At 36.3% G+C, this 144,179-nt stretch overlaps 4 protein-coding genes and 1 long non-coding RNA gene across 14 annotated transcripts in view; 2 read left to right on the top strand and 3 right to left on the bottom strand.

The window, feature by feature from the left end:
- LOC134539156 (actin-related protein 2-B) overlaps window positions 1–2,450 on the bottom strand; it is a 25,691-nt gene extending 23,241 nt beyond the window's left edge. Inside the window, exons 1-2 of the mRNA XM_063380919.1 lie at window positions 2,249–2,450; window positions 640–750 (exon numbers count right to left, since the gene is read on the bottom strand). Of these exons, the coding sequence (XP_063236989.1) occupies window positions 640–750; window positions 2,249–2,296 (159 nt within the window). The 5' untranslated portion in view covers window positions 2,297–2,450. The remainder of the gene's footprint in view (window positions 1–639; window positions 751–2,248) is intronic.
- A 222-nt stretch (window positions 2,451–2,672) lies between these two features.
- Window positions 2,673–25,043, top strand: LOC134539155 (uncharacterized). Of its 4 annotated transcripts, none has more exons than XR_010076273.1 (4): window positions 2,677–2,780; window positions 5,201–5,434; window positions 5,860–6,064; window positions 19,930–25,043. It is a non-coding gene; the product is annotated as an uncharacterized LOC134539155 (long non-coding RNA). The 4 variants fall into 4 exon arrangements; XR_010076271.1 differs by lacking the exon at window positions 2,677–2,780 and adding an exon at window positions 2,854–3,115; XR_010076272.1 differs by having other exon boundaries at window positions 2,673–2,780; window positions 5,201–6,064.
- Window positions 25,044–28,057: 3,014 nt separating this feature from the next.
- Window positions 28,058–109,509, bottom strand: LOC134539153 (nucleoprotein TPR-like). 6 transcript variants are annotated; one of them, XM_063380910.1, is made up of 28 exons: window positions 109,121–109,509; window positions 108,250–108,357; window positions 98,741–98,827; window positions 95,156–95,291; window positions 93,637–93,858; window positions 90,442–90,601; window positions 89,420–89,594; window positions 87,082–87,294; window positions 85,438–85,616; window positions 82,012–82,203; window positions 78,891–78,977; window positions 76,845–76,976; window positions 75,082–75,294; window positions 74,170–74,472; window positions 72,257–72,529; window positions 70,061–70,226; window positions 64,968–65,133; window positions 63,909–64,116; window positions 58,717–58,965; window positions 55,896–56,051; window positions 53,365–53,514; window positions 46,691–46,789; window positions 46,016–46,129; window positions 37,659–37,823; window positions 37,221–37,257; window positions 35,131–35,253; window positions 32,323–32,493; window positions 28,058–30,200 (listed from the first exon to the last, which is right to left on the bottom strand). In XM_063380910.1, exons 1-27 carry the CDS (start codon window positions 109,374–109,376, stop codon window positions 32,324–32,326), a joined length of 4,539 nt encoding a protein of 1,512 aa, XP_063236980.1. In that variant the 5' UTR covers window positions 109,377–109,509; the 3' UTR covers window positions 28,058–30,200; window position 32,323. The 6 variants fall into 6 exon arrangements, with proteins under 6 accessions (XP_063236980.1, XP_063236981.1, XP_063236984.1 ...); XM_063380911.1 differs by lacking the exon at window positions 98,741–98,827 and having other exon boundaries at window positions 109,121–109,475; XM_063380914.1 differs by lacking the exon at window positions 46,016–46,129 and having other exon boundaries at window positions 109,121–109,466.
- On the top strand, window positions 99,261–105,049 carry LOC134539154 (uncharacterized). 2 transcript variants are annotated; one of them, XM_063380917.1, is made up of 4 exons: window positions 99,261–99,394; window positions 100,211–100,428; window positions 101,436–101,613; window positions 104,568–105,047. In XM_063380917.1, exons 1-4 carry the CDS (start codon window positions 99,374–99,376, stop codon window positions 104,766–104,768), a joined length of 618 nt encoding a protein of 205 aa, XP_063236987.1. In that variant the 5' UTR covers window positions 99,261–99,373; the 3' UTR covers window positions 104,769–105,047. The 2 variants fall into 2 exon arrangements, with proteins under 2 accessions (XP_063236987.1, XP_063236988.1); XM_063380918.1 differs by lacking the exon at window positions 99,261–99,394 and adding an exon at window positions 99,438–99,924 and having other exon boundaries at window positions 104,568–105,049.
- A 10,246-nt stretch (window positions 109,510–119,755) lies between the features above and the next one.
- LOC134539152 (RNA polymerase-associated protein RTF1 homolog) lies at window positions 119,756–141,765 on the bottom strand. The gene is made up of 14 exons (XM_063380909.1): window positions 141,454–141,765; window positions 139,875–140,136; window positions 136,703–136,892; window positions 136,086–136,291; window positions 134,687–134,960; window positions 131,715–131,813; window positions 131,127–131,217; window positions 130,611–130,693; window positions 127,595–127,790; window positions 125,370–125,464; window positions 123,549–123,711; window positions 122,775–122,903; window positions 122,126–122,297; window positions 119,756–120,317 (listed from the first exon to the last, which is right to left on the bottom strand). The coding sequence occupies exons 1-14, from the start codon at window positions 141,523–141,525 to the stop codon at window positions 120,211–120,213; spliced, it is 2,139 nt and encodes a 712-aa protein (XP_063236979.1). The 5' UTR covers window positions 141,526–141,765; the 3' UTR covers window positions 119,756–120,210.
- Window positions 141,766–144,179: the final 2,414 nt, after the last annotated feature.

The following is a 144,179-nucleotide window of genomic DNA, read 5'->3' as shown; positions in this document are numbered from 1 at the left end:
CATTAACATTGGATATTATAAAAGAAAACAATAAATAGGCCTACTTAACAAAAAATATATGTTTGTTGATAAAATATGATAGAATACCAACTTGAATGCTAACTAAACATTCAAAGATAAACAGAAAAACTAACTCAAAATTAAGCATCCACATACACCCGCTGGGACGTAATTAACGTCATTTGTTGGTAATATACCAACGATGATATGAGATGGTATATAGCATTGCTCAAGCAATAAAAGATCACTTTTTTTTTTTGAGATTTGACTTAAATTTCAGTCAAATACTGTTAATTGCAGGATATAACTTGAATTTTGGTGCTATATGGTTTATTAACTTTCATTTCGGTGCTTTTTGGTAGGCCTATGTTATACGAGTGTTAACATGCTTATCACAATACACCATATAATCTCTCCTTAATCATAGCCAATCACAACGAGGCAACTGTCTCTTTGGGAAGCGATGAAAATACCTCCAGACCACAGTTGACATAAAGGAAAACACAAAAGTGTCTGCATTCTTTTTAAAGTCATAGTTGCTGATGTGGTGAAATACCTGTGCGCTCTAACACGGTACATCAGAATACATTTGGTGAAAATAAGTCCTATCAAAACCATATTTCAACTTCTGTAACTTACCTTTACTTCAATGTCGCCTATTTTGTTCACAGCTCGGATTATCGGCCGTCCAACCATGGATGGGAATATGTGAGCAGGGAAGTTGGATCCAGCATAGCCACATTTGACAAACTGAAACAAAGACGGGAAAACTTGTCACAACATTCCCCGGGAGCAACTGTTCCGTGTTACTGTACACAATTGTATTTTAACGTAAAAATTAAAATAACGTAAGCAGATGAATGTGTTTTTGCTGCAGAACTGCACTATAACCAAAATACATTTAATTTTGAAAATAATAAGTATAAAACTTTGATAATAACCTGGAATCAGTAAGCTTAATATTAAACTAGATGTCTACAATCCACACATATGACCCCTATTTTTCTAGTTCCATCATATTTGGTACATCATATCAACTACATTACATATCAGAAAACGAATTTGATAAATATGTAACTAATTTTGAAATTGACTTGTCAAACAAATAAAAACAGTATGTAAATACAGGGAATAACAATTCCCCCCTCCCCCCCCACTAGATGCTAGTGGTTGCTGTGATTTACCTGGAAAAAAAAAACAGTGAGCCTAGTTTGGTAAAATTTACACACATAATTTGGTAATTGTTTATAAAATAGATTTTTCACGAGAAAAGTGAATAAAGTAATCAATGATATAATTTTTTTAGTCATCTAAAATTATTGACAAAGTTATCTTCCTGTAGCCCACAAATGTTAATTTCATTATTGAATGTGTCATTTATGATGATATAACTCAATAATGACTATGAAATTGTTTGATACAGCATATGCTTTTAATATTTCTCCAAATTCATTGTTTCGTGTGCGTGTGGGTGTGCGTGGAATTTTCAAGTTAAATTACACAATTTTATAGTTCTAATTTATTTAAAGTTTCTTCAAATATTTATTTTCCAATATTTGTAAATTCTTCATAGGTTTTTTTACAGCAAGTAAATGTCAGCAACATTTAAATACAGTAAAGGCATTGGGTAGGCTGGTTAGGTAAGATAAACTATTTTTAAAATACTGTACAATGGCACAGAGGTTGGTTACATTAGGTCAGCATCATTGGAATATTTCATAATCTTGCAGGAATTTATAAGTTTTTTTTAAGGATAATAAAAGAACATTAAAAGATTTAAAATATACAATTTCTATTTTTTTTTTGTTAATAGTGGGGGCTATAGAAAGTTACCCTTGGTGTTTCTGCAGTAGCTAGGATTTTTCATGGTTAAGTGTGGTGACAAGTTTTTTTCCATGGTGGTGAGTTTTTTCAGCAGCGGCTATGTATTACAAAGTTAAGGTGATCTTAACTGTGTAAATGTTGAAACTAAGAGCAATGGGGACGACGTACAATAACAACTCAAGTGAAGGTTGGTTGGTATGGTTAGGTTAGGTTAGGTTAGGTTGTCAGATACATTAATGATACCTAAAATTTTAATAAAAATATTAAAATTCTTAAAAAAAAATTAGGTTTATTATTTCCACTTATTCTTTCACTTACATAATCACTTGCCTTATTTTACAGGTACTGTTAGTTTCAACATTTACGAAAAAATTAAAAAGATTCTAAGAAATTGAAATCACTACAAACGTTCTACAATACTTACTCCAGTACCGTTATCACAAACTATAACTTTTCTTCCTTGACTGTCCATTATAATCTATTTTGACAATAAAATAAAAAATACAAGTTAATTATTTCTACATCCACAACATAAAATCAAATTGACACCGCCCTGCACCGCCCATTCCTGCCCCCCCGCAATATGTATACGGAAACGAAATCCTTACCGATCATACACGAAGAAACCCGAAGTATAGGTGCTACGGCCTTCAACCTAACATCAAAATTTAATGCTTCAAAATTAAAATTTCAAAAATAAAGTTTACTAGATATCAACGTTTTGAAAACCTTTTGCTGTTCTACATGTCATATATAATGTTAAACAATTTTAAATAAAAATTTGTGCTAATTTAATTACTCTATCAAGTTGGTGACATTTCGTTAATTGTTTAATGAAAATTCGTTTCGAGCATGTTTTCTTATTTGAAATTTAATAGAACAATTTTTAACTATTGCAAATACCGTTTCCAAAAATTGACAATAATATTATTTCTCAATCATACGATGCGAATAAAGTAAGACCCTAAAACTCCTGATCTAAGAAATAATTTTTACAACAGATAAGTTGATGTTAGGGTTTTTAAAAGGTTATGTTACCTATAAAATAAGTTTTAGTAGTGCAGATATTATTAGTTACATAAAAAAAAATTGTATATTTGTTGAATGTTTGCATAATTAATGCCATGTAGCACAATAAATTATAAGAATATAGTTCAAAGATGTTTATTTTATAAATAAACTAATGATGTTAGTTTTTGTCAAATTTAGAGACGAAGATGCTCGCCTACTTAGGTTTAGGCCGGGTTTAGGCGAGGATCTGGAAAGGCCTAACGCAAGAAACGCAGCTACGGTAAAAGTTCAACCTTAACTCTTCTACCAGCACGTTTATAAAAAAACGCAAGAACGCAACGCAGAAGTTGTTCAACTTTCTACTTCTTGCGTTTTCTCCTTGCGTTTCGGCCTTCTATACTGGTTGCTTTAGTATGTGGAAACTGAAACTGTCATGTAATGCATATAGAAGGCTCTGCGATTGTAATCGTTACGCTTGTGTTTCTTTATTTATGGTTTTGGCTGGCATTCTTTTAGTGAATACAGCGCAATGAAGGAAGCTGATGAATTTCTTGTTCAGCTTATCCAAAATTTTCCCTGTCTGTACAATAAGTACAACAAAAATTTTAAAAATAATCATGACTTATTCCTGAAATTTTATTTTTTTCGTTGGCGATGGCCGGCGTCCTTGCGTTTTTTATAAACTACTGTGAATTTCTTGCGGTTGTCGCGTCCTGCGTTCTTGCGTTTCTGCGTTCTTGCGTTTTCTATAAACTTGGCCTTAGGGCTTTTCTTGCGGTTGTCATGGCGGTCCTCGCATGTTTAGAGATTAGGTTAGAGTTTCCACCTCCGACCTGATTAATCGTAATTTGTTGACGAGGTTTTGGCACCGCCTTAAGGTTGCATTTGTGATGAGCATACCAGGCAGTATTATTCTATTTTACGCTGATTATTTGTAACAACCATGAGCCTGCAAGTAGGAACACTGACAGTATAACTCCATGTCACACGGGGCTAGATGGCTACATGGTAATATTTAATAATGTTCATTTATCTTATAATGTATAGTTAGTTGGTATTTAAGAAATGAATGAGCACATTCTCAAAGACAGGTTCGCATCGGGACTCATTTGCTATTCACGCTTATGAAGAACTGTACTATGAGTTGTACTACTATACATTGCTGATGCGATTCAATTTTGGGAAGTAAAATGAAAGGCACAGAGACACGGGCGTGCTTGCAGGCATGCAGAATATTCAATAATTTGTTTGGGAAGGAGCACCTTCACATGATGCTTCGCCTTGCTAGCCCTTATGCTAGTCACTGTAATTTGTAATTGTTTGTGTCTTTGGCTACGATTTCAACTCTACTACATTTAGACACTTAATTCTGCATACACTTATCATCATCATCGTTGTTGTGGTTATAGTTGTTGAGATTTTGTTGTATCATGTAACCAATAGTGTGATAACTATAATCACATTCAGCACCGAAATATTTGCATTTTGTAATCTCTTGTGTCATTGTATATTAATCACATGATAGTCCCTCTATATCTGTATGTATAGGTATATTGCATTCTGAACTGAGGCATACTGCAGCATGAGCATGTTTCTTTTATCACTAATTGGTATTAAAATGGAAGCATGTACAATCCCTGCAATTTGTTGTAGTATTTTTGACATCTTGCCGTATGTTTTTTCTTCATCACAGCTTGAGAGAGCAGGTTCGGGACCATACTGGTGGTTCTGACTATTTCATTTTTACCTAAGACTCCACCAGAGGGGCGGGACGTCCCAGCTGGTCCATCAAGAAAAATTAAACATAAAAGTCTCAATTTCAAAAAGTTTAATACTGGTATCAAAAACCAAACTAGATCAGGTACAATTTTAGTTTTGACTATGATAACCAAAATTTATAAAGCTGGAACCTGCTCTAACATCATTGTACAATCATGAGATAAAAAGTTGTTTTAATATAAAGAGTGTGCTGATATTGAAATGAACGATATATTTTTTACTGATTATCTAACAGCAAGTCGATTAACAAAAAATCTGGGGGGAAAATGTAATGAAATCCAAACACCAAATATTAAAAAAATTACATAAATATTGATTTTGGGAAAATTATTACTGTATTCTTTCAAATTCTCTAATATTGCCATTATAAGCATTGAATGAAAGCCCAAGGCTGTTTTGTTTGGTCCCCGATATCCAGGAGATTTGATGCTAGTACGCTAGTAGTATTTCACACCATGCATGGATGTTGGTGGCTAGTATTTTGATAGGGTGATTCGAAGCAGTGTGCTGTTATGGGTACCCATGTACCAGAACATAATATATGTGAGTGCCCCTACGAATTGTGATACAATCATGCCATGCACAGTATGCGCAGGGTATTTGAGTGCTGCAGCTGCTGCCTAGTCGCGGTCGGGGAACTTCGGCAGTCCTCGGTACTCCCGCTCCGTGGTCGGAAGCGGAAGTGGCAGCAGAAGCAGCCCAGTGGACGACGCAGAAGACTGCCACGCTGACTCAACACCTCACGAGCTACACCGTCAACAAGCTGCCCGTTGCCTAACGCCCCGTCGATGACATCGGAAGAAGTTGGACTTATCCTCTGGTGAGCCTTGTCGACTGCATATTGCTAGAGTTACTGAAGTAGACTGGTTGCTGATAGTTGCAGAAATCACGCAGTAGTTAAGATACTGCGGCTGTAAGAAGTAGCGAGTGTCACTCTTTACTAAAGAAGAGCGCTTCAAGCATTTAAGTAGAGGTCATGAGGGCAGGTGGTTGTAGTGAGGTTCGCAAAGTGCAGCCAAGCTATCAATAACAAACACTTCCGACTCAACATTGTTCCTCGCAGGAAGTACATTGTTTGTATCCAGTCTTTGTGTAGAGTCCCAGACAGCAAGTTGAAGTTGTGAGAGCGTAGATACATTTGTAGTTTTGAGACTTCAAGGCATAACGAGTGTTGCTAAACCAAAGGGAGGAGCTGTGTGAAGGCTTTGAGTGTGGCAACTTGTGTCACTGGTCACCAAGTTGCAGAAATTTGCGAGTGGCGTGCTGAATCCGCTACTCTCAGTATCCACCGCTGCCAGCCGAGGCCGTCGTCAGCGAGTTCGCTGCCGGGAGATGAGTTCCCGTTGCGGACAACCTGCTGCAGAAGTCGTCCCCTGCGACGGACGAGGGTTGAGCTGTGTGTGGTGCCCCCGAGGAGCAGCCCGTTGGGACTTCACTTCACTATTACCAGGTGAGTTGGACGAGAGAAACCACATTGGCAGGCAATGTATTCTGTTGACTCATTCATAAAGACATACCACAGTGGATTCTGAAGCCGTCATTGAGTCAGAAGATGTTTGATATTGGTAGTAAATAATAATCTATAAACTTGCAAAAAAAAAAAAATTGGTTGTCTGTAAAGTCGGTTTACGGACGATAGTTTAACGTGACGTCATAACAAAACATTGATTAAATGATTGATCCAGAAGAAAAGGAAATATCATATTCGGCCTGAGACTGAGCCGTAATAGGTTTTTGCAACCAAACCATTTAGGCATTAAAAATATTATATTATTTTAGGAATAAATTTTTTTTAATTTTTCTATCTTTTTTATGATGAAATCTACCTCGGCATACTTTTATGAATAAAATTGAATCATTTTTATTGAATTATATTTATATTGAATTATATATTATATTTTTATTGAATTGTATGGATACAAAGAAGGAGTGAAATGAAATGTACAATTTAATCAAAAAATTTACTTTTATTTGCATTCATTAATTCAAATATATTTATTACTTTTGAAATGTTGCATGCGCCGTATTTATTTTTACAAGTACCTACAAAAAAAAATTTTGCAGTTGCCGGGATTTCGAACCGACATCCTGAAGATTGGAAGTTACCAATGCTCACCGCACGTCCATGAGGCCACACTTGAATAATAATAGTTTCAGATGTGATATAGATATTTATAAAAATTTTGTTCATGGTAGGGGAATAATATTATTTCGTTTTTATAACACGTTTTTATAACAAATACACATCCCAAATACACCAAATTTATTTATAATGTGTTACAATATTTTTTAAAACATTGTGCAAAAGATCTCGGGTGTAATTTGAATTATTATGTGTAACTGTAAAACACCATTGTTGGTTCAAAACGTATTTGAATATTCAACATTACTTTTAAATAACTGTACCGATTGTGCTGAAAATCGGTGGACAATAGTTAAATACATAATATTAATAATTCAAACGAAAATATGTTCGAAAAGTCAAATCGATGGTTGTTCCAATCGAGTGGAAGAGACAATGCCACGCATGCGTACAATGAGCATGAAAAGAGATGCCACGCATGCGTACAATGAGCAAACAGGACACATCCGTAGTGGGACATCCGTAGTGGGACACTTTTTCGTGCGTGCAGCCGGCGTTCATCGATTTATTAGACGTTGTCACGTCAAAATGTCTTTATATTTTTACATAACGTTGTGCAATCTTTGTATGTGTATGTTTGTGTTATATATATGTATACACACTAGGTTCATTACTCAGCGTTGCCCAGGCTGAACAGAGAGTTATATATTTTTGCCGGTTAAAGCAAAATGAATAGCGCTATATGAGAGTGTGGTAGACATAGAGAAATGACACACGATTGCTGTTTGTATGTCTGTGACCTATGATTTTCTGTTCACCCAATGGCGATCGGTTGAACGGTTTAGAAGTTGATGCCTTGCAGCACCATCTAGCGGCAAGTTACAAAAAAAAATGGATAGCATAGACACACACACACACGTTTATATGTTAATTTGTAACACAAATATTGTAACTTGCCGGAATCTCAGATTAAAGTAGAATTTGATGTTAACTTATTTATTTATTTTATTTTATTTTATTTATTTATTTATTTATTTAAAATTGTGACATGTCTACCAACAGCTAAGGCCATAGTGGTAGACACCATACATATATACAAAGAGGTTACAAAGACACATGGACAAACATGATACAAACTGGACAAAAAAAAATGGGAAATACATAATACAAAAAAAAATTTAAAAAAAATTAAAAAAATATATATATAATGCAAATATCACGGAAACTAAAATACAATGAAGTCAAAAAATATAATAAAATATTAGAAGTTAGATAAGATGTTCTTAAGGCAAATTTTTTTGTTGGTTTGATCAAAATGATTATTAGTATAGTTTAATAGTTGTTCATAATAAACGTGGAGGTTTGTTTTATAAAATGATCAGCCATGCATTTGTATAGTTTATTTATGCAGCATTGTCATTTACCTGTTGTGTAGAGGCAGTGTCAGGAAGAACACCAGTGCGGTGGTCAGACAGACGACACCATCACCATTAAGGCTCTTGCTTTGATATTCAGACCCTTGCAGTGGGAGATTTTTCTAAAATATTGCTTCTACTAAAATTGCATTTGTTATGTTTATTGACCTCTTGCTGTAAAGGAGGCAGGCCTGAAGCCAAAAATTCAGATTCAAATAGTTGTTTTGATTACATGGTTAAAGAATTCATAATTGTTTAATAAATTGTGTGCTCACGTACGTATGCATTCACTCTTGCCCCTTCGCCCCTTTAAGTTGTCTTGCATCTCTCTCCTTTTAAGGGAACGGTAACAGTGCTTTCAAAATAGTACACGCTTAAAAACAATTGTGTGCAATGTTTTTGTTATTTTATTTTTTACTTATTTTGCTGTAGTCATTCCGTGTGAAATCATCGAAATTTAAAATTAATAATTGCTGATACATTTAAAAAAAATTTAAATTTTTAACCAAGAAAGTCTTATCAGTTAATAGCTCAAAACTATTTTTAATTAATTTTTATCTGCCACCATTTTGAATCAGGGCTTGATTAACTTCGCTACTGCGTGCAAAAATAAAGGCCTCGTAGAGGTTTTGTTAAAAGTTTCTTGTTGGCCTTGACTGAAACATAGAAGTTTCTTGTCTTTACTGATAAAGAGAGAACATTATAGGCTTACATAAAATGTATAAAAATATACTAAATACATTTGGAAAACATAAGAAAAATGACCTTGAAATATGCCAAAGTATAGATCATTTTCAGCAATTTTCATGACTTGGGGTTGGAACCAAAAGACCAAATTTTCTGTGTAGTAACTACGGCTATAGTACTTTCCATCTGTGTTAAAGTAAAGGTTTTAACTTAAGCCCTTCCTGCTTTCTTTTAGCATCAAAATTTCAAAATTTTAAAATTTTGCTAATTTCAAGGTCAAATATCTTAAAAGGAGGACTGGATAAAATTTTTCTGTTTATGCCAAAAATTACATCTATTAGTGATTATTAAAATGTGCCAGTTTCATTTTGTGGTTCAAACTGGTTTAAAAGTTAGAGTTATTTGAAACATGTGTTAAATTGCTATACACATAAGTACTTATAATTCAACAGTTGTTCATGTTTTCATATTATTTTTAAAAATGTCTTTGTCATTAAAATTAAATTACACTTATACATTATATGTACAAAAAGGTTTAGTAAAGAAACTCACAATAACATTCTTTACACAGTTTGATATTCTCTTGTACACTTTAGATACCCACGTCTGTGTAAGGAGACATGGATGGCAAGCAAGGCTAGTTTAATCATTCGCCTGGCAAGTTGTAACTGTCTACAGACAGTGCCAACAAGATTAGTCTTGTGTGTGTTCTCAAAGAATGAAGATGTGTTTATGTTTTTTTTTATCCTAAGCAATTACGTATGTTTTTTCGTTTGTTATTTGCAGTTGTGTAAAGTTCTGCAGTGAAGTAGCTTTCTTGAATGTAAACTAGGTTTTCTTACTGGTTTCTAAATATGTACACACTTTAAAAATTAATATATAGCTACAATATTACAAGAAACATGAAGTGCTCTGTGGGAACTGTTACAAACGAATGCTGTGAAAATCAGTCCTATGGAAAGTCAGAATTAAAGACTGCATCACGATTAAATGAATCACAACGTTACCTTCTCAGAAAAAGAGTTAAAATAGATTGTTTAGCTAGTGTGTGTACTTATCACGAAAATAAATATTTGGAGAAATACCATCATTTGTTTGGAAATTTGTGTTGTGATCCATTTTCATGCCATAAAAAAGTTATTAAAAAAACAGTTGAGGGAAATATCCCTAGCATTGTCTGAAAGATGGCCCACACTGATTCCTGGTAAATCTGTTTGTTGCTGTTGCCATAAAAATCTCTCAACACCTTCAAGTTGTGATTATGAGAACTTTGATGTTGGAAAAAGTGTTGATGAAGAGCCATTCCTTTCACCTGAAATTGTAGTGGAATCTATCAATGACGCAGGCTCTGTTTTAGGAGTTTCGCCTACTAAAATAGTGAAACTTATTGCTGAAAAGAAATATCTAGAAGTAAAGCAAACTGTAAGCAAATTTTCTGGTGCGATTCAGAAAAAATTAAGTGACACTTTTAACTTCAGCTGTGAATTTCAAGATAAGGAAGAAGAATTAAAACTGAAGATTGTTGTTACTGCCACAAAAGACTTACAACATCTTGTTAAAGATCTAAAGCGAAGAATTATGACCAGCACATCCAACAATGAGACGATACAAGTTATAAGTGTAGTACCAAAGAGCTGGTCAATAAAAAAAACTACACAAGAGTTAGGTGTGAGTGAATACCTAGTTAGAAAAACCCACGAAATAGTTCAGGAACATGGTGTCATTCCACAGCTTACATCTAAGAAATCAGGGAAAAAATTTCCAAAGAAACTAGAGAGTTGGCTGTTGAATTTTATGAAAGTGATGAAGTTAGCAGAATGTGTCCTGGAATGAAGGATACTAAATCAGTTTGTCTTGAAAATGGAAAGAAAGAACTAAAGCAAAAACGTTTAATCCTATGCAATTTAAAAGAACTATACAGAAAGTTTAAAGAAGAACATCCATCAGTAAAGTTGGGATTTTCAACATTCTGTTCTCTACGCCCCAAGTGGTGTATCCTGGCTGGAGCGAGTGGCACTCATTCTGTTTGTGTGTGTTCAATTCACCAAAATTTCAAACTAATGACAATAGCAGCTAAAATAGATGACTGGATGATCCTTCTTGAAAAAATTGTGTGTGATCTGAACAGTGAAGACTGTATGTTTGGGGAATGTGCAAAGTGTCCCGGAATAGCATCCTTGAATTTAGATGAAACATTGAACTGTTACTGTGATGAAGATGATGATATAACATATCAGCAGTGGATGATGAGTGACCATTGCAGTCTTGTTACTATTATTGAAACATATGCTGAATTCAAATAAACATTTGCTAGTAAACTAATGGTGTTGAAAAAAACATAATTTTATCTCACATAGTCAATCACAGTTTTTGAAAACACAGAAAGAATATCTTAAAAGTGATGAATGTGTAGTGATTGGTGATTTCTCTGAAAACTTCACATTAATCAGAGTTATCACTGGATCAACTCTCAGGCCACACTTCATCCCTTCTGTGTGTACTACAGAGATGAAACCAGGAATTTATGTATTTGACACCTTTGTGTTATAAGTGACTGTATGAATCATAATACATTGGCTGTGTACACATTCCAAACAAATTTGATACCATTCATTAAGTCCTTTGTTCACAATTTGAATAAAGTTGTTTATTTCTCAGATGGAGCAGGAGGTCAGTACAAAAACAGGTTCAATTTTACTAACCTGTGCAAACATAAAGAAGACTGGAGGTGATGCTGAGTGGCATTTTTTTTGCAACAAGTCATGGCAAGGGACCTTGTGATGGGGTAGGTGGGACTGTAAAGCGAATTGTGGTTAAGGCAAGTCTGCAACGACCGGTAGAAGGCCACATTACAACACCAATCAACATGTTCAATTTTTGCGTGGAAAACAATAAAGGAATCGACTTTGTCTTTGTAGAGGAAAGTGAAGTTCGAAAGGTAGTGCTTCGTTTAAAAAGTCGGTTTGATGAAGCTAAAAGAATTGTAAGTACCTACTAGAAACCATCATTGTTATGTACCAAAGGATAGGTCAGCACCATTTCAGCATAATTCGTCAGAAACCATCAAGAATATACTATTGATGGAACTCCTGTAGTTTTCCATGTCAGTGACATATCAGTGAAGGACAATATTGTGTGTGTTTATGACAACAGATGGTACATTGGTAAAGTGTGTGAGGTTTCAAAGGAAATAAATTATATCAAGGTGGTATTCTACAAACCAGGTGGTCCATCAACAAGCTTCAGTTTAACAAGCAATGAAGTATCATGGGTGGTGATGAAAAATGTTTTGGATGTCCTCCGACCTACAGAGTTCACAACTATGACAGGAAGAACATTTAATATTACAGAAGAGAAAAATACTGATCTCTCACTGAAACTAGAAGCCCACTTTCACAAATAAAACTTTGGCATCACAACTGTACCAAGTGAATTTCAAACTGTGTAAAGAATGTTAAGAGTGCGAGGGAGATAATATTTTCTCGCGCGCGGTCAGTTGAAGTGGTTCATGTTTTCCTCGTAGGATAGCGTTGTATTCGGCCAGAAAAGCGTACGGCGCGGCACCATGTGGAAATCCCACGAACTAGTAGGAAAACGGAATGCCACCTGGTAAGGGGGGAGGGGGGGGGTAGTGGGGTGAGATAGAACAAATGAAGGACGGCTGATAGGGTGGGATGAGTCAGCTGAAGCAGTCGAGGCAACGGCTTTGTGATGTGCTGAGAAGCACAAGACGACACTGGACTATCACGCCCGTTTCATACAAACCAGACAGAGCGGATAGATCTTTTTTTTTTTCGTTTAAAGGAACGCCGATTTTATGCTTAACTGTTTCGGCGTACATTTTATAACCTTTACGCTTCGTGGATGTTACTGTGTGATACAACACCACTTCGTTTAAATAAAAACTGTTCAACAGTTCTGGTACATAAAATATTACAATGTAAAATTATCACTCATGTTTATTTTACATTTTACTGCAAGCAAAAAAAAAAAAAGAACTTCAATACAAGTCTACACTACATACCTAATAGTTTAGTATTGTCATCTGTCTGACAACTGCAGAACGAAACTTCTTATTTATACCTTTTTTAATACACTTGACGTTTCTGACTCGTGTTTTGTAACAAATGTACCGTTGATTTGTAAAGAATAAAACACAACATAATTTGTTAATAGTTTGAGAAGATAACAGCATATTCAATTCTGATAAATCGGCGATCTCGGCACTTTCCGCATTACAAAATATCGGCTTGACCTCAACTTTTTCTGCTCTTATAGCGCAAAGTGGCTTTAATACCAATGGCGCGAGGTGGCGTTAATACCAATGGCGTGTCCTGATAGGCTGGAACAGTTTTCCGCTCTGTCTGGCCGGCGTCCTGGCACCCGAATTACTAGGTACTGGCTCAGGCAACTGAAGCTGAATTACTCCAGGAAATATTATCCTAATCAGTTTGCTAGTTTACTATTTTCTAAATGAAAATTTGTTAATTGTTTCTCCAAATTTCGTTTCGAAGTTACAAAAAAAAAAAAACGTGAAGTCCGTGTAGTCTACGTTTTTGATTTCAAGAAAAGTCAAACAAGAATTTATCTTTGTTTTCCCTGCAATGGACCTAGATAATAGTTTATATATTTTCTGTAAATCCAAATGTCCATACTTTAATTTTAACTTTAAGTTAACTTTTATAAATGTATGTTGTGTATAATAAGTATACCTTTTTTATCGATCAACATAATATTTGCTCCGTAACCAATTAAGTGAACTTAAAAGTCAATGTTACTGGCATTACAGTATATTACACATATATTATTATTATTATTATTATTATTATTATTATTATTATTATTATTGTAATCACAACTGGTAATCATAATTTAAACAGAACTACTATAATCTATTTCATTGTACAAATTTTGACGTTTAGCTTGTGAGAAAGGTCTCTGTGAAAAGGATTGCAAAGATCTTATTTTACCAGAAAACTATTGGACTGCCAGAAACTTTTTAAAAAGTGAACGTCAAAGTTTGGACAACATGGACTTTATCTCAATGGAAGTTATTTCTGAATACAAAATATTACCATATCGGTTTTTCGAAATTGAATTACAGTTCACTATATTATCATTGTGTTAGGTATGTTGAAATTGAGCCAACTTCTCGCTACAGAAAGGAAACGTATGTCTCTTCTCATATAACGTAGAACATGGTCGTGGTAACTACCCACCTATATACTACCTCTGAAGGTACAATTACTAAACTCGCATTCGCGGTGGCCTGGGTTTCAATCCTTTTTCAGAGAGTCTTGTTATATTTTAAGTAGTGTATCTATATTACGGCAAATATTAGAATAAATTATATGTGTCGTTAAGAGCCATGACCGTCTATGGTGGAAGGCCGCGGCCTAAGGTGTGGGAGGGCTTGCTGCCTGTCACTCAGTGGCTGTTCTGTAATTGAAGCTACCGTATATCTAAATATGATACAGAGACTATAACAGCTAATGAGCGACAGCCATTAACCCTAGCACACCGCGGCCTTCCACTAAAGATGCCCACGAAATAGCCCATCGAAAATTAATATTGAAAGTTGTAATTAATTTGAGTGAAAAATTATGTTTTACTTAATTTTTTTTCCGTTCATGTTACGTAGCGTTTTATTTCCATAGGCTAGTCATAGGTTCACTAACGTAACCAAAGTAAGTTTACTCTTGGTTATTGAGCACTATATATATATATATATATATATATATATATATATATATATATATATATATATATATATATATATATATATATATATTTATGAGTAAAGTGGTTATTAGGCTTTCGTCTTGTATTCTTTCCAGAAACAGCCTGCCGAAGTTTGTACATGTTTTAGATACACGTTGTGTATATATGTAAACTTTATATAAAGTTATATATTCTCACAGTGTTACACCTTATCTTTCAGGTCGCTCGTCGACCTCGGCCGGCCGCTAGTGCTAGATAGTGAATTGGCAATGCAGTTGTGCCGTATATATTTTGGACGTTTAGTATTTGTTTATACTGTGTTATGTGATGTCAGCAACAATTAACATTAATGTGTGTCCAGATGTAGCAATAGAAAATATGTAATGACCAAAAAGAATCCTGGATAGCCGTTTTTAAATCCTCTGAAATCATGTTTTTAATAGACACGATATATAATTGCTATGCTACTCTTATTTGATAAGTTTCCATTCACGTGTGACATTTCAAGAGTAGTACAGTTAGAGCACCCCTCAACAATAAGTCCCACAAGCGGAACTCCCGATATCCGGAACTAATTTTCCAAAAAAATTAAAACATTACAAAACACCTCCAAAACATTTCTGCACTGGAACGAGGCGTTTTTGCTTTTGCCTGACTGTACATGTAGGCGCGCGCGCGCACATCTGTCAGAGAGCTAATTATAGCCTGTCTTTCCCGCGCATTGCGTAAATACACAGCTGGTTTTCGCGTAGGACGTGAATTACTATAAAGATATTTATCCTATAAGTAGTTTTATTGATTCACTATGTCAAGTAAACGGAAAATTCCGGCCGGCCCGAGAGTATGTACACCGACTCCCACTATACACGCTGACACACGTGATAGCGAGTAACATTTACTTCCAATGTGTGATGCTTTCAGTTTGTAGACAATAATTTAGTGTGCAAATATGTATTATGTAAATATTTATACTTTAATATATGGTTAAACAGTCTACAAACAGATCATCCAGCACGTCAACACAGAAGTAACACAACACTGTAGCTGTAGTCCTACTACCTCCCCCGAACCCTCTTCATCGTCCTCTTCGCTCACGCACGCCCCCACCCACCCACAGAGATAAGAAACACCCGCTTGCCAGCTTGCTAGAATGAAGGTTATTCAACCAGCCCGGAGTTTTACGACCCGGTACATTTTGAAAACAGTACTTGTAGATCTACATATTTTTTATTGTATGGTTTTATAACTGTGGAAAATATTTACAGTAGAACTTTGGCTATACATATAAGTTAATATGTGCAACATGTAAAGGCCTTTTTATTTGCCTCCCTACTGCAACTCCCCTTACCCGGAATTTTCCCATAACCGGAATAGACCTCCCCCCAATGATTCCGGTTGAGGAGTGCTCTACTGTATTGCATAAGGCTGTGCGAACGTTCGAAATTTCGAACTCGAACCGAACTTTGAAATAGTTCGGTTCAAGTTTGTGTCAATAAATTTGGGTTCGAGTTCGTTTTTTGTGACAACACTAGAACTTGTTAGTTTCCACATTTTAATAATACTAGAACCACGATTTTACGTATGCTCACGGCAAGGGCGCCCATATGGCAGTTTGTAGGGGGAGGGGGGCAGACTATATGATAGATTGTAAGGGGGGGGGTGACCGACCTTCAAAAATTGACAAAAATTTTCAAAAATTACTCACAATTTGCCAAAAATCCTCAATAACCCATACATTTTTTCCTCTTCCTGAAAGCTGGGGGAGGGGGCCACAGCCCTACCCTGCCCATGGGTATGGGCGCCCTTGGCTCACGGTTCCAAGGATGGCATTCGTAAAATCGCTGCCTTTGTAAAATCGGGGCTGGCCCATTTGCCCCCCCCCCCCCCTTTTCACCCCATTTTATTTCTTTAACTTTTCGAACTAAATATATTTGGTATTACTTGTGTGTATTTTGTCGTTATAAACAACATATCATTAAATATTAACGACTGTTACTGCAACGAGGGGGGAAAAAAACCTCCGGCCGCAGCACATAGAGTAAGTAAAGGGAGAGGCGCCACTCCCATAGTAATGATCGTTTGCTTAAATTTGTAAGCAAAACCCTTGCGATCATACCATTTCTTTGCAACTTGACAACAAAAAAATTACAGCCAGATACAACCTGAGAAAGGTTTAGTGTGTGATAGTTGGCACCTTTGTAGTCGCCATATTTTATATTGTTTCGATAAAGGCTACTGATATTGTAAAATTGCTTTATGTTAGTCCTTATAATGTGACGTTAAACTATTTCCGCAATAGAAAAAAAAAAATTGATTTAAAGTGGATTCGAACCCTCAAACGTTAGTTGAGAGCTATGACGCCGTTACCCACATGACCACCAATTTATCTAGAAGTGTATGTACTTATACAGGGGTGCCCACAAGGGGGGGTAATAACTGCGTCATTAAAATTTCAGGGGGGGGGGGGGGGTTGTGGTTAAAAGACGAGAAAAATGTATATATTATTTAGATAATTATAGCTTCTAATGTGAAAATACGTTTCTGGTGCTTTGATAATTGAAAGGGATCTTGCAAATCAAATTGGAAACCCCGCACTTTCCTCAACAAAAGCAGTTTGGCATCTGTCGGTTCAGGATGGAACCAATATTATTATTAGAAAATCAGTTTTAATTAATGCAAAATGTGATAAAATATTATACTAAAAAGTATAATATTATAAAATAATTTAGTAAATCATTGAGAAAATGGCATAAAAAATTTCGGGGGGGGGGGGGGGGCGTATTATTAGGTTAGGGGGGGGGGGGGTGAGTCATAGTGTTTGGGGGGAGGGGGTGGGCACCTCTGACTTATATAATATTTTTCTGCACTAGTAAAGTCCAAATTAATTATACAGCCAGATTGAAACTTATAATCGTTTAGTAATGAATTTTATTTCTGTTTATTATATTTATTTTCCATTCCATTATTAATTTTTTTTTTAATTTTCAACTTCAAAAACTACAGTAGCAGCCCTAGCAGGTAATATGGAGAACGACAGGTCAACGTGCTCTAATTTTCGTTTTCGGCAAAATGCCACGCAGCATCTAGTTTTCAGTGACATTTTAAATTATATACTTTTACTTTCAAATCCCATTATTACCACGAGACAATACAAAGATGGCCGTATGTAATTATAATAACTGGATATGTAATAAACTAAAGAGATCAAAACTTGTAATTTTTTTTTCCGATGTTGGTGAAACATGGTATGATCTCATTTTTAAGGATTCAGTTTGTCCTATCTACTGTCACCAGCGTGTGAACGTGGAATGCGCACTGGCTTTGCCAGCCCGGCGCCGCCCGCCCTTTCCCGCGCTATCTTCCCACGCTGCGGCCGGTCTCGGATGCCACAGTCTCTGCGCTGCTGTTATTTGAAATATTCAGATAAATGGAACGTTTTATGCACTCGTTTTAAAGATTTTGGAATAAAAAACAAACTAATATCATCAATTTAAAAATAAATTACCTAACATTTATTTTTCCGCCTTGCAGAAAGAAGCAGGTTTCCTTTGTCACTATTCTTTTTAAAACGCGTCTTATTGCCACCAATTGCAGCGTTTCCCACCTATTTCAATTTAAAAATGTGGCTTCGTGGTAGCGCGATACAACAAAACAAGTAGTGACGATCTCCGACATGTGCGACATCTGTTATGTGTTACTGCAATGAACCTCTGCGTGCGGAGTGCCCGACATCTGTGTGTGGACGCGTGAACTACGATGTGTAAAATTTGTTCTTCGTATACCGATTACAAAGGTTACGGCGGAACAGATTTTTCAGCTGGTATTGCTTCTAAATGCATCCTGCTGTTTCTAACTCATGCACACATATGTGTTGTATAATATTATTATTTTGTTTCCCATTTCCAATAAAAATATACTAGCATTCGTCTACTAAACTTCGCCGTTTTTAGGAATAATTAGTTAATAAAATAAGACGCATACCGAAATTTCGAGTAATAACATTTTAAGATCCATCCTTACTCTGTAAATAATATTTTACCAAAATCCAATTTATGTCATGGTATTTACAGAATCTGCTCCACCGCAAACGTCGATTTTGCTGCTCGGAACCACATGTATCGCGCACTCTTAATGTGAGTTTTTTAACTAAGCCTACATATTATACACATTATGTACATATTATATTATATTAAAAGTGTAATTTAATTTTAATGACAGACATTTTTTAAAATAATATGAACACATGAACAACTGTTGAATTATATGTACTTACGTGTATAGCAATTTAACACATGTTTCAAATAACTCTTAACTTTTAAACCAGTTTGAACCACAAAATGAAACTTGCACATTTTGATAATCACTAATAGATGTATTTTTTTGGCATAAACAGAAAAATTTTATCCGGTCCTCCTCCTTTCAAGATATTTGACCTTGAAATTAGCAAAATTTGAAAATTTTGAAATTTTGAAGCTAAAAAAAGCAGGAAGGGCTTAAAACCTTTACTTTAACTCAACACAGCTGGAAAGTACTATAGTCGTAGTTATTACACAGAAAATTTGGTGTTTTGGTTCCAACCCCGTCACCTTAAAAGGTCATGAAAATTGCTGAAAATGTTCAATATTTTGGCATATTTCAAGGTCATTTTTCTTATGTTTTCCAAATGCATTTAGTAAATTTTATACATTTTATGTAAGTCTATAATGTTCTCTTTTTATCAGTAAAGACAAGAAATTTCTATCTTTTAGTCAAGGCAATAAATAAACTTTTAACAAAACCTCTACGAGGCCTTATTTTTGCACGCAGTAGCGAAGATAATCGAGCCCTGATTCAAAATGGTGGCAGATAAAAATTAAATAAAAATAGTTTTGAGCAAATATACTGATAACTGATAAGACTTTATTGGGTAAAAATATTAAAATTTTCTAAAATGGTCAAGCAACCATGCGGTGGTGATTTCACACGGAATGACTCTGTAGTAAATGCATAAATAATTGCAACCCTTTTCATTATCAATTTGCCTACAAATGTTCAGTCAGTAATTCATATTTGACGGAACGTGAAATTGATGTGGCTGGGTTAAATTTTGACTTTTGGGTTGATTCTAACTGTTGATTGTCAGACCAGAACTCAACCCAAGAGCCAAGATATCTCACCAAAATTGTTTCAATTTTCTGAAAAATTGATGTTATAGATAACTGAGCAAAAATATCGGCGAAAGAGGAAAGTGTGTTCCTGTTTTTCACTTATGAGACGCAGGCTCACCATGAGCAGAGATGCACAAGGTGTCTAGATTCTTCCTCCTGGGAGATGCTCGTGTGTACCAGGCTTGAGAGCAATGACAGTGTTGCTGTGGCGTGTTGCCGGAAGTGTGCTGTTCTAATGAAACCATCTGTCCGTGTTCCTTAGGTTGACGGAGGGCGAACTGGATGCGGATGCAGCCTACCTGCCCCCCTGTGACGTAAAACCTGGTTCTGTCTGAACGTGCCGCCAAAAAATACCAACGGCCGGAACGCCAACTCTTCAGGCCGAGATCAAACCCACCCAGAAGGCGAAGAGGACAGAAATTCAGTAGAAATCTTTGGCTTTGTTAGTTGGAATTATGTTAACCTGATCACACACTTATCAAGAGCAAGTTGGTTAAAGATTTAATTCTCACACTTGATTTAAAATTATGTACTTTTTAACTACCACATTGAATCTATTACTGCCAATTATAATAGCATACTTGCACTTATCACATACATTTCTTATTTTGTCTCTAATACAGATTCAATCATGTGTTTTTACTAAGCCTGTGCAAATATCAGTTTTTTTAGTTCGAATCGAATTCAAATACGAATACCAAATTATTCTCGAATACGAATATTGAGTTCGAATAATTGGAATGAGAATTGTAATCCCATAAAACATGTTATATCACATCACATTACAATATGATAACAGGTACATATTTACTGATACAATATATGTAGAATCAAAAAACAAAAAACTGACAGTAATTAAAATTTTAAGGTTCTCCATTTTTATAATTAGTTCGTATTAAAAAGAGTCTTGTCACATCACTGCATATTAGCTAATTTAAATTTTTGTGCAGAAACACAAGCTGCTCTACATTTTCGGGGAGTAGACTCTCTCTTCTACACGTCACAATGTTGCCAGCTGTTGAGAAAAGTCTCTCACTGCACACTTGTGTGGCAGGTATAGGCAAGTACTTTCTTGCTACCACAGCTGTGTTTCGGAAACAAGTGCGCCCCTTCTCTGACCAGAAACTGAAAGGATTTTCATTCTTTGGGATTAAGGGTGCTGCCAGATAGTATTAGTTTACTTCTCCTTGGATAGTTTCTTCGTAGCTTGCAAGAATAGACTGAGCTGCTGTTGAAGGCTTCAAGTAGGCCCACAGAGATGACTTCTTAATAGGCATTTCACTTGTAGCCTCACTTGTCTCAGTTATAGTTTCAGCTACTGTGTTCAGCTTACACAGCTTACATACCTCCCTGCACAAATTTTCAACCCATATTTTTTTTTTAATTTTCATCCTCAATTAGTGAATCTTTGAACCGTGGATCTACCATCATAGAAAACACACTTACTTCACAATCTTGGTACACCATGTAATGTGATCGCAAGCTAAGTAAGTTCTTGGCAAGAGTTTTTTTTTTTTTGACGCACGGGACAGGATAATTGCCTGAGCTGTCACTACGCGAGGAATTTGGGAAGGGTGGGAAGGGTATGAAGGAGGGGGGGGGGGGGGGGGGGTTTGCCGCCTGCATCCGGTCGTTTACTGTGTATTATCCTATTGAAAAACATTGACGTAGCATGTTAGGCTTTTGGGGACTTTGCTGTGAGTATGCGGCCAGATGTTTTCCACATGGTCTGTACAATTTACTTTCTCTTCGCCGTCACGTTCGGAACGAAATTACAGTGCCGACAAACCATGTTTCACCCTCTAATCTGAAAACTGTCAACTATAACGTCCCGGTTGTGTGGATTTTACAGACACATATTTATCTTTATCAGTATGCTGACAGTTCAAATCTATTTTAAATGACCTGGCGACATTCTTCTACATAAAATACGTTAGTTATCGCTCCGAATTACTGTGTTCAAACGGGCTTTACGTGGCCAGATGTAGTGATCCGGCTCAGCCTTTTTCGTAAATGACTGAATATTCGTTTTTTCGAAGTGTTAGTATTCGAAATCGAATCGAATACGAATAATAAACTATTCGTTTTGATATTCGAAAATTAGAATATTCGCACAGGCCTAGTTTTTACATTTCCTTGGTAAGATCAAGGTGAGAGTTAATTTCATGATCTGGAACAATTGAAGTAATACTAACAAAATGGACAAAATACAAACAAAATTAATTCAGACTATAAATAAAAAAAAAATTATTTTTTCTATATAACAATATCCACTTTGGACAAAACATATTTGAAAAATTGGTTGTCTGTAAAGTCGGTTTATGGACGATAGTTTAACGTGACAATGTCATAACAAAGCATTGATGAAATGATTGATCCAGAAGAAAAGGAAATATCATATTCGGCCTGAGACTGAGCCGTAATAGGTTTTTGCAACCAAACCGTTTAGGCATTAAAAATATTATATTCTTCGAGGAAGAATTTTTTTTAAAAATTTTTCTATCTTTTGTATGATAATATCTACCTATGCATACTTTTATGAATAACATTGAATCATTTTTATTGAATTATCACTATTTTGTATTGATACAAAGGAGTGAAATGAAATGTACAATTTAATTAATAAATTTACTTTTATTAATTTTCATTTATTAATTCAAATATATTTATTACTTTTGAAATGTTGCGTGTGCCGTATTTATTTTTACAAGTACAAAAGAAAATTTGCAGCGGCCGAGATTCAAACCAATAACCTTTGGATTGGAAGTCATCCATGCTAACCACATGGCCACGAGACCATATTGAGAGTAAGTTTTTCAGATGGTATAAATTAATAATATTCCACGCACAAAATTTGTTTGAATTTCTTTTAACTAGCATATTCTCTGTTGGACTCGAAATATTTACACGCTCGTGGGCTCATAACTATAATACGGTGTGTGATTTAGTTGATCAAATAATAACTCATGACAAATAATTACCAATGTCAAACTAAAGCGTGAAAACTATCATACCAGCAATAAATATTTAGTTACACAGCTAAAACAATACTCATACAACACTGTTTAAATATACTGATTTACACTAGTAATTAAAATAATACGTACTTGTAAGAGCGCCATTTCCTTGCGAATATGCTCCCGTGGCGCGGTGCACAACAATAACCCAATAACCTCAAACCAGTACGCCGCCACGTGCCGGCCGAGTTCTCTGTACCGTCCGCAACATACCAGAGATGCCACGCATGCGTAAACAGGACACATCCGTAGTGGGACATCCGTAGTGGGACATCCGTAGTGCGACAATTTTTCGTGCGTGCAGCCAGCGTTCATCGATATATTAGACGTCACATCAAAAATGTCCAAATTACAATATTGATGTAGTACAAACTACACTAGGCTCTTAAGGAGCAAGAAGGAACATGCAAAGTTTGTAAGTGACTCTTTGAAACACAAGTCACATTGCAATTATTTTATTGAAAATACAGGCATCTAGTCCCTGCTTTTAATATACGCCATCATCCTTCATTGTTTATTAAATAGATCAGTAAATAAGTTTTGACATATCAGGGGAAAAGATGCAATGTTCGTTTTTACTTGGTTATTATTATCTATATTAGATATTAAAACTGTAGATATTAATTCTAAAAATTAACATAACTCCAATGTATCTGTTCATATTCTCATGTTTACTGTCCAATAGTTATCTGCTGTAGTTGCCGTTGTAAAAGTATATGTATTTTATTTTCTTGCAGTGCATTGTATTTCTTATTTTCTTAATTATGTACTTAATGTTTTACTTTTTCTTGTATGTTTTTTCTGCCAACGTTTTTATTGTTTTGTTTTTGTATTTCGTGTTCTGTGGCAGTTGTTTTTCATTTTTGTCCTTCTTTGTGTTGTATATGTATGGAGTCTGTCACCTTGGCTCACTGCTGTAAGTAGGCTTGTTATAATAGTTTAATAAAAAAAAAATAAGTATTGCAGATGTGATATTTGCAAGTATGTTGATCATATTGTCTTGTAATTATATTATTTTAGCATATGCCATGTATATGCTTCACACCACTTGTGTATTGATGTCACAAATTGCTGAAAGGTAACACATACACACACCCGTCTACAGTATTGTTTGTGCGGGTATGTTTTTTGTATGTCCAAAACTGGCTTGTAAAAATTAGTGCTAAGGTTGTTGTATTTCGTTCAGCCCTCTCCATCTTCAAAGCTGTGATATATGTATGGGAAGACTAAGAAGAAATTATTATTGTATATAACTGACTATGTATATAGCATTCAGATGTAACGAATTGTTAATACAGTAGAGTCCCGAAAACTCGGCACTCGATAACCCGGCAGTCCGGATAACTCGGCCACACCCTGACTAGGGGAAAATCCCAGCGCGCAGACTCGTTCAATGTCCCGCATTCCTTTGTCTCGCGCCACACCCCCACTCCTCCCCCATATGTCTGGTGCCGGCGCGCGCTCAACCATTCAGTATTCAGTCTACCTGTAGTCTTCTGTCTTATTATGTAAATTATTGTTCACTGTGTATTCATTATTGTTCATTTTCATGTAACAAAGTGTCTATGCCTTCATGAAGTACGTACTTTTACTTTGTTTAAAGATACTATTTGGCCAGTTAATTCTTTGTTGTATTTTCAAGTAAACAATAAACAATACATGCAAGTAGAGTACCGTATTTTCTGATGAAGCATTCATACTTATTCTTTTTGAACACCATTGCCGATAACTCTGCATATTCACAATCTCGACCAACCTTCGGTCCACATTAGGCCGAGTTTTCGGGACTCTAGTTTATTACATTAAAATTTTCTTTGTAACGATGGGGTGGGAGGAGTTTTTGTTCAAATATTGCATGAAGAATCGTAGTGCCTTTTAGCATTGTTTTGTAGTTGTATTGTAAGCTAGTGCTCCAGTAGAAGTGTGGCAAAGAAGAGTGTAATTTGCAATTGCAAATAAATATCATCTCAAAATTGGCAATGTAATAACAATAAGTAACGCTTTACAGAACCATGAAGCTGGTTAACATAACTTACTCGAATCAACACTGTACCTAATATACAATATTGCATGTCATTCAAGAATGTACTCCACAAACTCAAATACCTACATGTGATTTGTTTATTCAAAATTAGTGGTATTTTGAGCAGTTTGCAGAGTTATTCCTGATGCAAGTGGATCTGCTAATGAATGATAACTGATAAGGTACATATATGTAGTTTCTAGTTTTTAATGACAGATTATCATTACTCTTCATATGATTATTTTTCACCCTATATTCATTTTTGGACTTCTTTGAATTTTTTAGTATTTTGTTTGTGTTAAAGCATTTTAACTATGTTAGCTGTCAATTGGAGAGTAGTTTCTGTGTTATTTAACAACTTGTACTTTCAGAAATATATACATGTATAATTCTAAGTTTGTAACATGTACAAATTTTTTATTAAAAGTAAATTATTTTGTATATTTGTTATAACATTTATAAGAAGAAATCCCCAAACCAACTTATATGCTTCAGTTTTTTCTGTAAAATATGACACAATTTTTGTCTCTACTTGACGATTTGAGAAACCCAAAGTAAGAATAATTATGATTGAGATATTTTAATTCTATAAAATAGAAATTGAGAATACACGATAGCAGTAGTTAAAGGATTATTCTATAAGAAAACTTTATTCTGCAGCACTGTTTGAGAGAAAAGAAAGTCGTTTGGGATTGAAACACCAATATTCTAACAGGTACGTATGAATCTCACTAACACATATTCAACTTGCAGATATCAAATTCTGGGAATTATAGATTGCCTTAAGATTCTGGAATTCTGGTGAAGGAGGGGGATATTTCCCCCAATAATCCCCTGTGTATACTGCCTGACAACAGTAAATAAATGAATACAGGTGAGATTTTGCATAAGACAAACATTAAAGTCCTTTAATGTGCTGCTCTAGTCAATATATCTGATTAAATCTTATTTTAGTAAGTCTTGCCTATTTAAGTACAAATTTGCCATAATCAAGCTCCTGTGAGCAATTAAAAGTTACCTCTTTCTTGTTTATGACACCCTAGTAATATAGGAATGAAATAGCTAATGTTTTGGGCAAGATTTTTATGGCCATGTGCTGCCATCTATTGAGTTTTTTTGAACTAGTAGATACCTCTTTCTTGATTATGACACCCTGGTAATATAAGAATGAATTGACTAATTTTTGGGCAAAGTTTTGGACATATGCTGCCATCTACTGAGATTTTTTTGAACTAGTAGATACCTCTTTGTTGATTATGACACCCTGGTAATATAAGAATGAAATGGCTAATTTTTGGGCAAGGTTTTGGACATGTGCTGCCATCTATTGAGATTTTTTTGAACTAGTAGATACCTCTTTGTTGATTATGACACCCTGGTAATATAAGAATGAAATGGCTAATTTCTGGGCAAGGTTTTGGACATGTGCTGCCATCTATTGAGATTTTTTTGAACTAGTAGATACCTCTTTGTTGATTATGACACCCTGGTAATATAAGAATGAAATAGCTAATGTTTTGGGCAAGATTTTTATGGCCATGTGCTGCCATCTATTGAGATTTTTTTGAACTAGTAGATACCTCTTTGTTGATTATGACACCCTGGTAATATAAGAATGAAATGGCTAATTTTTGGGCAAGGTTTTGGACATGTGCTGCCATCTATTGAGTTTTTTTTTAACTAGTAGATACCTCTTTGTTGATTATGACACCCTGGTAATATAAGAATGAAATGGCTAATTTTTGGGCAAGGTTTTGGACATGTGCTGCCATCTATTGAGTTTTTTTTGAACTAGTAGATACCTCTTTGTTGATTATGACACCCTGGTAATATAAGAATGAAATGGCTAATTTTTGCGCAAGGTTTTGGACATGTGCTGCTATCTATTGAGTTTTTTTTGAACTAGTAGATACCTCTTTGTTGATTATGACACCCTGGTAATATAAGAATGAAATGGCTAATTTTTGCGCAAGGAATTTGAGCTGTGCTGCCATTGTCTATTGAGTTTATTTAAACTAATAATAAATAATTCCACTCATACTTAATGATGCACTTTCATAACTCTTGTGGAAATTAATTACACTGGTACTCAGGTGTCTAACAAATAGCACAGATAACTTACTTTGTTGCGGACACAATCATTAACTTGACTAGTGCGGACATGATGCGAGGGTGTGCTCTGCCAGTGGGTACTGACTGGTATTATCATATTATCCTATTATCATAGGAGGTACAACGCCAACAATTACTTACTAGTACATGCTAATTTTTCATAGTTGCAACTGATTTTGAGCATTTGTTAAGTCTGGGTACAAGCTTTTGAATCCCAGCCAGAAAAGGTTACACAGCATGTTTAGAAATTTTTTTTTCCTACAGTTTTGATCGCATCAACATCATAATGGAAGTTTGCCTTCCCAGATGTTTCTTAGGTAAAAGAATTAGTGGACTCCGCTTGCCAGCACACCCTTGTGTTTGTTCAAATTGCCTGTCCAAGATAGTATCTCAAAGTCTCGGAGTATGCATCAACATTAACTGGGGGCATGAATCTGCCGGATTCACAAGGGGGGGAGGGGGGGCAGGCGGGTTGACCGACACAAGACATCTCTGAATACTGTGTTTGTAAGTTGTATACTGCCCATATTTTGGCCCATATGCAAGCAATAAGTAGAAAACTTTAAAATATGTAGAAAATTTTGCATAAAACATAGTTACAACATCAAACTTGATTACATCCATGCTTTTGCAAGAGCAAGCAGGCCCCAATGGTAAGGGGCTTCTTAATTCCAGAGGGGAGGGGGGGGTGGAACCCCTGGCCCCTCCCTCCCCCCCCCCTCCCCCAGGATCTACGCCCATGCTTGTCGTCATCCAGAAAAATGCCTGCCTGGCTCTGAAAACATGTGGCATGATTTTTATGTAGCAGAAGTTCAAGTTTTTAACTGAGTGTCTTTTTTGGGAATACGTATGGCACCATTGCATAAATGCACAAAATTTCTCGTACCTTATATCAGAGTTGCAGCTTCATGAATAGTTATCACACACTTCCTGTATAATTTGATGCAATTCTTTTAATTTGAGATGCCTAATTGCTCCAGTTACAGCCTCCGTTTTTTGAATTTTGTACCTGCCCCAATGGATTTCCATATTTGACTGCCAAAGTGACATTATGCTGTATGTTGTACGAATGTGATTTTTTGAAGATTAACTACTGTTCCATCAACCTTATGAAATTCACGTATATTTGTTCAAACAGCTAATCCCTGCTCCTCTTATCAAACTGATATGTTAGCTGACTAAATAGAAGCTGCAATTTATTTAACACTTGTAAGTATCTCGGAAAAAAAAGGCAAAGGTAAGATGTACAATTATTTAATTCAGGTAAATTCTAAAATACTTTATATATTGAAGCTTTTACAAAATACATCACTACACACAATTTTTCTGTAACTTACATAAAATACTTACAGTGGTAAACAGTTTTTCTTTTCTTTTAAATATAATTTATGGTTTCAAATTTCAAGATGAACACAAGGATAGTTTAGCTAGTCCCATGAATACAACCCTTTAACTGTACAAATACTACACATCTTCAAATAAACAGACAGACAAACAAGTAGTATGGCTTGTAAAGACAAACAATACATCTAATTTCAACTACACATACAGTATGTAGATTACTTTCAACATCACATACATCAGAAACTTGCCTTTCAAAATTTTTTTTAACCAAATTACATGAATTAAAACGTTTCCACAACTCACACAGTATGTACTTAAAAGAGTTATTAAATTTTTACATGGAATTTAATCCAAAATAATATAATGCACACTTCCTAATTTTTTTTAATTGAACCACTAAATTTACCTATTATTTTGTTGACAGCAGAAATTATTCAACAATGAACAGTGGAATGTTTTCATTTCAGGTTCATTTACAAATTTGAAAAATCAATTATTAACTAAAACAGCAAACTACATAATGCAAGACATTAAAACCAAATTCGTAGAAGCTAATTCTCGAATAAACAGAACACAACCTGGATTACAGACAGCTTTACACCTAGGCTAACACAAAAATTTTAAAATTAAAGTGTAGAAAATATTTTATAAAAAATCCATGATGCCAAAATTTCAACTAAATAAATACATAAATAATGTATTAAAAGAGTTCCAAACATAACACGCAAGTTTGAGCATAAAATTAAATTTTTAAGATATATAAATCAATCTAATTTTGTATGAAATAATATTTTAAGCTGAATAGTAATTAATAATAACACAAAAATAGTATATATATAAAGCTGCCACGTATACTTTATGAAAACATACGATCATTTATACAGTTATACTCCACAATACAACAGGCATACAGTGAATAACTGTTAGATTTGTGCAACAAAACAAAACTTCTGCCTTCAGTGCTGAAAAAGAAAAATTTTCCAAGTACAAAAAAAAGTATTCCCACATATTTGCAAATTGCTGTGTGTAAATTAAGGAAAAATACATTTTTGCTCTAATAAAACAGTGTACTAGGCAGTAAAGTATAAAAAAGATAAAAAAAATGACAGGTTCATCAATAATATCTTGATAATTAACATGTATCAAAATATACATCCTCTGAAGCTTCTGATACTGTTACCATAAATATAGTCCAAGACATTATTAACCCAACAACCTCCATTTAAAATCAAAATTAAAAGTTATTTTCATTCCTTTTTTTTTCCAAGGAGATATTATCACTGTTGCCAAAGACACTATATTTAAAATGTACATTCACACAAGTACTCAATGCACATTTCAGTTAACTCCAAATGGAAAAACTATATATACATATATATCTCTGAGCTTTATGTTTAATGTAAACTATGACCATAAAAAAAGTATAATCTTAAAAAATAAAAAAAATATTTGCCAACTGTTTTTAATTTATTAGATGATGATAATATAATAATAATGTTGCAGCACATTAAACATTCATGAAAGTTCTGTTAGCTGTACTTTACATTAAACTCTAAACCTCAGCTATAACAATAAATTATGACTGGACACGCAGAACACCATAAAATGCTGAACAAAATATTCATTGTCCATGTTTGAATTCAAATTAACCGTTGAGATCTGCTGCACTACTTTTGATTAAAATAAACTCACTATAGAAAACTTTATTTCTTAAAACACCTTCAGGTTTTCAGGTCTAACACTTACAAGTCACTAAAAACACACACACGGGAAATTTTTCTTTTATTTCTTTCCGAAATGGTCCGTGTCTTCCCGCGCCGACGAACGGAAGGAGCACACGCTACTTGCGGCGGGACTTGGCGGAGGGAGGGTGGCGAGGCTGGACGACCGATGATCGCGTCCTGCCGTATCTGGGCGCTGCCCACGGCCGGAGCTCCGTCTCGGGACCTCCCGCCGGCTGGGGCGAGTCCGCCCGTCTCTTCCGCTCGGGCTTCCCCCTCCGCGCACCCTGCCGGGACGCCCCGACGCCGTCCAAACCTGCAGCGATTCACCGAACAGATTGATGACTCCACACAAAACATGGCTGGACGCACAGAGTGGAGCCCATTTCGGAATACAGTAGAACCCTGTTATAATGTTCCTGCAGATAATGTTTTCCTGCTTATAATGTCATATTTATAAAGTCCCAATATTTTCCCCATAAGGACAATGTATTTATTTCCAGCATATAACGTTCATAAATAGTGTAATTTCCTGCTTATAATGTTTGCTTTCTAACATTCAATAAATGGGGGAAAAATGTTTTAAAACCAAATTATTCCAACACTTACGATAAAAATTTTCCTTTATGTATGTTTATGTTTACAATCACTGCCATACAATACATGAAGTTTGTTAAAATACAATTTTATGCAATATACTGAAGGTACACAATGTTCGTAGTTACGTATAAGTTGGCACCCTTAGTCAACTCTTCTCTTCCTTGCCATTACAGATGCACATACATAGTCCTACGATATTTAAGTTGCCAACCATTGAGCGAGGGCATAACTAAAAGTGTTTTCTATTGCTTACAATTAATTTTTTTTTTTTTCATTCAATACGTAAGAATCCCAAAATTAAACATTTTCAGGTGGCAAAGGAGTAAACGTTCTCACTCTTAATGTTGTCATCATGAATCGTGAGACAATTTTACAAAAAAATGTGGCAGTGTATCTTTAAAAACAAACAAAATTTAACCAGGGAACAAGACGAAGTTGAAAAAATTGTTGGCTTGTTTCAAAAAATTCATGTATCAAGTATACTATCTTTGGTTTTAACATTAAAGTTGTTTACATAGCTTGGTGAGTCCATTGGTACAAAGCTCGAACATTGTTAAGTGCTAAATTGAGATTTCCTGCTTATAACGTTTTCCTGCTTATAATGTTTTTTTCTTGTGCTCCCTTGAAAAACATTATAACAGGGTTCTACTGTACCCGCCTTTCAACTTGGTATTGGTCAACAACATGCATCATGTATGAAGTTGGGTCTTCCACTTAAAAAATAATTCAAACATCTTACCACACGTACCGAGGACGGCATTAAAATTTTTTCACTATATTTCGACAATCAATTTCACGTACTCAGGATCTTAAGTTTTGCTGGAATTATTTGTTAAAAAGTCGTTGTTCTTACAACATGCCATTCTTTTAAGAAAACATTAATTCCTAGTGTACACATGTTTATTGTCGCAGAGAGGGAAGGTTCCATTTTCCCGGTGGTGCCACGTTCTGCCTATCGGGCGCCGGCAAGCCAAACTCAAAGTCTCTTCGTAAGAACAAGATATTGCGACATTAGGAGTGGATTAATGAATGCTATCGCAAATATTGTGTTCTATGAAAATTATTAATGATGCTGAAATAATGTACCTGATAACCTACTCTCTGGAATATTCACCCCAGATAACAACACGATATGGGGGGCTCCAAGCTGCAAATAAAATTGCTTGCCATTTGTCCACAATTTCAGACACAAACGCATGTCAACCAACCAGTGCCAAGGTAATGAATTTCTTCTGATGGGTTTAGTCTGGTTACGAAATGCAATGGTATGGAATTTATGCATGAAATGTGGCTACACAAGGGTCATAATGAGTGGCGGGAAGAAATTAATTTAAGTAAGTACTAGTGTTCATTTACAAAAGTTAAAAAAAGATAAAAAAGTTTTCAAGTTTTCATTACATGTCATTACTAGTACAATTTTCAATAAGGTACAACAGCCTATCTAGCTCACTTTCGGTTGAAATTCTTATTTCTAAATATTTAGTTCAGACCACAACCAGACACGCAAACAGACACAGTACATGCATTCACAATAGAGTAATAATAATAATAATAATAATAATAATAATAATAATAATAAACCAAATTAAGAAAGACACACAACAAATACTAATAAATAATAAAATGACATTTATGTACAGAAAAGAGTACTGAAGATGCCTGCCTCATGCGCAACACATAAAACTGAACGAGACACAAAACAAAACAACACAACACGAACACACACACACACACACACACAAAATGTAATGATATATATACTAATAACACAAGTGTGTGTGCAATTTTTTTTTATTCCTCCCCCAAACATGCATACACCGCCTGTGAGACTAACGTACACTATTTCCTACGGGACACTTTGGTGAACGGGGCGGGCGACTCCTCGCCGGACGACGATCGCTTCCTGTGCGACTTGAACGTCCCGCGCGAGCGTCGCGCCGTGCCCGAGCCCCTGGCCGGCCGTGACGATGGGGGGGACCTCTCCCGCGCGGGCCTCCCCGGGGTCAGGTCTGGAACAGCCGAGCCGGGCCCCCAATTCAGCCGGCGGGCAGTCTCTCCAGACACGGCGGAGCCCCATCGCAGAGTACTGCACCCTCGGGAATACACTTTCAAAATCTTTGCAACACATCACACGATATGAAGCAACTTTTAATACATATACATTACCCAAATGAATAATTGTTTGAGGTACGTCGTGATGAAATTCCACTGCACAGTAAAACCCTCTAAAGAAGTTCTCAGATAATATATATATATTTAAAGGTTATGTACTTCTAAAGGCGCACCATGAAAAAATGATGAGTTAATTATTACGGTGCGTGCGCACCATGCAACAAAATTTTATCTTATACTTTAGTGATTGATATTGAATACTGGTCCATATAATTAAAAAAAAATTTTTTTTTGTAAATGTTATTGCTAGAAATTGCATTTATAAATTTTTCAATTATTGTATTTATGTAAGTGAGGTTATGTTCCCATATTTATAATTACATTATTATTTAAAAATTTATCTTTATTATTTTACTAAATGTAATATTAATTTTATACACATGTTTATGTGAATATCAAATACTAAGCATTTATTAATTTTTTTTTAATATGAGTGAATCTATACTTTACCAACAATATTTATAATATCACTCTAGTCCTTTTATTATTTCTATTAATTATTTGCATGCAAATTATTTTTTACTACGCCAAGTACGTATAACTTCTAACGCACGTACATAAGTACACACACCCATTTTTTTTTATTGTAGTCAGTTAAAAGAATTTTGACCTAGATTTGTGACAGGAATTAACCCTTTAAAATAAGTTTTTTTGTGGTGGACGAGACCAACGGCGTAAGTTTTTTGAGAAACTTCTAAACAGAGTATTACTGCACTCTTCAAATCGTATAAAAAATTGATGAGCACTACGAAATTAATTCTGAACTTCGAGCCTGAAGAGAATAGATTGTGGATGAAATTTCTCAAAATAACTGAAGCAATGCTGTGTCACGAAACATTCCACTCCCTCTCAATGCAGAGAACATTCACAATCAACACCGAACTCTGATGCTCGTCCATGCCTTAGAGGTGTCACACAATCCACGGAACTAAATACTGAAAGCTTCACAAATTGACGTATATCTAGGGATTCTTATAAACGCCACAGACACTGAACATTTATATTTTTCATAGCAAGTTCATGCCAAACTGGTCATAGTGTTCGGTCACTGGGAGATCAATCATTAATACCAGCACTTATCACTCGGTGCACACACCAAAATACACGAACACTTTCAATGCAAGGTTCGAGTTACATCTGTCTTCGCGGAACGTCCTGTAGCTACGCGAAACGATTCTCTAGGCAGTCTAAAATTGCAAGTCCTACCTTGTTTGTTTCTGTTTGGTCTGCGTCAACTGATCTTGCTCAGCTAGCAACATTTGAAAGATGTTTCACGGAGAATACTTGGCATGCAAACAGTAGATGATTTGCTCACCTTCTTAAAACTTTTTCTTTAGAAGAATAAGAACCACATCTTAGTTATTGTAAATCAGAAGTAAATTGCGTGAAATTCTTTTAGGTTCCCTTGTGAGGCAACCAATGAGACAACACAATTTTTGAAGATTTGTCGAGAACATGTTTCGACACATTATCGATGTTATCATCCTAATGTTAGACATATCCTGGGGAATTCAAATGTTGTGAAATCTGCACAATTATATTCAGTCTTCACTCTCCTCACATTATGATATTTATTTAGGCACAGAATATACATGTGGCCTCACACAGATACGTCCTTTTAGCGAGTTTTCTAGTTTTACTCATATTCTCTATCACACAATCAGTAAAAATCAACAGATGATAAGTAACACCACCATATATATGCCATGCATGCTGTATGCTTGTATTGATTAAGTTTCGAATTATCGGCACACAAAACTACACAAATTCACAAATGTTCCCAATCACAAAAAAAAAAAGAAAACCACAGCATACTTGCTTAAAATATTCATACAGTCCAGAGAACTGCACACTGCACAATGTTTTGGTATTACAAACTTCCGAAACAATTCACTTCTAGTACACAGTTTCTTTAAAGATTTTTTTTCCACAACACAACCAACAAAAATCACTCCGGGGGCTTATCACAGGTTTATCGATGAGTTCGACCCCTGAGACAGAAATTTGTGCAAGAATCCTCTTGAGAACAGTTGGTCAACACTTTTGTGGCAAGGTTAATCATCTTGCGGTCTTGTCAATTTTTTTCCTGCCTCTTCACTCAATCAACACTGCCCTTCAGGCCATCAGGGTAAGCAAGATATGCTTTTCAAGTACAAACGGGACTTCTCGCCATTCGCCAGTTTCATCTCACGTGCATCATCCAACACACCAATTAATTTAAAAGCATGTTTTTTTTTTAAATCCATTTAATCATGGCATCTGTGTCAAATAAAAAAAATTGCTTCACTTTCCACTCCAAGGTGAACACTCAGCACAATGTGCTACACCTCTATTTTCTGCAGCTTGACTGTGAAGCCAACGAACGGTCACAGAACACACTCCCAGTCCTGAAGAGATGCCTGCGACGTGAACTCGTGCGGAAGCCGAGGTAGGGGGCCCAGTGCACCACTCCGCTGCAAACAAATCGCAGTTACCTATTTCTTCAGGGGCAGAAAGTGCAGCGATGTATTCAAACGTCGGGGGCAAGGGCTGCAGGACAGCGAAATCGCGACCTTCTTCCGACTGTGAACTGTTGTCAAACTCCCCTTGCTCCGCATCTGAAATACAATTTTCCAGAGTTAAACCAGCTGAAAACACAAGTCGGCAATGGAAGCCTGTTATGAACGTCATTTCTGAAGGGCCCCAAAACATTCCACTTGTTGCAAGAGGAAATTTTTATAACACAGTAAAATTATTTTGAAACAAAAAGGGTAGGAAAAATTTATAAGACATTTTTAACAGGATTCCACTGTATCAATCATAATGACTATTATTTTGAATAAATACGTGGTTTACTACCTGTATTACCATATTTACCTAAATATAATGGTAATGATTTTTTTTTAACCAAAACTATGGAAACTAAAATTGGGGGTTGCATTATAATCGCAAACTTGTTTCTTGCCACTGGGAACGGCTCAGTTGAAAAATTACCGGCTCTGCTTCTAAAATGTGTATGGCGCTTTAGACAGCTGTTAATTAACACCTCCCGAACCTCCACTTGAGTTCAAAAAACCACACACACACACGCTCTGCCTGTGAACTGCATCACTTAATGCCACTTCAGTCTGGGCCTTTGTGGACCCCTGCACGGGCGTGACAGATGAGTGATGCAGGGTGAAGGGGAGGGGGGCACATGGAGTTGGTCGCTAGGACCACTGTGGCTCCTGGGAAGGCATCGCTTCCCCCTCCTCTTCCACCCTCCCAGGAGACAGATCAGACCACCGCCCATCACCACATACTTCGCTTTCTGAAAAAAACACTTCTGAACACAGTTATTAAAAAGAATTTCTTTTTTTTATTTTCTAATTGCAGCTTGCTGTTTTAACAATGAGACCATGCAAATCACTCTACTGACGAAAGTGGCACCAGAAAGGGTCTAATAAATATGGAATAAATTTAATACAAAATTTAAATAATTTTCCAGCGCTATGTACTTGAATTGCAATTTCCATCTCATTAAGTCTTTTTTCATAAACTCATAATCAAAAAATTTGGGGTCGCATTATAAACAGTCACATTATTTTCAGGTAAATACGGTGTTTGGGATACTGTAATTTTTTTTTTTTTTGCAGAAGGTATACTTACTTAAAAGAAGGTAATAAAAAAAAAGTTCTGAAATGCATAATTTGTAGACTTTTTCTCATAAAAGAATGTGTAAGCAGTAGTAGGTAAACTCTTTACTGTCTTAACAGCACTCACAGGTTTAACAGCACAGGAAGTCACTAATAAACATGACAAGAATAATTTAAGTCAGTGGATCTATTGCAGGAATAACTTTTAAGGATCAGTATGTATTTAAATATTACATTTGATCAATATCATAAAAAAATATTTTTAACTTTGAAGAACATTATCGTTTACCTATTTAAAATTAAAATAAAAAATAAAATGCAAGTATATCACAAGACTTACATCACATATCCAATGTTTCACAAACAGGGACACTATTAAACTATGTATTAAGTAGTAAACAGTCATTTGGTAAGACACAAAGAAATAACAGAACGTGTTATGAATAAGAATAACTACCAACATTTGACAAAGAAAGAGTACATAATTTGCATAACATTTTTACAAGATTAAAACACCACTATTTATCAAAGCAACATACAAAAGCAAAACTCATAATACTGAACTTCTGTGTTCACTGGAGTTGTAATTAGGTATTAGTTTTCCACAGGATTGTTATTGCAACAACAAACATGACATATATAATGCTAAGTGTAAACTATGTGTTGGGACTTTATAGTGTACTTATTTCATGCAACAAGTTGCAACCAGTAGAATAACAACATTACAAACAACTGCATTCAAAATATGTAATAATATTGAACTAAAACACCTACAATCAAACAGGATTAGTATGTACTTTTATGACCAAATATTTACATTCTCAACTCTGCAAATACAAAGGGAGGAACTACATGTTTCACATTCCAAATTAGGTCCCAGGTAACCAATATAATTTTTATGTAATTATTTTTAAATGTTGTATAATAAGAACTAAAAATTAAAGACTCACCAAAACTATCTTCTAGCTCTTGTTCACCATGAAACTCCTACAAAAGCAAAAAAGACAATCACACATTTCTTCTAAAATTTTATTTAGCACATAATAAATATTCATAACTGAAATATTTATGTTAAATAAAATCATCAAAAATTAATCAAGGAAAAAAGTGAATTTATCTGAACATACATGACTTCTGCATAAGTAAAAGGCTACTGAGCAAAATTGATAAAAAAAATATATATATATATTAAAATGTTTTAAATTTTAAATAGTTATCAATTTTGTCGACAAATTTACATCACCCAGAAATACTTACAGTGGTAAGATGACATGCAAATCAACCATTCTATCATCGGTGGTATGCTGTTTCCAAGTGCATCATGCAAATGGAAGCCACTCTTAAAATACCATATAAAAAAAAAAGTACACAATGGCAGTGCTGCCCACCATTTCCACCCTGTGCTGATCCGTGAGAGGAACGATGCCATCATCGTCTACCGCTGGTTCCTGAGCGGATTTGCTGCCCGCCGGGTTCTCACCCAACACCTCGAACCCTCCCGGCATGTTCACTTGGAAGGTCTCTCCCGCCGAGTCTACTGTCACGGCGGTCTTCTGCTGAAACAGAACCAGTGTACCGTTGAGAGAACAGAAACAAGTTGGTGACCAAAGTACCTTTGAGTAGAACGCAAACGCGACCGAACTTCGTGGACACACTGTGTGCACTTAAAGGCCCCTTCGTTATGGCACTTTCGGGACCGCAGCCGTAGTATCCGGAGTGGCGATTTTGCCAGATTGGACATCAATGTGGTTTTGACCGGAATACAAAAGATACAGTAACATAATGTACGTACAATGCCATTGAAAATAAGTTCTAAAAAGCTGCTCTATGTCAATAAAAATAAAATAAACATAAGCATTATTGTTTAAAAGCGTCCCTGATTTCAAAGGCAAAAACGTCCAAATTTGCAAAAAAAAAAAAAAAAAAAAAATTCAAACTAGTGCCGTATGATTGGTACTAGATTACAGATTGCAGAGCACACATGTGCATATTTACATATATATATAGATGCATATGGGTATACAAATGCATATACACCTACACATACATGCATAGGTACATATGTGCATACATAAACATTATCACATACATATGCATAAATATACATACATACATACTTATATAAACAAACTGTGGAAAACTACCGTCACAGAAAATACGCCTTGAAGTGAACATTTAATGAGAGCACAAATGGAACTCTCTTCCAAATTGCACTTACTTTCAGCAGATCTTAAGAAAAAAAATGTATTGCACATCGTAGAAATGCACATGTAACTAACCAAGCTGATTAACAAACATGATGCTCTCATCATAAACTACAAAGTCTTCTAATCAGGGTGTCTACCAGATCTAGTAAATTAAATTCCCTGATTTTTCCAGGTTTTCCAGGTCTAAAACTGAATTTTTCCAGGTTTTCTTTAACACAATTACGACATTCCAAGAAACTGAAAAAAATTGCATATTACATTGACGGGTTTCAAAGTATTTCAACTTACTTAAATTAGTAAAAAAATTACCTTCTTCCAAACATGGCCAAAGTGACTCAATTGATGGCAAATAAAAGATGCTGCTACAAATATTTCACACACTTCCTTTTGCAAAAAAAAAATTAGTAAAAGGAAGCTCCCATCAATTTCGCAGTGACTCAACTTTTGCGTCTATTGCACTTACTTCAGAACGAGCCAAATCCAACATTCGAGCCTTCTTCAACTCTTTTTTTTTCTGCCTTCTTCTTGTCTGTATCTTCCTTTTCTTTTTGTTTTGTTTGCAGGGCTTCCTTACGCCTACAACTAGCATTTCTTACATACTGCTCTAAACCTCCAGAACGTTGAACAAAGTCATACATCTGTCTTTGTGCGATCAGTATTTCTTCCTGCAAGTTTTCAGTCAGCTGATTAGAATTCACTGAAAATCCTCTTTCCAATGATGCATTTCCATGGGAAAGTACCAACACCATCCTCACAAACTTTAGAAGGCCTGTTTTGGAAGATACTGTATATGCCTTAAGAATGAGCATCCACAAGTGATCAAGGCGCCCGTCTTCTCGAGAAAAAGACGAGAACAGTGCTGCAGAATCTTGCAAGGAACATACCAACTGATATGATCACTCAATGTTATCAGCTTCTTGTCCTGATAGCCACCTGTTTTGAAGACAACATTCTAAACTGTACTTCACACGCTGTTTCCTCACACCCGAATTTAAAGCCACAGACGGACATAAGCAGGAAATTCCATTGGGGACTTTTGTCTTGAAGTTTTTTTACCATAACCTTTAGACAAGTCCTATCATTTTTCTGTAACAGGACAGACTTTTCTGGTACTTTCTCTTTCTTGATGGCATGGCGTACTGCATAACCCAACTTGATATTGTTAGCAGTCAATAGATTTTCCTGGTTATCTACATCCAATGGAGATACATTGCGTTTCTCCCTAAAGCTCTTCAGTACTTCTGGTTTCAAAATTTTCCTGCCAAAGCTAATAAAACCAGTGAATCATAGAGAAAAGGTGCCAGGGTGCTTCACTTTGGAACATTGTGAGAAACAATTCCAGCTCTGATGCCAAAAAACGGAAGAATGTCAATTTTACTTTTAGAAGATTATCTTCAAGAGCACATTTTCACTACACTGAAAGAGAGAGATGAAATAGAAACTTCACTAACCAATTTCTTTAGGTGGGGTAACGTTTTCATGGCACGCTCAGCAACTGCAGTATTCCATATGATTGCACAAAATTTCTTGGGAAAAAGTTCTGATCCAGTTATTCTAATGTAATCTGCCCTCCTTGCAGATATGTGCTTAAACAAATAGTAACTGTGCCTCAAAAAACTAAAAACGTCCCATTGTGTAGCAGAAATTCCAGTTTTGAAAGCACCATGGACCGTATGAAGCCCACAGCTACCAATTTCTAGCAACGATGGTGAATCTTCACCAAAAGTGTCTGTGATATGTATTTTCAACGCTAACAAAAATGTCCAGTTTACGTTGAGGGCATCCATAGATACTTAAAATTAAATGCACCTGTCGGTATAATCTGAACGTGGGAAGCACATGCTGCAGCACGTCACGTCAGCAGGATAACAGACCATCTTGAACCAGTTTGTATCACGTGATTTGATGCCACTTCCGAATCCGATGGTAAATAAAAGAATTTGGACGTGGGAACTGTTCGTTATTTGCCATTCAAAAATAAAAATGGGAGGGGATACACATGATGCCACGCCAATGCAAGCTGATCAATAAACAAAAAACGTATTGCCAACTACAACCTACCAAACAAAAATTCCCTGATTTTTAAAAAAAATCCCTGATTTTTCCCTGATTATTCCCTGATTACAAAATTCCCTGATATTTCCAGGTTTTCCAGGTTCAGTAGACACCCTGTCTAATATTATTTTTAATTGGTATATTTGATACAGAATATTTACATGTTGGTCTGGAATACTTGCAAAACCCTTTTAAGCAAGTACACGCTTAAAGGCCGAATTCAGAGTCGCCCTTCGAAAGCACAGTTATTCTCATTCACCGGGCAGCCTCTCCACCGCTCGTACTCCGTCAACACCTTTCGAGTGGCTGCCAGCTGATAGCCTGGTACCGTCTGCCTTCAGCCAAGGTCTGGCAACAACAGTTTCTCGGATTGAACAGCTCAAAGTCCAAGTGGGAAGGTGACCCTTTCTCTCTTCAACCGTCCTTCGTCTGGTGTCCCCACCAAAAATAACGTTCTCGTTTGTTTCGTTAGTGTGTGTACAGCCGTAATATTTTATTCCTGTCCCCTGTGCTACGGTTAACCCAAAGTCTGGGTTAGCTTAGGTGAAAAGTACAATAATCGCTCGCCCAGTGCATGTGACACGCAGAGCAAGTTGTCCCAGGTACCAACAAGCTGCAGAACAACTGACGTCATCGCAGTTCCGCGGGCATAGAATCCTGACGAGTTGTCGGTGGTCAGTAAAGACAAATTACTGAAGGTAGATGTAAATTGTGTGACGATGGATACATGACCTAATAATTTTAACTTTTACTTCCAATGAGAAAGCATTTATTTTTGATCTAGTAAGAAAATATTTTTAAATAATAATAAAAATGCACTATTCAAACTTCTACAAATTACGTACATAAGGATATAACACTACTTTAACAATGACTTTTAGAAAAAACCTTGATCCCAATATAAATCAAATTGGGTTGCCACATTTCGAATATATCTTCTCAGACCTAAATATTTATTTTTATTTTTACAGAGATCTGAAGAAATCAAAATCCTCATAAATATAACTTTTTGAAAGTCTTTCAAAATTCTGACATTGCTAAACAAAACACAGTGACAATGCAATCCTTATGAATATTCAAATTACGGTTCTGCCATGCAGCAAACATGTTTTATAGAGTTTACAAGCACGTGCATAAATGTTTCATGTGAAAATTTATGCATCATGAACATCAACTGTTTTGTCGACTTTCAATTGAACATGCATTTAAATGACCTTCAGACCATATTCACTTTCAGATGGGTTGTGTCTCAATCAACAGTCAACCAAACACTGAAAGAAACCTCTGCATTAAAAAGCCTTTCGGTGAGTGTAAATCGTCGAAAGATTACTTTGAATTCGGCCATAAGTTACCTGCATCAAGACTACACTGTCAACATTCATCGAATTAGAGTACAACATTTCAAGACTTGATGTAGGCTTTTGGACATACGCCATTGCTATGCTCATGTATGTCTGTAGAAGAAAACTACAAAAAACACAAATTAAGCAAAAAATTGCTGTTGTCAGGATATAAACACCACACAATACTCCACAACATGAATATGGTCAACAAACAAAGAAAAACAAAGAAAAATGGACTAACAAAACGAAAAAAAAAAACCACAAATGATGACATCATTTCGTTTTGTTAGTCCATTTTCTTTGTTTTTCTTTGTTTGTTGACCATATTCCTGTTGTGGAGTATTGTGTGGTGTTTATATCCTAACAGCAATTTTTTGCTTAATTTGTGTTTTTTGTAGTTTTCTTCTACAGACATACATGAGCATAGCAATGGCGTATGTCCAAAAGCCTACATCAAGTCATGCACTCCCATTGCACATCTCTTTCAAAGATAATAACATTTCAAGACAAACAATATGATGAATTACGTATTATGTATGTCCTCTCCATAGCTCTAATGATCATAGTCACTGCTACTTATATAATGTGATTGAAACTCCTGAAAAGAGTACTTAAAAGAAATGCTTTCTAGCTTTTACACAGAAAAAAAAAACACTTCATTAACGATAGACCACATATGTAGTAAAAAAATCCCTTGTTCTCACTTTTTTATTAAATATACACGAACACTTTATGTTAAAAGTTACTGCCAACTAGCCAAGTACCCAAAAGAATTGCAAGAAAAACCATCAACCTGAAAGGATGTTGAAAACATACCATTACTATTTCATTTACAGAAAAAGATAGCAGCTACCACAACCATTTTACATTTTATTCATTTTTTTTAAATCTACACAACACCCTGGTTCAATGTTCATTAACACAATCCCACATACTTCCATTTAAGATTAAAACTATGCTATGTTAATGCTTTCCAGACCACTTAAGACAGAAAAAAATTACCAAAGTGTTAGAAGATGGAGTTAAACAGTGCGTGAAACTAAAAAGAAATAATAATAAATTTCTACGACATAATATCAGATATAAAATTTCTGTGCAAAAAACATCTTTCCTTTCCCTACTATACTTATAAAGTTTAAGTATTGCTTGGATATAAACCATAAACTTTAGATACATTTGAAATTAAGAACCTCTTATAATCAGCTGCCCATCTGAAAGAATAAATGCCTAAACATTATTAATTTCTTATAATTCCACTCTTGAAAATAATTAAGAATGTTCTTAAAATTATTCTACTGGCTTGGAAAAGAAAATGTTAGTTTTTCATATACAGTTTAAATGAAATGGCCTGAACATTATACTGCAAGAACATTTTATAAAGGAAAAATATCCAAATGTCTGAGGGAAAGAATTTAGTATGTAAACATGCAGTTAAAATCTCCTGTAGAATTTAAGGTCATAAAAATTTAGACAAAAATAAATTTTCACCCAGCTCTTTTAGATTTCTAAACTATTCAATTATCGCTACGTGATTATTGATACAAGGGATAGTCAACCCAGTTTTATCTTTATGATTTAAAATTTGTTTCAAGTCCTTTGTTAATTTATCTCTGCCTCTATCATTGGTTAGAAAAAAAAATGTTTAAAATTTCCTACAAAGGCTGAAAACAGACTACAGTGTAAGTTCAGGACCACAGCAAGCCAAATAAGTAAAGACAAGATTTTATGGTTTTATTTTTAGTTCAATTTAATTTTTTTTAAAACAGAAGATTACTGTTTTTTTTTTGTTTCTACAAATACATTTTGTAAAACTTATTCAATAAAAAAGTTTATTTGTATGCTGAATTTATATTATAAAATCATTTGTAATCAAAGTGGTCTAAAATAGATACATTCAGAACAATAAAAAAATTGGCAAGCATTTGTGGTTTAAAAGTGATTCAATAAGAGATGCACAATAAAAAAAATAAAATTAATTTTTCTGATCAATACACTTTGCTACAATTTTTGTCTGGAAAAAATGAAATTCCTTTGAATTTCAAACATTAAAAATTTACCGTATTTTTTTGTGATTTCAGTTAAGTTAATTCCATGATTTAACTTGCATTTTGGTGTTATTATAGTGCATTAACTCGCATGTAGGTGGTATGCTGTGAACTGAAATTATTTTATGTGATATTTCGGTTTTATCGCAATTCATCATATAATATTGTCCCTAAGATATTTTGCTGGATTATCAAAGGTCAATTAGGTAGTTTTAACGGGAATGCAAAGTGTTAAAATGTGAAATTTCACCCACTAGTAGACAGGAAAAGCTGTACCGGATTGAAAACAGACAGTTAATGATAAAATGACTAACTAAACAGATGGAATCCACTAGGTAAAAATATGAATGCTTGGTTCAATTCGTGCCAGATTACAGTATGTGTCAAACCATACAATGCAGAATTAAATACCTTTCACCATACTAATGATAAATAGGGAACTTCCATACTATGTTCATATAAAGGTGGTCAATTTTACAAGAAAAATTGTATGGTAAAAAAAAATTTACTTCTTGAATCTATTAGTAACAACAGAAGTGAACACTCCCCCCTATTTTTTACTCTTGATTCATGATCTGCATGAAAGAAGATTTTTCTTCCGAAGCGACCCCTACACAAGTTGGCTACCCTGTCGTCCGACAAGCTAGCATCTGTGCCATGGAGGTAGGAAGTTAGGGAGTGCGTGTGTGAAGTCAATGCCATGTTAACAACTGAAGACAAATTAGATAGAAAAAACATTTTTCAGTTGTAAAGGAGTTTAATGCTGATTCCATGCTGATATGTCATTTGTTAGTTTTTTTTTTGTTGACAATAATTGTGAATATTGTTCAAGTTATTAAACAAACTTCAACTTTATAACAGAAACCCACTCCATAGACCACTACCTCCATGATCTGCAAGTGGATGCATAACTTCGCAAATCCCTTGAAATGCCTGAGGCTATCTCTAACACTGTAAACACTCTTAGAAAATTTCTTCAATCATCAGTACTGCATTCAAAGTAAATTGCAAACCAAGTTACAATCGGCTGATTTAATCCAACTAAATGTGCATATGTCCTGCACATGAGTATAAGGTGACTATTTTTAAACCTGCATTCATTCCACTAGTACCTTTAGGGTCGTAAGAAAACTGATAGTTGGAGACTTAAGTGAAAACAAAATGACAACAAAAATATTCCTTAGGGTTCACGACTAAATGAGACTATGTTTCAGAACTTTTTGCCATGGAATATGAAATAAAAAATATATGGACTGATGAAATTTGACTTAAAGCAGATTATTTGCTGAATTTTCTACATAAACTACCAAAAACTTGATAATATTTTTATACACAAAATAAAATTGCAACATAGGTAAACTGCATCATTATTATAATGCAAATTTTTCAGATTAAATTTAAAATTATGAAATTTTACAAGACAAATGAAAAGTAAACATTATTTCACATGTGAGGTTGGCCATTTTTTTTAACTATTTTGAAATTATTTTGAGTTAAAAATTTTTTTAAATTTAACAGCAATTATCATTTTTGGAATTTAGAAATGAAGTCACTACATATCTGAGTGTGTTTTATTAGTCACCTTATATAGATTTATTTGATATTCTTTTTTTATACCAGGTCTGTCTGGCATTTGAAGATGTTCATATTCGAGGTTGACACATAAAATGTCACCCTCCATTCAATTATTTTATACATGAGGGCATCACAAATTCCAGATCAATAATTGCATTCCTTACTCGTATTTGGGTGGAGAAAAATTCAAATATACGTGGTTAGCATAAATCATGTTTGCAGAAAATTTAGATGAGGAGGATTAGAAACTGCCTGTATGAACAGGTAACCTGGAAAGGCCAATCATAAATCATCAAAAGTAATCATTGAACTCAAACGTCCATACCATCGTCTCCTGTCAACATTTGATTTCAATGATTACTTTTGATGATGGCATTAGGATTAAAAAAAAAAAAAAAGCACAATAGCTAAATAAAACCAATCAAACAATTTCCAGTGACGTGAAAACAATCACAAGTGTAACTCTGTTAATCTCCTTCCATAAACAAACAAACTCCCAAAGAAGAAAACTAATTTTTGCCTTGAAGGTAAGTCGAAGGCCAGGTTCAAAGACCTCGCGAACTGCGTCTTTCTTCCTGTAATTGGAACACGTTCGGCGTGAGCTTCTTCGGCTGCCAATTGAGGTCCGTACTTCCTGTAAAACCCAATACTTGACACACTTGAATAAACTGTCCCCGCATTGAACACACATGAAATATCATCACAACAAATATGAGAAATGTTTCCTAGCAGCCTGATATATTTTATTTACCTTATTCCAAGCGACTTCATAAAAACAGTTATGGCCAAAACGTTAACTATTTCGTTCCAGAAATTTTTACAACACATTCTTAGCAACTACGTGAGAAGAAAAAATAGCTGGAAGGTTTTTTTTAAAAAAAAAAAAAAAACGGCACTACCAAAACACAAAAATTTTATGTGTAGCATAAAAAAAATGGAGATTTTACACAGCTGATACCTAAAGAACTAGGAGGGACTTCACTCCCATACAACTACAAAATTAAATTGTACTGATGCACTGGTTTTACAATGAACAAAAATGCAGAAAAGCTTAACTAACTTTTAAATACAGAACTAAAATGAAGTGCTAAAACAGGACACTAAAGTTATACATATGTGTAGTACATGTGCCATGCATAGTTGAATAAATATTGCAAGACATACACAGTGCAAAGTATGGTGGATATATAATTACTTTTTCGCTCTGTTTATGTGCATCCTTATCACGAGGCTCCCCAATGTTATGAACTGATTTCACACCTGCTGCTTCTTGGCGCAGAGCACTAGTTTCACTCTAGAATAAACAACACAGCTCAAACGTCACACTGGTGCCAGAAACCAAGCACAGTTATCACTTTCGCCACACTTCACTACTAAAATAACAAGTTGAAAACAAATCAATTATTCAAACTTAAAGCTCATAGTTTGGTGATATGCAATACGGATAAAAACCGATATCGATCCAATTACCGAAACAAAACCAATTCAATACTCTTCGAAAATAATCACAGTGCAAGTCTCCAGTCATAAAATATTTTTAAGTAATAAGTCAGTACCTTGATATAATTATTTATTGTAAGGAATTTTGGTGCATGATGAAAAAGTATTTTAATTCACAGCATTCAAGAACATCCTTAAATTACAGGAAAATTGTAGTAAAAGGTGCCTAGATGCCTACTGAACTATAACAAGTAAATGGAATGAAATTGTGTTTTTTTTTTTTGGAAACGATTATATTGAAAATCCAGAAAATTGGGAATATAGGCTGAAACCAATATACTAAAAAGTGTGGATTGGTACGTCACTACCACAATTCTTTCAATATAAGATAGCAATTGCCTCACAGGTTACTTCATCATTGGCCTGTGAGTTACGGGAAGAGGTGACGACAGTAACGCTGCGGGGGATGGGGGGGGGGGGGGGGGGGGGGGGCTGTATTGAGGCCTGGATTGTGCTCATGCAGGCATATGCTGCCTTACAAGGGGCTCTTCCAATAACACTGACCCTCACAGCGTTCTTCGACAGAGTGATGACGGGAGAAGGTTCGGCTGCCGTATACCCTGTTGTTTTTTTAAAAATTCAAATCAAATACTAAATGATTCAAGAATATAAAAAAAATTTACTAATCTAATTTTAAACTACAGTGAAACCTTTTTTTTTATGTACTTCACACCTGCGAAATACAGTAAGATTAAAAAGAGAGAAATGTATATATATATGTAACCACAACCGCGGGCTTAGTGATTCTATTGTTTCCCAACCCCCTAAATGCGTAAAAATACTGTATTTTTAACCATAATCACAAATTATTTATTACATATATGAAGCACCAACCTACTGATTAAGTAAACAAATCCACATTTCTCAAAAAATCTTCTTGACTTTTACATGTTACACTTTTTCTTTAAATTTTTTGTGAATGAGTCCCACTTGTTGTATGTACTGGTGACAAATAATAATAATACAAAATTACTTGATTTTAATACGTATTTCATCAAAATTCAAAAATACCAAATATTTTAAAATATTTTCAGACCCTTACGGTAACTGGAAGAGGTGTGCACATAAGCTTGACTGTATGTCCCCTTTCGGACATTCTCTTGTCAGCTGTTTAATTGGCTTTTAATTTATTCATTTTTTTTTTTACATGGTTTAGGGTTTGTGAGCTGTCAATCCTTGATTTGAGAGTTCCCTTAACAATCTTCATGTGGCTGCTGCTGTTTTAAATCATCTTTAACAGCATTACGAGCTAACTAATATGTCATTGGGCTTGCAAACATGTTTGTTAAAGATTCATTCAGGGACATATCCGTCTTTGCATGAAATATGCTACGATCTCCATTGACCCTGGGAGAAGTCCAAGCAAAGTTATACACAGTCTACCAGGATATGTAGAGAGAATTCTACAACTCACAGTAAGCACTTACATCCTCAAGTTACTTCGTAACCTAACACTTTTTTTGTAATCATGGCCTTACTTTAAAAAAGATAGTTGGGAAACATCAATTCCTAGGAAGTTTTTAAGAACGACTAGAATGTTTTATGAAACCATTTTTCAGCTGAAATCAAAGTTGAAAATGACAAAATTTTATGTTACATTAAAAAATTCCAAAGATACAACTCTTGAGTATTTGAGTACGTATTTCATCAGCAAATCCTGTACACCACACAGTAAAGAGTAAATATGAACAATGTGGCAAACTAGCGTGTTAAAAAACAGCCACTGCTTGTTAGTAAAAAGCAATAAACTGTAAAACCAAAAATTACTTTTGTGATATCAAGATTAACTTAAAACTTAAATATGTACCTAGATTTTAAAGAACTACATTATAATTATAGCCTATAACTGTTTTTAAAAGGCTGAAAACTGCATGTTGTGCAAATTATTAACACTGTGTCGATTTTGTTTTTTTTATCTGTTAAATCTTAAATGTGTAAGTATACATCACCTAAATAAACATAAACAATCTTAAAATTTGATACAAAATGTCTTGCTGTCTTTCTCCCACTTTACGTATATACAGCTTAAATAAATAAAAAATTCATCTGTTATGTATACTTGGTACAATCTAACTCAACTCTTCTACACATATATAGAGTAATCGCAGCTTAATTCTTACAAACTGTCGGATCTGTAGGATTTGAAACTCACACCAAAGGTGACAGGCCTTTGTGTCAGTGATCATAAACACGACGGAACTAGGCTAGGCTGAGAAGAGTGTCGGTGCCTCGTTTCGGGCAGAGTGGAAATTTTGACAGCAAGTTGCAAACAAACACAATCTCTTAGTAAGGTGACCAATTTTTTTTTTTGATGCAAGGATTACCACAGCTTTATACCCCTCAAAATTAACAGCTTTCAGGTTTCAGAATAAGCAATTGGCAGCAATTCTGTTATCAGTGCACTAACAGTTCTAACACATTTCAATAACTGGACTGGTGCCTTTTCCTGCAAACATCTTTGGAGATAACGCAGATGTTATTCATGGGACAAAAAAAAAAAACTGTGTTTAATCTGCTCTTGAAAAAGCTTCAGTACCATCAAAGATTTGAATTCTTTCAATGTCAAAGGGAATTAATCCGCGTTGGTTTTCCGAAGCTTCCAACACTCATAGAAAAGACCCAACACCTAAACTCTTCAATCCCCTGATTATAAAAAATATAGTTTAAAAAACTAAAAAACATGCTTTTAAAGAATATCAAACTAAAAAGTTAAAAATAAATATAGTTTAAAAAACTAAAGAAACATGCTTTTAAAGATTATCAAACTAAAAAGTAAAAAATAATTTTAAAATTAAATTTATGACAATAGTATATAAGCAATACTAGTATAAATGAGAAAAAAGCTTGAGGCGCTTTGTGCCATATTTTTTGAATATTAAGCGCCCCATGGTTTTTTCTCATTTATACTAGTATTGCTTATATACTATTGTCATAAATTTAATTTTAAAATTATTTTTTACTTTTTAGTTTGATAATCTTTAAAAGCATGTTTCTTTAGTTTTTTAAACTATATTTATTTTTAACTTTTTAGTTTGATATTCTTTAAAAGCATGTTTTTTAGTTTTTTAAACTATATTTATTTTTAACTTTTTAGTTTGATATTTTTTAAAAGCATGTTTTTTTAGTTTTTTAAACTATATTTATGTATAATTATCATAGGGAAATGAGTTACCGACACTACCTATTACCATATGAGATAATTATTTGGAGTTGCAACGTCACAAAGAAATGGTAAAGTCTCTACGAATCATTTGCAGTTAGATGTATGGATATAATATTAGAATTTACCGGGGAAAAAAAAAAAAAACATTTTTTTTTCGGCGTGGCCGGGAGTAGAACCCACGATCGTTGAATCCGAAAGCTGACGTCACAGAAGTCGCGCGCCTTAGACCGCTCGGCTAACGAACGTAATGAAGTGGGTGGGACATTTTACAGTGATGAGTCACTCACTCTTAGTCAAAAGAGTTACAGACGGACAGACAGAGTTACAGACGGACAGACAAACATACAGGTGAATCTAATATAAAGCATGTAAAAACAGCTCGCTCATGCAGGTTAATATAGCAATCACCAATCACCAGTAGACGGACGTGAGAACATATAAACTGTATCTCGCACACTATTAGGCCCGTGCAAAGCTTAGACTAAGCGAATCAATAGAAGTTCTTTTAAATATTTGATTTGACTTTGGCAGGAAAATTGCTATTCATATTACGTGAAGCTTTGGTTGTGATGAAAAAATTTGCGTCTTATGAAAAGTTAGGTATTTGGTCTAAAGCTTAAAAACCTAAGCCTAAGATTTGCTCATGAAAAAATTTAGCTATTTGTGTGTTGTGTATGTTTAGCACAAATAGTCTTGGTTACTTAAAAAATTCAAATGTGACACTCAAGTTTGCTTTTACGAATGCTCAATACCTACCAATATTCTGCATGGTTAGTTTACGATTTTTATTGAATGGGCCCAACTGACTAATCAATAATTTCAAACATTATTTTACTTCAAAACAATATTTTATAAAAAGTGTCATACAGCCTTATTGAGAACAATATTCACATTTTGATTCGACTTAGTTTATATTTTATACATTCAATTTCATATTCGCACAGAACTGAATACTGCATGAATAAAAATGTTGAGAATGTTTTTTCCATACACCACGGTCACACTTTAAGGTTTAAAGCTAATGAAGTTTAAAAATATTAATGACATTCTGTTATCAGTATAACACAAGTTGGTATAGAAACAGGGCTCGATTTTAGCACCTGTCCGCCTGCCCGGGACAGGCAAAATCTCGTCCGGGCAGGCAAAATAAAAAAGGCAACTGTCCGGTGGACAGATGCAACTTGTGACGCCGAGGTTATTCGCACGCAATAATGCAACAGAGGTGATTAATAACATTTATACGACCACGACCGCAAATAAAACGTATTTGACAATATCTATAAATAAACAATAATGGCTGCTCTTTTGTGACGGACGACTCTGGCTATTGTATACCGCGGGAAAAAAAAGTAGGTTATGTACAAACCGCGATGAAATCTTCTAAATCATAATTCTTAAAATATTACGTTTACGTCATGATTCACGTAACATAGTCGTATTCGTATGCTAGAGATGCAAAACGTCTCACACCGATGATGTTTGTTTTTGTTGCCATGTTTTAATATTAATTTCGTTGCAGTGCAGCCAACAATTACGTAATTTACCGTTGCATACTTTCAAAATATAATTTTTTAAATTTATTGTCTTTATAAATCGCGACTTTACTAATTCCTTGCTCTACTTTAACATAGTTTGTTAACAGAAAAGCGTTTTCGCATGGTTAACATTTCACGGCGTACTCCAGATACAGCTGACAGTGGCCGCAGTGACTGCCACTGCTTGAAAATTCGCCTGTCAACTGATGCATCAAAAAATAAACATTACTTCTTTACAGAGGACACGGTAATCTTTTACAGTTTATCTTGTCACTGCGATTGTTTAAGTATTTAATTAACTGCGTTACACAATGTGGAAATTCATTACTGGTGCTTCAAAACCACCAGAAAAGAAAAGAAAAACAGACGAGGACAAGTCAGAATATAATAATAAATATGACAAAATTGCCCGGTCCCGTACCTTTTTAACGTCTTGGTGTTCCGAGTTTCTTTGGCTTCGTTACGACACAGAAACAAAACAAATGTTTTGCAAAGTCTGCGAAACGCATTCAAAATCATCTGTATCAGTTTTTGTTACGGGCTGCTCAAGTCTGTAAAGACTGAAGTCTATAAAGACAGACTGGCGAAACTGTCTAAATGATGATACACTGTCTGCCCTCATGCGTGTTCAAATACAGTCACCTTCTGAAAGTGAGTTTGATCCAGCACCAGCAATAAATCTCTGGTATCATAATGTTCAGAGAAAACGTCGACCCTTTCAGCCTCCTTATCGAAGATGTTCAAGAGAGAATCAGCAAAGTAATTCGTGCAGTGACTCAGACAGAGACTCGTCTGAAAATGATGATTAAATAAGGATGTTAAGTATGTGATAAAAATAGGTGCAACATATAGCAAAAATCCTTTTTTCTCACTTTTTCAGCGACTTTGAAATTTTTTTATTTGGGTAAAACAGCGGACAGGCAAATTGGATGGCGGACAGGCAAATTTTCGATTACACCTGTCCGTTGGGCAGGTTAAAATATTCCTTAAAATCTAGCCCTGTATAGAAATATAAAAGTATCCAACTGACATCTCATTTAGCAAAACTTTTGTCCTGAGATCTTGGAATAACTTTGTGGGTACACTAAAGAAACTCTATCTTTTTTGTCATAAAGAAGTGAATTTTTGCGGTCGCAGAAGCAATTAAACGTAAACGATTATTAACTTCAGAAGACGAAGGTTTAACAGGATTAAGGGGATGGGATGCTGAGAAGAATTGGGGGGAAGAAGGAGAGGGCATAAATGATCTTGGACAAACAGGAGAAAAAAACTAGCTTCCAAGTAAAACTTGCAAATCACAAAACTAGTTAAGCAAAATAACTGTTGATTCAATAAATGTGATCCAAGTGAATACAATATATAAAAAAGGGGCTAACCTAAAATAAATAAATAAAAAAAACCTAACAATTCAGCAGTATAAAGAGCCAGTTATCGAAGAAAGATTGTCACCATGCCTATACAAAGTACCAGAATGACAGAATAAATAAGACGGTAAAAATTACCTGAATTAATGAAACAAAACCAAACAAAAAAAAAATTCAACATCTGCATTATGAATTACAAAAGTATGGGAAAACTCCATCACCAAGATCTGTTTTGGTAGTCGAGAAGATTGCTTTGAATTACCAAATGCTTAGTGATTTTTTTTTTAAAGACCGTTAATCTCCCCACCTGGGTAGCTCCCACAGCCACACTCTGAGCCAATTCACTCTTGCCAGTAACGTACGGCTGGTCGTCTACCAATGCACATTCAGCACCACCGTCTTCAGTGTACGCTGATTCCAGCTGCTCCGAATTAGACGGTTCAGCTATGGGGTTGTCCTAGAAAAGAAAAGAAAAAAAAATTCAGTAACAAAACAAATATGGCAAACACAGAGTTACTCTTGGAATAAGCTGATGTTTCAGATTATGCATAAAAATGAGACATTAAACTTTTTGATACTTTAAAAACCTATACATCAAGTTTTTTTTTTTTTTTTTTTTAAATTAGTTAGTGACATATATGCAAGGCTAACTTGCAACTGGTTAAATACATGTTGATCTGTGTTTTGGCTCTCTCTTTGCATGTGGGATTCATTGAGGCTAAAAACTGGGTCTGCTGTATTTACCGCTACACGATTTTCAAAACGGCTGGTTTGATGCATGCTAGCATGCGGCGTCTCACACTGCATTGAGATGCGCGCTTTAGCGGAAGCACCTCTATCATCGCGGTTTAATGCTGATGGTTATTTTCTTAAGGGACCCGCCTGTACGGGCACACAACACTGTGTAGAGCTTCAGAAGAAACTACATGATTTTGAAAAGTATTCAAGATATCCGAGTGGCTTCTGTTTACGAATAGGATTTAAGAATACGCTTTGGGCGGGTGAGTAGTCCTGTTTCTGTATTTTGTTTGAAAGCTATATTTTTAGGAGAGTGAAAATGGCTGAAACACGTATTTTCAGAATCATTTTTAGGCACGAAACAACAGGTACAAGTTCTCGAAAACACTCGAGGGACTTGCATTACATCTTTATCTCCATTTGTCTCCTATGTAATGTTTCTGTATTTTGTTTTCTATCGTATCTTTAGGAACTCCAGTTTTACATTTGTAGTTTTAGTTTAGTAGTATCCATAATAATAACTTGTGTGACAATCAGGTTTCAGAGTCCTAAAACTATCCAAACAATTAAAATATTAAAAATCTTGATACCCTGCAGTTTGTGCATCAGGTCGAATCACGTCACGTAACATTTAATCAAATCCAAGGTCACGTAACATTTAATTTATTACTTTTCTGTTCACGTATCGCAAAATCAAATTTTTTTTTCAACACATCAACATACACTACACAAAATTTAGCTTCAAAATAGCCTAACTTACAACTGCTCCAACTGAAAACAGCAAATCAAGTATTTTTATACACATGTTCAAACTCCTGCTTTCCAGTGACTTCACAATTGATGACGAAAGAAGATGACATTTCCTGATCAACTGTTTTGGCATTGTTCAACAGTGAATCACTGTGTAGTCCAGATCATCTGTTAAGTTTCATCACTGGATTCGTCCTTGTGTCGCTGTGTTACCTAGGGTTGTTTTCCTGTATTTACTGTTCTTGTTGAAAATTTTTCATCATTGTCATGCCACTGTGTTTGCCTGTGCTGTAATTTTTTTTTCCTGACCTAATTCCTTCCACCGAATTATCTGTGCTGCCCAGACACGTAACATTTGATATTAACTGCAATGGTTTGTTCTCCGTGGGTTTATTACTTTAATACGTGTTCAACCATTTCTGTCACTTCTTGGAGTCTTTCTATGAAAAACCAGCGTAAAACAAAAATGGTGTAAGTTCATTAAATTATTTTATATCTGTTTTCATATTGTAGCAACTTCACTGACAGAACTGAAAACTCTCCGCAAGAACTCAAACAAAGGTATTCAGATCTGCTGGAGTAGACTGCATCTAGGTACAAGATGTCCCACTTTAGATGAAGTGGCAGTAATAAAGAATCTACTCAAACTCACTACTACTTAAATAATGAAACATGTCAGAAGTTGGGTTCTCATAACCACTGGTCTGGTCTCACCACAATATCACCTCAAAGCCTTAGCATATGAAACAGCAGCATTCTAATAATTTACAATAAATAAGGGTATTTTTTTATGGTGTATTGTGATAAAACAGAGGGGGGGAAAAAACTAAACATTCAGTTAATTCAACTATAACACAACACCGAAAACAAATTAACTCATGAAATTAGTATAAAGTCAACTAAAATTTAATTCTTTAACAGCCAAAATTTAAATAATATCATTATGTTAGTATTATTTTATAACCAAATGTATGAACACACTGGATTTTTAATACATAATTTTACCTTCCAATTGATGCTGGACTTCTTATTGTTATTTTATCCTCTTTAATTTAATGATTTTACTAGAATGGAATACATACTTAAAATTTACAAAACCTTGCGGAATAATATTTGGTTGTGAGTAAAGCTGTAGGCACATTCATTATTTAGCAAATACAGTTAGTTTGGAAATTAAAATTACACTATTTTGATTTAAAAAAAAAAACACTAAAAAAATATTTTCATCTAAAAAGCTTAATGTTGTAAAATATTATACTTTAAAATGTGATCATAAAAATAAAACCATTCAATCTCTAATAAAAAAAAAAAAACCACACACACACCACCACCACCAGAAGCAAAGTTTACCTCACAACTCAGCACTTCAATGGTTTCAACTTCTTGTATGTCTGCCTCATGCTGCTCCGGACATCCGTCGCCCGGAACCAACGGCTGAACCGACTCACTCTTGAATGCGAAAGGTGTTGCTACTTCATCGATCACCACAACACCAGGTTCTGACGACTGTAACAAAAACAAAATGTAAATTTACTAGGGATTTGGGGCATAGTTAGGGGAGAGGGGAAGGTGGATTCCAATACTGATCTGTTCTATACTTTTATTCAGGGATATCGTAATAACGTGAGTCTCGGTCTCACGTCCAAATAAATATGTATGTACATCTGATCGATGATTCTTGTTTCAATCATATGTATGTGCCACTGCACATGCTTATTTACCTCTATTTACCTCCATACACTACTGTATCAAGGATGACCTAGTTGTGAGATTTCATTATTATGATGGCCTCCGGCAGGGTTGGCTGATTTAAACCACAATGGTTTAAACTATCGTTTAAATCAAGTGGAATCGATAATTTTTTTTAAAAATGTATTTTTAAATAGAATATCTTAATATATTTTGATTTAAGGTCTAATTCCACTCTAATAACAAAAATAATTTGCACATTAAGGTTTCTTGTGATTTACGGGCACAAATAATGATATACTAATAAATTTCTTATCATTTAAATTATCTGAATATGTTGTACATTATACACGGGTAAATACTACTCTAAAAATAAATAAATTAGTAAATCTTAATCAAAAGTGTAAACAAGAGGAAATAAAAAAATTTATTATTAAAAAAAAATCCTATTTTGTGGGAAATCACTGATTGTACAATAAATCTCATCTCCTGGGGCCCTGTGCCGATGCTTTTAATTTTTATTTTACTTGTTTGTCTAGTGTTCTGTTAAAAAAATGTATATCAATGGGAAAAGGAAAATTAAAATTTGACCAGCGTGTAAATTAAAGTACTGGTTAATAACAATTTCCATTCACAATTTCATATTAGAAAACTTCAAAATATTTTATTGCCACGTAGTCACCCCGATTCCACCAAAATTTTATTGTAAGCATTTACAAAACCAATCTGAAGATAACCATCATCGAAAATGAAGTTCCTAGTTGGCTTAAAGTTTTGTGCAAAAGATTTAATTTTTAAAATTTTGCAGGGGAAGACCTCATAAAAGTAAAAGCTAAGGCCCTACAAAGTCTAGAGCCACCAATGCTTCTTGACCATCCCTCGCTGTGTTACAAGAACGAAGGAATGAAAGAACCATCAACATTGAGGTAATTATGGTATAGATGATGAGTGGCGGTTAGATGAGAATGGAGCACTGATTGAGTTATTAAAACTCAGACCGGCCCGGCTAAAAGACGACCTGACTTGCAACATTCATAAGCACTTTAGAAATAATAAATTATGATGTTCGCTGAAAATGTTTAAGTTTTTGAATTTCAAGGTTAAGTACAAATTTAGCTTGGCAGTCTTTACTGAAGATAAAGATTTAATAGAACTTTTATGCAGACTAATTTTTTTTTAGATCTGCACAAACAAAAAAAACCAGTCCGTATTGCACGATGTTTGAGCCACTGCCCAAACACGATTTATTCAGACGACACCGAGCAGAGAAATGGCAAGGTGACACTACAGCCTACACACATCCCCGACCAACAACAACACAGCTTTTGCAAAGCAACCAATCTCAACAAATTTCACTACCGGGAAACTTACAGAGGTTCGTGCCTGCTTTACTGTCTCTCTCTTTCTAGTCAATTGATAAAACACTGTGGGAATTGCAAAATTTCAACTTTCCCCTCGTAGGAATAAATACAGAAAATTGCCATTTCAGCCTCGGCAGTCTGAAAAAACCACGGCGCCACAGAGTCACACACCTGCCTCTCATCCTTTCTTTCACTCAAACAACAACAAATGTTCTAGAATCATTATGAAAGCTGCTGAATAACTGCAAACATAAAATGCAGGCAATCAAACCAAACAAAGTAAATAACTGAAAAAAAAAAAAAAAATGCATTTAACACACCTAAAAACTCTGTTCCAAAAAAAAAAAAAAATAATGAGAAACAGTAAAATTATAGTTAAACTGCTTTTCTGAATAAAACATCTTAACACAAAAACTATTAACCAGAATATTAGTAATGATAAAAAAAAATGATATAAAAATTACTAATTAGTTCACTATAATCTTTAAACTATGAAATCTATGAAACTCGGCTGATTCCTCTAAATAAATAAAATAAATAAATTCCTTAAAAATTCTTTCATAAGCTGGGGGGGGGCATGGTCTTGCACCGTTACAGACTCAAGAAATGGGAGTACCTAGAGAAAACCCACCTGCTCACTGCAGAACTGTTTTGGTGGAAAGAGAGCGTGATCTTACCTCTTAACTGTGGCCCCATCCTCCTTGCTGTTTTTACATTCAACAGACATCTAATAAAATCACCCTTAAACATTACGGCACCAAAAATATGATCCGGGGGGGTGGGGGGGGGGGGGGAGATTACTACACTTTGCAGATCACTGAAACACTCCATCCGTATGCATGTGTAAAAACAGCAAATTACATTCAACTTGAACTATGCTTTCTGAATGTTTATAACGTTTTACCAATATGCATTATTTCTTAATATTATAACAACAAATTTTGAGTAATGTGAAAAATTTTTATAAACCAAATGGTGACAAAACAAATCAAAGGGAAAGGAAATGAAAAAGTTCATATATATTTTGAGAAAGTAGGCACTAATAAGAGTGCATTCAAACAGTTAAAATTATATTACACACTATAAAAAAATATAATATATACAGTTACAACATATCTCACCTGAGTTTCTTTGGACTCAAACTGTTGAGCATCAAATACTTTCAACTGTTCACACAAAAGAGAATTTTTACCCTCCAAAATAGAAATGTGTTTCTGCAACTGTGCACACTCATTTTCCAAATTTGTTTCTTTTTGCTTGAAGTCATTTTTAACATCTCCAAGGTCGGCATACAACTTTTCAATTTCAGCTTTCAGTTTAACTATTTCATCAGATTTTAAGGTTACGTCTCTCATTAACTCTACCATGGCCTAAAACAAATAGAGAGAAAAAAAATTAATTAATAAGGTAATAAATTTTAAGTGAAAAATTTCAAGGCTTATTAATATACAAGTATTAAGATTTTTAATGCAACTTTTAAATATTCTGACACTACGTATTTATACTGACATTTAGAAGAGAATATAGGAATGACCACTGTGCCAAGGACATGTGAAACAAGTAAGGCTAAGAAGAAATATATAAATAAGAACATAAGACACTTACAGCCAAACCTCTGAGTAAAATATCAAGTAAGAAAAATGTCTTAATGAAAACACTCATACTAATGTAAAAGAAATTATTTCAAATCACTTTTACAAAAACAACACTTACGCAAGGACTGGGAACATATACAAAACAACCAAAACTTAAAGCATCTATCCCCCTGAAAATTTGAAAACTGAGTAAAAATATGCTTATTTAGCCAGTAGGACGATCAATCAAATATGGGCATAGATTCTAGGGGTGCTAGACCTCCCCACTGCCCAAATCAAAAAACCCCTCTTTGATGGGGTTTGCACTTAAAAATCGTAACAGTGAGACAAAAATGATAAACGTAAACCAGCCCCCCCCCCCCCCCCCCAAAAAAAAAAATAATTTTTTTTCCCCCCGGATTACCACCCCTGCAGACAATCACCAATTTGCATATCACTTCTATACCAATCTAGCCAATTTTCTAAGAAAATTTAGTATTTTATACAGATTGTACATAAACAGTGGGGCATAAATTTAATAAATTTAATAGATGGCAGGAAATGCCAACATCAAGCAACTTTTATTAAGGAACACATGTCCAGAAACATAGATGCGAACAGTAGCATGCAAATTTGAATTTCGCAGGCTTCAGAGGACAACTCCAATCCCTGAAAAAATGCGCGATCGCAGGCATTGTGGGATTCAAATGCTCAATGGGAAGTCAAATTCTAACTTACGTTTGTCTACAAACGAGTCGAATGAAAATCACAAATAATAAAATAAAATATTATGAATTTTTTATTATTAACTCTGTAAGTACATTGGTACAACTTACTAAAAAAAAATAGCTTCTCCATAAAACACCTTAAACTGTGTAGAGATCCCTTATTTTTTAATAGAAATTATGCTAAGTTCATTAAAAACATCAAATTATGTTATCTTTATTTAAAATTACTCAATAAACATGAGGGACAGAACAGTTTAAGTTCCCAACTTACTGGTAATAACTAATAAGCCATCCATAAGGAAATTAAAAAAGTGTGTTTTACCACGGTAGAAATGAAACTTATTTGGCAATTAAAACCGCAATTATTAGTAAGTACTTATATTGTAAGGGGTAAAACGGCAGAAAGAGAGAGAGAAGACAATTTTCTAAATAAATATTAACTCATTCCAAAATAACTGCTCAGGATATCAATAATTATTTATCAACCAATAAGGATTAAGTAACAATAAATGTTACTCACTGTTGAAATCCTCATACCATTGAGAAAAACTGTACAATTCTTCAAATAATTCCGCCATTTGGAACACAACCAAGTCTCTGAACGAAATATGAAATTCATAACCGGAAGCGCTGTCAATGCTGGAAATGCAGGGATTGTCTCAACAGAGCGCTCTACGCTGCTGGTTGAACAAGGAGGAACGCGAGCGTGCTGGTAGCAAAAAAAATAATTCAAGGCAATCACAGTTGACTGTATAGGATACCTATATCTATTTGCTGAAACAAGCGCATGAGCACTTTCTCTGTCTTATTCTTTCGTTCATCTATCTCTCTCGATTCTATTTTTTTTTTCCTTTTGGCGAGGGATGAATCATCGCACAAAGAGATCCAAAATGAGCCCAGCAACATATATAGCAAGGTGCTTTCTTTATATATCTTTGACCAAGTACCTACTCTCTGTCCTTTTCGCATCAGATAGTTTCACAACTAAGTTTCACGAAAACATTGCATTAAAATTCGGCCTTGAAAATTCATTCTCGATTCATTTCACTTCAATAAATTATTTAAACATGGGATGTTAGAAATTTTATAACTAGCTGGTTAGCAGAATTAATATATCACGGCAATGGTTCAGAACCAACAAGATGTCTTTGAGGTTTCTCCGCCTTACGGCTCAGTCTCCCACATAAACGGCACGAATTGGGTATCCAAGTACAGTCTATATTTCATGCCAGTTTACACATATGAAACTGTAATTATTTCATAGTTCATACACACTTAAAATGTGTATTTATTAATATTAATATACATATTTATTTATGCTGTGTCCTAAAAAAATTATAAAAAAATGGACTTAAGAATAAAGTTAAAAAATTTTTTTAATAAAAATAAACAAAATATAAGATGTCCACTTTTCTTTTCTCAAGCAAAATTGGACTGCTAAAAGTCTAATAATCCCAAATTTTTAGTGTAACAAACAATTTTCTTTTAAAATTCCATTATTAAAAATACTTACTCATTAAATATGATACAATGGCTATACTAGAGCCCTCCTTCACAAAATTCTGGCTACAGTCTTGATTCTTGCAATGGAGAAGGTAGATTTAAAACATTATATTGAATATAGTGGTGCACCGATGCGGATACCGATGAATCGTAATCAGCGATTATGGGTACTTACCGATTAATCGTAACCGGCGATTATCTTAACGATTACTTTGCCGATTATCTACGTCCCGGCGTAATTAAGTAGGATTTTACCGTGTAATATTTTGTTACACATTTTAGGACGAAATACGAAAATATTTGTATATATTACAAAATTCATCTAACTCCGTCATAACATGATTACAGATATTTCGTTAAGTTTAATAAATCTCATTGCCTCGAACAATAAAAAATACATTTTTCCTACACGTTTATTTACGTTTCATATTTTGTTCTGTCTTTTGTTTAGTGGCCTTGTACATTACCTATAGCCAGAGACGTAAAATAGATGGCACGCAATCAAAATACCACAAACAGTTGCAGTGGATTCTATGACAATCGATCTTTTCGAGTCGTAGTAGCGGTTCAAAATCGTGGTCCCGATACCTTCTAGAGTTTATCACTGCGTTTTACAAACTCGTTATGGGTATCTTTGGTAACATTATCCGTTGTTGTGTTATTTGTATGTGACATGAAAAGTGAAAAAGTATTTATAATTTTATATATTCAGTCAACATAAATAAAATCACAGGTGCTAGAATTGGTTTTGAGTCATTTTTATATAATTATAGTGAGATGGCGAGTAGGGAGAAAAAAAGTGAAGTGTGGAAACATTTTTCTATAAACTCAAGTGAACAAAATAAAGCAACATGTTTACATTGTTAAACGGTAATTTCTTGATGCAACCTTATGTCATAGTCGATAATAATGCTAGTTTTCTGCAACAAAAACTTACCCATTGTAAATTACAATTATTAGACTGTAGTTCAAGTTGTTTACAATAATATAAATAGAAGTTAATTTAATTTACACTTTGCAACGACTTAATAGTGTATTATATATTTTTATACTGTTATTATAACTGTATTCTCAATTTTACCTAAATTCACATGGAAATAAAAAATTTTGTGTGCATTATTACACTTAAAAAAATTTGTTCATTATAATCGGTATCTGCCGATTAATGCTCTCATAATCGGTATTCGAATCGGTAATTGGTAAAGTCATATCGGTGCACCACTAATTGAATACACACGATAGTTTACATCGTGCCATACAAGAAAATTGTAGAAAAGGCAAAAAAAAAGTTGAATAAATTAATACACAAACACAGATACAGAAAAACAAACAAAAATAGCACATGTCAAATTTTTATGCATTTAACATCTAACATCGGCTGATTTTGGCCAGGTTGTTCAGGTCAGTTTATGCATAACCTGTGTTTGTTCTTTCATCAAGTTATTTATGACACAAAGAGTAGAAGACTAGCTATGGATTCTGTCCAACATAATGATGTTTTAAATAAACATTATACATAGTATGTATCTGTCATGAATGTCCTCAAATAATAGCAATGACGTGAAAATTGCAGAAAGGAGAAGAATGGACTAAAGTGAGAATGAGAAATGGTGAAAGGATAGAGGAAGATGGAGGCATTTTACTTTAATGACCCAGCCACAGGCTGGAAACAGTTGTTGATTATTATTATTATTATTATTATTGATGGTGGTTATGATAGTGGTGATGATTATGGTGGTGGTGGTGGTGGTGGTGGTGATGATGGTGATGATGGTGGTGATGGTTGTGATGATGATGGTGGTGGTGATGATAGTGGTGATGGTGATGGTGGTGATGATGATGGTTGTGATGATGGTGATGATGATGGTGATGGTGGTGGTGATGGTGGTGGTGATGATGGTGGTGATGGTGATGATGGTTGTGGTGATGGTGGTGATGGTTGTGATGGTGGTGGTGATGATTATGGTGGTGGTGGTGGTGATGGTTGTGGTGATGGTGGTGATGGTTGTGATGGTGGTGGTGATGATTATGGTGGTTGTGGTGATGGTGGTGATGGTTGTGATGGTGGTGGTGATGGTGGTGGTGATGATGGTTGTGATGATGGTGATGATGGTTGTGGTGATGGTGGTGATGGTTGTGATGGTGGTGGTGATGATGGTTGTGATGGTGGTGGTGATGATGGTGGTGATGGTGGTGATGGTGATGATGGTGATGGTTGTGATGGTGGTGGTGATGATTATGGTGATGATGGTGGTGATGGTGATGATGGTTGTGGTGATGGTGGTGATGGTGGTGGTGATGGTGATGATGGTTGTGATGGTGGTGATGATGGTGGTGATGGTGATGGTGGTGATGATGGTTGTGGTGATGGTGGTGATGGTGGTGATGGTGGTGATTATGGTGGTGGTGAAGGTGATAATGATGATACAAAAATTAACCATCTTGGCACCTTGAGAATACACTCAACTGAGCCCAACCGCATCAAGTAGAGCGCTGTCACGCACGTACCTCTGAATGCATCGACAGTTCCTTGTCCACATTCATCTGCTTCCCCAGTTCCAGTATCGATTCAAACTTTTCCTGCTGCGACTTCAGTTTATTCTCCTTCTCTTCCATCGCATTCGACACGGATTTCGCAGCCTCTTCCTTCTCCAAGTTTGATAGCTTCTCTCTCAGTTCGCTAATTTCCTTCAGTCGTTCTTCTCTTCCCTCATTTCTTGATTAAAAAAAAAAAAAAACATTTAACTAAAGTAAAAAAATCCCACCTAAGAAAATTTCTTGCATTGTATGTTTTGAAAAATTTGGCACATGAACAATAAATACATACAATTTTACCCTTTGATTAGTCACATCAAATATACATTATGCCCTAACAATGGTGTGTTGGGTAAATAATTCACATTCATTGAATTCAGTATATTAAATGATTACATCTTTGAAATTCGAATTGACTTTTGATTAAATATGCTGATTGATTTTGTGATTCTTGGTTGCATTTCAGGGCTTTATGGTGTATTAATGTGCATTCTGGTCCTTAATAGTGTATTATGAGCATTTCTGTGTTACATGGTACGTATATTGAAATGCTTTCGGTTTTACTGCAATTCACCATATGATCTTTGTCCCTACGGAACTAGAACAGGTAACTAGAAAGAAAAAAAGTGACTCCTGAATGTGTGTTTTTCTTCCCCAAGTGTATCAGTTTTTTTTTTTAAAGTGTAAGTTGGAAACAATTATAAAAAAAAATTGGTTGTCTGTAAAGTCGGTTTACGGTAGGAAACCAATGGGAGTGTTTCAAGTTTAATGTGCCTCGAAAAAGTCAAGTCGATGGTTGCTCCAATCGAGTGGAAGAGAGATAGATGTGGCGCAAAGGTACAATGTGCGTAATGGGACACTTTTTCGTGCGTGCAGCCGGCGTTCATTGATTTATTAGACGTTGTCACGCCAAAAAAATTAAAAATTGGGAATATCGTCCAATGGCGATGCTAAGACAATTTACATTGGTACATAACTACGTAGAGCTTTAAAAAATTTGTTCATTTAAACAGGAAACCTGCTACTAATTACCTCGCAGCTGCCTCGACTCTGGACTGCTCCAACTCCGCTGCCAAGCTGCGTAGCTGCGACTGGTACTCCTCACAGCGCGCAATGTGCTCCTTCACTTCGCTGTTCCTCGCAGCTATTTCCTCCTGCAACTTTTCCTTCTCGTCCATCAGCTCGCTCCTCTTCAATGCTGGGAACAAAGCATGCCCTGCTAGTGACAGTTACTGCCAAGATGAATTTTTGTTTCTGCGTGGATCAAACAAAATGCGGCAAAATTTTAGTTTCTGCAATGGCAAGAGTTTCCATACTATTAAAGAGTTTGACCATTTTATGGGTTAAATCAATCTTTTTTTTATCTCATGTCTCGGTCTATCTGGCAAGACAAACTAAAATACAAATTACTATAAAAAAACACCTTTCACAAAAAAAAATACATAACTTCCAGAATTAACAATACACAATGTGTTTCCATCAACACTGCATCTGAAAAATAAATCATTTATTTATTTTATAAAACTTTGAAACTATGTATGCAGAATTTATTTGATCAATCAAAGGGCTATAGATATTTTATTTATTATTGTGCTTAAAATTTATACGCACTTATACGGTCATGGATTATTTAGAGCACACAAATTCATGGTTAAATCAAATCACTCAAATACCATAATTTAGAGTGTATGTTCCTTTCCATTTAATTATTTTATATTTACAGTCCACATGGTTAAACTACAGTAGAACCCTGTTATAATGTTCCTGCATATAATGTTTTCCTGCTTATAATGTCATATTTTTAAAGTCCCAATATTTCCTCCATAAGGACAATGTATTTATTTCCTGCATATAACGTTCATAAATAGTGTAATTTCCTGCTTATAATGTTTGCTTTCTAACATTCAATAAATGGGGAAAAAATGTTTTAAAACCAAATTATTCCAACACTTACGATAAAAAGTTTCCTTTATGTATGTTTATGTTTACAATCACTGCCATACAATACAGGAAGTTTGTTAAAATACAATTTTATGCAATATACTCAAGGTACACAATGTTCATAGTTACGTGTCAGTTGGCACCCTTAGTCAACTCTTCTCTTCCTTGCCATTCCAGTGGGTATTCAGATGCACGTACATAGTCCTACGATATTTAAGTTGCCAACCATTGAGCGAGGGCATAACTAAAAGTGTTTTCTATTGCTTAAAAATATATATTTTTTCATTCATACATAGGAATCCCAAAATTAAACATTTTCAGGTGGCGAAGGAGTAGACGTTCTCACTCTTAATGTTGTCATCATGAATCGTGAGACAATTTCACAGAAAATGTGGCAGTGTATCTTTAAAGACAAACAAAATTTAACCAGGGAACAAGACGAAGTTGAAAAATTGTTGGCTTGTTTCAGAAAAGTATACTATCTTTGGTTTTAACATTAAAGTTGTTTACATAGCTTGGTGAGTCCATTGGTACAAAGCTCGAACATTGTTAAGTGCTAAATTGAGATTTCGTGCTTATAATGTTTACCTGCTTATAATGTTTTTTTCTTGTGCTCCCTTGAAAAACATTATAACAGGGTTCTACTGTATATGACCTTTTTAGTGGCTGAACTTTTACAAACTAAAAACATAATATAACATAATTTTTGCATAAGGAGAATGAAATGGAATAAAAAACTGGATCTTTTTATTTTTATAAAGTCAATTTTACAGGTTGCTATATGATGGGGTTCAATTTTCTTTTAAAAAAAAATATATATTTAATTTTTCCCGCCATTTAAAATCAGAATTTTTTATAATTTAAAATACTAAATAAAATAAAGTTTTTTTTAAGAATTTAAAACCATACCACAACAGTAGCCACCAGTATCGCATTTAAACCCAAAAATTGTAGGTTATTTATTCCATTTGGTTCTCCTTATCCATATTGAAAAAACATTTTACAAATTCAACTTTACCAGCTAATTTTATATATACAGTGTAAACTCTATATAACGACACTTAACAGACTGAGCATTTTTCGGCGTAATAGAGAGTGGTCGTTAAATGGAGAGAAATAAAAGATATCATTTTACTATTCTATAATATGTATTTACTAATATAGTACACATTTTACACACGAACATTAATATTCATACAAATAACAAAACTTATTGCATATAGTCTGTTATCTTAGTCTGATGTTTTTTGCTGCTCCAATATTTTAATTGTATTTTCTTATGTTTCTTCTTATTTTAATTGTATTTTCTTTGTTTTTCCATATTGTAGACACGGTAGAGCGGCTAAATCCAAAGCGTCTTCCAACATCACTGATCTTTTCTTCCGCCTCTATTGAGCGTATTAATAAAACTTTTTCGTCAATACACAAAGATTTTCGTTTACTCACCATGTTTACAGTTCGAAAGTCTGTAAGCAACTTCAATAATGATAATGTGTAACAACTTGACAAAAGTCTAGTAACCGAGGTAAACATGTGCAAGATCATCACACAAAAACAAAAGACAAAATTTCTTAGACGTGCTAGATAATACAACAAAACAGCAAACAAAAGAATGTACACAGCTGTAGTTCTTATAAACTTCCAATCTCAGAAAGTACTGCTTAATGATTTATAATGTCCTATTGGGTATTGTTGTTAAATAGAGTGAGCGTGACGCTATATAGTGTGTATTATTGTATAAAAAAACAAGGTAAACAACCAAAGACAAGCAATTTCGATATTTTAAGGAGTTTGTCGTTAAATCGAGTGACGTTATAAAGAGTTTACACTGTGTGTGTGTGTACATATACAGCAAAACCCCTTATTTGCACTTTTCATGGGGACAAAGTAAAAAAGTGTAAAAAGCGGGAAAGTGTAAATAATGGGAAAAGTAAGAAATACATTAAAGTTAATTAAAACATAGTCGCATCCTGCAGCGTTCATAACAAATGCTGGCTACAATACACATACGCATTGCACCACAGTAAAAAAATTTAAAAAAAAGGGAGGGGCAGTAAATTGGAAATTTACCGTTAATAGCGCGCCGTTTGCGGAGAAAGGTCATCGTACTCAATCAGCTGTTATGGCGCGGCGTAGCCGCCGGCTGGCTCTCTCTGTTGTCTGAGCTGCGCATGCGCAGTATAACTCACTCAACGCTCCGCCCAGACTCGTGACGTTCCATCAGCAGCCAGCCAATAGATGCGAGCTTAGCGGAAAAAAATATAAGCTCCACCTCCCGTGTACCAGTTATGTCCAGTTCAATACCAGTTTATTGGTATACGCACCAGTTTTCTCGCTGCCGTGAAATGTTCAAGTTTACGTTCATCTTGATGTCTTGATACCAATAATTAATTATTTACGATACCCAGATATAAATGGTTAGTTTAAAAAATATGCTTTACTGTACAATACTTCCAAAATTATAAAATACGTTTAAAACAGTTACCAAGACTCCGCTCATTTTATCTAGTGAAGTTTATGTCTCGTACCAGTATTTCGGCTAAGTAGTGACATAAATATAGTAACAGAACGTTTATACATTCGTGAGTTTACGTTTTTCCCGAGTACATTTTAGATTGTCTCCTGCTATAATTACTCGGACTTTTACACGCCTAGGCATATATTATTATATGTTTAGAAATAAAAGCAACTTTTCATGTTATAAAATATGTTTATTTTGCGATTTAAAATGTTCACTGCCGACTATAAAAGTTACGTTTTTCACAATGTTTTTAGGCCTACTATCGTTGTTACGTGACGTAAATAGCGGGATGGATTAGATTTTTGAGACGTAATTCGCGTGAAAGTATTGTATTGGATTAAATGGGAACCAAACGGGACCTGAAGAATATAGTGCAAATAACGGTAACGTAAATAAGGGGTTCCACTGTATATATATATAGGTGTGTACATATATATATATATATGTATATATATATATATATATATATATATATATGTGTGTGTGTGTGTGTGTATGTATATGTATGTGTGTGTGTATGTATGTGTGTATATATATATATATATATATATATATATATATATATATATATATATATATATATATAAATTATACATAAAAATTATATTTTGTTGAAGTTTGGCCACTCAAAAAGTCGACAAGTTTAAATGTGTTAAACATAAAAATATCATAACGCCCTAAAGACATTAAGATACATGAAAAATTACTAACGTATAATGATTATTTTATCGTACTACTGTGGTCAAAGTGTTGACATACTTACAGAAAACAGATAATGGGAGGAAAACTTTTTGCAACACTTAATAGGGGTTGGAAATGGTGAAGAAAGCATGTGTGTACATGGAACCAGTACAACTCAAAATAAATTTCTGCTGTAACTTTAATATTCCAGTAACGTCATCATTAGAGAAAAAGAAATCCCTGACTACCTAAGAAATTTCCAGAGTTTATCCTATTGCTAAAAATGCCCTGACGTTTCCAAGTTTTCTCCGTTTTTTCTGTAACTAGCCACCCTGTAGTCTGAACTGCAGTCTTTCCGCTGTTCACTGTACGTTTGTTAAATCAAACTCTGGGTACTTACATGAAGCTCATGAATACTTCAAAGATACTATATTTTAATTGTGTATTATACTCCTTTACAATGCACGATAACTTTTAACCCCGATGTTGATAATTACATGAAGTGATACGCAACAGCTTCACTACATTTGTAACATAACTAAATTATCATTCATTATGGTGAAGTGTAAGCATTTGTTAATTTGTATCACAAAATACATTTGCAGCATCAATACACAAGTGTAATTTTATTTACATTATTGCATGTTAAAAGTACACTATCTTGGGGAATGGTAACAGGATATGTATGAAGAAATAAAGTAACCTAGTAAACTTAAGAGGTTATCAGTGTTGAATTTTTTTATTTACTGTATTTTCTATATTATTTTTCTTTGAATTTTTTTTCCTCGAATATTGAATCCTTCATACACTAAGTATTTGATGGTGTTTGAGGAATTTCAATTAGCCCATCCCTACTTTGTAATTTAACAGTTGAATACAAATACTAAATTATTCGTTTCAATATTTGGAATTTTGAATATTTGCTCTGGGCTAGTGTAAAGCGAAGGGGCATGAAAACAGGATCAGATGAAAATATACTCACCACACTCCTTTATAGAATTTTTTAAGTTGCTGATTTCTTTACCCAGAACCTCAATCTCTTCCCTAGCAGCTTTAAGTTCGTCATTAAACTTTTCTTCTTGATCAAGCTGCAACTTCACTGCATTTTCTTTCTCCAACTCCAACTTGTCCATTTCTTTATATTTATCCTGCAGCAAAAGGATATTATTACACACTGAATATTGTTTTTCAAAAGCAAAATTTGGAACAATCATGTTATAAAACAATTGAAACCATTCTTCTCCCTTAGTTACAAAACAGCAATTTTTACATCTATTATCACTCTATGTACTTCTTCTTAAAAGGTTCAAATACAATAAATTGGCAGATAAATAGAATATCCTGGTATTCCTATCTCTTTTATTAGTTTAATAGGAGGTTTCTTAAAAGTTCATAAAAGTAATGACACATAAAAAATATTACAAGAGAAAAGACTTAATATTCTTTAAAAGTTGATAAAATTTAACCATCAAATAAAAACAAATTCTCTCTGCCGTTGCTGCATGGAAAAATTGAACTTGGGTACAAAACCATTTAAAATTCGGAAGGAAATGCAAGAGTTATACACCTGAAAAATTTGTGATTGCAAAAAAAAAAGAAGAAAAAATACAGTCACTTCTGATGCTCTTAAGTTGAAACATAATTTTCTAATATAATTTTTTCCATCTTTTACAGGAATCCCCACAAAAATAGACTCTCATTTTTTACAAATGTTACATTTTCACAACTCTCGGCTACAGTATTACGAGAACGGTAGATCACGGAGAAGAAAATTTATAGAATAAAACTTGTTACAAATTTAATTATGAACAAAAAAAGGTTTAGTACAATATTTTTTCGCATCTTTAAAATTTTATTGGACTATTTCCGTATTCCCTTCTGTGTGTAACGTACCTACTTCCTCCGCTGTAATATGAAGCCTTTCAGGCTGCTGTCAGCTACAGGAAGAGTTTGTTTGAAAAACTACAGGCTCTGTCTGTAAATTTACTGTCTCCTGAACTGGGTGGATGGGGGGGGGTACTTTTTCATGATTTTGTGGCCAGTTTAGTTACTTTTCCGTGACTTAATGAAGTCCTTCGGTTTAGTTACTTTTCCGTGACTTAATGAAGTCCTTCGGTTTAGTTACTTTTCCGAGACTTAATGAAGTCCTTCAGTTAAGTTACTTTTCCGAGACTTAATGAAGTCCTTCAGTTTAGTTACTTTTCCGTGACTTAATAAAGTCCTTCAGTTTAGTTACTTTTCCGTGACTTAATGAAGTCCTTCAGTTTAGTTACTTTTCCGTGACTTAATAAAGTCCTTCAGTTTAGTTACTTTTCCGTGACTTAATGAAGTCCTTCAGTTTAGTTACTTTTCCGTGACTTAATGAAGTCCTTCAGTTTAGTTACTTTTCCGTGACCTAATGAAGTCCTTCAGTTAAGTTACTTTTCCGTGACTTAATGAAGTCCTTCAGTTTAGTTACTTTTTCGTGACCTAATGAAGTCCTTCAGTTTAGTTACTTTTCCGTGACTTAATGAAGTCCTTCAGTTTATTTACTTTTCCGTGACCTAATTCCTTCCGTTTAGTTACTTCTCCGTGACTTATTGAGGTCCTTCAGTTAATTACTTTTCCGTGACTTAACGAATCCTTCAGTTTAGTTACTTTTCCGTGACTTAATAAAGTCCTTCAGTTTAGTTACTTTTCCGTGAATTAATGAAGTCCTTCAGTTTAGTTACTTTTCCATGACTTAATAAAGTCCTTCAGTTTAGTTACTTTTCCATGACTTAATTAAGTCCTTAAGTTTACCGTATTTACTTGCGTATAGGCCCCCCCCCCCCCCTTTTTTTTCTCCAAATTTTTGACTCCAAAATAAGGGCCTATACACGAATTTGGAGGAAAAAATTGATTTTTCTTTTTTTTCAGGTATGAAAAACTAACATTTAATAAAAGCAAAATGAAATACCGCCACAACTAATTTAAACACCAATTAAATTTTGATTAAATGAAACAGCTGGCGGAACGACTGCCAAGTCGTGCGTCTTTGTCCTAATGAGGGAGGGCGGGGGAGGCAGCAACGCGGCAGGAGGGAGAGAGAGGCAGCGAGTCTGCAGGAGGGAGAGGCAGCGCTGCAGCAGGGGGGGGGGGGGGGGGGAGGCAGAGGCGTGGCTTAACCTCCCCCCTGGTGGCCTGCAGAGAGGCAGACCTGCAGCAGCCGCCGGAGCACGGAGCACTCCTCCATGGCGGAGCCCATGTCGGCCCCCAGCTCCTCCTGGGCCCGGGTGGCCCTCCGCTCCGCCCCGGCCTTCAAGGCCTCGACGCCGGCCGTGATGGCGGCCAGCACCGCCTCGCAGCGCCGGACCTGGTCCAGCTCGTCGCGCAGCCTCCGCTCCCGCTCCGCCAGCGCCGCCTGCTCGCGCCGGCACTGGCGCAGGGAGTCCGCCTGCCTCAGGCCGGCGTCGCGCTCCGCCTTCACCGCCTGCACACGCGCAGTTCCGCTCGTCCCCCGAACCCTAACCGACCCCTCACACAAGTTCACGACGGGGTTGTCCGCAAGTCATGTTCACGGTACAAATTAAACGATGCAAACAGAAATGAGATAAATCCAATTATATCGACGTGAGTCGGAAAACTAATAGTACATCAAACAAAATCACTCCATACAATATAAATGAAATGATTTGTACCCAAATGTACTTAAATAAGTAAATAAAAAGTAGAAAAAGATCAAAAAACATCAAAAGAAAGCATATATATATATATATATATATATATATATATATATATATATATATATGTGTGTGTGTGTGTGTGTGTGTGTGTGTGTGTGTATATAACGAAATTAGTGTACTTTATTAGAAAAGCATTACAATGATTAAATGCATGAATTGTAACGAAATAAATCATTGTAAAGGACTCAAATGTGTGAAAATTTTACGTGATAACGTCTTAAGAATACTTTGATAAAAATTGCATCCTTTTTTAATTTTCAAATATTACTTACAGTTTTGGCAAATTTAATTTAAATAATTTGTCTGAATATGATCACGAACAACTAGTTAAAAAAAAGCTCGCCTTAACCTGTTTGGTATTATAGAAGATTCTCTCGCAACGGTTGTCGGCCGGTTCTCGCACGCTCGGCTCAGGCGGAACGTGACAATTTTTTCGTGCGTACAGCCGGCGTTCATCGATTTGCCAGACGTTATCACGTCAAAAATTAAAAATTTACATATAATTTGTTAAAACCTTAGTAGCAAGGACAAATCGAAAACAATTACCTTCCCAAGATTTTTTTTTTTAACGCTGTTATCACGTGCTGCAGCGTTTCACAACCGGAAAGAAATCACTATGTCAGACCTTCCAACTTCAAACCTTCCCATTGGTGCATTAACTGGTCATTACATTTTATTTGAATAATGCACGTGTAACAGGTTACAATATAAACGCGTGGAGAAAAATTGCTACACAAATGTGAAGTCACACCAGACATACATAAACATTGTAGTTCTTAACCAACATAAAAAATTTAAATAGTGGGCCAACATAATCTGTAAAATCGAGAAAATTTTTAATAGTCCGTTATATCACTAAATTTTTTTAATTTTTTTAAAGTTTTTTTCTAGGCTTTTCAGATAATTAAAATATTCCATTCATATGACAAAGTTGTGAAATTTATAACAAATGTTAAATTAATTTTAAACATTTAATTTCTTTGAGAGGTGCTCATGGAAGACCAATCTATAGAGATCCCCTGAAGAAGTGATCATTCCTAGTGACGTAGCAGCTATTGGGAGTGGGCCATGTTCACAGTGCGTAGTGGTGTGGACTACTCTAAAAAGGCAAGAAAATAGAAAATGGCGGCCACGACATACCCGCAGAGGTCAGTCAGTCCGTATAGTGCCAACTGTTTGGTAGAAAGCTGCCGTTAATTTTCACAAGTACATTCGCGGAGAATCAAACTCTTTACCTTTAGAAAAATGTTAGGTAGTTAATTATTTAACTATTTTTGTTTATGATTTTGAATATTTTTTTTTTAATTTTCATTGCGACAACCTCGGTGGGTTTGAAACCGAGAACTTTAAACTCGATGGCAAGTGTCTTCACGTGAACGCCGCTCACCGCCCTGAGGGACTGCAGCTCCGCGTCGCGGCCGGCCAGCTTGGCGCAGAGCTCCCGGCACTGGCCCTCGAGCAGGGCCACCTGCCTCCTGAGGGCGTCCCGGGCGTCGCCGAGGCCGGCGAAGGCCTGGCGGGCGTGGTCCAGCTCTGCCCTCAGCGCGCCGCCAACGCCCCGGGCCCGGCGCAGCTCGGCCCGGGCCTCGTCCAGCCGGCGCTCGCTCTCCTGCAGCTCCGTGCCGAGGGCGTCCGCCTTCGCCCCGAGGTCCCTCGCCAGCCGCTCCGCCCCGGCCTTGTCCCTCAGCAGCTGTGCGACACAGACACCACACACACACACACACACACGTCACACACGTCACGGGCGTCGGCTGTTCAGACCGTGTATCAGTAGTGTGTGTGATTTCGCGTCGGCAACACTGATCGGACCTCAACGTTACCAGTGCTTCCGAGAAGTCCCTGGACACTCCAAGTTGTACATATTTCCCGCGCTGTTGTGCTGCGGCGACGATTACCCAGCATCATCTGCCAATAGTTGGCAGCCCTGAACTTCCAGCCGGAAGTGGTTCTACATCTCCCCCACCCTTCCCCTCAAAAAAATTTCTGCATATAGTCATATGTGAAATATGTAATATTCAATTTTTCAATGCACTATGGAAGATGACACAGTGACTCACAACTCATTATACTTCGCTCCAAATAATGATTGGTGCACAAGATATAGACACTCGTAAAACGTAACATGCAAAGCCCAATTCACTTAGGTGTTCCTTTACATTTTATGCTGCTTGATATATATGTTAACAGGTTTAGAAAAAAACGCACACATTTTAAGCCTAGGCACCTTAAGTAAAAAATCTTACTTTTAACATTTTAAAAGACACGGAATTCTCCTATTCCTAAACTAAGAAAAACTTACATTTTCAAAATCATATAACGTCATATCCGTCTGCACCGCAGTCGTACTTTCAGGTACGGCAAACGGAATTTCACCAAATCCGTCATCCAGTTTGTTTTTGTACATATTCTGGTAGACTTTCAACTGCTGCCTGAGACTGCTGCTTATTTCCTTGTGTTCATCAACCGCGAGTTCTGTCTGCCTGCATCTCTGTTGTTCTTTCAGTAGAACTTCCTAAAAAAAAAAAAAAAAAAAAAGATCATTGACACTAGGACTGTAAAAACTAATAAATGTTATATAATTATGGTTGAAAATAACTTATTTTGATTTTTAATTTCTCCTTAAAAATTAATATAAAGCTTAGTGTTTCATTTCATGGCATTATGTTGTTTTCTCTCATGATGTCATGAGTAAATTCCTGCTCAGTACCATTGCTTAAATAGTTACAATTCATAATGGCAGGAAATACAGTCTCTCTTAGAAACAGAACATTTTGAGCTGCAACAATAAAAATGTATTTAAGACTAATACTTGAACATGTATTATTATATTTTTAATATGTTAATTTTACTAAATATACTTTAGGTTACTACATTATACATTATATTACGTACTTAATAATAAAATGAAAATAAAATCTAAACAAGTATACAAACAAATATCAACACAAGAAAAATAAACAGAAAAATACAAGTACGATAATAACAAGTTACCAGTAACAGATTAAATTTTTTGTCAAATTTTCATACAATGATGTCCACGCTTTTTGTCTTGAGATTAAAATTTGTCTGAAAAACATGGATTGTAAGGGGGAAAAAAAAGTGAACATTGGTTTAAAACTTTTAAGTACCCTGAGTGCTCCACCATTACGGTATCAATCCAACTGTAGTTCCCGGGTAAATTTCTTATTGACTTACACCATTTGGCACAGTTTACAATATCTGACAAAATGTAAGTTTGAAGTAGGGTGAGGTATAAAATATTAAGCACACTAGCCTAAAATAAATTTAAGTCTGCAAATTTTTTTTTTACAGAATTGTATGTCAAAAACGAGAACTGAACAATATTAGAGACTCGAAACTTGGAGATTGTGTAATGTATTCCATGAAAACATTGAAAAACAGTTGAAACCACTTTATTGTACTTTTTATGATTCTTCATTATGAGTATAATGAATTCGTATTTCATAATTGCCTAATACTGTTTTGTTTACAGACATGGTCCTTGTGCGAACATAATGAGAAATTCAAAATGTAAGTTTGATTCTAGCTTTTTACATTCTCGAAACTAATGACATACCAATTTTGACCACATTGATGGTGAACAAAACAATAACAACAAACAAAATGTATTAAGTTAAATTTGAATTAGTAATTTTGTATTATTTTTAGTGTTGCAGAATTTAATTAAAAACCTTTGTCTGAAAGTGAAATTTTACTCTAATAATGTTTTTTTTTTCCATTACATTTTTATCTAGATCTGTCTCATCCAGAAAATGGTACTAGATTAGCCGACATATTAGAGCCAAAACAGAAACTTTTGTATGAAACTTTATGAAGGCCATTGGTAAAGAGTACCAGCATTTCTGTTCTGTTAGCAAATACTGTAAATAATACTAAATACTGTAAACAATACTTAAATAATAAGCATTGACATTATTTTCATACATTAACTACGTACCAGTAGTGAAAAAAAAAAAAGGCAGTAAGTGATTTATTAAAAGAGCATGCAATAAAAGAAGTTAGTCACTCAAAAAATACCATTTCAGTAAGTACATAACTTACCGCGTTCGTTTGTTGAATGTTTGCAATTTCTTCCTGAAGTACCATTTCTTTCTCAGACATGATTTTTATTTTTTTCAATAACTTAACATTTTTCATCTGCAGTTCTTCTATACTGCCAAAAATATTGTCTACCTGAAAATGATACAACTTAACAATTACTTTAACTTTCCTCTTAATAAAAACATGACTTTAGCATTTCAAAGCATTCAACTTAATACCATAATACCTTTCATCTAGGGATGGATCGATCAAATCCTCAAATCTTCAAACACCATCAAATTCTTCGTATTCGAAGGATTTGATATTCGAGGAAAAAGATTTGAAAAAAATATTAGAGGAAGTTTATCAATCCTGTTACCATTCCCCAAGATACCTATCATAATTTTAACATGTAATTATATAAATAAAATTACAACATTTACTAATTCTGGAAACTTAGTCCATGAATACAACATTTAAAGGGTTAAACGTTTCAACATCATAATTAATATTTTTGTTATTTCTTGTATATTATTCTATTTTGTGCCCATGAGACCTATATTTGGATTCGAGGGGTTTATTCGAACTCTTTGAAATTCATATTCTACATTCGGATGTGACCCATCATTACTTTCATTTTTGCATGAATTAACACACCAATAGGCTGTAATTTTAGGAAATGTTACCTTTTCACAAAAATATCACGAAGAGAGTCTGAAGGCAGAATTACAATAGCCAGTCGCCTCCGCCCATCAATCATTCTTTCGTCCGTCAGCTAGCCAAGAGATTTACAACTTGACGATAGTCTGATTGTGCCTGATGACTGGAACAGATGTCAGTTCCCAAAACGTCGTAACTGTTGTTTTTTGTGTTCGTCAGTGCTATTGTCGTTGTGTTGTCCATAGTACTTGTTTAACTTCATCCCTGTGTTTGTGTGTTTGCTGCATTGTCCAGGTTTGTTGTCTGCCTGCATTTAATCTGTCTTGTCATTAGCCCAATGTGCTCGTCTGTGTTGTTATATTATTTTTTCCATGACTATGTTCCTTCAACGGAATTCTTGTGCTGTATGATAAAAGGTTGAACATTTTTTGTCTGTGCTGTCGTCGTTGTGTTGTCCATAATACTTTTTTAGTTTTATCGTTGGTTCCGTTTGTCCGACATCAGCTGATTCAGTCTTGTTTCTGTAAACTTTTTATTATCTTTGAAAGATTTGTGCAATGGGAGTGCATGACTTGATGTAAGCTTTTGGACATTATGTTTGTTTCGTCTTTTCGTTCTGCTGTGTTTTTGTCTCGTTTCAACTGTTGTGCCGAATTTTTTGGGTTCAGTATTTTTGTGCTGTCATCATTTGTGGTTTTTTTTTTGTTCTGTTAGTCCATTTTTCTTTGTTTGTTGACCATATTCCTGTTGTGGAGTATTGTGTGGTGTTCATATCCTGACAACAGCAATTTTTTGCTTAATTTGTGTTTTTGTCATTTGTGTTTTTTTGTAGTTTTCTTCTACAGACATACATGTGCTTAGCAATGGCATATGTCCAAAAGCTTACATCAAGTTGTAAACTTTTTATCGCCATACTTTTATTTTTGATATTCGGAATTTTTCCATGACCAACAGTGTGAAACTGCAATGGCATATGTCCAAAAAACTGCATTAAATCAAAATTCCCCACTGCATGAATCATTTAATAAAAGTATTAAATGCAGAAAGATAAGATATCCACTAAATATAATTTCTGTGAAGTTTTTAATAAGCATTACATTACGCCATTACGGTATATATATATTTTTTTTTACATTTCAAGTTTTCAGACACACAAAAAAAAATAATAATCATAATTTTATTTATAACAGGCCATGTGAGATTGATTCTAGCAAAATAAGATTAATGAAATTTTTTTTGCTGTGATTTCTATTTAGAATTATTTATCAATCCAAATTAATGGCACGACACGAAACAGACACACATTACATGACTCATAATCCTGAATTACATGTACAATATCAACTTTTCGAGGAAGCAAAAGCTCCCGAATTTGCAACAGGGTAGCAATGAAATTCCAACACTAACCTGAGAACTGTCATCGTGGTTTTGGGGATACTTGTTTGCAAACATACCCCTTCTGGCAGACTCGAGCTGTGCAGTCAAGTACTGAACCTGTGGGAACACAACCCATCACTAAACGTTCAACCGACAAAACAATATTTGAAATTACAGTAAAGCTTTGTTTATCCGGAGCCCCGTAAATCCTGGTCAGATTTGTAGACACTTTATTGAATGTTCACATAAAAATTTTTTCGCTACTTTAACAAAAAAAAAAAAATAAGCAAGCCAAATATTCACTTTTTAGTTTGATTCAATGTAAAGTTTTTGTAAAATGCTTTTCGTTGAGTTTGAGAAAACGCACCAGCTGACACAAACATCAGGACGTACTTGGAGCGTCGGTCCGACAATGCTCCAGCTGAACTACTGATGATAACGTGTTTGCACGACTGTGCTTCATGCAAATGCCATACATGTTAGAAACAGAAGAATATGGGCAAATTCTTTGTTAAGAATTGATAGGAAAAGTTATTTATATATTTTTAATTTATTGTAAAATATAGAGTTTGTATAATATTGTTAGGAACGCAGACATGACCGCGACATGCGCCAGGTTAGGAGCTGGCCGGTGGCCCTGCATGCAAAGTGTCACATGCCGTCCACAGATGTAAGACATGCCACATGTGTAGGGATGGTGATTTTTCATTTTCGCGAAATAGATGCGAAAATATGCTAAATTATATTTTTTCCGCTATAAAATGCAAAATCTAGACTATTCCATTCTGAGATAAATGCGAAATCAAGGTAAAAAAACGTAGATTCGTCTTCACTCTACACAATTTATCTACCGATTGTATTTTGTTTCAGTTCAGTACCAAAAGAAACCATCATTTTATGGCGTATTCAGCACAAGTATCTTATTGTCACGTCATTCACAACACTATTGTTCGTAAATATTGAATGAAAAATGGCCATCCGTCCCTCGCGATTGTAAACAAAGCAAAGAACAACTAGCTGGAAGAGTGTCCGTCATCTTGCAGAGTACAAGTTTTTAGGCCACCATATTGCGACATCTCTGCTTCGCCGCGCACATTTTCTGTCTGTGTTTCACGTGAAAGCCGCGTTCTTGTGTAGTCTGTGGAAGGTGGTGTGTTTACAAATACGTGCATACTCGTGAATGTGTTGTATACTGTTATTTCTCGAGGTACAAATGGGACGAAACGTAATTTCCATTCGCGATCGCATAAATGAATACAAAAATGAACAGTTCTACGAAAGTGATACGAATATTTTAATGTGCAATTTATGTAATCGCCGTTTGGAGTGGAAAAAAAAGATGTACTTGAAAAGCACATTAAATCTCAGGGACGTCAGGCTGCAAAAAAAAATATTCACCGAGAAATCGGATGAAGAATTAAAGTCGTAAAACGGCAAGCAACGGTTTCTGGCATGATCGAAAACCAAAAGAAGGCGAAAATTGAAAAAACGAGTTTCAATGACATTATTTGTGCACTCTACATCAACTATGGCCATGAACACGGCTAAAAAATATTTATTGTAATTTTAAGTATTCAATTTATTGCACTCATAAGTGCTAAAAAGTAGTTTGGAAACCTGCCAAGATAGGCTATCTTTGTAGTTGTGTTAGATCTTTATTTCTGTGGTTGTTAATAATTAATAGGTGTATCATTTAATGCTTTTTAAAAATATACTTTTCTTCAGTAATGTAAAATGAGAGAATTGGCTAAATCTTGTTTTTAAAAATGCTACAAAATGCTAAATTTCAAATTCAAAATGCTAAATGTTATTATTTTAAATGCTATAAATCACCGTCTCTACACATGCGCCTTGCCATTGTAGTGGGTCGTCGCTGCCCTTCTCCGCTCCCAGCGCATCGTCCTTCCTCGGCGCTGCTATCTATTGCTGAGCGGCCTTGGGAAATCCACGAGCCGCCACGCGGGGTGGCGCGGATGGACACCGCCTCTCTCCGTGTTTCAGGCGTCGGGTCGACCCAGGATGACGCAAACCGTCACGGCCACTGTCGTCGGGTCGACCCAGGATGACGCAAACCGTCACGGCCACTGTCGTCGGTTCGAGAAGGGCGCCTCAGGTACTTAAGCAGCGACGCCGGCCTCCGCGTGAGTTCCGAAAGTTTGGAGAGTTCCACGAGTGAAGGGAAGTGCGCAGGGGCGTAGCCAGGGGTTTGGGGTTTTTTAGGGGTTCAAAACCCCCCCCCCTGCCCCTAACCTTTAATTAATTTCTTATTCATCACTCAAACAAATTTCATATTAAAAATTAATAAAATTTTTACCATTACAATATTTAATTTTAAGTACCGAAAACTGCTAAAATAGCACTATTTTACACCTTAAAATCCAAATTTTCCCGGTGGAGGATCCACGGACCCCCCCCCACTTTAATATGGGGGGGGGGGAGGGAAAGGCCATGCTCATTAGCACCCCCCCCCCCCCCCCCCCACACACAAATCCTGGCTACGCCACTGGAAGTGCGACATCGGCGAAGAGGGTGAGAGAGTGGTGCGACACACAACAGGATCAAGAAAAAGTGTGACTGAGTGGCGCGAGACTTTGTGTGTGGACAGGTGCGAGGTACAGGGCGAACCACTGTCGAGCCTAGCTCCAGTGAGGAGTGAGTACTGTGGAACTTGACAGACGTTGAGTGACTTGCAGATAAACATATAAAGTCTTTACTAGTTAAGAGATACATGATCAAACAATGTAATATTAATTTTGTTTTCCAATTCATTTAGTTCATGCACTTTGGTACAAAATTCATGATAAATAGATTACATGTGATAAATTTATTTTTATGATAAAAAAAATAACATTTGATTAAGATTATTTTTCAAACTGCTGATTGATTTCAAGTTTTTTAGTTACAGTTCAGTGCTAAACGGTATATTAACTTGCATTTCCGTGTTGTATGTTCTACTGGGATGCTTTGTGGTGTTATTTCGGCCTTATGGCAATTCACTATATAATACTGTCCCTAATTATGCTGCATGGTTCTTTTGTACTCTATATACAATTTACTAAATACATTTTCTATAACCAAATTCTCTGCCCTCCTTTCAAAACAAGCAATCAATAAAAAAAAAAATAACCCACATAGTATTCAATTCAGTTACCTGTTTCGACAAATCCATAACTACTGACTCGCACATCCGCCTGTCATTCTCTGACTGCTGCTTCTCATTCTCTGCAGATGTCAAAGCAACTTTTATCTCGTCCATTTGCCTCACTTGATCGTCAATAGTCTGCAGAGCTTTGGTGTAGTCTTCCTTCTGCACTTTTAAATATGGAAACACTGCTTCCAGTTCCTAAAATGTCAAGTAATAAATTTAAACAAATTTCAAGCCAATAAAAAAATTGTGTGGTGTATGGACATAGAAATATTTATTATTAATGTTCCTACTGCCGTCTAGTTTCAATGTACGCAACTGATGATTTACACTGATTATAGAGACCCCGAAAAATGGTGAAGCGCGAAATTCACGAAATAACGTGAAAATTTGATACTTTAAACGAATTTTGCGACTTTCCTTTGATTTAGACATAGTCGCGAAATTCACGAAATTCACGCATTTTCGCGCGAAATTCACGCTTTTACGCACAAAATAATGCCCTTATGTCGCAGGTTCAATTTATTTACGCCAACATAAACATAGGCGTGAAATAAACATAGACTGAAAGACTAATGCCCTGATATTATATTCGTTTTGACACGTTACTGAAATCCACGTATTTTTATTACTCTGTTTACAAGCAGTAAATATTGCCAACGCAAATGAAAACAAAATGTAACAAATGTCAACAATCGATATGCGCACTACCAACATAACAAAATTGACTGCCCACAGTTTTCGTGTTGAATAATGGTCGTTTCTGCCGCAAGGCGCACTGGTGTAGATTTTCCTAACCTAATTTAATCGCATGGAGCTAAGATGGCAGTCATTTTTGGGTGCACATATCTATGAGTATTTACAAATACCGTCCACATTTTGTAAGTTTTGTGATACAATTGAATTTATGACTAAGATGCCGAAAACTTCGACGCGAAAGATGGATGAAATTGGATGGATTTTATATTTTTGATCAGCGGGACAAAATATGATGTGCAAGTTCTGCAACGTGCGGGTTGATAGGACACACAAAAACACGTGCAAAAAGCATGTGGCAAATGACACACACAAAAAAAAACAGAAAAGACAATTATTTTGTCAAGCAAATTCTACCGTGTCTAAACAAATCTCGATAGGCGACAGCGTGAATAAAGCAAACAAGCTTTAAAGTGCAGAAAACAAGAATTTGTTTCTGATTTTGTTAATATGATGCTGTAAGTTAACATTCCTTTGGAAAAAGCTGATCATCCAGCTATGAGGGAATGGTTTAACACCCATGTTGAAGAAGGTTAGCCTTATTTATTTAGAAATGTTTTCCCCCTCTAATAAAAGTTCATAAGCATATGTAGGCCTACAATATTATCGATTAACTTACCTTTAGGCCCAACTTACCTTTACTTCAAATAAATATGCAAGTACCTCAGATTAACAAACACACAAATATGATGGATTGCATTGTGAAATGGTGAGCACACCACAAGATATTTATGACTGATTGATTGATGGTTTGACTCTGTAATCCAGCAGTAATCTCGAACAGGTTAGGTTAGGTTTGGCTTAGAATTGTTTTGAGTAAATTAGCCCCTTAATATTTTCAGCGATAACCTTATAAATGCTACCTATTTATAAGTATATTGTAAGTTATGTATACAGTTTTGGTGCAGGTGATTTGCCATCAGCCAACACTCTTGGAGAAACTTATGTCCCAAAAATTGGCCAGGCAAATAAGGAAGCAGTAAGGTACGCTGTAGAAGACTAACAGATTGTATTCTTGTGTGATGAAACGACAGACAAAGTGGGCCGATGTAAGGCAGAGTCTGCTACTTTGTAGTGCCTATCCGCTATGAGGTTATTTTACACCACCAATGGCATAATGTTTTCACCATTTTTTGGGGTCTCTACCGATTGCTTATTTTTACACCGATTTTTTGCACCGCTTTTGTCATTTTTTTACACCGCTTTTGTCATTTTTTTACACCGAAATGAGCCAGTTTTATTTACCATTTTCTGGGGTCCCTACTGATTATCAAGCAGTAGGTAAAACAATTTATAACATAAAAATACGTGCAAAATCTAAATACACAAATAGGTAAGTTAAAATACAAAAACTCTTATTTAATTGCACTAGATCTTACTATTATTAGCAATGAATTGAAGCTCAAAATATTTTATTTTTCAGAGTGCTGTTAGTAGCATTTTAATGATTTTGTATTAATTGAACAGCAATTAACAATAATGATCCAAGTGCCAAAACCACAAATCACTTTCATAATAAAACTTGTGAACCTAGCAAAAAATAACATGATTATGAAAAAGCATTAATAACCCCCTAACACACACCCGGCTGGAAAAAGACTTAAATCTCAATATTTGTGTTTGGAACTTCGACCCTCACTGAAATCACCATCCAACTGAGATTTGCGCAACTGTAAGATTATCGATAACCTGTAAACATTTCACTGACACTGAATATATATTGATGATGGATGACATAACAGCCTATTTAAATTAATGAACTTTTGACAATGATTCCTTACTATTCGTGTCTGAGCAGTGATCCCAGATAGAGCCACGGTGGTGAAAGCCAAGGTGCATCTGCAGGGATATATGCTGGGGGGAAATGAAGGGATATAACGCTCTCAAAACATCTAACTTTCCCAAAAAAAAAATATCCCACCTTAATGGAAAGAATTTGAAAAACAAACAGTGGAAAAAGTGGTTCTATCTATTTCCTGAACCTGTCCTTTTTTTTCACCGAGATGAAATACTGACTGTGTCAGTTCACACCTAGTATTTTCATTGCACAGCTGTTCTGCGGTGCCTTTCTACAGCATGAAGGTGAGTAACAACACTACTCCTCACAAAATATCAGTGTCATTACGTTGTGCAAATCTAAGATGGGTGTGATTAACTCAGTCAATGAAATGACTCAACTCAAAAAACTTTGAAAGAAACCAAATATCTGGAGCAATGTTTCCCAATGTGAGGAATGTCAACTGTTCAATTGTATGTATTGTGTAAATATTGGTTATTAAATGGCATAAAAAACAAACACCCAGCCTGGGCCTAAGAATGAATTTTCCTACAAGTGAAAAATTGCCGAACCAGCTGGGAATTAAACCTAGTACCTTTTGCTCGCCAGTCAGGAGATATAACATTTTGGGTGGTGCCTACCCTACATGTGGTGTCTACCTTACATAGTTTTTGTTAGTCCTATTATATAATTTTATGTTTTGTCATAACTTATCTAAATTTGTGTTGTGTCTATCTCAAAGGTTATGTTACTTAATATTAATTTATTTCGTTTTGACTTCCAGCAAAACTTAAAGTGAAAGTTCAATTAAAATATCAAAATGACATTACCAACATTTCAGCAATTACACATTCAAATGACAATATAAACAATTTCAAGAAGGTTATGTAAGCACTTGCCTTAGCGAGCTTGTCGATGGAGTGTTTCAAATCAAGATTCTCTTTCTTCAAAGAGAAAATCTCATCTGACGCTTTTGAGTACTGTCGCAACAGTTCTGTGAAGGAAATGTCATTTTTCAAAAGTTGTCGACTTGCTCCTATCATGGGATAAAGCTCATCTATTGATCTGGTCACATTTTCTGAAACATACAAGCATGCAAATAAAAAGGTCTGTGGTAGAATTTTCAGTAGAAACAGAAGGAATTATGTAATTTTGAACAATGTTTTTAAATTTTTTTATTAAAAAGTTTGCTCTCTGTTAGAGACATACATAAGGGCTCAACCTACAGTTCTAAACCTGCTTTTTGTCTTCAAATATTTTTACCTGAACTGCAATATAATGGTCATTTTTACAAAGTTTTATAAGTGTATAAGGAAATATTTTAAATACACCTAGCTATGAATTGGTGTTAATTCAATAATTTGGGGCCTTTTCCTATAAATTTATCACAATAGTTATTTTTTTTTTGTTTCCTCTCAAATTTACTCAACAGATTTTTACTAAGTATTATCAAATAGCAGTAAAAAAAAATTCATGCAAGTGTTCTTAATACGGATGGGCCAATCCAATCCTGAAATACCATAAAATCCTTAGAATTCGTCGGATTCTGTATTAGAGGAAAAAGATTTTAAGAAAAATATTAGAGGAAATGGAGCCAATTAAAAGAAATTAAACACTGATAACTTCTAAAGTTCACTAGGCCAATATTTTTTCTTCAAACATATACAGTAAGTCCTCGGTTTACGTCGGGGTTACGTTCCTGAAAACCGTGACGTAAATAGAAACGACGCAAAATGAGCCATGTTTCATGACACCGGCCGGCCACGGCCCAAGGTCGGCCGGAAGCGCTGGCATACAGACGTGACAACGGGCAATTTTATCAGCAAATGACAACTGACAGCGTGGGAAACAAGCCCAACTAGTATTTCTCAGCTTAATAGAATGGTTATTTAACCAACTGCTTTATTACCTTTATTGATTGAAATATAAAAACAGATATATAGTACATACTGTACGTAAGAGCAGGAAGCGTCCCTCATGATGTATGATAAGATAAGGCGGTGAACGTGTAGCTTACGCTACATAGCACAAATTAACTACCGAAGGAAACAAAGAATTATAAATGAATTATATACGGTGTTTTGGTTAAAATAAAGATTTACGGTCATTGTAAACGACGTTATTGTGAATCGGCGACAACTCAAATTGAAACATGAGTACTCAAACATTAGCGACGTTAATCTGAAACGACGTAAATCGGTACGACGTAAATAGAGGACTTACTGTACTGTGATCATTCATCATGGAATATATGATTAAAACTACAATATGTATTGATTCTGGAAACTTAGTTTGTGAAATAACAGTTTAAAGGGTAGAATGATTCAACAATATGGTTAAAGATCAAAGTTTTTAAATTATCGTACATTTAATTTTTGACCTTTTACACCTGGACTCAGATTCAAGGGGTATATTCGAGGTACTCTCCGGGATTCGAATTCAAGATTCGGTGTTCGAAAAAAAATTTGGGATCAGGCCCATCGCCAGTTCTCCGCGCGCTCGCGTCAGGCACACGACGCATTAGCTCGAAGGAACAAACTCACCGTTCCTGCATTTCGCCAGCTCGGCGTTCAACCGGTCCACCTCCTTCTCCAGCTGCTGGGAGTTCTCCTCGTGCCTGCGGCAGTTGTGGCCGGCCTTCCACAGCTCCGACTCCAGGCTCTTGCACTTCCTCTCGCCGTGGGCGATCAACTCCAGCAGCTCCCTGTGGCCCTCGGCCACGTCGCCCAGCTTCGACTCGTCGTCCAGGATCCGCTCTGGCGGCAAGGCAGGCACAGGGACGCTTCAACCCGGCACGCTCGCGACCACGGGTCTCTGGCGGCAAGGCAGGCACAGGGACTAGACTCTTCAACCTGGCACGCTCGCGACCACGGGCAGCGGCCCAAACGATGACTTGCCGCCTTTTGCCGGAACGTGAACACAGCTCCGACGGCAACCACAAACATCTGATAACGCTTTTGCAGGCAAATGGAAATGAAATCATACATGCACACATACCGAAATATAATCGGAAACCCGATACAACGAAAAAATCACTTGATTCAATACAAATGAAATGATTTGTACCCAGTGGCGTAGCCAGGATTTGTGTATGGGGGGGTGTTAAGAAGCATTCCCCCCCCCCCCCCCCCCGGATTAAAGTGGGGGGTCCTCCCCCGGGAAAATTTGGATTTTAAGGTGTAAAATAGTGCTATTTTAGCAGTTTTCGGTACTTAAATTTAAATGTTGTAATGGTAAAATTTTTATTAATTTTAATATGAAATTTGTTTGAGTGATGAATAAGAAATTAATTAAAGATTTGGTGCTGGGGGGGGGGGGGGGGGGGTTTGAACCCCTAACAACCCCCCCCCCCCCGGCTTCGCCTGTGTTTGTACCCAAATGTAATTGAATAAATAAAATGAAGTAGAATCACATGAAAAAGCATCAAAAGAACCCATTGTAATGAAATAAAAGAGTATTTTAATTGAATTGAACTGAAATGTGTGGAAATGTTACCTAACTGTTGCCTGAAGTAGCTTGGCTTCTGTTTTGTAGCCGCGTCCTTCGGCGAATAATTCACCGACGTTTCGGTCGACGTTGCTGATGATGGCGACTGCAGTGTCAACCAAAACGTCGGTGAATTATTCGCCAAGGACGCGGATACAACTCAGAAGCCAAGCTACTTCAATATGTACAAACATCTTTTGTTGAGTCCTTTCCTACCGCCCTTAATTGAACGCAGATCTAGCTATTAGATTCACTCTTTTTCCGCAACTCCTATTATAGTTACAAAATAAGCTGCAATTATTTACTTGATAATTCTGGACTCACAGTTCCTCAATATAACAGTTGTTCACAGGCATTATACTCTGTACTCTTAACAATATTAATGTCATCATATACAGATTGGTTAACAATTTCAATGATGCTAATCGTTTTGACAGCAAAATAGACATTAAAAAATTGTGTGCTAGTTTACACTAATAAAATTATTTCAATTTAACTTTATCTATAATGAAACATATACTTAGTTTGAAATAAATGTTTACAATTTACCTCCATTCGTATTAAAAACTAATATAATTGTCTTGCATTTTGTGAAATTATTTTGTTTCTAATCTTTTTTTGATATTTTCCTTGATTTATGTCACTTTAGTGTGTACATTATATTCCGGTGGTATATTATTTGTTGATATTTGTAACTGTTAATTGTCTGTTCTTGTATTTAAATGTTTTGTACTTTTTGTTTCTTTTGTTTTTGTATGTGTTGTAGTCCCTGCAGGTATTGACTGCCTGCTGGCATCAGTTGGCTATCTGCAGATAGTGACTACATACCTGATCAGTGTTTTCTCTTTGCAGGTGGCGTCTACCTAGGACCCACACTTTTATGCCTGAAGCGGATACACTGTCCTGTGTACTGTTTTGTGTGTCATGCCCTCCTAAAAACTGTTGGTGGGCATGTTACAAATTTAGATTAATAAATAAATAAATAAATAAATAGCAAAAATAAATCAATATCCACCAGTGACATTTTAAAACCAGTTGCAATAATCAATGATTTGTCCCTTGTAAAATGCCAAATAACTGCTACACATTTTTTTTTATGGCTTTAATAAGAAATTTAAATTTTTGTTGTTTCATAGGTTCAGGCCTTAGTTATCATATCAAAACATTACTATCTGTCAATTTATTCATGTATACTTTAAACAAACCATGGAAGATAAATATTGTTTCATTTTCCCATCTAATAATTTTTCCCACCCCAAGATGTTTAATGAAGACAGTCCCTTGAGAAAAATCTTATTGGAGTTTCACTGTAAATGAAGGTACCTGCTAAAGATACCGAACACAGTATGTATAATGTATTCAATAAAAATGAATATTAGGTGTTTTACTACTTACGTCTGTATATGTGAGACATTTTTGCTTGTTCTTGGATCTCCTTTTCCAATCCTTCCACTTGCCTTATTCTATCTTCCCTCTCATCTTTCAACTGCAAGGAGAGTTTCTCAATTGTTTTATCATCCTTCTCTATCTTCTCTTTGAGTTCATCAATACACTGCTGGCGGGTTTTTAGCTGGAAAAAAAAAAAAATTTCCTACTTAGTTATGGGCATGGCTCTGAGCACAACACATTAAAAATATTTTAAACAACTTGGAACCACAAATAGTACAGACATCAGAGAGACAGCTCTTTTAAGTTTAAATCTTGAAAATGGTTAGAGAAGAGCGGACAATTTCACGTCTGGGGTCAAGGCCGTGCCACAATAAGTTTCAATTTTTTTTATTATATATATATACATAGAAATTAGACCTCAGAAAGGCAGCACAGGCCTCAGTAGCCCATTGGTCCACCGGGACTTAGTTCCTTTTTTCCTTCGGGACCTTAAGTGACCAACGGACTATGACGAGCGAGTGACAAAATTGAGTGTTTTATTACTGGTACATACTTCATAGAATCATGTAAAGGACTTTTAGTTTCAACGTGAGAAGAATAAATTAGCCAAATTTAATTCAAACACTTATATTTGAAAATAGCTATAAACAACTTCAAGTAAATTAACAGTCATAGACAGAACTTTACACCTTAACGCCTGCAACCCGATCAACAATTTTTAAAGTGATGCGTGTATGTGCAAGGAACAATCGTCGTCTTAGCCGGCCCTTGTCACAACCTCGGCTGCCAGGTTGTGTTACTGAGCCACCAGAATTTTTAGTTGGCTTATTCCGTCGTTTATTGTTACTATACTATACGTTTTTATTTCAGAACACTATTTCCTGTTTTCAAGCTGGTTACATTTATGATTTTCACACTTGGTATTCCAGTTAGCAAGAGACTGGTGTTCGATAATCCGGCACGATGGTGATCCCAAACATTTTTTTGAATTTGAGACCTTCCACTCGAGTACCAAATGTGAAACATACCTCACTAGCTTTAACAGCCAGTTGACCCTTAAGAGCTTCCACGTCGTTCCTGCCCTCTTCCTTCGCGATGGTCAGCTCAGTCGTGATGTTGTCGATTTCGGCCTGCAGGCGCCTGTTTTCTTTGGACAGCTTTTCCCACTCAGACTGTGCCTCTGTCAACCTGCAAGAAATGGTAAAAAATATAGGCACATACCGCAACTTCATATCGTATTTCTTAAATTGCAACTACCTACCTTCCTTTATTGAATGATACACCTTGCAACATACACGTTAACAAACTATAAAGCAATTGCCGAAGAAACAGGTTTGCGCTGGTTATAAATTGCAATCGAACATATGCAGAAGTATTTAGTTTCAGTGGATGCTCGTGAAATTTGGGTATTGTGCACAATGTGTAACAGTGAGAATGATACAAAAAGTACACTGAAAATAGCATACACAAACACTAGAAAAAACTGGTTACATGAATTTTTAGCTACAATGAATCTATGATAGAAAATAAATAAATATTGATTAATTAACACTAAGGCGCGGTGCACACCAGAGCAATACGATAGGCGATGCGATAAGCGTGGGATCGCTTTGCGCGACGCAACTTTTATCTTGTCAACTCTCAGGTACACACCAGAGCAATGCTATAGGCAATACAGAAAGCGATAAAGGCCTCATTTGTAATGATGAGTTCTTCTGACGAGGATGCTGTAGTGGCTTACAGGTACCTAAAAATTCGTAAACGGTAAAGGGCAAGGAAGTACTGGGTACATCCGTATAATGTCATGAATATTAAACATAGTTCGGCTGTGGTTGGCCGAGAACTCCAAAAACACGAAAAAAAATTTCATGAAATGTATAGGATGAGCACAGAAACGTTTCACATTCTGGAGCAGCTAGTTTCAGAGGAACTGCGAAGCCAAGACACTAAATACAGGCTTGCTGTTTCACCTGCTGAGAAATTACTTATTACATTAAGGTAAGTAAACTATGTTATTAGCAATTAAGAGATCATAGAATAAGTTGCGGTACATTCATTTATTGTGTATAGCAAAAGAAGAGAATACAATACAGTCAAAACAAAACAAAAACACTACTTGCATCGCACAAATGTTAACGCAATCCAGTTAATGAAACTTTGTCGATGTTATTGGTAAACAATCAGTGTGTGAAACTGTGTGGACGTCGTTGGCCGAGAGTACAATGGTTGGAATAGGACAATGTATCTCATGTGGAGTACTGTAAGCAGACGGATCACATTGTAAAGAAAACATGCCTGATACGTCTCTCTCAGCATCATTCAACTATTCGTTAAGCTATAGAATATATTTCGCTTTGAGATTTCTTTTGCGCCTGTCATCCATTTTCTTGAAATCATGCAGCAACGACCTTAAAAACAGCCAGTCAGAATCATTTCGTTAGCTTTCGTTCTCCAGTTTACTAGTTCTTTCTTCTTTCTTCGAGGCAAGCCATTCACAAATGCTTTGTCCATGTCGTGTGTAGGGGTTACCACTTTCCTCTTCTTTGACACGTGGGGTTGTTGAAGAATTTCAGAATCCACATCTAAATGTGTACCCTCTGGCATACCCAATGATTCTTCCATGACACTATCTGTTGATTGTTGTAAATCACTGTCTATCTGCGATGCATGACGATTTTCTGATTCCTCGTCATGATCCTCTTCTTGTACGGTTGCATTCCCTGACGTAGTAGTTCCCTTCATATAGGGACGGAGGAAAGCAAGATGTGCTGCAAGGTAATAGGGTTTTATTTTGTTTTTCCTGACCCTGATGGTGGTGGTTTCAAAGACCTCCCGAATGCCGTCCGTAGGTTTTTCCACCGATCACGGCAGTCCTGGTCTGGAAAAATAAAAACGTGACACCCAGAAAAGTACATTTACATAATATACTATACATTACAAATAAATTAGACACTTTCTGGGTCGCAAAAGTGTGGAATGTGAATTCGGAATGCTGACATCCAAATTCCGCGTTTTTGAAGGACCTATCGCCTGTAATGACGATTGCGCAGTAGCTATTGTAAAAGCGGCGTGCGTACTTCAAAATTTCATTCGCTTTCTCGAGGGAAGATTTCAAGAACCAACGAATTTCTCCCACTCAAATGGTGCCGTGCCTGCAATGCCTGATGGAAGTACGATGGAGGAGACGCCTATGCAAGCAAATGCTGCTCGCATGCGGAATAGACTGGGGAACTATTTTATGCGACCAGAAGGAGCCATCCCGATACAGTGGAAATATGTGAGATTGCGATAGACAAATAAATAAACCCTTGCCTACTTCCACTTCTGTAGTACAAACAATGGATGATGTAGAACATCTTACTATGGTTGCTAAATTGTATATTAACGCAAAAACATCATACAGTAGGGAACGAAAGTTTAGGATCACTAGGTTTTTAACTTAATAGATCCCTGGTTATAAGTTTATGTTTTAATATGTAACATTTGAAATAATTAACAAATTCTTAGAATTAAAACTATCTTGTTCATTTTAGTATTATTTGTTTACATTGTTATAAAAAGATTAAAATCACTTGCAAACAACCACATACAAAAACATGCACTAAGCAAAATAAATGTTAACATGTTGCACAATGCAGGGGAAAATAGAAAGTTGACATTTGCTAAAACAACAATACAAATACCAAGTTTTCATTTACCTGTGTCTTTCATTTCTTCTGCTATGTTTTTCCATGCCAAACTAGTCACATCTGTCCTAGAATACGTTTTGAGGGCGTAGTTCCACAAACAAGGCTTGTTTTCTACATGTTTGATAAATGCAATCATCGTAACATCTTCCTGCGAACCCGCCATTTTTCGTGAAGGGAACACGAAGCGATACTGTTGCCTGGCGCAACCAGCACGCTGTGTAGCCTCCACGATACGACGCCGATCGGTATCGCTATCGTATCGCTATCGCGCAAGTGTGCACCTACTTACGTTGCTTCCATATAGTGGCCACATATTCCATGGAACCGTGTCGTATTCACGTCGCGACGCGTATCGTATCGCTTATCGCATCGTCTATCGTATCGCTCTGGTGTGCACCGCGCCTAAAAGTTATTTATTCACAATAAAAATCAGTAGGTAGTAAAATTCTGTCTAGATTTTTCACCCTATTAACTTAATTATTTTACTAATATTGCACAGCATAACTAAAAACTGAAAAGAAAAAATTTACCCACCTCCTGTTGTAGTCAACTTCCAATCCTTTTACTGACATGTACTTTTCCACGACACTGTAGTATTCGCAATTCAATTTCTCGAAATCCGCATTTACAGCTGCACATTTCTCCTTCCAATGACTGATCTGCAAGTCATAATTCCTGACCATGTTCGCCAAGGATTCATATTTGCCAACGGCATCTTCCGCTTGCTTCTGAAGCTCCAGTTTTTCATTTTCCAGCCTAAAAACAAAACAGTTGAAGAATGTCACCAAATATTACTCAACCTTTTTCCAAATCTTATAATTTTACTGGCTTACGAAAATGTATTGCCAGGTTTTTAATTTTCTTTCATTTTACACCCTACTACAGCAGTTCAATTTAATTATATTTTACATCAAATATTATTGAACTTATGTGAAGTGCTGAAAAAAAAATTTCACTAGGTACATTTTATATTTGATCTGAAAAATATTGAACATTCATGAATAATTTATTTTATTTGAATTTTAAAATAAAATATTTGGAGAAGCCTATTCAACAGCAAGACACTCTAACTGCTGAGCAGTGTGTTTGTATAAAATACATGAAATAAAAAACTACTTGAACATAATCATGACTCGCAGTTATTTCCTTTAATTGTCAAAACTAAGTTACCTGCAAAGTAACAGACTGGACGTTAACAAAATCTAAAGAGCATAAATACATGACTAATAAGGGGGCTCCACAAGACAACAGAAACCCTACTGGAGCGAGACAACAGAATCCTAATAGAGCAGTCCAGCACCCACTTTGCGAATAAAATAAATGTGGCAGGTGATTTTCATTTGTAGCACACAACCAGTCAAACAAAGACATACTAACAATTCGTAAAAATAATATAAAGATATCCTTTTTAAAAATGATGTATGAAACAGTTGCTTCCTGACATGAAAAATGGAACAAATATAAAATAGTGATCCCCATTCCCCCAAATAACAATCACAAGCCAGCACTTAAGCATGGCTCACATGACTAATTATAGAGATTTATTTTATAATTTTAACCTAAATTGCACATTATTACTATAAACCATATTTTATTTTAAATTTTTTATTTTGTGCTTGCCTTACTACACATTAAGGGCCTAAGAAATTTTATATTCCTTCATTTATTGATTTCTTATAATATGCCAAACTCATAAATTCCGAAACAATAAACATAAGTTTCGGTGGAATATTTTTCATCGCACAGGAGGAAAAATGGAGGGGGTGAATTACTGTTGTATCTTTTCTAATTGCATGAAGCATTTTTCAATGGGTCTACCTGGGAAGAAAAAAAAGTGCAACAAACAAATATATAAAAATTTTTAATTCACCTGTTCAGGAAATTTTAAGCAACTACCGTCAAATTTCTTTCAAAAGTAGAATATTCAGAAACGAAAAAAAAAAAAGTCTGAATAGTTAAAAATGAACATTCCATTAAAACACTTAACTAGATTTGTTTTCAATGGCATTTAATGAACAGGAAATGTGCAGCAAAATCAAGCTATTTCCTTTACCTTTCACATGTAGCTTGTAGAGCGTTTACCTCTTGTGTCAAGTTTTCTACCTTGAGATCAGCTTCAATTAATTTGTCGCTGTTATCTTCCTCCTGCAGCTCCAATACTGACTTCTCCAGCGAAGAGATTTTTAGCTCTGTGAAAACACAAAAAAATTGACGGAAAATTACTTTTGCACACTTGGCCTAATGCAACAAACATTTAAGTGTGTTTGTTCTGTTCCAAGTCACTGTTTTAATTTTTTTTTACACAGTTAAACTTTTTGACCTTTTGAGAGGTCAAACTTCAACAAATTTGGGAAGAAAAAAAATATATCGCATCCTTTTTGCATAATTCGCTAGCCAAGTTGAATGTTTAAAATTTTGTGCAGTATGAATAATTGAATAGGTAACAAATTTTTTTGTGTTTAAAGGCAATGCTAGTGCCTACTACATGGTATTGTTGAAAATTATTTCATAAAACTTTATTTAATTTTACTTTGCCTTTTAAAATTATAAAAACTCTGATGATTTTAAAAAGCCAGGTAAAATTAATTTTTTTTTTTTCCTTAAAGAAACTAAAGCATTTCACATAGCAAGCATGTTCGTCGAGACTAACTTGCCAAAATTTCTGTGGGGCGAAGCAATCAGAACAGCTGCATACCAGATTAATCGGTCACCTACAACAGTGCTGAGTGGGGGGGGGATTCCAGCTGGTGTGTATTATGGAAGGATTGATCTGTCTAAGTTAAGAATTTTTGATGCAAAGGCCTGGGCTGTCAAGTAGCCACAGACAGGGAAATTGGAGTCAAAAGCAACACCTTTGAGGATGGTCGGATATAGTCCGAATGGATTCCGGCTGTGGGACCCAGTAACAAATCGTGTAGGAGTGTCACGAGATGTTACATTTGATGAGACAAATGTGGTTTTTCAGGAAGTAACTGTTGATCCTAACCTAATAGTTAGTATGGAACAAAATGATGGATGTGAGGAAAATGTGGACATGGATGAAAGTGAAGATTTTAGAGGATTTGACAACAATTCACAGAGAACAAATATGAGCAACCTACCAGAAAGACAAAGGAGGACTACGTCACTACCAAGAAGACTGGATGAATATGAAATGTATAGTGTATATTGCTTGATCACTGGTGACCCAACTACATTCTCTGAAGCAGTTGAAACAGGAAATGGCTGGGAAAAAGCAGTAGAAGTTGAGCTTGATGCTCACAATAAATTCCATACCTGGGAACCTGCCAAATTACCAGAGGGAGTTAAACCTATTGACACAAAATGAATATTCCAAACAAAACAAAATGGACTCAAAAAGGCAAGATTGGTGGCACATGGTTTTCAAGAAAATTGTTGACTACGAAGTGTATTCTCCAGTAGAAAAGATGACAACAATCAGGGCATTGTTATCGTTTGCACTGCAAAAGAACTTTTAACTGAGGCAATTGGATATCCCCACTGCCTTCCTCAATGGAGAACTAAATCAAGACATTTACATTAAGAAACCAGAAGGGGTTGTATGTGATGCTGAAGTATTAAAACTGAAGAGAGCACTGTATGGTCTTAAAGGAACTCCAAGATGTTGGAATCAAGAGGTTTCACATATTTGTGACTAAGTCAGGATTGGAAAGTTCTGCTAGTGATACCTGTTTTTATCTCAAGAAAAACTTGCATTTAATTGTGTTTGTAGATGATATTTTACTTGTAGGTACCATTGAAGAAATAGAGAAATCTGTACGTCACCTGAAAGATCAATTTAATGCCAAAGATTTGGGAAAATTACATTCATTTTTGGGCATGGAAATTGTAAATGAAGGGACAAAAATCACGATACCTCAAAGACATCTGATTGCAAATATCCTTCAGAAATTCAACACGGAAAAATGCAAGGGGATGCAAACACCAGTGTCACATGATGCAATCCCACACCCAACGGGAGAGAATGTAAATGTACCCTACGGGCAGCTTATTGAATGATTAATGTATGTGTGTATGGTGAGTACACCAGATATTATGTTTGCAACATCATTTCTAAGCAGGTTTCTTGACAGACCAACCAACTGTATATAGAATGCAGCGAAGCAAATTCTACGGTACACCAAAGACCATGGTTTAGCGTTGCGTTTAAGAGAAATCAGCACGAGAATCTGGTGGCATACACGGATGCTGATTGGGCAGGAGATAAGCAAGACCGAAAGAGTACCAGTGGATCAGCAGTGTTCTTCGCAGGATACCTCGTGTCTTGGCAGTCTGCAAAACAGCAGACTGAAGCACTGTCGACCGCAGAGGCAGAGTATGTCGCAGCAGCTCAGACAACATGTGAAATTCATCTTGATGGTCTACTGAAAAACATCTCATCTAGTGACTCTGTGGCTGTGTTATATTGTTATAATCAAAGTGCTACACATATGATAAACAATCATGAATACTCAAAAAGGTCGAAACACATTGACATTAGAGTAAATTTTATTAAAGATGTTGTGTCAAAGACTCAACTTGTTGTGGAGTATGCGAGATCGGAGGATAATGTCGCAGATATGTCCACAAAGGCATTGTCTGTACAAAAATTCATAATGTTTAGAAATAATATGATATCTGTTGTGCCCATTGATTGAAAGTTGTTCAGTACTTCCTTCCTGTTTACTTAGGGGCAATTTAAAGTTATCTAAAATGTAAAAAAAAACTTAAAATTGAAGGGGGATGTAGAGAATGAACCTTTGTTTATGTTGTCAACACAGGAATTTTTTTGTTTGTTGTTGGAACGAGTCAAGGAAATGGCGGACATAAATGTGGGTATATTGTGTTACCAGGGTGTTTTATATAACCATTAATAATAAGTTTAACAAATACAACATTTCTAGTGTTGTAATTTTATTTTAACTTTTCGGAAAAGCCACAACATATGATATGTACCTGTCATTCAGCTACTTGCAAAAAGTTTTTTGAAAGTTTAAGTGTATAAAGTCATTGTTGAAAATTCTTAATATGTATTTTTTTAATGAGAAAAATAACATTTTCGTATAGTATATGAATATTAGCAACAAACGCAGGTACATTGTTAGGGTAACTGCTTTTCAATTTAAAAAATTAAAGAATCTCAAATGTTGTAGAGTTCCCCACCCAAATCCCACATATTCCCGCAACTGTACCGAAAGAGTGTGGGGGTGGTAATGACGTAAGCAACGTCTCTTAGTGTCAGTATCAGAATAGTTATGGAATCCGGTTCTAGACTACTCCCCAATTTTTTTTTTATATTAAACTGATGATCATAATTCATTGTTACATCACAAGTTTTTGATACTTCCAAGATCTTTCAATGCATTAAATTAAAACAGCAAGCTTCATGTACTACAAGATCAATGTATATAGGATCATGACATCAGGATAAAGGGATAAATTTGGGTGACAAGGAACTTTTAACTTTATGTTAATAATATGAACTATAATAATAACTACCTTCTAAAATAAAGATAGCAAAACTCTACAAGTCACAAAATATCGGGGACAGTTAATAGGTTATTTTTAATTAATAATTGTTAACAAGGAACAATAAACACGTGCAATGTCGGCTTCCGAATAGATTGAGGTAACTCACCGTAATCACATTTGAATGAGTCTATCATCTTCTGCAGACTTACTTCCAATTTTTCTCGTAAATTATCAGGGACATAAGAACATTCCTCTGAAATAAAATTCACAATGTTTAACATTGTTATCACGTAATGTTATTATTATGATGCCGAACAACTATTCCATCCAACCACAGACTTAGAGATATTATAGAATGCTTGCTGTCCACCATGGTTACAATTAAAACAAAGAAGAGTTGGCGCCTTTGACGGAAGATCTTCGAACCAATTACAGAAGCGCGGGCCACGAAATTTTACATTAATGAAGGTTTTTTTTTATTTCATTTCAGCAGCAGCCTTTAAATCATCAGCCATTAATTCATCGCGTAATATATAAATACATTTACGAACTCATTTTCCTAATTAGCGTACATAAAATGTTGACCATTCCCTTACTTCTTTTAGTACTAGTTAAGTTTTCTCACCGCTTGGAGCGCTAAAGCACAATTACCCCATTGAAGTAGACATTTCTTTCCTTAATGCATAGATAACGTACTGACAGCCAAGCCAAATATCAGAACATAAATACATGTGTTTTTCTGTTTTGTTGTGCTTACTTTTATTGAACAATGACCATCAGTACTTTAGAATGAATATTGATGGTTACAATTATATTTTATGTGAGCATAAATGTTTTATGATAAAAGAATTGTAAGACTTAAAAATAGGACTTTGAAATACAAAAAAAATGTAAATTCAGCAGCAGAGTAAATAAACATGCATTTTCTTACTACCTTATCTCTTTCCAATCATTCTCTTAGAGGGCGTCGTGATAATAAAATTAATTCCATTGCCGAACTTAAAAGTAGTTTACAGTAGGTACAAAAAAAGTAACAGTAAAATATTGTCGTTTAGTTAGGTTAGGAAGAATTTATTTTAATATAGCTATCTTAATCACATGATTCAGCAGTATTTTTATGTAGCTAACTTAACCCCCTTTTGACATCACTGTATTTATAATGTAAGTACTCAACATAGCCACTTAATAAATGGTAAACCATTTAACTTATCACAACGCAGTCTTCCAGAAAGATTGGATAACGTGTGGGCATAATTTACTATGCAATACCATAATACTGGTGACTTCAACATAGCGACGACGACTTAAATACCACCCTTACATTATTTTGGGACAAGCATGGGTGTTTTGGTGAGGAACATTCACTTGCTGGTTTTGTACAAATATGTAACTTTTGGGTATCTTATATTATAAAGCCCTACCTATTCTAGTATAGAACACAATACTGAAAATATATTTCTCTATGTAACGTTAAAATTACCACTCAAATCTCTTATCAAATGCACGGCACAAAGACCGTGCCAGTCCACGCCAGAAGCACCGGCGAGCATTGCACTTACCATCCCACCTCACTAACATGAATACACCCCTGACTCGGTGGGCCGCTTGATTTATTTACTGTTGATGTCTGTTGTAGGCATTCATTAAAATGTTTCCTGTGGGCCACTTTGCGAGCTGTGCCATCAAGGACACAGACTCTTACGTCCTGCACTTGTGTGTTCGAGAAAGAAGTCCGCAGATTCTGTCGGTGTACGCGACGAATGCGGTTGTCATGTACACAGCAGAAATATACAGCGAGGACTTGCAGAAAGTTATTCCAGGTGGAAATATTACAACCCATCTGGAGTGTCTGAGGTGTGTTTCTGTTTGAATATGTACAAAAGTATGTTTTTTTTTACATGCATACATTATACTGCAATTACCATGTTTATAACGATAGTGCTGATAGTGTAAGACTTCTTACCAAACAATTGTAAGTATCAGATGGGAATATAAAACTTGTGTGTAAGCACCATGCAGTGAACACAATTATGACAGTGAATATGGTAACTAAATATTTTTTGGGAAAAATTTTTCAGTAATTTACCAAAAATATTTTCTGCAAAACCGGATAAATTTCTTAAGTTTTACTTTTACTGAACCACGCAAACAAATTTCATCAACTTTTTTGTACAAACCGAACCTGATAAAACATACATTTTGTTTTTATTTACCACCAAAGGCTAACTGAATCTTTAAAAGTTCTATAGGACCCATCCTATTTTCTACTAACAGATTTATTTTCTTAAGCAAAGAAATCCTCTTATTACATAATATATCAAACTATCTTAAATTATGAAAATCAATGTTGTTAATGGACAATTTTCCCACTCGTATCTCTAATGGTAACAATGGAAAAAACTGGATTTATCATTATTGAACTGTATTTGTGTTGGAATGGTATGGGTTCATGCGTTCAAGCATTATTTCGCAAGTTAAAAATTCAGCATTGCCTAAACTGGGGAAACAGAGTTAACACAGCCTGTCAAGTGGGATAACATTTCACACAGTACTCTATTTAATCACTTTTATCATTCCTATTTTTAACGGTAGCTCTACAGTGAAATGTGGCTTGTTAGAACCTTTTATTTACTGCGTGATTTCTGGATTGGTTAGTGTGTGTTAATGCATGCAAAATTTTTCGAGTGGTCGCAGTTTGTTAATCAAGTTTTCTTCTTTTAATGTCAACTCAGTTTTTATAATCATGTAAATTTCAGTTTCAGATGCCACAGATATTTTTTGTTTCACGTTGATTACATGAAACAAATTATTATGCAAATACAACATTATAAATTTTTGTATATTTTGCTTTTGTCTAACAGGCAAAGCGTAGCATCGCAAAGTGTTGCCTTATATGAGGCGCAGAATAAGCTGGTATTTACCTTGGAGCACAACACAGAAGTGGTATTATTACCTGTACGTTTACAGGTAATTAACTCTGTAGATGAAAAAATGGAACACCTGAAGAGTATTATCATTCAACTAGCAAATAAAGCACAGGTAAAAAAAAAACTCATTTTTATTTTACAGCCTAGTTACATTATGTATTTGCATGCATAAACAAGTCCAATAGAAAAATAGCAATTCTAACTCTTATGTATGGAGACGAAGCATGGGTTACTAATCATACAAGTAAAAATCAATGAAAGCTAGACAGATGAAACTTTGTCAGATATTAATGTTATAAGTAATGATGCCCATTTCAAATACCTTGCAGTGTTAAACATACAAAAACATAAATAAAATACCTTAACAAATCTTACATTACAAATACAAAGTAAGGTGGTGATCTGAAACACCATCAAATATTGAAATTAAATAAATGTAATTGGTACATGTTTAAATGCAATAGAATAAAAGGTCTTTAATCCGGCTGACTCGGGACAACTGTTATGCCAGTGGTTTTGCCCGATTATCCAACGTCAGTGTAGTTTTATCTATACTAATATAAAGATGAAGAGTTTGTTTGTTTGTTTGTTTGAACGCGCTAATCTCGGAACCACTGGTCTGATTTGAAAAATTCTTTCAGTGTTGGATAGTACATTTATCGAAGAAGGCTATAGGCTATATTATATTATCAATAACATTAGGGATCCTTACTAAAAGTCCAATTTAGAATCAAATGTGTTGGAGGGGGTTAGATACAACATGCAGTACACGTACGAAGTGTGTGTTGACAATGCCGCAGGCGCTAGTAGTTTATTTCCTATTGCCTATTAACATTGTTGCCACGCACTAGATGCCTTATCATTCTTAATTTTCCCATACAAGTAAAAAACACCCGTGTGATATTAACAACGAAGCAATGAGTACCCTTATATAGAATACATAGAGATAGTGTGAGTTATATATGTAGATATAAAGAGATAAATACAGATAGAGAGATACATAGATATATAGGACTATAGATGTAGATAGAGATAAATATATATTTAGAGACATGGATAGATTATTTGTATATGTGTAACTACTTCAAACAGATTACAAAACAAAACAGAATGAGGCATTGCAATGCATGCCGAGCATTAGCTAGATAATGAAATCTTTTCAATATTAGTAATCCCTTATTTTTCAGTTTTTTTTTCTATATTGCTATATAGTTAGAGTATAGATTACATACAGACCAGGTAAATAACTATAAACTGGCAGAACTACGTCTGTCGGGATCTGAAAGTGATATAAATTATTTTGCACACTTGACATTCAAATTAAGAAGACAATTACTAACTACATCTGATCTCTAAACAGTTTCCCTTCACCCTGTGTTCAGCCCGGGCAACGCTGGGTACTGCAGCTAGTCTGGAATATGAAGTGTGAAATGTAACCCAGTAAACCCAGTATAAGACCGAAAACACTGATCAAGATAAACCAAGCGTTCAGGAACAAAGATTCAACTAATTTTGTCCAGCCCCCTCTCCCCCCCCCCCCCCCCCCCTTCTAATAATAAAAGTCCATCCTTTCAAACCCAATTTAAAACAAAAAAAAAATTCTGACTGTAAAAGTTACTGTGGCTATAACCACTGATGGAAACAGAATTTTTTTTTATAAATGTGTGTGTGTGTGGGGGGGGGGGGGGGGGGGCATACAGGCTCATGGGCCTACAGTAGTAGTCGCAGGCAGTGTCTCTTCTCACAGAGTTTTAAATTGCAGGTATTGTAACATCTCACCTTGCGTCACCCAAAATAAACTGCATTCACTGATATTTTGCAAATTTTATCCTAACTTCAGTTCTTACACCCACCTCTGCAAATGCCACTGGTCCATAACTGTAAATGTGATCTGTGTGTATAGAAAACTTGTAAGGTTTTTCCTGTGAATTCTATTAACAATTGACTTCCTGAGCCGTGGGAATTTTGACTCTCTACCCCCCCCCCCCTTTTTTTTTTCTCGTCGGCCGAGACTACAGCATCATTAAAATCTGAGCGAACTGAAAATGCCGACAGCGCAGTAATCCGAAATCCACCCAAAAAATAATTTAACACCAACAGCCCAGTTGGTGTTGGATTACATTTGCCAAACCATAGATGTCAGAATTGACATTTTTAACTAGAGATGTACCAATATATTTTAGCATCTGTATCAGGCAATATTACCTGTTCATTGTTCCGTAGTCATTTTTACTCCAAATTTTTTGTAATTTAAGACTATATTTGAATGCTGTGTTTGTTAATTAGTCAAAGGCATATTGTGTGTTGTATTATGCAATACATAATTCTATGCAGTAAAATCATTTTTATTCATCTACCAAAAATCCTTTTAAGAAAGAAACTTATTAAGGTACTGATTTTTCTCACAAATATTGAATTTCTGAAAACTTGCACTGTGATTATTTACAAAAAAATATTGAATCTGTTTTGTACCATTATCTGATCTGCTAAATAAATGTATCAGTAATTAGATCAGTATTTATTTATTGAATGTGTTTAATATGCCTGTGCGAATACTAGTTTTTTTTGGTGTGAAGAGAATATAAAATCAAAAATTTAAAACATTCGTGAAGCCAAATCAATTTGTGAACATCGTTCTGTGCGAAGCTGTATTATACTTACTTATAAAATACAGGATTGAAGTTAAAAAAAACATTACTTTCATATTTTTGACCTATTAACCAAATGGCATAATATTAATATTTAGCATTCATAAAAGCCATTGGAGTGCCGTCTTTTGATAATTTTTTTTATGTAACTAGCTTTATTCAAGTAAAACTAAATATTTTCCATAAGCAAATCTTAGGCTTCCGGTGTTCTAAAGCTTTGCAAAACAGCTGCGAAGATTCTAATCAGACGCGAAGCTCTGCATCACAACCGAAGCTTCAAACGAAACGAATATCGAATTTCCCGGCAGAGTCAAACGGAGCGTTAAAAAGGAGCTCCCGTTTATTTGCTTGGTGGGAGCTTCGCACAGGCCTACTAGTGTCTCGAGAGACGAGCGTGACTGTGTGCTGCGTCTGGCAGGCTCAGCCCGCGGCGGCCGAGCGGAGAGGGGACGCCGGCGACCTCGGCACGCTGCCCCGGTACGAGGAGGCATCGCTCTACCTGCCCAGGGCCAAGAAGAAACACACCAGCCGGAGGTCGGCGCGAGGAATGAGCATCGTGAACCCGGCCAGCCGAAGGCTGAAGATCAAACCAGGCATCCGCTTCGATGATGATTCATAACCACGGCAACATAGGTACACTGGTTCAGACATTTACAAATTATTTTCAACAATCTATTGTTACATATATTTTACAATTTATTTATTGTGATTTTATTTTACAAAAATATTGAATTTATGTATACGTGTTTTCAAAGGTTTTTAAAATTCGATTTAATTTTAATAGGGAACAATGGATATTTTTAATAATTAAATCTTTAACTTATTAAATTTTTAAAAAAATAATAATAATAAATATAAATTACAAAACATTTGCATGCATTTACAATGCTTTGTAAACTTCTAGTCTGAAACAGAAATTATATTTTAAGATATATTGTACGAATAAAATAATTTTTTTTAATTGAATTCAAAAGTTGATTATTAAATTATTCCAATTTTTTTTATTAAATTTCTTTATTGGAAATAAAAAGATTTTTATATGCATATTTTACATAATTTAATTTCAGGTCAAAATCTTGATTAGTGATTTCAATTGATACTAGGAATAATCGGAATAAGAGTTTAATTTCGATTTTTTTATATGTTAACTGTATTTCTACATCTAGTCACTATAGAAAGAAAAAAAAGAAATGTGGGTATTCCTGCCAATCAATTAAAATTGATTTATACATATATATTTTAAATGTTTACCTTTAATTAAAAATTATGTTAATGTGTGTGTATATGTACCAATTTTAATTATTGTATAGTATATTCCAAAAGAGGGTTTTCTTCCTGTAATTTTATAGTAAATAAAGTTGATACCTGAACCGTAATATCTATTAATTTGCTACCAGTACATTTTGCTTGGCCGAGCAGTAAGAAAGTCGTTCCGATTCGTCGGCGAGGAGGCATCAGTTCTAGTTTCTGCCTGTCTTGTGTGACAAGTGCATGAGTATTGCTTCATGCGAAGGATGGCTGTTAAAATAGTGGATTTTTCAAGATGCACGGGGAGAAGAGCACCTTTGATTTGATACTGATACAATGTTGCAAGTTGGTGGACAAAAAAAATTGTTTTTACTTTCGATGGAAAGTAGACCTGTGAGAATATTGGCTTCTTAGTTCGAAACAAATACGAATAGCAAATCATTCTCAAACGAACATCAAATTCGAATACTAAGAAGAAGAATTGGAATCCCATAAAAAAGATAAATATGTAGTGGAGTGGCATTTGGGAAATAAAGACAAATATTACTGAAGTGAAAGGTTTGTTAGTTGAAAAAAGTCAGCTACAATAAATCTACGTAAAATGTTTGTTGAACTATTTAAATTTTTTAAGTAAAAAAAAATTGTTTTCAAGCAATTAACCTAACCAACAACCATCAGTTTTTATGTGCTTTATTTCCCAGATCAAGCTAATCTACATATTTATTCAGAAATTTTTCTAAAATTAGGAAATAAATACCCATGTAATCCAATCCATTTCTCAAAAAGCTGGATTTGCGAAATACTGAATAAATGAACTCATATTTACATATACAAACGTAGTTATTTACGAATTCCTGTTGTTAATGGCACCCGTCAACTATGTATTTTAGTTCAGCATTACTGCAAACAAATTTTCTACTAATTTCCTCTGGACTCCATAACCACTATTTGAGTTTGTTCATTAATAGCAACATCTGTTTTGTCGTAAATAAACAGCAAGTAAGCTGCTACTGTGTCACTTGGTTGATCGATTGAAACTATCGATTTACATGCCTTAGCAATTATAGTATTCACTTTTAATGGTCATTGAAAAGGAGTGACCACAGGGTGTCTACTGACCGGGAATTTCGGGAATTGTACATGATTTTTACAAATCGGGGGAAAAAACGGGAATTGTACATTTCTTTTTGCCTATTGTATGGGAATTTTTTTTCCTTTGCTTATTGTGATTTCCAATGTGTTTTCACATTTAGTAAATCTTTATCAGTAATACAAAGGCCTTCGTACGGATCAATAAGAATTTGTTTGGCTGCTTTATTAGACGTCCGACTATGTTCTGATAATCTTTAGCCTCTAAAGCACGTCAGAAACAACCACATTTGTACGTCAGTCTCCTGCCCCCCCCCCCCCCCCCCCCAGAGCCCTAAAGATTCAAAAAAAAATGTAGCCAAATGCAAAAAAATACATACATTTACCACACATTCCCCCCCCCCCCCCCCAAGCCATCGGCTGGCGACACCCTTGCACGAGAGGGAAGATCCTTACAGTGCATGGGATATCATACATGATACAAGTACTTAACAAAAAAATTTGTTTTCCTTTTATTTGACACATACGGAAGTAAAACTTCATGGTGTATCATTTGAGTTACAATCTGTTCATTCACGTAGTTCCCTCATCACCAATAGATAGCAGCACTAGTATTGTAGAGAGCTTAAAAAATGTTTTGTGTCGGCCATTTTATCAGTAGCAAAAACTTTCTCAATTCAATGATTTTTTTTACTTTATTATTTTTATCTTTTGGTGAATAAAATAAATTTCATCAATTTAAATATATATTTAGTAGTCTATTACATTTGATATATTTAGTAAATCACCTGATATATTTTATAAAAGCAAAGTTTTTTGTTTGTATCATAGGTGATACATCATGAATATCTGCATGGTTGTTACTCTTTGGTCTTTTTCATTGTTGATATTTACAAAATAGTGTTTGTGTCATAGATAAGGGAGGGGATAGATGGATCTCTTCCATAAACATTGACTGTGCTTACAGCGCTCCTGGTGACTGTACCTCAAACTAAACCAAAAAAAAAACTACTGTGGCAAGCAGTTCAAAATGCACTATTGAGACTTGCATTCCAACTCCATCAATGAATTTGTTTAACCGTAAGAGCCAATGAGTAATTAAATTTTACAAACAATAAATTCCATTTACCGAGTATACACCATAAATGAAAGTCCTGTTTGCAAATATTAATAAACATTGACATAAATTGTTAGAAGGAAAGCAACATTAAAAAAAACATTATGAATTGAATTTCAAGCCTTAACAGTGCATTTTGAACTGCCCACCACATGTGTGCATGCAAATTGTTAGTTGAGATAAAATATTGTAATAACTCTATTAAAACAAAAATAGGTATGTATATATGATACTGGTGACTACAAAAACAAGTATTAAGATTGTACATTTGCAACAGCATAGAGCAAACATATTGCCAAATGTATAAAGCAGCAACTAGACAACTGTATACAATATAACACTTATCCTATACATACATACATATTATTTGGACGTTTCTCAACAAAAAGAAAGTGGGAAACTCGTCCGGTACCTATATACAATTCTTCCATTTTACATTTGTTATGCTTTCGGGAATTGAAAACAAAAAGTAAAAACATAACGTTGTTAACCGGACCGTCAACTGGGTAGTTTACCTACCTAGTATTAATTTATTAATTTAAAAATTTTACAATCGCACAAGCTATTAAACTTGGTAGGCCTAGGCCTTAGGTACTGTAGCTTATCAGGTTTACTACAATTCAAATAGGCTTAAGCTGCAACTCACCAGCTTTTTCACCACTCGATGTAGAAACTGGGTTCACTATAGCATCGAAATTGTGTGTTGAACTTACACCGTCACCAGAAGAAGATGCTTCTACACTCTGCCTTGAACCTGTAGTTATGAATAAAAAAATTTGCAGAAACAATATCAACTTATTAAGTGAGCGTAACTTAACCAATTAACACAAAACTTAGGTCGTATTCCAAATGATAAGAATGCTCAAACTCTCACTCAGAGCGAAACGAGACATCCACCCTCTGTGAACCTACGGCACTATTTCCTTAGGCAGAAATTCAACTCTTTAAAATTTAATTTACAATAATGTCTAGTTAAAAAAATTAAATTATACTCTAAAACATAAAGCTAAAATTTATTTTACATAAATCATAATTTTTTTTTTGGTGTTCATAGTGTACCTTTCAAACGATACAAATGTGTCAAAGCAAAATTATTAGATGTGTTATTTTGAATGTTGACAATCTACTTAAAGGCACTATCATGGAATACTGATAATACATCAATTTAGAAGTGTTATATGTAAACAATATTAAGTTATTAATAACAACTTTGAGGTTATCTTTTAAAACAACAGAGTGGGCAAGAGTGTGCAGCCAGACAGTATCATTGCTCACTTTCCCTTTCAATTGGGACAGCAGAGAGTAAGTACACTGACAAGAGGATGCAAGAGTACTCTCTCAAAGAATTGGGACAAGACACATTTTTGCCAATCTTGCTGATTTAACATTGGCAGTGCATAAGTTATGTGAATGTAATTTTGCCAACATTTGTAGTGACGTACATTATGCCAAAATGAACGAATACATTTGTAGTAACAGAAACCGATAATACTAGGGCATAAATTTATATTACAAACCTGGCAATAGGAGGGTTGGTACACAATTGGCGTTAAGCCTCTTCGTCCCTGGGCTGAAGCAATCTGCACTGAAGTGACTGTTGCATATCCTATAGACTTTGTAAATATGCTCATTACTAATGAGAGCTAATTTCGGCGAGGCAATTACACGTTTCCAGTGCTGAAATCTTTCCACGTCACAAACACGAGGAAATCTGTGACGGGTTTCTGTCCTGTTTTGACAACCCGGCACACAACAGTTTTTAGTGTAGTACATATTGACAGAACGTAAGTACGACAAAAACACTAAATATAAATTAAACGATCAACAGGAATAAGCTAACCTAAAATGTGCACAAGCATTTAAGCGGGAAAAAATGTAAACAAAACAGACTACTAGCGCTCAAATGCACTCATGCGGGTGTACCTCGAACTAATTGCATTGTAAGCTGTTTTCCTTAAGAGATAGCCCGCCATGGTTTGTATTTTATAATACAAGTGAGAAGTGACCTAAAGTTATTAACACAATTTACTTTGAATTTATTTATTAATACAATATACTCTTTGTTAAAAATATGCCAATATGTCAATATATTATGTTAAAAAGGTATAAAGAAGAAAGTAACTATTGAACAGCTACATCAACTCGTATTAATTTCCCCTCTAACAGTGAAGATGATTTGGAAGACAGTGACAATGAATTAAACACAGGTGAAGTAGAAATTTTTGAGAAAAAAACTCTGATGAAAATGACAGTATATTCAAAAAATTTGAGTTTGTCTTGACGGCGCCCATGGGTGCTTCCTCTAGTCGCACAGGCCGTTGTATGTCCTCAACATCCATCTAGGACGTGTGCAACGAACGCGCCCTCGCGTATTGTGGGGAGTGCGTTAGGGTGGTGCACAAAACGCCTGAAAGTAATCCTGGCTTGCGGTGTTGTGTGACGCGTCCGGCCGGGTGTGGCGTTGTCCACGTAATTTTTAGGTAGCCTAGATGTACATCAAGTTCTGTCCCTGCCCGAACACGCCCGAATATTCACCTTCGGCCAACCTCAGGTTTATTTATATATATTTATATTTCTCTGTTTATTTTAATGTAGCTATACTAACCTAAAAGTAGCCTTAATGTAGCTAACCTAACCGACCTCTTTTAATATTTGAATTCATTTATCCTGCGCAAAAATAAAACAAATCCCGAGGTTGGCCGAAGGTGAATATTTCGGGCAGACACAGAACTTGATGGACATCTTAGGCTTCTCGTAATTTTAAATCAGAAAAAAAGAACTAAAACTTTTTATATTCTTAAAACTTTAATTAATAAAGTAATGTTGATTCAGATGCGTTTTCGTCATAACGCTGGCCGTCACCATCTTCCTGCGCTCCGTATCCTTCTGCAGGAAGTCGAGCCCTCCTTGGCCAGGTCACCAGGGAGCGGGAGTCGCAGACCAGCACTCATCAGGGCCGGCAGCCCTGCGCACGTGGAGCATTCATTCTCGCGCCAAAACCGACATGTAGTGTTCAGTAGGTAAATTTTCTTAATCAGTTTTCATCTGCTCCATGGCCGGCCCAAACCAACCGTGCGATGTTTCGCGCGGTTCTTAAATAATTGACTGTGGCTCAGACATGAGGATTTTCTTGTTTTACGTAATTTCACTTTGTTAAGGTTACCACGCCGATGGGCCCACGCTCCACGCTTGAGTAAATCCGCTAGGAGTCTGGAATTTGCCCACGCGGGGCTGATAAGTAGCTAAACGCATTCAGCAACATTTATTAACGACTCAGTTTGTGGGATTTGCGGCAGTCGTGTGTGAGTTCTCCGTGTCTTTGGTACCGCCGCGTCCGCGCCCAGCATTATGTGTCCGCTACGCCACAGCGAGGCCAGAATTCTGGTAACTATTTCCAATCCAACCTGAACTGTACTTCTTTAACGGATTCACTTCAGAACGCTTACATGTAGAGCTTAGTCATACGGTGGTAATTCTAGTGTTCGTTTCGGCCATCAGCCACAAGCGTTGTCTGCCTGTGCCATGGGTGTGTGAAGTGTGGAAGCATCCGCCACGTGTACTTTGCAACCCCATAATTCTCTAGGTTAACTTATTGGCATTTTAATTATTTAGTCCGGCGAGTTCTTAACATTAGCCTCCCGACGCGTCACGCGCCGCCATCTTTCGTATTGCTAGTCTCAGGACAGCCTGCAACCCCTTGTTGGGTATTTCGCTGCTTTCCGCAAGACGTTAATAAGTGCCGCCATTCGAGGGCTGTGTGTGCGGAGATTAAAAGGTAGACGATGATGCGGCCAGTTGCGTGACGGCACCATGTACCATGTGACGTGTTAATAAATTCAGTTGCACTCAAGTGTTTTCTCTTAATCATCACGGCGTCCTGGCTGGCCTAAACAGCCCGGGGGGTCCATTGTCGACGCGTCCCTGCCTGCAGCCACGAGGCAAAGAACCCCGCCCTCGAGTTAAAATTTCACATTCTAAATTCATTAATTCAGGAATCAGGCAGCGGGGACGGCGACAAATTGTCGCCCAACTTGCGTGGCCAAAAATTAAACGGACAAACGACAAAAAGTAAAAGTGGAATAAGCAGACAAAGGGCTTGCGTAGGATACGGCACAACAGCGCGTGACTTGGCAACACCGCACGACGGAGCGGCGACGCGCCAGCGAGATTAGCCTGGTCCGGGAATTGCCAACCCCCCCCCCCCTTCCTCACCCACCCTCTCCACCCTCCGCGCCAGCTGACAGCAGAGACACATCACACAGCCACGCCGCCACGGGCTTCCACAAGGAAGCGAGCAAGCACGGGCACCAACTCGCTGGTGAAAGGAGGCGACCCTCCCTACCTGCTCGCGCCCTGCCAGTGACGTCACGACCCATCGACCGGGTCGGCCTGCCGCGGTCGCTATGCAATGGAGAAACATAGCGATTGACATGTACAATTTGTGGGACACAGGTCAACTGACAGGCTGGGCAGAAGAGACAGCACAGGCCGACTCGCACACCATACGCCAGTGCAGTGCGAGGGAGAAACCAGTCCAAGTCAAGGAGGAAGGCAGAGTCACGTCGGCATGCTGTTGCCACGCCGTGGGATGTCACTGCCAGGCGGACGAAGTGGCCTACTGCCACCAGTGCGGTACCACGAGACACCGTACATGCACGGAGGCATGCGAGCGACCAGCAAAGTGACTGGTGTCTGGCATACAAATATGGCAACTGCTCAAGTCGATCAGCTGGCAACACCACGGTGACCTCAATCCCTCTGCATTCCAACACCCCCTTTCCCAGTGGCGTAGCGTGGGTGGGGCGGAGGGGGCGGCCCGCCCCGGCCGGCAGCCCGCGGGGGCGGGTCGCCGGTGAAGCGGGTTGAGATCTGATCTATGATTCATTCATTACATGTGTCAGACACACTATAATGTTCCATTTTTATCTCAAATTTTGCGCACCAACTATTTTTTAATATTTATTTTGTGCCGGAAATTAGGTATTTTGGCACGTTTTTTTAAATTTTATTATAATTTTAAAATTATTTTTGGAAATAATTTTATTTTCCATATAGATTGGTTTCATAAGGGAGTAGTTTTTTTTAAGTCGACTGTACCGCAACTCGCCCCTGGTCGACCTTAGTGCGTGCCACCTCCGACAGAGGGAAGTCTTTTACGATAGTTCACTTCGACGACGAGAGTTGCCGAAGGTTTCCGAAGCCCCTCCACCCTCCTTGTTTTGAATTAGCGACGCGGCGCGGATGAGGGGACTCTTGCTCTGCACTCTGGAACGACCGCGTCGGTAGACCGCTGATCGTGTTTCGGGCTCCGTCCAGTTAAATCAAAGCTGACGCCGAGCAACAGTACTAAGATGTAGTCCGATCAGAAAAGGGATGTTTCCCTATTTACCTTTTGGTTTTTTATTTTAGTCATCTCAGTATAGCCTCTACGTAGTAATCCTAGTTTCTCCGCGAACCAAATTTCTTGTCTGGTGCCGCATATATATTTTTTTTAACCGCGACGTCGGCCGCGCATCGCCCTCCATCTTCCGACCAGGCAACATGGCTGTACCTAACAACAACTACTACCCTGTTTAGACAGGGTCCTAGTCCCCCCTCCCCCAAAGAGAAAGAAACCATCATGGGGAACTAAGGAAGCCCGGCGACCTCCAATTTTGAATTGGTGGTTTCGCCAGTGTAAGCTCTCACCCCCGGCCTTTTCGCCATCAGCTACGAACCGCCAGAAAATCTTCAGTTCGTGAGAGCGAGTGCCAGTGAAAGTTTTATTTTGTAAATTTTGCAAATGTAATTTCAGATATCAGATTCGAACCAGTTTAACAGCTTTGGTCTCTTCAGCCATCTCGAAATTGTATATGTGAAATTTTTATAATTAACCAATAATAAGCTAATATGGTGATTACAGATTATTGTAAAATGTTAAAACTTTACGGTTTCTTTAAGAATGATGTGTTGGAAAAATAATTTTCTATTCGCGGCCCGGGTCGGTAAATGATTAAGTAAACTGAGCTCTCTTTAAAAATGGTTAAATGATAGAAGTGTTTTCTCTTTATAGCTTGTAACAGAAAATCTTGAAAACAAACTTTGATCTTAAATAAAAGGATGCCTATAAATGTAACTGTTTGTTTTTATTACTTAAGGCAATAACGATCCACACTAAACTCCCAAGTCTTGATAGGGAGTTTACAAATTTTCTTTGGACCCACCCCGTGTCCGCCTCTGATGTTTAAATTTTGTTCTTAATCCTTCTTTTCTGCCCGCCACTTCCAAGGCCTGTTTTGTCGACATCTTGTCAATATTAATAACAAGGACACGAGGGGCGTTTCAATTTAAAAGAAAAACTGCGAAATCACTGACAGAGCTCTTTATAACGTTTGTTTGTTTACATAGGAACGGCAACATCGCAACAGCGCGAGTCGAGTTGAGCGGCACTCCTTATTATGTTCATTACTCATACAAAATCTTTTGTTTCACGCGTCGGCCCGTGTCGATGCCTCTCTTTCGTACTCATTGAACTTAGTACTACGCATTGTACTGTAAAGTTTGACCTTAACCCAGGGCAAACCAAACAACTTCCGCAAACCGGGACACAGTAAAACTCATATATTGCCCCGTACCGCGAGCGCAGGTAAACCCAAAAAAATATTAAAACCCAAACTAATAGCAGGCTTAAAAAATACTAATAAGGTTGCGAACAGTGAGAGGAGGCAGCAAGTTAAAAAGACGCAAAATTTATATGACAACATTTAATATATATATATATATATATATATATATATATATATATATATATATATATATATATATACATACACACACAAACACACACACATACATATATATATCATAAAATCGTTTCATCACAAATCGGTGCATCCATCATAAAATACATACCCTATTACTACTTATAAAAAATAGCTATATAATAATACTAAAAAAATACTTTAACAATTCCCCCGAAAAATTATAATTTGATCATATACTTCGTAGCTCCGAAAATTAAATATAATTACCAAAAAGGCATTAAAAATATATAAGAACATAACTCCGCTAGACTATCAAACTTGACTATATTGTCGATTGAACAAGAATTGGCTGCTAATATTGATTTTCACAAAGTTATTTCTGACTTCGCTGCTCATAAGGCCCGTAGAATCCGCTTGTAAAACGCTCATCCTATTTTAACTTCAATAAAAGGTACCTCATTGCATGTGAAATTTAATTTTAATTAAGCACCTATAGAATGGGGGCGGCAAAATGGGTTTCCCGCCCCAGGCGCCGAGATGGCATGCTACGCCACTGCCCTCTCCCTCACCCTCTTACATTACCCCTGGCGACCGATAAGATATCCGTGTGGTGGCTACGAAGGACAGAATGGTAGAAGAGTCGAAATGCCGCCCACACTGTTTGATAATCAACCACCACTGTAGACACTACATTATCAGTATAATAGACGTGGATGTGTTGGTGAATATCTTTCAGCCTACGCTCAGCTAGATGTAAACAAGTGCAATAAAAAAAAGTATTGTGCTTGACAGATGTTACATAAATTTGTTACATTGTTACACATTTTTCAACAGCTTTCACAATAAACAACTCATCATTTTCATGAAGAAGGAAAAAAGTAGTAAACATATAGAACAAGGACACATCTTGGTTCTGTTTCACCACTTATGTTAAGTTGCTATTAAAAATCTGATTTGAAAATCACTTGTACATTGTTATGTTTACTCGCTGTCACTTTCACTTGCTGAACTGTCCACTGATGAATCAGATTCAGAACTCGCGCAGTAATCCTGATCGTCCCTGTCACATTCTTCCCACAGCTCGCAGTCCTCGGAACCATCCAATGAATTACTCAGGCAACATTTCTTGAATGATTTTGATACTATGTCCTCAGAAACAGATTTCCATGCAACTGACACCCAACCAGAGACAGTATAACATGTTGCCCTTTTTATCTTCCCTGTTTTATTTGTTTTTATTTATTTATTGAAACATCCAGTGGCTGTAAAATTGACGTCATACCTCCTGGAATCACGACGAGAGTTCAGTTCTGTTTTCGTTTCAATGTTTCTCGTAAATCATCAGTCAAATGGCCACGAAATGCATCAAGTGCAAGGATAGAAGGGAGGTTTAACAATGCTCCAGGCCGACGTAACCACACACATTTTATCCAGTCGATCAATAGTTCATTCGTCATCCAACCTTGTGCTTGAGCTCTTACCACAATATCTTTTGGAAATTTTTTGTTTCTTGGCAGAGTTTTCCTTTTAAATATTAAATATGGTTGTAGTTTCCTGCCATCTGCAGTCACGGCAAGCATTACAGTAACTATTTGTTTTTCTTTGCCAGTCGTGTGAACAATAACCTGACGTTCACCTTTCTGATTTACCGTACATGCACGTGGCATATCAAAATAAATAGGTGTTTCGTCTGCATTACCAATCTGCCCCATTAAATAATCTGTGTATTTTCTCAGTTGTATCACATACTTCTGGTCAGTGGCGTAGCCAGGATTTGTGTATGGGGGTGTTAAGAAGCACCCCCCCCCCCCCCCCCCCCGGCATTAAAGCGGGGGCTCCGGGGGTCCTCCTCCAGGAAAATTTTGGATTTTAAGGTGTAAAATAGTGCTATTTTAGCATTTTTCGGTACTTAAATTTAAATATTGTATTGGTAAAAATTTTATTAATTGTAATATGAAATTTGTTTGAGTGATGAATAAGAAGTTACTTAAAGATTGGGTCCGAAGGGGAGGGGGGGGGGGGGGTTGAACCCCTAAAACCCCCCCTGGCTTCGCCCCTGCTTCTGGTAGTCAGACAGCTTCTTGTTGAAGTCTGCTGGCAACTTCTGACATATTTTGTTTTACGTTGCAATAATGAAAGCCCTTTACGTCACATGAAGCGTGTAACCCAGCCTCTGCTAGCTTTAAATTGTGTGCGCGGGATTTCTCTATCACGTGCCAGATGAGAAGCTTTCCGTTGTATAATTTCTGTTGTAATAGACAAACCCTTGTTGCGATGCTCTAACACGTACGCTAACAATTCTTTCAAGTTCTTCGTGCCTACCACGACGTGGTCCTGAAAACTTTTTCCTAGATGCAGTGCACTTGAAGATAGCATCTTGCTGTTGCCTCCACCGTCTAATACAAGTTCTGCTGATGTCAAATTCACGTTTAGCGGCATGTTTACCATTTTGCTGAGCATAGAGTATAACCATTCTTTTGAAGCTTGCTGGATACGAGTTTCTTTTTTCTTTCTTGTCCATTAAATCTCTGGAAAAAATGCAGATACCGTACCTAGAATACACACTAGTAACTCTTACTCTCTGCGTGTAGTCAGTGTCAGCATTAACTTTCAAACTGCGTGTTTGCGTATAAAAACAATTCGTTCTACCCACCTTTAAAAATAAAAGATGCAACGGCTTCAAAATAAAAGACAAGCAGGTGACTCATATTTCCTGTGGCGAAGCGTGACGTGCGACATGCAGGGGAGGAAGAGAGAGATAAGAGTATGGTCGAGCCGCAAAACGTATTTCCACGTCCCTGCTCAAAGTTGCTTGCGTGATGTTGACATATAAAGGCTTATTAATGAGTGGAATGTTTTGGCTGGCGTGTAACAGATATGGTTTTGAATGCCTATGGAGAATTAATGTGTGTAAGGAGTAGCGCCTATATAAAAGGGCTCGGAAAACTGGACATCCCAGAGAAAACCTGCCGACTGTTTTTACAAGTGTAGTTACCGATATTTAATCAAAATAAAATACCACACAATGTGGATTTTATCACCCGAAAAATAAAACATTATTTAAGTTTTTTCATTATTTTTGAAAAACTCGATTTTAAGGCCCCCCAATGTTTTGAGATAAAAATTTTGGGAAAAAAAGGAGGCCTTATATTCGAGTAAATACGGTACATCAGTTCAGTTAAAGGCACAGTTAAGGAACCAACCTGCCGCAGTTTTTCAACAGTTTCAAAGGCGATTCAAGATAACCTTCTTGGATCTAAACTAGCTTTTTTTGAGGGACTGGCTGCTGATGTGGAGGAATTCTTAAAGGAATTCCAATGTGATGCCCCAATGGCACCATTCCTCTATGATTCTTTGACAGTTTTAGTGAACCTTGCTATGACCAAAATTGTCAAGAAAAATGTTCTTGAGAGTACTGCTTTGCAAAAAAATAGATGTTTTGAAACAGAATGATAGCAATTCATTCATTTATCTTAAAGACATTAAAAAGTTGACCTTGGCTACGGCACAAGAGTAGCTCTGGGGAAATGCAAGAATGTCTCTGAAAAGGACATTTTACTCTTTCGTAAAGATTGTCGCACTGCTCTGCAGCATTTTGTAGTGAAACTTATGCAGAGGTCTCGTTTAAAATATCCTTTGACCAAAGCCTTAAATTGTCTGAACCCATGCCATATGTATATGAAAGCTGGTGCCTTCAAACAACTCACATCTGCTCTTGAAATCGTTCTTAAAGCTAATCTTTTTTCTGCTAGCACAATAGAAAGGGCTGACCGTGAGTACAAGGTTCTATGTTCACAACCACATGTGATGGAAGAGCTAAAGGCATATTCGCGATCAGAGACTCGACTGGATACGTTCTGAATGAAGTTGATAGATGGTAAAACGGAGTATGAAAACCTTGTTCCAGTAATTAAACTTTTCCTAACCATCTCGCACGTAAATGCTTCCTTAGAACGTGGGTTTTCTGTAAACAAAGAGATTTTGGTTGAAAATATGAGGGAAACATCTCTCATTGCACAGCGTCGTATTTATGACTATGTAACCTCTCAGAGTGGATTGATGAAACTTGAAATTACAAAACCCATGCTTCATTCAGTAATAAATGCGCATTGTAGGTACACTGAAGCACTCAATGAACGACGACAAGCGAATGCAGAAGTTTTGAAACTTTTTGAGGCAAAAAAATGCGCTGCTACTGAACTTCGACAGCTAAAGAAAAAAAGCTGAAGTTAATAAAGGATGCAGAGCGAGAAGTGTCCATCATCAACGAACGGGTTAATGAGCTGCAGAGATAAGCATCATAACTATTCAAGAATGAAATTGAGTAGTTTTCTGATAGTGGACCTGTTACATGAGATAGTTATTTAAATAACATTAAGGGTTAGAATGGAACTCTGTTATGGTTTTGTTAAAAGTATTTGCATAATGTAAATAACGAAAATTGTATTTTTCTTGTTATTACATAGTTTTATCTATACAAAATATTGCATTGGTGCTGTGTTTTATCATAATTTTGTTGTGTTAGCAGTGTCATGTGTTAATTGTGTTTATATTGTTAGTTTAATTAAATATCACAGTGTTAGATCAGAAAATATTTTAAGGTATTTTCATGTAGATATTTTGTTTTTAAGACTGTTTAAATTTATTAGGATACAGTACAAAATATTTGTTACCAGTAACAGGTTTTCAATAAACTTTTTAAGACCAAACTTTAATTTAAAATGGGCGTGTGTATGCATGTTTATGTATGTGAATTTTGTTCAACATTATTTTGTTAAAACTTCTCAAGCTAAATATAAAATAGTTTACACTTGGAAATCATTTTCTGATATGTGACCAAATTGCAAAAATTTTGTAGGGGAATTTTTTCAGAAGTGTACAGGAATGTACTTAAATTGTACAGGAATTTTGTTAGCTCAATCTGCTAGACACCCTGGACCATATTTTTTGTTGTAATCCATGGTTGTTTACTGTTGGAGTTAATTTATTTCTTGCTACTGCTGGTATGCGTGACAAATTGAATACAAATGATAGTTTGTTTTCAAGTTTGAAATGTCGTACATGGTGTTTTTTATCGTCCAAGTGATTTTTTCAAGCAGCTGTTTTGCGAGATAGTAGTGAAATAATTTTGAATACTTGTACACAGAGTATTGTTTACGTTTTTGATTATGCAGTCCCGTTAAAACATCTTAACATATCGCAAAAATGACTAAACCTCAACAGTGAACACTGGCAAACAACAAACCAATTGAATATTCATTAATTCAAAGTCAAATTGAATATGAACAACAAACTGCTCGTATTAGAAAATTTACAAATTTGCACAGGCCTATTGGAAAGCCATTGAATGTGTTAAAAGCTTACCCTATCTGGTATGAAATTCACAACTTGTAAAAAAAAAGGCATGTCTTATATCTAAAAAAAAATACATTTATCAACTGAGTTAGTAATACAAACGAATGAGCAACCTGTGCAAGATAAGTCCTTGGTAGTAAATATAAAGAGCACTATTACTATTATCATTATTTGCAAATCAACTGTAAAATTGTTATGAACACTGCTTGATAATTCTCTTTTTAAGAGTTCTGAAGTTAACACACTACACACACACACACACACACACACACCACAGAAACACGATTGGGAAAGAAAAAAAAACTGCACCTGATTGTACAGTTGCTAACGAAAGATAAATTAACATTGCACACTTTACACACATTTCATGATTGATTGATTGGCTACTACGCTAACTACAGTTCGGGATAGTTAAAAAAATTGATAAGACTTTAACACATACACAGTCACCATTAATCAGCATAACGATCTGCTGATTTTCAAATTGTCACTTAAAATTATCCAATTTTTCAGATCAGTCCTCTCTTCTTTTTGTAATCTTCGAGGTTTAACGATCTTCTGGGACCCGTATCTTTTGCCATAGACATTGGTTTTGGAGTTACACTCACAGGGTTATCTGAAAAGAAGAGCAACACTTAATGGTAACACACATGCATAGTGCATATTATCACATAGATGGATTAAAAATTTGGTTATCGTAATAACAGAGACCAAAAAATTTTCTTTAAAGTTTTTCTTATCTCCAACACTTGTGATATTTGATACATGTTTCAACTTTCTTTATTTATTTATTTTTGATAAAGACTGCAATGGAAAATTATCTGTCATTTTTAACAATATTTTATAAATTTTTAGGGGGAAAACATAAAAAAAATTTGCCATTTAATTTGTAGTAAAATTTGTGGAAAAAATTCTTAAGTTTTATTGGTTCCTAAAAGTAAATGAGTTTTTCATATTTAAAATATTTTCTTCGCTTACTAATTTTTGATTAAAGTTATATGAATACAATACATCTATACAGTGAATCTCTTTATAACAGATAATTTTCTTATTCAGATGAATATTTCTTCATAACAAACAGAAATATCAATTCACATTAATTTTCTCCAAACTAGCAATTTATTATTATTATTATTATTATATTCAAAATTTCTCACTAAGTCTTCTTGGCTTCATACATGTTACACTTGGTATTTCATCAAAAGTTATTTTGTGAATGAGTCCCACTTGGCATAAATATTACTAATGAATAATTAAAATAAATCATTTCATTTGAAATCTTGAATCGAGTATCACATTATTCACAAATATCGAATATTTTTGGAATACTCATTAGACCCATAGTTAAAACAAATTGAATGACTATCCAATGAAAGGTTGGCATGCATGAAATATTAATAATATTATAATATTAATATTTTATGTAAAAAGAAAACTGTTGTAGGTATTACTTGTAAGAATGAGACGTGTATTTCGAAAATCTATTCCGTTTTAATTTATAACAAGCCAATCTATCCCTTGTGGGACCAGCAGATGCTCCCCTTACAAAGCAGGAATGGTTTGGCATGGGCTCGTAATCCACAGGGAAACGAATACGCCCTTTCATCGCAATCATCGTTTGAGGAGGAGCTACAGTGACACGCTGAGGCAACCCCTTCCCCCAAACTATCAGCTAACCTGTGGTAGACTCGGAGGAATCCCCATCCCGAGACACATACCTGAGACCCCTCGGAGAGTCCCAGAGAGTCCGTGATCTGGCCAAAGTGTATCCAACTTCTACTAGCACACCAGGCTAGAACCGGAGATGTATCGTCAATGGGTTGGGGACCCCACCGGGCATGCTCCAAGCAATCGGAGCCACCTGCTGCCAGTGACATACACTCATGAGACCCTCAGCCGGTGGAGAAAAACCTCGCTGGGGAGTCCCGGCAAGAACAAGGGTCGTCCCGCACTACTGCCTGGACATTTAAAGTGCTTACGGACTTAATGCAGTCTGTTAGCCCCGTACGCTGGCTTGGTAACTGCCCCAGTCCAGGCCACAGGAGAAGCCTGGGAAACTGGTCCTGTAGAGCCAGCCCTTGGATGACCCGCTGGACCCAACACCCCGGAACTTACAGGACTCTTTCCGTCAGGTTGAGACCATTGCCTCTAAGCCACTGATTCTTCGCAGTGAAACGAGGCCTTTGGGACCCAACAGCCTCGAGGCCCAGAACTGCTCACCCCCCAGATAGAGATTCCAAACCATCTGCCACTGCCCGCAGAGAGGGCGTTTTCACCTCACCAGATACCTCTTTCCAACGTCTGAATATGTCGAGGAACAAATGAGACAAGAAGAAAAATAAAAAAAAATTATCAGTCATTTCTATTCAATAACCACGCATTATTTAAAACTGTGTACCATAATCGTAAAAGAAAGCCACTCACTTGGCAGCGGAACTTCCAAGTCTATTTTTATGTCGAAGTCGTGGGCGGAGAAGAGGTCGTCCGTGTTCACGCCACCCTTCGCGTCCTTCGTCTTCTTGTCCAGCTCGTCCTGTTCTTTCGCGTTCGCCGCCGTTATCCTTTCCTTGACCACGCTGTTTTCTTCAGGTTGCGACTGCAAAGCCAGAAACAACACGCTTGCTGAACTCGATCTTGTGAACAAACTTCAAGCTCAGTGTTGATTTACTCATACGTTCATGCAAACCCATAAACGTAAAAAAAAAAAATGTGGAAGAGAATGTAAAAAAAGGTGTTTCCATTTTTAAAAAAAACTTACTTTGAACTGCTTCAAATTTGTTTCCAAAATTCAATCCATAGATAAGCCCATTTAAGAGCTTTAGAACTTACAACACACTGTTACACTGTATTTTTTCCATTTCTTAAGTGGAATTAAGTACTGCCATCATGGACTGTTAATTTTTTACTACTACATTATCATTAACATTTTGAGTTATTTATTCAAATGTATGGCTTGAACTGACATAAAAAATCTGTACCAAAATTTTTATAATTTTTTTTACAAAAATATCACTTTAGATGTTACCATGGGTGGGTTTATTTTCTAACTAACTATTTACTAAGTGGCAGTTACCGATTGCTCAGAGCCTTCATCATCCATCTGTGGATCTTCCTCCGCCATTTTGAACACCATTCGAGGCTTTGTACTGCGACGTGTGAAAGGGTCATTTGACTTTTTACCCTTGGTAAGTCTTACTTCTTCCTGCAAAATAAAATAATTTACACATTTCATCCATTATACAGAAAACGATCACCATATTAGGATCCATACAAGAGTTAATCAAATACATTTCATGAACAAAAAAGAATTTACACTGTGATACGAATAATTAAATAACATAACATCCTCCATACATAATTTATTTTTTGCAAACTAAACGTTATGCACGTACATGAACATTACACCGACGATTCAATACCTTGAAAACCATAACACATTTTTTACTTATCATTTAAAAAAAAAAAATAGTGTCCACGGAAAAGGTTAATGAGGCGAAAATGTCTTAAGATAACGTTTTGGTGTGTGAAAAATTCTAGGTGCAGGGGTGCATACAAAAAAAATTTAATTTATGGATGGGGGGGGGGAAGGGGGATAGAAAATCTTTGCATGTCATTTGCTTTCAAATTCTCTCCTTTTGTTCGTGGGAATTTAAGATTTTTTTTTAGAATTTCTTATAATATCTGGAAGGCGTACTCCCCCCCCCCCCCCCCCAGGGGGGTACGTCACATCCGGAAACTATCAAGGCGACCTCCGGGGAATATTTTTTTCTGTATGTAACAGCACGTACGCAGCCGGGCCGTCACGGGTGTGCCAGCCGAGACGCGCTCCGGACAGTAAATTAATTACCATTATGGCCTTCTCGGCTTCCTCCACGTTCCTCTTGCGGTTGCGGTCGTTGATGTAGCTGATGCTGGATATGGTCGACGTGCGCATCTTGTCGAGCTCCTCCGCCCGCTCCTCCAGCTCCTGCAGCTGCTGCTGTATCCTCGTCGCTGTCTCCTCGTCTCCTCTGTGCACACAGGGCACGCACTCTCGAGACACGGCGCGAGTCCCGCCCCTCGGTTCGCAACCTGCGCTCTCTCCCCCTCTCTCGACCGACGCACGATCGGACGTGGTTATGCGAAAAAGGGAACCAACCCACAATCTCGTTACATCTTAATTCGAAAACAAATCGAAACAGTACGAGGTTGATCGCACCGTCGTCGCTATCATCACATCAGTACCTATTTATACTAGACCACTAACCCGTTTGCATCTACAAGCGTACTGGTACGCAGCTTTTTTTTCTGGCCGATAACACCATAGGCGTACTGGTACGCAAAATGGCTAACCTACCCGAAAAACTTGAAAAAAATCCCTTTAGAATGAAAATAACCCCTCAGAGTAGCTAGTATTGTTATAACAAAGGTATATTATCGTGAAACTTAAACTATTTTTAAAATATTATTTAAAGAATAAAAATATAATGAAAATAGAAAATAACTTTAATAATAGCAATATATAAAAAAGTTTATGGATTCCATGATATGTCTAACATTAAAGTGAGTGGATGCAAATGGGTTAAAATCGTACCCACATTATGTTATCGATACGAGAATTACAATTCATGATTAACTTATAACTTCAAAATACTCAGAATAGGTTTCACGTGGGTTGGTTCCTTTTTTGCATGACTACGTATGTCCAATTATTTCTGCCATTAGCACTGTCCTTCGTTTACAGCATGCTCTGTTGCCGGACAAACCTCACAGAGCACGACATTTTCACATGCCACATTACAAGCTAATGAAAATTTTTTTGAGTGAAACTTATTCGCTGAGTGGGCCACAATTTTCGAGCGTTAAAAAAAATTCTGATCGCATGAGGGTGAATAGTTAGGTACGTGGTGGGGGGAACCGGCAGAGGAGGAGAAATCAGGGGAGAAGTAGGAAAGATGCAACATATTTGTACACGTGCACGCCCGAAAACTTGCATACTTTACATTTGCAAACTTGTGTGCAATAGCATACCTAATTTAGCGCTCACATACTTACATATGTAATTTTTTGATTGGTGACATCAGACAAAGAGAATTATGTTACCTTATACCTAATAATATAATAAGCAAGAAGTTTGACTTCTATTACACGTCGACCCCACGCACACATTAATTTTTTTAATGCATAAGAAACACTGTATGTATTTTTTAAAGAAAATTTTTTAACGAGAATGTAATTTATTTCATTAAGAGTATCACCTGAAAATATTCATTTCTTACTTCTAAGGAGATGTAAAATTGAAAGATGCTATCTTGGTTTCAACAGTTTTTTACCAAGAAATTTGTGATCTTTTAATATTCAAATTTTTGTCTGTTTTTTTGAGCAAAGCACATAATGTAACGCCTTGATATAATAATCAATTATTAAATAAATATTCCAATTCCACACAAATGAAATTGTAAGCCCAAAAGGAACAACAGAAGAAATACCTACCTAATTAGTAATATTCTCTTAATGTCCCCAACAGATCTCATGGATTAAAATGATGCCGGCTTAGCAGGGAATCCAACTTAAGTATTGGCATGATTACATAACCACCAAATCTATCACTGTTACCAATACAATTTTTAAAAAAAAATAATTTAAATATATATTTTTTTAAGAATGTAAAATAAATTGCCAAACTTACTTAGATTGTGCCATATCTCTCTCTTTCATTAACTGTGTTTTCTTCATTGCATAGTTGTATGGGTTCTGTTTAAATCTTTCTTTCTCTCGTACTATCTGTAAAAGTAAAAAAAATAAACTCAAAACTAATTTACAAAGACCAACTGAATTACATAGCACTTCTAGACACTTGTATTAAATTATTATACAAATAAACACTATTGTCAATTTTTTAACTTAATAATATAGGCTCACAAAGAACTAATTTTGAATGATGAACGCATAGCTTGGAGATGAAATACATACCTAAAATATTCATTTCACCTAAAATTACCTTGAAAACCTTTTTCAGAACTTTTATTTTGTCCACAGTCATACACGTTTTTGTATACGTTAATTTTGTAAGAATATGAATATTTAAGTACCCAAAAATATAATTTAAAATAAAATATGATAGTGCAGTGTAAAAATTCCCACAATGAATATGTTGAAAACAGTTCAATCTTCAAATTAATATTCACTAAATGCCTAGTGTCTTCAAAGTAGGCATCCTAAATAGTGTCAAAGACATACCTTATTTTTTTCTGCAAAACAAATAAAAAATACAGACAATATTTTCCTGTAAAAAAATGTGTACTATAAAGTGGAGAGGTCCCTAACATCAAGATTAATTTTTAAATGAATTTGCGAATCACTTTACAGTTAACACATTTATAATCAAAACTCACCAAGGCCCAGTTAGAATTTCTGATTCAAGTATAGATTGAGTGAAATGTGTTGTTTCTCATGAGAGATTAAAAATGAAAAAATATAAAAATAATAAATGTTATTTGATTTTGGTTAAAGATGCTAGATATGATCAATTTCAGATGAAAATCTACGATATTAATTGTGCCACAAGATACAAATATTTATAGTTAATGAGCAACTATAAACTACAGCGAGGCTTAAAAAAAATAAAAACAAGTGAACAACTCTTTCAGTACCAGAGATGTGTAACATATAAACCTTGGTACCGGGCAGATTCACGTGTTCTCATGTCGCAAACACACTTATAATAGGAAAATCGGACGCAAAATTTAGAGGCAGAGTTCTTTAAAATAATGCTGATCGTGATAAATATACACATATACACATAAATTGTATTTTCAACTACTACATTTCTTGACGCGAATCACGTGTAGTTTCCACACGCGCTGCCATAATTCGCTGTCGGAGCAGCTGTTTAATAATTTGATTAGCAGACCAAAATTTTAAACTACGTAATTAAATGGCTTTGATAATAGTGAAAAAGACTTAACGAAATATGAAACCCCGGCTTTGGACCTGATTTTCAACAAGGAATTTCATTAAAATACTGCCCATCTTGTTAAAATTCATCAAACAGTTTCCCTTTGGCTTTGTGAACTTCGGTTCGCGCCATCCGACACAGATGGCGGCACCGTGGTCTGGCCAAAGTGTGCCCAACTTCTACTAAGCACACCAGGCTAGAAAACCGGAGCTCTATCACCCCGTCAATGGGTCGGGGACCCCACCGGGCGTGCTCCAAGCAATCGGAGCCACCTGCTGCCGGTGACAATACACTCATGCGACCCTCGGCCGGTGGAGAAAAACCTCGCTGGGGAGTCCCGGCAAGAACAAGGGTCGTCCCGCACTACTGCCTGGACATTTAAAGTGCTTACGGACTTAAGAGGCCACTCCAGTGTTTCAGGGGCACTACGCAACCCGCGTTAACCTCATAAGATTCAATGCTATTTCCATTTTTCTTATAAATAACTAACTAATATAGATTTCGAAATGATGCTTGCTTGATATGTAAGACAACGATGCTCTTATCAAAGCCCCTTTCTTCAAAAACATGCATAAATTATGGTTCAAACCTAGACAATACACTTATTCATATTAGTAAAGATTAGCATAAAACATAATTTATGCAAGTTTTTGAAGAAAGGGGGCTTTGACAAGTGCATCGTTGTCTTACATACCAAGCAAGCGTCATTTCGAGATCTTCGTTAGTTAATTAGTTACAAGCGAAATGAAAAAAAGCATTGAATCTTGCGAGGTTAACGCGGGTTGCGTAGTGCCCCTGAAACACTGGAGTGGCATCTTAATGCAGTTCTGGTTTAGCCCCCGTACGCCGGAATGGTAACTAGCTGCCTCGGTCCAGGCCACGCTGGACGGCGCGCGTGCACGGGAGCTGAGACGAGACGAGATGGGAACCGAGGAGGTGACGCGTCGCCGGCTCACCTTCTCGATGTCCTCCTCCTTGAACTCGTAGATGAGGGCCTCCTTGATGTCGCGCAGCTTCTGCTCCAGCTCGTCGTGGGTCGGCAGCGAGATGCCCTGCAGCGCGCACGCCTCCTTCCACTTGAAGAACTCGCTCTCCGTGAAGTCCTGGTTGCTGATGAACTCCAGCCGGAACACCCGCTCCTGGGCCCCGTGCCTGCCGGGGCGGTGGACAGCGGCGTAGCCAGGATTCGTGTACGGGGGGGGGGGGGGGTGTTGAGAAGCATGCGTCTCCCCCCCCCTGGCCCGTATTAAAGCGGGGGGGAGGGGGGTTCCGGGGGGATTCCTCCCCCGGGGAAAATTTGGATTTTGTAAAACAGTGCTATTTTAGCAGTTTTCGGTTCTTAAATTTAAATATTGTAATGATAAATTTTTTTATTAATTTTAATATGAAATTTGTTTAGTGACGAATAAGAAATTAATTAAAGATTAGGTGCTAAGAGGGCGGGGGGGGGGGGGGGGGAGGGCGTTTGTACCCCTAACCACCCCCCCCCCCCCCCCGGGCTACGCCCCTGGCGGTAGAGCTCTTTAAACCCGGCACGCTCTGGACCACCGCCACTCCGGACAGCACGGAACAAGATTTTGCGGTTTCATTTCTGTTTTTTAAAAACACGGAGAGTTCGGTGTTATTGCTTTTGTTGAAGCGAAACTACTTCTGAGGCGCCATGAGAGTAAAATTTCAAGGCCGTAATTTTGATGCAACGTTTCCATGAAACAGTGTTGTGAAATGTTTATCACGCTGACGGTGCAGAGAACTCTTCGGGCCACGTGGCGGCGTGCGGCTAAGGTTGAACCCCGCCACGCTGCAGGCATAGGCGGGTCACGGCGGTAGGTACCCGCCTGCGCCTAACGCCACGCCGACTTGCTGGCATCTAGTAAGGGAGTAATTGGGTTGAGGGCCACACAACGGGGTTAGATCTTATTGTTGTGCACCACGCCACGGGCCATATTCGCAAGAAAATGGTGTTCTTTCAAGTATGTATAAATTATTTTAATTACTTGTGTAAATCAGTATTGTTAATCAGTGTTATATGAGTGTTGTTTTAGTAGCTGTGTAACTAAATATTTTTTTTTTTTTAAATGAAACTATTTGGTCACGATGAGTAAAATTTCAATTACAATATCAAGGGTGAATTTTAATGCAATGTTTTCATGAAACATTGTTTTGAATTGTTTCTGATGCCAAAGAGATATAAAGAGAGCACTTATGAGTCAAGGTTTGAATTGCCAAAGAAGTTTCATTTCTATCACGTGTACTGAGTTACACACTATAATTTTTTTTCATAGACATTTAATGAATAAAAATATTGCATTTTTCAATAAATATGACATTAAAACATTTCTTAATTCACCAAAATAGTGTAATTTGAACTGTGATTTAATAATTTATTTTTACAAAAATTAATTTGTAATATGTATGTCTAGGGTAGAATTACTCTGAATGATGAAAATAAATCAGCAAGCATTTGTGAGTTTTAAAATGTACATACGTACCTCATTACTGTAAAATTAAGTCAAAACAGATGCAAGACCAAACTATTTAAAATTTATTTCTTTCCTATTCATTGAATCCAGTACATTAAAAGTTTATTTTTTTTTATTTGAACTTAAATCATGTTGAAATGCTGATTAAATTCATTATTATAGTTGTATTTCGGTGCTTTATGTGGTACATGGTGTATAGACACGCTATTCGGTATTGTTTCAGTTTTATTGTAGCTCACCATAAAATCTTGTCCCTATGGATAAGCGATTTTGCCGGATTATCGAATGTGAATATAGTCTTGAGGGGGAAACCAAGTGTGAAAATATGAAATTTAACCTGTTAGAAAATGTACAGTAATGAGGACTCTAGCTAGCAGCACAGTAATGCAAACTGGCAGCCAAGGTACACAGCCAGGATAAACCTGAGAAACTATCAAAGTGAGTGGCTCAATTGGTGTCACATATCACAAAATGTGACAAACCACACAATGCCAGATTTAAAAAAACCTTTCACTGTGTGTTAAGTGTGCTCTTTAAATATAAACAATAACGATTCTATTGTCTCCTAGTAAAACAATTTACCGACTAAAATTAAAACATGCAGAAATAACTAAAAAATAAAATTGATATCTCTTAATTTAAAAAATAACTTATACATTGGCATCTCTTACGAAAAATATCACAGCTTGGGGGCCGAAAAGGGCAGATGGAGCTTTCCCATGGAAATGCCACCACGCAATACAGACATGAAGGAAATATCTCGCAGGTCCAGCCAAATTAAATCAAACGGAACCAGTCTAACGTCTCATTGACGTCGGGGACACTGGAGACCACCAGAGGTGGTGAGATGGTGACAAAGAGTACCAATAGAATGCATGAGTCGGGGAAGAGGGAGAAAAAACCCACGGAAAACCCAAGGGCACATGGCAATAACGGCCGTTTTTCCCACTTACTGGAAACTCCTGGGTTTGACCTGGCTAGGAATCAAGTCTAACAGACGAAGGTTCGATTCCCTAACTGGCGGAAAATTTTATTTCAAGGTGAAAAATTTTCTTTGCAAAATAAAGTAATGGGTGTTGTGTTGGCCCTAAAACCTCCGCACCGCAGACAGTGGTGGAAAACCTCCGCACAATCACCTTGCCGAGAAATCCTGAGGTCCAGCGAATAAACATCCTCATCCAATAGAAGTTACCTACCACCACACTCAATTACTCAAATGCAGAAAATTTAGGAAAAGGAATGAAAATATGGCACAGTAAGTGCAAAATACATTAATCATTACCCAATGCACAAGAATCAATCAACAAGTTGCTGACAGATACATAAAAAACTGAAGATCCAAACACAAAAAAAAGAAAACAAAGACTTTAGCAGTTCTTACGTTGCACAGATTTAAACATCAGAAAAAATGACTATGAGGTGATGGACGGACAGTCAACATCGATGAAAAAAAATAATTAATAAAAAATTTTAACTACTAAAGTTTTAGTACCTGAGTTTTAATCCTTTGTTTGTCCTTGTACTGCCCAACTGATATATTTTGCCAGTTTCACACACACCACTTACTTCACACACCTGAAAATCATTTGAAACAGAGTTAAAAACCAGCATACACTTATACGTCTTATGATTTTTTTCCCTCTTATATTGTAGATAACATTATCATTCTTGAAATCAAGTACCTACTGCAAAGTATTAATTCTTAGGATATAAAAATAATAGGAATGCACATAATTTCTGAGATTTCTGTTGCATTTACACAAAAAAAAACATTATCGAATAAATTTTTCTGTTTAGTTGAGATATTCTAATTTGTAACGTTAAGGGAAAACATTGGTCTCAATGGTAATTTCTATGTTAGTGAACCGGTTTAATGAAACTTTCTAATAGCATCTAACATTTCATATGCATCAAAAATATAAAATACATCAATTATAGTTCCTGAAGCACACAGACTAGGATCATGCATGTTGTGCAAAATCCAAAACATTTTTACCACTAAACTCACCCTATATACAGGTTTTCCATTATTACAGCCAATACCTATCCTGACGAAACAGCCAATGACCACTCGTTCAAAGAAAGGAAGGTGCACAAACCTGGCAAAGAAAAAATTATAAACTGTAGAAAATATAAAATCTTAATTTACTAAGTCTGTATTAAAAAAAAATACAAAAAAATTAGCAATGTATTTCACTAACTTACAAAACTTACAATTGAAAATATTTCAACAAATAACTACCTATAAATTTGCCCAAAATAACTATGGATACTTCATTACAGTAAAGCTAGAGTGACTTCCCTCCAAAATAAATAAATTAAATATTTTATACTTCATGCACGTTGACTTTGGTAAACACATTCCCCAAAGTAAAAAATTGTACCAATAAATAACCAAAAAATTTCAGACAAATGCACAGTTAGGTATTTACATACGGCACTGTTACATTTAAAATAAAATTTAATAATTTATTAAAAAAATTAATTTATATCAAAATTCATATTTAAATATTATTGTCATTATACCACTCAAATGCACTTCCAACTTTCAAACCAGACAGAACTAATCAAAGCTGATCATCATCAATGTACAAACCTTTCCATCTTATGTCTCGATAACCTGATTCTGTTCAAATCTTCTTTTTTCGTTACGTACAGTACTTTCTTCACTTTAGTACGAGCACTTGAAACGGATCTGCAAACACAAACCAATCATAAACTGACTTAAAGAATATAAATATTTCTACTTCTTAAATATTAATTAACATTATAATGGATGTAGTACATTTGTAGCACAATATTTATCATTACTGCACTGTAAATCCATAATGTATCACCTCATTTACAAATATCTCATTCAGAGTTATACACTTGTGCATAAGAAATAATAATCTACTGTACACAATGAATTAAACAAGTGGTTAAAATGAAAAGACTGCATGTATTGCGCATCTTACACAAACTCAAGTTTGTTTTAGCCGGCAGTGCTTTAGATTGTGCTTTGACATATTTGAAGTAGACTCCTGATTGTCTGGGGTAATGGCTGGCACGGAGTCCACGGATAATCAAAAAATATGGTTAATGAAAAGTTAAAAAGAAAAAACTTAAAATTTTTTTTTATCCAGACTATCTAGACAAACACTGTAACAGAAGCCCTTCGAAGTAACGCTCTAATTCATTCCAGTAAAACAATGCGCTAATCGAAACAGCGCTAGGCAAACGAGTTTTCAATACCAGAGTATTTTCATCAAAATAATTTGTTTTCCAATCAGGTTAGTGTGCTTGCTGACTACCATTACTCCCGTTAAAATTATTATACAGTAGTAATATACGTATTTCTAAATACATTAGGCATACGTTTAAATAAATATTAAAATACATTTTAAGATTAAACCACCTAATATTACAAGTACTGAATTATTTACACAATAAGGCTTGGGCATACCATGTTTTCTCGCATAATCGTCACACATTTTATTCTAAAATCAAGTTTGAAAAGTAGGGGTGCAACGATTATGCGGAATTTTTTTTTTGTTAGATAAAGTTATTCATAAAAACTAAACCCATTCATGGAAAGTACGTTTATTTAAAACGTGAAGTATAAAAGAGCACGCCAAACAATTTAAATTAATAAGTCATACACTCATACAACAAAACCTTTCTTCAACTTTAAATAGAAAAACATCTGTGATCCAAATGCAAGCCAAACGTAATTACCATAGTACACAACACAAAAGAGTGCATGCTCAGTGAAGTTTCGGAAAAAACATTATCGCATTATTTTCAGGCGGATGCTTTAGATTTTTTAAAAAGGGGTTTTTATTGACGTGGATTCGCTGTACTCGCAACTGCATCTCAGAGTTGGTATTAGGGATGGTCGGGTACCCGAAATTTCGGGCAGTGTTTCGGGTATCAAGTATACCCGAAATTCCGGGCGGGTATTTCAGTGCCCGAAAATATCGGGCACCTTGGAAAACGGCAATACCGCACGGCGCAAGTAAACAAAGCTTCTTTTTTTTGGAACGCGCGGCAGCTGCAGGAACATGCCACGCCGCCGCCGTCCCGGCACCAGCCGTGAAGTGAGTGTGCGTGAGAGATAAGATAAAGAAGGTGCCCGGTCAGCAAGTGTGTTTGTGGGAGGGGGAGACAGATATAAGAGAGCGAGCCCTGCAGCAAGCGGAAGTGGTCAAGGTCAACATTTACCGTTACTCTCGCTGGCTGACTAACGATGCAGCTGGTCGCCCGCCTCTCTCTCTCTCACACACACACACACATGCGCGCGCGTACGCACGGCGGATGTTCACTGCTCAATAGTCACAAAGTAGTGTTCAAGGCCGGTGGAGCTGCTTGCTGTGCGCGAGAAGGATTATAAGCTGACTTTAATTACACACATTGTAGTTGCGTGGCATTTGCAGAAAGTGGTTGTGAATTGTTTCTATTTAATTCATGTCATTATTTTACCAAAATGGATACCAGTGGAAGTGTAGGTAAATCAGCAGTGACAATGAACCTTCAAGCAGCTACCCAAACACAATTTAGTTAATAAGCACTTTATTTCCAAGATTAATATGCACTCTATTTTTTAGTTTAATGTTTAACTTTCATATCAGTGCGGTATAGTAAATAAATAAAAACAGTTCAGGTTTGTCAATGCAAACTTAAGTACGACTATTTTATGTTCAAAATTTATTTCATTAACTGATTTTGATGCCCGACCGAGATTGCCCGAGCCCGAAAATTTTGGACAATTACCCGCCCAAGCCCGCCCGAAGTCAAATTTCTCTGCCCGACCATGCCTAGTTGGTATCGATGATCAGGTGGCCTCCAGATTGTAGAAAGGCCCTTGTCTATTAGATCTATAAGCATCATTGTAAAAAATAAAAACCAGAATGGAATTTGCCTATTGGCTGCTGCAGACCTGCCAACATTCAAATTTAAAAAATCATGAGATCCTCGATAAAAATTTTCAGGCCCCATAAATACAGGTTAGATATAAAAAAACAACAAATGAGAATCTTTAAATTTAAGTGACATACCTGTACATATGTTACATGGTCTCTGCTTCAAAATTTATTTCAACAAATTATAGGTTGCAGATTTAATTTAGTCGAACCTAATTTAGCGCTGTCGTGCAGTGATCATGCATGGCCGCAACTAAAAAAAAGATGTAAAATAACATTCTGCTCGTGTAACACTATTATCACTGTTCACAGCAAAATTTAATTTTTTTTATTGGAAGCAATAATACACTTCACGTGCTAGTTTTTTTTTTTGTAGCGACATGTTTCACGATGTCTCCTCTTCCACTACGCGGGACAGAAAAATCAGCACGGCACACGCTACAGAACGCGAAGTTGCTTCCTTTACGTGACTCAGAGTATCGATGGAAACTCGTTACCGTAAGCTTTCGTAAAAACTTGTTTCGTAACTTTCACGAACGAAATCTTGGGGGGTCCCCGAAAAAATCGCGAGGGCGTGAGATGGACCTCGAAATCGCGAGCCTCACGCCGAAATCGTGAGAGTCTGCAGGTCGGCTGCCGCTGTTCCGAGCTCTCCGCCGAAACTCACTTGCTGTCCGACTCGGAGTCGCTGCTGCTCCGGGAGCTGCTGCTGCTGCTGCTCCGCCGGCGAGGCTCCGGCTGCTGCTCCGACTTGCCGCTCTCCGAGCCGCTGTCGTCCGAGTAGATGTCCGACGCCTTCAGCTTGGTGCTCCGGGCCGACGACGACGACCTCTCCTGCTCCTCCTGGTCCTTCTCCTCCGCTTCCTCCCCCTCGTCCTCCTCCTCCTTCTCCTCCTCCTTCCTCCTCTCCTGCTCCATGCGCTGCTGCTTCTCCTTCTCCTCTGCGACCAGACCACACCGCGAGTGACCCTCCGCCTCCGAACAGAACACCTCCTGATAACTTACGGCTCTGTCTCACAAGCCATGACGATTTTTTCCAAATTTTTCATCCTTTCTAAAGGTTAGTTCTAAAACTTCAACCCGATAACTTCCTTTCATACGCCACAACACAGGGGCGCAACAACAGGGATGGGGAGGGGGAAGGGTATTTTGCCCCCCCCCCCCCCCCCACTCCCCCTCTGAAACCTTGAAGTGGGGGACAAACAGGGGCAAAGAAAGTGCTGTGTAATCAATTTTTAGATAATAAAACTGCTTAAATAGCACCATTTTCCACCTTGAAATACAAATTTTCCCGGAAGAGGACCCCCTGTTTCAATAGGGGGGATCGATGATTCTTTATAAAAAGGTATATTGCCCCCCACCCCTTTTGGAAATTTAGTTGTTGCGCCCCTGGCCACACATATAGTCGATTGTAGGGACAAGATTATGTGATTTTTTAGGTGGTTTTTCCTTTTTTTTTATCCTGTTGATCCATAAATATAGAATATTTTAAAACAAATATGACACTTTTTTTTTTTTGCTAATACATACGTACTACACTTTTACAGTATACTAATTTTTAATAAGCATGATTCACTAGTCAGAACAATAAAAATAAAATTTTCAAGTACATATGTAGTTGCGTGTTTGAAAAATCTGCCAATGCCATAATGTAAAAATGAGTTACTTATGACAGTTGCAAGATCAAATTGAAGTAAAACTTTTATAACATGGAAATGATATGTACAGTAATAAGATGAAAAGTAGTAGCATTTCATAAGCAATGAAATGATTAAAAAAAAAATCTACTACAAAAAGCAAAAAAAATCTGTTGGTGTATTCAAAAACACATGTGATAAATGACTTCTACTTCAGACCATAGACGTTGTGTAACATGGTAGAAATGAGTTTATTTACTCAACCATTTTGGGGTGATGTAGCTAATAGTGGCCAATTTAATATCAACTGTAACTCAAGACAACATGACAAACTAAAATACTTAGTTTATGCTTCCTTACTATAACAGTAAAAATTCATTAATACGCAATAAAAACAACAAAAAAAAAAGTAGTACAAAAATATTTTACCTCTTTCCCGTTTTTCTTCCCGCCTGGCCTTCAACAAGTTCATTGCTTGAGCTTTCTTGTCCGTCCTCCCGCGGTCCTCCACGGTTTTCTTCCTCTCCTTGCTCCTTTCTTTCGCGTCCATTTTCTCTTCTTTCCTTTTCTCTTGGTCACGCTTCTTTTTCATCTCTTGTTTTTTGGCAAGTCTCAGCTTCTTTTCGATTTCGAACCTAGATCAAACATTAATGACGAGGAAATTAAAAAAAACCAAGATGACCCACGAGACTGAACCACACAATAAACACACACACACACAATGGTTGGATGCAATTTATATGGAGTGGAAACAAATTAGAACTGGTCTTTTCTCAGATGTACTACTGGCTCGCTGTAGGAAAGGTTTTGATGGAGATTAAAAACTGACGAAAACTAGCTTCGACTGCGCAGCTTAGGTTCCCCCTTTCCTTCTTTGCGACAGAGAGGGGAGTGACGGATATTCTCCGTCGCAAAGAAAGGAGGGGGGGGGGGGGGGGGGGAACCTAAGCTGCGCAGTCGAAGCTAGTTTTCGTCAGTTTTTAATCTCCATCAAAACCTTTCCTACAGCGAGCCAGTAGTACATCCATGCAAATGTCGCATTTTACCTCGTCTTCATCACTTCCCGCTGCTCTATTCTCTTGAATATCTCTTGCTCCCTCTCCTTCTCCGTCATCTGCGCCAGGCGGGCCTGGTCCTCCTCGTCCCCCATGAGGTTCTCATCGTAGCCGTCGTTGAACTCCTCCTGGCTGAGCGCCGAGCTGTCAGAGTCGCTCGCCTCGGAGTCTGAAACCTCTCCTGAAAAACATCCGGACATTAACCCTTTCCTGCCGAGAAATGTAAAAAATTGAATTTTGTAATTTTTATTTCATTTTTTATATTTAAGTGGGCATAAAAGGAGACCATAATTTTTTTTCCAAATTTTTTTTATTTATATTTAATGTATTTTTTAATGATGGGACTTTAAAGTCCTGACAGGCATTTATCATATGTCCAGCTCAACGAACAAAAAAAAAAAAAAGGGCGCTCCAGACCGGTGCAGCGCTGCCGTATTAGTGCTGCAACCTCTCGGCTGTCAATCGAACTTCTTCGACAACCGGCAGAGCGGAGCTATACAGGGACCCAGAGGTCCCGACAGGCAGCATGTGGTTTCAAACATGCACACACTATTTCTATGTGGCTTCGAACATTGTGGGACTCACAAGTCCCGCCAGGCAGGAAAGGGTTAATACAGTGACAGGATGTCCCTGACTTTCCACGACCAAAATAGTCGACTTAGGTACGTCTACTTTCTGTGCAATCAAGAGAAAAAAAAATGTTATTATTTTTAGATTAATTAGCAATTATAATAGATTAGACCTAATACAGTAAGTCCTCTATTTACGTCGTACCGATTTACGTCATTTCGGATTAACGTCGCTAATGTTTGAGTACTCATGTTTCAATTTAAGTTGTCGCCGATTCACAATAACGTCGTTTACAATGACCGTAAATCTTTATTTTAACCAAAACACCGTATATAATTCGTTTATAATTCTTTGTTTCCTTCGGTAGTTAATTTATGCTATGTAGCGTAAGCTACACGTTCACCGCCTTATCTTATCATACATCATGAGGGACGCTTCCTGCTCTTACGTACAGTATGTACTATATATCTGTTTTTATATTTCAATCAATAAAGGTAATAAAGCAGCTGGTTAAATAACCATTCTATAAAGTTGAGAAGTACTAGTTGGACTTGTTTCCCACGCTGTCGGTTGTCATTTGCTGATAAAATTGCCCGTTGTCACGTCTGTATGCCAGCGCTTCCGGCCGACCTTGGGCCGTGGCCGGCCGGTGGCATGAAACATGGCTCATTTTGCGTCGTTTCTATTTACGTCGCGGTTTTCAGGAACGTAACCCCGACGTAAACCGAGGACTTACTGTAGTAACAAGCTCAACCAATTAGTAAATTATTTTAGTAGCACTTTACAGTCAACTCAATTAACTGTATATCTTTGTTTGTTGGCATTATAAATTTACTATTATTCTAAATCCACTAATTTTCTGTATTTTTGAATTTATTAATTTTTTGTTTTTATTTGTTTGGTTTTGTGTCCTTTGTCTGTGGTGTCTTTTTTTGTATTGTGTTTGTTTTTTTGTACCATGCACACCCCTGTACCTAATCTCTTCTCAGTGTGTTGATGTGCATGTCACAATTTATAAATAAATATAAATAAATAAATAAAAAATATCAAATTTTCCCAGACTTTTTTTTAAATTTAAATAATTTACCTATGATATAACGAAAATTTATCCCCACCATTCCCAAAACTGGCCTAGAATCATGCACCAAAAATATTATAGTTTGTATGACTATGCACTATCTGGAAAAAATTGTTGCACATCCTGGGTGACGGCAGACTGGATCATGAAATTTCCTCCTCAAATTACAACCACTAGGGAATTTCTATGACTCTTCCAGGATTACAAGTAAATCCACTGACTTTCCCAGACCAATTCCTCCTTTCCTTTCTGTTCCCTGATTTTTCAATATGTAGACAACCTGAGTAAAGGCAGAGAGGCATGAAATTGTAAGACAGATGTGACGTAACCAATTTGTAGTAATAGGAAAGTTATTGCCCAATAAGTCGTACTTCCGAGCTAGATGTTATGACCAAAAGTGAATAAGTACTAGGCATTGGTTTATCAAATTTGCCTCGCACCTCACTCTTTCACACATCTAATCCCAAGCAATTAGTGACGTCCAATTACAATGTGATTGGCTGCTGAATTGATTCAACTGCTTCCATTAGTTAAATATTTGAACTGATGAGTCAGTAGATTAAATTTGTATGCAAATAGGAATAAGTAGACTAAAACCAAAGTCTTTCCAATCCCGTAATAGTTGTGGAATGTTATTTTAACTGATACAGTAAATCGGGTGAGTGGAATGGAATGTTTTGATTACAATTGGAATGGGAATTGGATAGTTCTAATCTGAATGGATTCAACTGAATCCAGTCAAAAGACGAATATGGACACATCCAAACCAACAGCCACCTTAAAGGGCTTGTCTTGTAAGTGGTGTATTTGTGTTAGTGAGGCAGAATTATAAGTGGCGACACTTGCTGGTGAATCTAGCGCTGTATCGCCTATGAACTGGCACGCAGTCTTGTCATGCATAGGGCAACTATGAGATCTGATAAAGGCGTAATGCAAGTCACTTGAGTTCAGGGGCGTAGCCAGGGGGGGGTTTTAGGGGTTCAAACCCCCCCCCTTAGCAGCAAATTTTAATTAAATTTCTTATTCATCACTCAAACAAATTTCATATTAACAATTAATAAAAATTTACCATTACAATATTTAAATTTAAGTACCGAAAACAGCTAAATACCACTATTTTACACCTTAAAATCCAAATTTTCCCGGGGGGGGGGGGGGGGACCCCCGGACCCACCCGCTTTAATACGGGGGGGGGGGGGGGGTTTGCAGGCTTCTTAACACCCCCCATACACAAATCCTGGCTACGCCACTGCTTGAGTTTAATGCCTATTATCCTGAAAAAAAAGACACGTTTTAGCCATTCCTGCTCATTTAAAAATACTGTTTAAAACTGAAATACGGAAACAGAACTACTCATCCGTCCTAAGAGTATGCTTAAAAGCTTTTCGTAAACAGAAACCACCCTGATATCTTGAGGAGTTTTAAAATTGTATGTTTTTCTTCTGAAGCTCTGCACGCCTTGTGTGCGCGCCCGGGAAGACAGAGCCCTTAAGAACGACACACTCGCGAGCGTACCTTCCTCTGGCTCCGAATCCTGCTCCTTCTCGCTCTCGCTGCCGCTCCCAGACGACGACTTGGTGACGGTTCTCTTGCCCGTGCGCTTGGCCGGCTTGCTCTTCTTCTTCTTCTTGTTGTTGTTGTTGCCCCGCGCGTCCCACTCCACGTCAGAGTCCGAGGTGTCGGAGTCCGTGAACGCTTTCTCCGCGGCGTTGTTCGGCTCCGCAGATGCTCCATCCTGGTCTTTGTTCTTCCTCTTCTTCGCCAGAGAAAGGAACTCCTATCGCCCAAAAAAAAAAAAAAAAACACCACACATCTAACCAACAACAGCACAACAAATGCAACAACAAATGCACAACTCCATAAAAAAATAATTAACAAAAAAAAAACACTGAGCTTCAATTCTCACATGTACTCAGACATATTAATCTGTCATAATTGATCAGCTTTAATACATAAGAAATTAAGCAACTTTTTTTTTTTTTTTTAGCTACCTAGACCAAGTGCAAATGAGACCTATAAAGTTTGCATGTACATGTATATACAATTAAGCTCCTTGCAACCTATGCTGACATCTGCAATGCACTGAATCAACAACCATCTAGCTAGATTTAACACAACATCCGTAACTTTACAACCTGTTTTCTCAGTGTCATGCATAAGTTCCTTGGTTCCTTTTATATAAAAAATAATTACTGACAAGCCCCTAAAATTTTTAAACTGGATGACTTTTTGTAAAGTTTGCCACCATATCTACTGGGAGAAGGGAGGCAACATAACATCATGCCTAGTTCTTATTTCATTTAGGACAAATATACTAGCATGGAAATATGACTTAACGGGCAAAACTTTCCCATAACTATAACAAGACTGTTAGGTCACATTGGTCTACAACTTTACGACGGGCATTAAACTTCACTTCCCTGACAACCAGAGTTGAACGTGAAGTATCCAGCTACAACAAAATGTGCTGCTATTCGCATGCACCTGGTAAAAAAACTAAGGTCTCTTAATGGCCGTGTGTTATAGCTGTGATCAATTTATCTGTGCAAGATCTATTCCACAATATGCCAAACAGTGCTAGAAAATACTAGTCATATGATTCATGAATTCCAGTTTATGTAGTAATGATTGAGTTTTGGTCGGCTGCATATAAATCTGAAATGTTTTTTTTTGTACGTGCAGTGGCTAGATTGTGAATGGATAGTCTGTTACTAAAGAAGGAATTTACTAATTGTGGGAAGTATAAAATGACAGACTCTATCTCTCACTAGGTTCATTCTATATTATTATTTACTTCCCTTTTCCCCCCACCCCCTTTCTAAAGAGTAATTTGAAGATCATATCATCAATTCTATAAACTTAGCCGTGTGAATAACCGTTTAAATAAATAAGAACCTTCTTGGAGAAATTCGTGCCACATGCATTATCACAATTTTCAATACACGTCTGCGACACTACAAAATGTTTACTTTGCCAAATAAACGGAGAAAAAGGATACTCCGCAGTTGTCAAATGACATGTCAGTCAGTTCTCGTCGCATCCGATTTAAACATTCAATCAAATACGTAGCTACCGAATAACATAGAATACTTACAGAGTCCAGATCAGAACCACTACCATCACTTTCACCGCTGCCAGAATCAATTAAATTCTTCCTTTTTCCCATAATACTCAGGAAAATTTCACAAAAATGTACTGGAAATGTTCTGGTATTAAAATTAAAAAGTTTTACTTATTAACCTAAGACCTAATAAACGAAAACATGTAACTATAACATTAATTGAGAACGCAAATTATAGAAAAATTATTCAATTCATAATACCATAACAATATTTTCTCACATTTCACACAACATATAAACAAAACAACCAGCATGCATTTGTTTGAGCCATAGAGTGAATATCCTAAATGTTAGATACTGGTAGACCACAGACCGGTCTATAAAAAAACTATTAAGGAAAGAAACAGTGCCTACAAGCATGTGATAACGACAGTAATTAGCATCTAGTCAGTTAAACGGATAAAATAAAAGTGGAAAACGGAATTTTTTCGTGTAAATGTTAACGCTTACTACCGGATGGTATATTTTATTATATATATAGCTGCAAATGGGTACCGAAGTGCCCGGTGGCAAGCATTCTCCCTACTTTCCCCGCACTCTCCTTCTGAACTGGTCCACACTCCCAGCCATCACACACTCCTCCTCCAGCCTATTCCATTCCCCTACCATCCTCACGACCATCGCATTTTTTCCCCTTTATGTTCTCCTCCTCTCTTTGAAGACCCTCCTAGTATTTTCCATCCTACTTCTAGGCATTCCCATTTTACTCGTCACCCCAGCTCTCCCCATCCTCCCACTCCACTCAGCACCTGGTACATCTTGACTAGTCTCTCCTTCTGTCTTCTGTCCTTTAAGCTCTCCCATCTCAATCCTATCATCATCTCTGTGGTCATGCACTCCCCCTTCCCTCCTCTGGCCTTTCTCCTCTACTTGCCCTTCACCCATCTAGCTGCTCTCCTCTGCACCCCCTCTAGCTCCCTCTCAAGCACTGCCGTGCATGGGTCCCACACTGCTGCGGCATACTCCAGCATGGGGCGGACCATGGTTTTATAGATGATGAAGATAGTCGATCAGGATGCCAACTATAGTTTTCTTGGATCGCCTGCGCGATATTTTATAGGTAGAGCAAGACTCATCTCATAGCCTACCATCACCATGTTGCCAGTAAAAAGAAGGGTTTTTGGTTCGGCAAAGGAGGCAGTAGTCCCCCCCCCCCCCCCCCCCAACCCGAAAAAAGGACACAACTGAAGAATGAAAGAAAGTTATTATGTTCAAGTAATTTTATTAAAGACACTACACTTCACATGTGATACTCTCAGACATGGCCTGTCTTGGGCCACTTCAAAGTAATAACTATTTGATAAATTTCAACAAAATGAGAAATATTTAAAAAAATCCTTGTCGAAAATCAGGTCCAAAGCCGGGATTTAGTTCCTATTCAAGTCTTTTTCGATTTATCAGAGCAGTTTAATTTTCGTTCTGCAAACCGTGTGATTCAATAGTCAATGTAGCTGCTCCAGCAAACGAATTCTAGCGACTGATACAGAAACTAGATGTGATTCACATTAAGAAATGTAGTTGAAAAAAACAATTTATGTATATATTCCGCATTCTCGACATTATTTTAAAGAATTATTCTAGGTTAAATATCGTGTCCGAGTTTCGTATTATATATGTACTGCGATCGTCACACACTTATGTTATTACGAAAACCAAAACCCCTAAACAATGCGCACTTAGAAAACCCTATTAAACACACATTTGGTACTCCTTTACAAAGTATATGGTAAAACATAAATTAACCCTGAAAGACCATGATCCATTAAATAACTAATTGTTATTTTGACTCAAGAAAAAGGCCCTAAAGTTATTGGGTCATATTAATTAAAATATTGCAAAATGAATACAAATAACAAATGATATGGCCCTGTGTGGGTGAAATTGTATTTGTCTTTCTACACATGTTCATAATGTGAGGGCTGGGTTGCGTCCCACAACCAGGTGGTGGTTTTACATCAAATATAGGAAATTTCCTGGAATGGGCATTTAATATTTAACTATGTGGCTGGTACGTTAAATTCAGCCATCATTTGGGGTTAGCTGCAAACCCGATGAAAAATTATTTAGGAAAGCTTTTATCATTGCTGTGAAGTTGGTTGTTGGAAATTGATGACACTCATTAGTGTGCGGACTTGCATGTGTGGTGAACACACGTTAATAAATAACGGGCAAGCTCAATATAGTGCTGCGCTCCGAACTAACAGCGGATGCCATCGAAGGTTCGATTTCTGCCTGAGAGGCAATCGAGTACCTTGACGACAGTCGTCGTACCCTCCCAGATACAGAGGCCGTACCTGGCCACCGACGCGGGCCTGAGGGGGCCTATTTTCCCCCCCAGTGAACCCCAGTGTGTGCGACGGCCAGGGACGCACCCGCGTGCGCCCTAGCATGCCAACGAGTGTTTTTTCTATGTGACTTTATCTTTTATTTCAGTGTGTATATATTTGTAAACGATTAAGGGATTTGAATGTGTGTAATTAACTTATTTTATTTATTATTCATTGTGCAAGTTCGCTGTGTAATTAATGTCTCGTGTATGTCTTTGTAAATAATTCAATAACTTTTTCTGAAGTGTTTCGCCGTAGTATGTAATTGCAGCCTGGCGCGCCGCGGGACGGAGCTCTCTCCCACGCCGGCCGATTTTCCCCTCCCTCCCCGCCACCCGCGGGCGCCGGCCCGCGGGCGAGCGGGGAGAGGCA

The sequence above is a fragment of the Bacillus rossius genome, chromosome 14 (assembly GCF_032445375.1).
Source record: "Bacillus rossius redtenbacheri isolate Brsri chromosome 14, Brsri_v3, whole genome shotgun sequence".
In the NCBI taxonomy this organism is placed as follows: Eukaryota; Metazoa; Arthropoda; class Insecta; order Phasmatodea; family Bacillidae; genus Bacillus; species Bacillus rossius.
This window is presented reverse-complemented; position numbering and strand designations above follow the sequence as displayed.

Coding starts and splice junctions, on each gene's coding strand:
- LOC134539154 (XM_063380917.1), top strand. CDS start 99,374: ATGGTTACAATTATATTTTAT. Junction 99,395..100,210: donor TGGTTACAATTATATTTTAT/GTGAGCATAAAT, acceptor TGTCTGTTGTAG/GCATTCATTAAAATGTTTCC. Junction 101,614..104,567: donor AACTAGCAAATAAAGCACAG/GTAAAAAAAAAA, acceptor TGCGTCTGGCAG/GCTCAGCCCGCGGCGGCCGA.
- LOC134539153 (XM_063380910.1), bottom strand. CDS start 109,376: ATGTACTACACTAAAAACTGTTGTGTGCCGGGTTGTCAAAACAGGACA. Junction 82,204..85,437: donor CCATCGACAAGCTCGCTAAG/GCAAGTGCTTAC, acceptor TTGACATTTTAG/GAACTGGAAGCAGTGTTTCC. Junction 46,130..46,690: donor CACATAAACAGAGCGAAAAA/GTAATTATATAT, acceptor TGGGTTTTACAG/GAAGTACGGACCTCAATTGG.
- LOC134539152 (XM_063380909.1), bottom strand. CDS start 141,525: ATGGGAAAAAGGAAGAATTTAATTGATTCTGGCAGCGGTGAAAGTGAT. Junction 136,292..136,702: donor CGGGAAGTGATGAAGACGAG/GTAAAATGCGAC, acceptor TGTTTGATCTAG/GTTCGAAATCGAAAAGAAGC. Junction 122,904..123,548: donor AAGCCGAGAAGGCCATAATG/GTAATTAATTTA, acceptor TTTATTTTGCAG/GAAGAAGTAAGACTTACCAA.